The 143,352-nt window shown below is 38.7% G+C and overlaps 4 protein-coding genes and 2 long non-coding RNA genes across 7 annotated transcripts; 3 read left to right on the top strand and 3 right to left on the bottom strand.

Annotated features, from left to right (window-relative positions):
- The first annotated feature begins 33,987 nt into the window (after positions 1 to 33,987).
- Positions 33,988 to 36,789, top strand: LOC128089595 (endogenous retrovirus group K member 7 Env polyprotein-like). Its single transcript, XM_052701200.1, has 2 exons — positions 33,988 to 34,847; positions 35,206 to 36,789. Exons 1-2 carry the CDS (start codon positions 34,803 to 34,805, stop codon positions 36,667 to 36,669), a joined length of 1,509 nt encoding a protein of 502 aa, XP_052557160.1. The 5' UTR covers positions 33,988 to 34,802; the 3' UTR covers positions 36,670 to 36,789.
- A 5,198-nt stretch (positions 36,790 to 41,987) lies between these two features.
- LOC128089580 (DNA excision repair protein ERCC-6-like 2) lies at positions 41,988 to 65,605 on the bottom strand. The gene is made up of 6 exons (XM_052701153.1): positions 65,523 to 65,605; positions 65,236 to 65,316; positions 63,638 to 64,838; positions 62,756 to 62,910; positions 45,739 to 45,926; positions 41,988 to 43,913 (listed from the first exon to the last, which is right to left on the bottom strand). The coding sequence occupies exons 1-6, from the start codon at positions 65,547 to 65,549 to the stop codon at positions 42,902 to 42,904; spliced, it is 2,664 nt and encodes an 887-aa protein (XP_052557113.1). The 5' UTR covers positions 65,550 to 65,605; the 3' UTR covers positions 41,988 to 42,901.
- Positions 65,606 to 66,341: 736 nt separating this feature from the next.
- Positions 66,342 to 92,400, bottom strand: ERCC6L2 (ERCC excision repair 6 like 2). 2 transcript variants are annotated; one of them, XM_052701179.1, is made up of 14 exons: positions 92,134 to 92,400; positions 89,061 to 89,485; positions 86,558 to 86,677; positions 85,416 to 85,609; positions 83,464 to 83,625; positions 82,826 to 83,033; positions 81,280 to 81,420; positions 79,704 to 79,817; positions 78,581 to 78,700; positions 73,290 to 73,361; positions 72,072 to 72,217; positions 68,304 to 68,399; positions 66,844 to 66,943; positions 66,342 to 66,500 (listed from the first exon to the last, which is right to left on the bottom strand). In XM_052701179.1, the coding sequence occupies exons 1-14, from the start codon at positions 92,150 to 92,152 to the stop codon at positions 66,342 to 66,344; spliced, it is 2,076 nt and encodes a 691-aa protein (XP_052557139.1). In that variant the 5' UTR covers positions 92,153 to 92,400. The 2 variants fall into 2 exon arrangements, 1 of the variants encoding a protein (XP_052557139.1); XR_008210618.1 differs by lacking the exon at positions 66,342 to 66,500 and having other exon boundaries at positions 72,125 to 72,217.
- A 110-nt stretch (positions 92,401 to 92,510) lies between these two features.
- Positions 92,511 to 93,325, top strand: LOC128089628 (uncharacterized). The gene is made up of 2 exons (XR_008210620.1): positions 92,511 to 92,646; positions 93,185 to 93,325. It is a non-coding gene; the product is annotated as an uncharacterized LOC128089628 (long non-coding RNA).
- Positions 93,326 to 98,965: 5,640 nt separating this feature from the next.
- On the top strand, positions 98,966 to 102,897 carry LOC128089636 (uncharacterized). Its single transcript, XR_008210629.1, has 2 exons — positions 98,966 to 100,367; positions 101,770 to 102,897. It is a non-coding gene; the product is annotated as an uncharacterized LOC128089636 (long non-coding RNA).
- Positions 102,898 to 115,963: 13,066 nt separating this feature from the next.
- LOC128089602 (uncharacterized) lies at positions 115,964 to 120,132 on the bottom strand. Its single transcript, XM_052701208.1, has 2 exons — positions 120,025 to 120,132; positions 115,964 to 118,144 (listed from the first exon to the last, which is right to left on the bottom strand). Exon 2 carries the CDS (start codon positions 117,902 to 117,904, stop codon positions 116,708 to 116,710), a length of 1,197 nt encoding a protein of 398 aa, XP_052557168.1. The 5' UTR covers positions 117,905 to 118,144; positions 120,025 to 120,132; the 3' UTR covers positions 115,964 to 116,707.
- Positions 120,133 to 143,352: the final 23,220 nt, after the last annotated feature.

A 143,352-nucleotide genomic window follows, 5' to 3' on the forward strand; every position in this document is an offset into this window, starting at 1 on the left:
AGTCTGTCTGAAATAGCGCCAAAATGCAGGCAGCACACTGGGAATGTTACCAAGCGGGAACTTGACTCTCTACTTTCAGTACAGAATGTTTTCTTCAATTAAAGAAAAAAAATAGTTATGTGGGATTTGAATAAACTCACTAGATTTGGAACTGTGATCTTATGTCATTTTTTCCACGCTTCCCTCAGAGAAATGTTTTCTGCAATTCAAATAAAGAAGTTCCATTTTCTTGCAAAAGTATTGACAATGGCAACATATCCCAGTGTCCTCCTTTTGCTTCCCTTGTCCTCCTTCGGGTTGCTCAGCTCTGTAGCAGCTGCTTTGAGATGGGCACTCCTGCAGCAGGGACCACTGGGACCCACAAGAGATGCATGGGTAGACTGGGGCAGAAGAGTGCACAGCATCCTGAAAGCCACACACTTGTGCATGCTGGGACATACACAACATGAAGGTCATGAGTTGCCACCCTGTGGCATCTGTAGAACAGCCATTATATTAATTTGATTTTGTATGTTTTCAACAGCCTCACAATAAAGAAACATTTAGCCAACCAGGTTTAGCAGGAAAATGTTCTGGTAGAGTTTCAAAATAATTTAAATTAGTGTTGCACAACTACAGGGTCCTATTCAGGTTTGAATGCGAAAACATCTTTTACTGATATACTTGCCTCAATCTGCTTGAAATACATTAGCAAGCAACACCCCAAAGGGACCTGACTCAAGTGTATGCTGGAATTAGCTCTGGTTTCCACTCCAAGCTGCATATTGCCAGCTTTGCCAGTGGTGGACAGGATGACCTAACCTGCTTCTTAGTTGCAATCATTCACAGGCTATCTATTAGAATACTCTGCAGTAGGCTGATTAATTGGGTTCACAAGGACATGGTGGGCTGTGAACCACAGCTCACATGAATACCACTTTGTGGCAGTACTGATATTGGCCAGAGAAAGTGCAAGCTGTCAGCTGGGACAGATCCTGTCACTGCAAAATCAAGCAAGGGAGTATGAGCAGGTGCGGTGAGTATCTACAAAGGAGAGCTGACATCCTTTTTGGACTCCAGTTGGTGAAGCAGTGCTCCTGAGCAATTCAGATCAGAGCTATGAATGAAAAAAAAGACTGAGGAAATCAGTCGCACTCAAGTGAAAAGATTTTACAAGTGCGACTGAACATCAGTTCAAGACCATTTAGACGATTAGTATGTCCAAAAGCAATCATTTGGAAGCAGCTTGGAGAACAAGTGTGGATAACAAGTACAGATGGAGAAATATGGCAAATTTGCAAGAAGTTTGCAATTGTGTAGTCAGTAGGGCAAATGCTATTCATCTCGTCATTGTTTAGCAATACTTATTAATTGTACAATGCAAGAAAAAAAAAAAAAGAGCTAATTGGCTGAATTGTCTTACATTGCCCTTGCAAAAAATGGAGCAGCTTGAGGATTTTCTTGTTTTATGTTTCATTGTGGCCACCAGGGCCCCATGTTAGAAAGGTGTAGCTAAAGCATGCGTTAATATTGCCGGGCTATTCACACACACATAAAAGGGCTGCTTGTTCAGAGGTGGGAAGGTAGTGAAAGCCTTAGTTTTCTTAAATGCAGAGGATTACCACACCAGCCATGTTTTCAGGTAAGATACCCCAACCTCATGCTGGGCAGGTAATCTCAGAATTTGATCTGAATCAAACTCACTTAGGATAAAAAAATTAAAAGGAAAAAATAGTAAGGGGTAATATGCTGTCATAATTTCAAGCAGTAGTAGATTTGTAATAGTACCATACCTTAGATCCTTTATAGTTACTGGGTCTGACTCAGCATGAGATACCATAGCCCTGAGAGACAAAGGCAGCCAGAATCAGAGCAGAAAAGAACTAAGTTCAGGAGGCACTATTTCCTGGAGATAATTCAACATCAGGTTGATAATAGACTCTTTCAAGCCAAATGTGTTAAAATGTTCCAGAGCAAAGCATATCAATAAAGAGAAATCTTTCACACAGAAAACCCTGGTTCTGAGATTCAGAGAATGAAAGATTTTTATTTATTTATTTATTTTTCTGTAGAGGCATTTTTTCATAAAACACTATACCTAGTTTTGGAGGAAGTAAAGACAAATGGTTCTCAAAACAAAGTGATGCGTCATTTTGTGCCTCAAAAAAAAAAAAAAAATAATTATATATGTCTTTTCTTCCGGCAAAGAAAATGTTTTCCTATTTTTTGGATTGACCCCAAATTATTTTTAGCTTGCAGTTCCTTGTTTGTCTAAAATAACAGCTATCTATGACAATGGCCACCAAACTCCAGTGAACTAGATAGAGACACATCTGTGATCAGATCTTACAATCCAGAGATTCTAAGACATGCAGTTGCCAGTGGCTATTACCATACATGTAATTTAGGCAAGAAGTTGCCAAGTATCACTTGACTGTGGGTAAGTGTGCACACATTCTCAGCCCCTGGCAATCATCAGGTAATTGGCATTTGTTTAGCCTTGGGTAGGAAAGTGAACTGCCAAATTGCTCTTTCAGCAGGAAATGTACTTTCAAGAACTTTTCCACAGCACAATTTTCTCTCTTGAAATGGCTTGCAATAACTTGAGGCTTGTGCAAAGCTGCTTTCTCCCCTTCAGAAGCTGTGGAGAATACACCAATATCATGAAAGCACTCAGGCTGTACTGGCATTGCAGTCCATGTCTCTGCATGCACAGATCTTCTTGCAGGATCCTGGACTTCCTCTGGCTGAGGGACCATTCTGGAGGGGAACAGTGTGTTGCACTAGGACTGGAATGATGCAAGTTTGATCCCAAAGACAAATGGTAAATGGCTGGGCCTCAGAGTTCATACTGCTACTTGGGGCAGTAAGTAACTTTCTATTACATGGAAACCTTGCAACTAGACAACATTTTTTCAGGAAGAGCCAAAAGAGTACCTAGGAAAACATGGCAAATATTTTGAGGTGTCCCATGCCTTTCCAGCATGGACTGATGAAGAGAAACCTAGGGCAGCAGCCATCCCTCAGCCACAGCTTGATTTGGAGCAGGCACTTCTGCTCATGGTGAGGTAGCATGTCCACCTCCTTTACCCATACATCATGGTCATATTCCCATAGCCCACTGTGCTATGCAAACAGTGTACAGCAATATCAGTAGCTTGGTTACAAGTTAAGGAAATTAGATTAAAATTGTTTTGTCATTGAAGGGAAAAAGTAAGTTATGAGGTGTTACAGTTGCAAACATTTTGTTTTATATGCTACTTCCAAGAAGAAAAATATTATACCAAATGAGTAAGAAGTGTCAACCAATCAGACAGCCTGAGAACTATCCCTTTCTTTAGTAGTAACAGTCCAGTCACACTGTTTTACAAGGCAGTAAGCCAGTCACCAAGTGGAGAAACCACCAGGCTGAAGTTCTCCTAGTGTATAGGAGAAGCAAGGGAACAAAATTACAGCCTTTTGAAACAGTGCTATTATTCTGCCGGTGCTACAGACTTCTTAAAATAGAGTTTTGAATAACTTTTTCATAATATTCTCATAAGTGGGTCAGATGAGCATAGTAGAGACACTGATTAGAGAAGAAGCCCACTGGTAGCCGGTGTGTCTCTGAGCAGCTACTACAGGGCTGGCCTAGCACGACTCCACTCCAGACCATGGAGAGATGGTTCAGCTGTGGTCTGCATCCTTCCAGCCCCTCCCCTGGGTCATCAGCTCTTCCTCTTCATCACCAATCTTGTAGACCATTGTGCAGACATTTCAGGAGAAAGAAAGCTCAGTTGCACGAGGAAAAAGACATTTCATAGAAGGAATCTGCCCAGGTGTGAAGTCCTTGGCATCCTTAGTGTGCCAATGGAAAAATGAAAAATATACACGTCAGCTCATTGGTTACCCAAGGACAGCCCTGCGAATGGTGTCTAGGTGACCCTGAAATACATCAAATACCTGCTCATCTTCTAAGTCTGGAAGGCAGGGATGGGAGCGTCTGTAGCTGTTTGGATTATAAATCATCACTAAGCTATTTCCTTAACCTTTGGTGAGTCATGGTTGAAAAAGAAGCAAAAAAAAACAAACAAAAAAATGCTAGTCATCATCTATGGAATCTACATTTGGAGCCATGAATTGTAGTCAAGGAAAACAAACTGGGAGATGGCTGGCATTGAAATAGAGCAAAGGGCAGAATTAACTTGTCTAACACTTGTAAATACATTGGAGAGGAAATCTCACTGCATTTAATTCTAGGTTCTGCTCATTTGGTGCCTCCAGTAAATTGAATTTCCAGATAAAATTTCCAAATAAATTACCATAAGCATATGGGGGGTTTTTTTGTTGCTGCTTTGTTTTGTTTTTTGACATAATTACATGAGGAATCTGTCTGAGCTTGAAAGAAAATAAACAGTAAACAAGGAAATCTATTCATTTTAATAGCTTGAGTGCAAGCATGGATGATAAGAAAGCTCAGATGCCAAGAAACTCTGGTATTCTATTTAAAAAGCAGAGAGTATCAAGGCTTGTCCACGTTGTCCAAAAAGGGGTAACATTTAGCTAAGAAGTGGGATTTTATTCAAGGCCTCGATGCAATTATATGTTTTACATCTCTTTTAATGCAACACTTTGTTTAAACATGGGAATGGTATAGCAAACTTACAACATTATTCCCATAATTCACATTTATTGTAGCCACTCATTAAGTCAAATTGCTAGCACATGAAGTCATGTGTAAAAAAAAAGAGTGATTTAAGACATAACTTTTACAGAATGCAAACAGGAGAAATGAAGATTTTTTCATCAGTTTCTGGTTGGCAGTCAAAGCAAAAATTAACAATAATGCAAAGGCTAGCTAGAGGAAGGGTGATTACTAACAATTTGAAGATGATTATTACACTCAATTTCTTAGCAAATTGCAGCTCCCGCCAGGGGGCTCCCAAATATGTGTGCTTTGCTACTCATACAAAAACAAATACATAGGAGCACAAGAGTAAGTCAACTATCTATCATTCCTTTCACCTGCCTTCTAATACTACCAAAACATTGTTATTCTCACTCAATCTATGTAGACATTCAACATTAACATTTTCTACAAAAGATTGCAGAACACAATGTAATTAAGCAAAAATTTGCATTTGATGTGTGAGGGAAACTTTGTTGAGATTTGTTCCTCCCGAAGCAACATGTACACATGTATGCAATACTACTTTCACCTTGATTCATTCACACCAAATTTGTGCTATATGCACATATTGTTTTTCCATCATAATATTTGAATCTTAATCTTTCACTAAATAGATCTGAATTTTCCACCTTATTGCTCAGCCCTCAGTTTACTCCTTGATGTTTTTTTCTCCTTTACATGGATGAACCACCACCAGTCTGGAGAATAGGCATAGTAGGAATTCAAGTACCAGACAAGTAGAAAATGAGACTCGTTTATCTTTATGACCATGGAAGCTTTTCTGAGGGGAACTCATCCCCCAGGCTAGTCAGAAACCTGTTCTTCAGTGCTACTTCTAAACTGGGGACCTACAAAATGAGCTTTTACATTCAATTTCTTAGCAAATTGCAACTCCCATCAGGCTGGCTCCCAAATTTATGTGCTTCAGGAAGGAAATGAATGAAGTAATGCTGGACTTGAGGATGAGCAGGAGGAAAGAACTACATATATATGAGTGAATATACATACATGTGTTTTGCAAAGAGAGACTTGTGTAATGGATGGAATTAAAATATTAGCAGCATATCCTTGTTGGAAAAAAAAAAAACAGCTATAACAGCACCAAGAGAAACAACAGCAGCCACCCTCTTTTTTAGTACCTGGTGTGGTGAGTAGTCAGACATTTCTCCTGTACATCTCATTACAGCTAATGTATTTGTAAAAGGGCCCTTCCCACTACCTCGTGCATTTTTGTTGTTGCTTTGTTTTGTTATTCAGTACAGCAGAAAAGAAAGGCAATAGCAGCTGCAAGAGCAATAGTTAAGTTTAAAGTTCTGATGGTGAAGCAGAGTTAGTTTCTGTGAGTCTCTATCTTTGGCAATAGTGTACGGCACACACTACATAGCTGTAGGAGTGAAAGGTGGTATTTTTCAGGGGCAATCAGGTGCTAAGAATGTAAAGGACATGATCTCACTATGGTGACAGCAGTTGAAAGGAAATGGCAGACTCCCCACCACTCTTACTCAGGTAGAACAGGAGTTACAGTGGCCCATGAGCCACAGCAGTTGTAAGCCTCAAATTGGATGCACAAAGAGAATTAAAAAACAGTGGAACAAGAAATCAGAACCAGAACTGATGAAGTGCCTTCATCAGAACCAACCAGCATCACACAAACTGTCATTTGAGTACTTAGGCAGGGAGATGGGAGTAGGCAGGCAAGCCCTAAATGCACTGGGATCTTCAGAAGGTTCTTAGGGTAGGAACAACACCTACACAACACCTGCCTGCCTCGTTTTCAGTGTATCTCTTCTTATTTTCTTTCTCTAGCCTGCCAAAATTTTTACACTGTTATAGCAAACTTAACTCTGTAAGCTCATGAAGTGTCCCAGTATTTACATAACATTTTCCTTGAAAAGTAAGAAAGTTGTAATCCATCCCACTACATTTTTAGTGGATTGGATGACTGAGAATACGTATGGGCATTTCACACTTGTGCTTGTGACAAACTTAGGAGACTCCAGACCTTAGACTTTCATTGGTCCATTACAATTGATCTGTTCAGGGATGCTGGAGTTGCTCTGTGTTACTGTGCAAGAAAAGACACTGACTTACCTAAATTGATCTGGAAAGTGCAAGTATTGCTGAGAGAAATTCCTCACCTTTCACTTCTGAGAGCAACTCTGCTCTGGACAGACTTCACAAGCCACTTCCACTGAGCCATGTTGCAGTTTCTCCACCTGTGCAATGAATTCTTTGTGAAGAACTTCAGTGTCTACTTTCCTTTTTGGGAAAGACAGGTTGGGGAAGCAAGGTGGAGGAGTTGCCCTTTAAGCTCCAACTGAGAGAGGGTGAAGAATATGTGGAGAGCCTGTGGGTGAGAATTAAAGGTGGGCTGAAATGGTTGACAATGTTGTGGAGGTGTACTACATACAGGTCCACCAGATCAGGAGGATGAAGTCAATGAGGCCTTCCACAAGCAGCTGGAAATAGCCTTGCCATTTCAATTAATCATTCTCATGGGGGACTTTAATCATACAGATACCTTTTGGGTAAGCAACAGTTAGGCACGCATGCTCCAGACTGTCCCTGCAATGTGGTGAAGATAATGTTCTGATGCAGATGGTGGAGGAGCCAACAAGGCAAGGGGTGCTTTTGGACCTTGTTCTTTTCAACAGGGATGGACTTGTTTGGGCTATAAAGTTTGGGGGAATCTTGGGATATAGTGATCATGAAATGGTGGAGTTCAAGATCTTGAGTGGAAGAAGTAAGGCAGAAAGTAAGATTGTTACCCTGAACTTTCAGAGGGCCAACTTTGACCTTTTCTGGGACCTGCTTGGAGGTATCTCATGGTCTGGAGTGCTAAAAGGTAGGGGATCCTGTGAGAGCTGGGCAGCATTTAAACAGCGCCTCTTCCAAGCTCAAGATCAGTGCATCCCCATGAATAGGAAATCAGTGAAGGGAGGCAGGAGACCTGTGTGGATGAGTGAGGAGTTCATGGATAAGATCAAAGGGAATAAGAAGATCTATGAAATGTGGAAAAATGACCTGTCCTAAGCTGGCAAAGGAGATAAAGGTTAATAAGAAGGGGATTTTTTTTGTTTTTTTTTGCTTGGTTGTTGTTTTTTTTTTGTTGTTGTTGTTTGTTTGTTTGTTTTGTTTTGTTTTAAAGTATGTTAATAGAAAAAGAAGACTAGGGATAATGAGGGTCACCTGCTGAGTAAGGGAAGTGTCCTGGTAATGGGGGATGCTGAGAAGGCAGAGATGCAGAGCACCTTCTTTGCTTCAGTCTTCACTTCAAAGATTGCCCCTCAGAACTCCTGGGTCTTGAAGGGAAGAGAGTCTGGGAAACTGAGAGCTTCACTCTGGTTGAGGAGGGGGTGGTCCAGGACAATCTACGTAGGATTAATGTGCACAAATCCATGGGTCCTGATGGAATGAATCCATCTGTGCTGAGAGAGCTGGCAGAGGCAACTGCTGAACTCTATCATCTTTGACAGGTCTTAGAGAACAGGGGAGGTGCCTGAAGATGGGGGGATAGCCAGTGTCACTTCAGTCTTCAAAAACAGCAAGAAGGAAGATGCAGGAAACTGCCAGTCAGTTTCCAGGGACAGTCACCTCTGGAAAGGTGATGGAACAACTTGTTCTGGATGCTATCTCCAAGCAATTGGAAGAGAAGAAGGATATCAGGAGTAGTCAGCTTGGATTCACCAAGGGGAAATGGTGCTTGACCAACTTGTTGGTCTTCTACGAAGATGGTGGCTGGGTAAATGGGAGGAGAGCAGTGGATGTCGTCTACCTTGACTTCAGCAAGGCTTTTGATACTGTCTCCCATGACATCCTGATACTGAAGCTGATAAAGTGTGGATAGATGTGGGATAGAAGAGTGGGATAGAGGTGGGTTGAGAACTGGCTGACTGACTGAGCTCAGAGGTTGTGAGATTGGTGGGGCAGAGTCTGGTTGGAGACCTGAGACTAGAAGTGTTCCTCTGGAGTCAGTGCTGGGTCTGATCCGGTTCAGTATAGTTCAATATATGCAAAGGAACTTCTTCACAGTGAGGGCGACGGAGTATTGGAACAGGCTGCCCAGGGAGGTTATGGATTCTCTTCTGGAGATATTCAAGACCTGCCTGTATGCCTACCTGTGTAACCTACTGTAGGGAGCCTGCTTTGCAGGTGGGTTGGACTTGATGTCCTCTAGGGATCCCTTCCAACCTCTGTGGAAAATTCTGTGGTTCTTAGGCACTGTATGACAGCTAGGTATTTGTGATATTACAGCTGTTCTGTTTTCAGATGGAGTGTCCATCTTAGACAGTGTTTCTTCAGAACGTTGATGTATTTTTCCTTTTTATCCCTAGAATGTATAAACTAAGTGGATTGCAAATTTAAAAAATACAAAAGAGTAATTTTATTAGCTGCTGAAATGTGTTAACGTTCCTGGTCTTTGCACTATGCAGAACAATAATAGCCATTCCTAAAAGTGGAATTTCTGACAGATTTTTTTCTAGTGTTAAATTAAATGAAATTTGTATTGTGTTAGCCTCAGTAGTACATAAATAGCTCTTTCTTAGTTTGCATTTATATTAGAAGACAGTAAATATAGAGAGCTTTTTGATCTGAGTAACTTACTGCACTGTGATCGTTAATCAGATGATATTAGGCAAGCTCTAGAAAGAATCTAAGGCTATGATCTTTTCTGTCATTAAAGAGGCTTATTTTTGTGGTGATTTTTATACCTGGCAGACCTGCAAGAAACAAGTGGAAGGTACAGATAACTGGGGTCACAATAATGGGAGAAATCACTGATCACTTCACCTGTTTTTCTAGATTCTGCTGGTGCTCCAAGTAAAGACTATATATGCAGAAATTTACTCTCTCTGGACACCCAAGATGGGAGCAAAGTGACAGTAATATAGGGCAGATTTATACTCACTCTGTATACTCACTCTGTATACTCACTCTGTATACTCACTGTGTACTTAACACCAAGGTTCTGAATATACTTTACTTCTGTCTACTTGGAAGCAAGATCACTTGCTTCCTGAAGAAGCAAGGTTTTCATCATATAAGCTCCATGCTCACTTGCACATATCTGTTACCTTCACAAGCTCCACCAAGGCAGTCATTTATTGAAAAAACTGGTCACTGGATACCTGAGACCAAGAAGAAACAATTTGTGAGGGAGAAGATGATGCTTAAGCGGAAACTTTTTCCTTTTGACACACTGCAGGCAGTTGGTCTGCTTGGTATTTAGACTAGTTTACTACACAGTGTTCCAATTACAAGGCTGGAATACTTGTGATGGAAAAGCACAAGAATTTTTAATAATCTAGAGCTCAAAACATGTATGTTGACCATTCAGTTCATATTTTCTCACCTGCTGAGCTTGAAAGTGAACTGGAATGGTATGTAGTGCCCTTTAACCCATCAGCCCACTTCTGACATTTTGAAATAGTACTTACAGAATCACAGAATCACAGAATTGTAGGGGTTGGAAGGGACCTCCAGAGATCATCGTGTCCAACCCCCCTGCTAAAGCAGGTTCCCTGCACCAGGTCACACAGGTAGGCATCCAGGCAGGTCTTGAATATCTCCAGAGAAGGAGACTCCACAACCTTCCTGGGCAGCCTGTTCCAGTGCTCCGTCACCTCACTGTAAAGAAGTTCTTGCGCATGTTTGTGCAGAACTTCCTATGCTGCAGTTTCCAGCCGTTTCCCCTTGTCCTGTCTCCACTCACCACTGAAAAGAGTCTGTCCTCGCCATTCTGCCCCCCACACCTTAGATATTTATAGACCTGGATCAGGTCCCCTCTCAATCTTCTTTTCTCAAGGCTGAACAGATCCAGTTCACTCAGCCTTTCTTCATAAGAGAGATGCTCCAGGCCCTTCACCATCTTTGCGGCCCTCCGCTGGACTCTTTCCAAGAGATCCCTGTCTTTTTGTACTGGGGAGCCCAGAACTGGACACAGTACTCCAGATGAGACCTTACCAGGGCAGAGTAGAGGGGGAGGATCACCTCCCTCGACCTGCTGGCCACGCTCTTTTTAATGCCCACCAGTATGCCATTGGCCCTCTTGGCCACAAGGGCACACTGCTGGCTCATGGCCAGCCTGTCGTTCATGAGGACACCGAGGTCCCTCTCCGCAGAGCTCCCCTCCAGCAGCTCATCCCCCAACCTGTACTGGTGCATGGAATTATTCCTCCCCAGATGCAAGACTCTACACTTGCTTCTGTTAAACCTCATCTGGTTTTTTTCTGCCCAGCTCTCCAGCCTGTCCAGGTGTCGCTGAATGGCAGCACGGCCTTCAGGTGTGTCAGCCAATCCTCCCAGCTTTGTATCATCAGCAAACTTGCTGAGGGAAACCATGACGCCTTTTTTGTTATAGGAGATGAACCTGCTTCTTTTCTTCCTTAGTGATAAGTAGTCCTGATTTCTTTTTGGGAGCAGTTCCGGTTCAAATGATAGCATGAGGATGTACAACTATTGCGGGCCATAGATCCACTCCTATGAGCAATCTGCTCACTCCTTACAGAGAGTGCACTTTCCTCTGGAGGAACCATGTTATTTCCCTCCAGTGTTGGTATGAATCAGCATAGAGAGTGGGCAAGACAATATAGATTGCTGTCCATTTTCCTTTGTAAAGCTCTATTAGTTACTTGTTATTAGTTACTTGTTTCTGTAAATCTGCTGGCAATACACACCAACCTTCTAAAACCCACACAGTCTGGAAAGAGACTGCCTGGAGCCACTGTCTCCACTCCATTGCTCAATACTGTAATGTTTTTATGGAGTATTTTAAAAAGGGCTTGTTCAGTCTTTCACATTTAATCTTAAGGGACAATTATTCTGTGCTGATGAGCATGAATTCTGAGATGCACGCATCATAGCCAAACACATAGAAGATTTTGTATTCCACGAGCATTCAAGTGCTTATTTAAAATTCTTTTCCTTGTCTGCTGTAAGAATTTACTTTCTTTAAGCTCAAATATTCATTATTTGCAGACAGCAAACACCAAGGGTTTACAGACATGCAGAATTAAATTCAGCTGCAATCTGATCAAATAGTAATGGAGAAAAATATCCACTCACAGATTTCACAGATCTAACTCACACACAGATTGTAAAGATGTCAATGTACAAACATGGATTTTAGAAAAGCCTGTACATCAGGATGTACACAAATATTAATTGGTATTTTGTTAAAAATGCATTTCTCTCTCCTTAAAGTGCAAATTTCTCTTTTGCTAGATGCATAAACACACTTTACATACATCCATTGTAGTTGATCAGTTGGAATAAGAGAAGAAAGGAGGAAAAAAGAGCAAAAAGAAGATAAATGTGGAGGCTAGGGGTTTTTATAAACTAATGTAATTATTGCTACTTTTACATGGGTTTGAAGGTATGTATCATTCCCAACAGCGTCAAAATGAGGATTGATAAGAAGCTGCATTAAGAAGTAAACTGTCTCAGAGCACTTTACCTGGAAAAATGAGGAACCTTATGATAATCAGTAGACCTGGTCCTACCTTTTATGGAAATATAGACAAAATCTGTAGGATTTTACCATACGCTTCCCATGAGCTCAATTCAGAAACTTACCATTTTCAAAACCAAGGAGGAGTTGAGCAGTGATTAATTAATTACCTCCCCATAGCAGCCAGTGGAAAGAAAAGTGCACTTAGCTGCCTGACCTCAAGCCATCTAACTTAGCAAGTCTGTAATGGAGAAACACTGTCATCAGACTCTGAGTGCCAGCAGCTACTCACATCATCCATGGAATGCAAAGCTGATAGTGGAAGGTTAAATAATAAACAGACTGTGTTTATTAAACTGTTGCAGATTATCTGTACAAGATACTCAGGGGAAATCTAGTATCTAATGTCACAGTGGATGTACTGCTTGCACAGCATAAATTAGCAAATTTGGATATTATTTTTGTTAATCACTCATATATCAGACTCATTTCAGCATTTCTCTGTGAAGATCTCTCAACTCCCCTGTGAAGATGTGCCTTGGCAGTAGATGCAGAAAGCTTTTTGCTTAGCTGGTGATAGTTTACGTATGGGGAGACAAACAAATTTTACTTACCTGACTTTCATTAAAAAATTGTGATCTTCAAAAAATACATTCCTGAATGTCATTTAATAAGCAGAAAGCACTTCAGACTATTGTCTTGCCAGTGATATTTAAAATCTACCAGTCTTCTTTGGGAGGCTCAGTGTAATTTTTGCTTTCGTCTATGTGGCTACTGGAAAGGGCATCTGGTTAACATTCTATGCAGAACATTATCTTTAAAAGAAAATGACCTGTCTACAACCATGCTTCACTGTCAGTATAGATAGGAGTCCAACTCCTAATGTATAACCCCAGCTACATTGCCATGAACATACTCCCATATTTAAGGGGACATTTCTTTTTCATGATGATGTAAGTGATACATTAACAAAGTGTCAGCCCATGCTGAGGGGTGAGTCTAGAACAGAGACAAGTACAACAGGAAACTCAGTGAATATCGTCAAAACAGGAGGATTGGTTTGAGCCTATAACAAAGAGGTGACATATCTGGCTTATAAAATTTAACACACTGTCATGATAGTAAACTGAGATCCTTTGCAGTAAAAACAAAGCTGCCTAACTTTTCCACACCCCTGAGCCAGTTAAGAAGATTTTGGAGCTGTGGGTATAAAATGCATATAGGAAAAAGCAAAGGAACAAGGGAAACGTATGTTAAGAAATTAACTAATTAGAAAGACATCGGAAGCAAAGTTGCACATGTGAATATTATTTTTGGAAAAAAGATTTCATTAAAGTTCTTTTTTATAATTGGAAAACACTTCAAGTTCAAGCCATGCTTAAAAGCGTAACCATATGGAACAAGAGAGAGCAACAGCTGCACTCAAATATTTCTTAAGAAATGAACATTCATTCTCACTCTGTGCTATATCAAAATAACATTTCTGTGTATCAGCTTAGTTCACAAGTGCTTTTGAAAGGCAGTCATCGTTTGTCCTTTCTGAAGTCATTTTTAGCTGGAGCCATCATTGCTCACTCTTCCCCGGTGATACACAGTGTGCTGGATCCTCATAAGCAGAGGATCCCTTTTCTGATATTAAAGAGGGCACCTCAATATTGCCTGAACAAGGAGAAAGTTCTGCCCACATTATTTCAGTATTTATGCAGCCCTGAAATAAACATTTAAGTATAATCCATTAAAAATAAAACATTCAAGATCTTGCTCATAAATACTTTATTTATGGCTTTAAAAATATAAGTTGGAATGTCAAACTGAAAAATGTTCTACTCTTACAATCATATATTATACAGCACCATAAATTTACTGGACAACTTACAAATACAGATATTTCCCCTGTTCCAAAGAATTTATATCTAAATCAGGAATGACAAACAGAAGGCATAGCAGAGGACAATATTTCAAAAGAGGAATGATGAGAAAAGAGTAAACACTGTCTAAAGTGATCAAAGGGGAGAAAAGACAAGAAAAATGTCTCCTTTTACGTGGATGTAGGAGGGATAGTCTTAATGTTAAACTGAGGTCTGTTCCTCTCAGAAAGACAAAATGAAGCTCTGGGGGATCTCTGTTTACATGCTTGCTGATAAGGTCTCTTGCTGAGTTTTGAAGGTTTGGTTGGAACTTGCCTGTGTTTATATTGCTAAATAGATTATTATTCTAGGTCCACTTTCAGAAGGACACTGAGTTTGCAAGTCATAGCTTTGGCTTGCTAACAGAGTGAAAAAGTACAGTCAGAGGTGGCACAGGGGTTTGTTTTTCTCTGCATTCCTAAAGTGGAGGGCCTGTATCAAGCATGGGGAGGAGCCATGACCATGGTGCAGATCTGACTTCAGAACATGGATGGACAGATCAGCAGTATCTGTGTGAAGCTGGCTATGTGGGAAAACAGCTGGTGGCAGGCACCCAAAGCTAACCTCATTGCAATTTCAGCGAGCAAAAGCAGGGCTGATATCACAGACACTATGGGTATGCTGCAGAGAGGGACTTGGCGAAGAGGTGTCGGCAAAACTGCAGAGAGTAGCCACTTTTTTGGGTCTGTCATCTACCAAGGGTTAAAGAGTGGGATTTGAGTGAGGTGATGAATGAAACTTGTGGTGGGATAAGTATTCAGGACCTCAGACAGCTGGGTAATAAATGTTTGGAAATCCAGACTGACCAATTTCTAGGTATAGTGCTTTGAGGATGACAATACTCAATATGTGAGCTAGAAGCATGAGGAGTTATCCAAATTTTCTTTGTTGATCTTTTCATTCCTTTACAGTAATACATGAATGTCCTGTTCTTAATAAAAGTCTGGGTGTGGTAAAAAGTCAGAGCTGCTCCACTATGCCACAGCACTGGTGTTGTAGCTGAGATCCCTCATGGGAAACATAGTTCAACTGCAGCAGTAAAAAAATGGATACAGTTGCTTTGACACAAAAGCCCACTGCACTTTAAGACACAGTTGTACACTTGAAACCCTTGCCAAGGACTTATGGGAGTTCTGTGGTCATCTGGGACAGCAGCTGGAGGCAAGGTGGGGTACCCCATAACATCTAAAATAACACTAGGGAATGATGTTTAGGTAACTGAATTCCTCCCATGGTGCCAAACAAAAGAGTGGCAAAACAACAAATGAGTTAACATATGGAATTGGACTGATTCTTTATCTCAGTCATTTTCTCCTGATTATCACGAAACAGTGATAAATCTAGATAAATTCTCAAGCTGTAAAATAGCCTGTTAATCTCCTGAGAGCTAGAGTCTGAATTGAACTGTTTGAAAGGGCTTCTTGCCCTGTCATTCCCACCTCAGCTTTGGGCTGTTATAGTTAAAACCAGACTCATTTTGTTGGTCTTCAGCACTTAGCAGAGTAGTTTAGCAACAATGAGGATATCAAGTGGCCAGAGGTGTATAGACAGCTGTTGGAGATGTGGTCTTGCTGAGCAAATTTGAAATGAACTGTGTCTTACAGCAAACGTACAAGATAATTTAAACATATAGCAGGGACAATTATGCTGCTACATTAGACACATATCACAAATGAAAAGTGAATAATTAGTTTTACATGTGACAGTGTTAGTAGTACGTACAAGAAGTCTGTCACTGGTTATACCTAGCAACAAGCAGATGTAAAAGGCCTGTTGAGATGGAGTAATGAAACAACAGGCTCACTCACTACATTATTGCTTAGCAGTAACTTACCTCATTACTGCCAGCAGTAGTGCCACAGAGAAGCAGCTGAGCTTCTCAGTTGTCTGGAATATGTAACTTACATTTCATCGCTTTTGTTAAACTTAAATTGCCAACATTTTAACAAAACACCAAGTCTGCACAACACTGCTATCTATACACACTATGTTAGTTACAAGTTACAAACATTATGTATCGCACGGGAATATTAAATCTAATGTTGAAAATTCTGTGAGATATAAAACACTAATACTGAAACAATTTCTATTTTAAATTCTACCACAGTAATCAAACTCCATCAGTTCTATGATAGAGAGAAATATTTCAACATTTTCTTCTGTTTCAGACTACACATAGATTCCATCCATTGCAATTTCCTTTATAATAGAAATTCCAATTCCCAACAATTTCAGTTCCCATTGTTCCTGATCCCAGCACCCAGAGGCTAAACTTCTTTTTAATTGCATGTCCCCATTCCACCTCTCCATACTCCAAAGCCTTGCTGCACAGAGTCTCATAGACTTTCTTTTTGGGAAAGAGCCTATGAAGACAGAATATACACAAAGACCACTGTTGGCAGCACAATTGTATTGTAGTATGAGGTTCCTGTGCCTAGGGCACTTTGTAGGAGGATCTCCCACAACACTAAAATTCACTCTGGCACTGTTTACCACTAGGAGCAGCCCTGTGGACTACATTACCCTGAATCCTTGACAGTGGAGTCATCAAAGTGACAAACAAATGTTCCTCAAAGTAATGTATTTTTCTTGCTTCAGAGTTACTGACCAGATGTACATTATGGATAATGATTTCCAACTGGAAGCTAGACATAGGTTGCACTTAGATTAATCTCAGTAACAAGTGAAAATTCAGACCCTTTCTATTCAGATCCATCACACCAGTCACAACAGAAAAATAAGAACAGAAAATAAACAGAAAAATAAGAACTGAAAAATAACAACAGAAATAAGAAAAAATCACAACCATATTAAAATTCTAGTAAAAAAAGTTGAAGTTCTATAAGTAAAATACCCAATGAGATTAATCAAAGTCAGACATCATGAAGTGAAAGGCAGTGGCTTGACATAGATGAGTCTCCAGACAATGTAGCAAGATGTCAATAACAATTTAATCACAGGCACAGCTGGAGAGATGCTGAACATCTTCACTATAACTGCACCAGGTGACAGTGAATCTTGGTCTTTCCCTAAGCTGCTGCACCAGTGATTGCTTGGCATCTGCACTGTCTTCTCAGTTCTTTACAACCAGATCACTGCTGCTTTCAGTACTGATAGCAAACATCCAGTTTCAGAAATTGATTGCTGTACATTAAATATGCCTTCTTAAAGTTTATGATGGTGGAGATGTCACATAAAGTTTGGCTTTTGATGTGATGTAGTGTAAATGTTGTAATCATGTTTACAATATATGATTGATAGTATGCTCTGCATAAACTCTTTCCTATAAACTTTCCTGTTAAACAGAATCACTTCCCAGTTCCCAATCTCAACTACCAAATGAAAAAAAGAAAAATTAAATTGACTCAAACATGTTAAATGGCCCTGAATAACTCCTCAACAGTAGCAGCTCCAAATTTCAGTTTGCTGAATTATTATACTTTGTCTGCAAATAATATTTCTGTTTGTTTCACTGAACCTAGACTCATGCACTATGGAAAACTATCATGAGATATCAATGAATGCTCATTCTCAAATTAAAACTCTTCACTTTATTATCATTTTCTTCCTTTTTTTCAGCAATTTGATCAGGATACAGAAATCAATCCTGAGGAGGGGGCTGTGAACTTCCTTGGCTGCTTCTCTGCCGAGCAGTTTTCTTCCTTCAGCTGCTTAGCACTGTAAACTGCAGTAATCGCCTTAAATGACTCTGAAGTTAACACAGCCAAGTCTGCAGGCAAGGAGTTACTGAACTCTGTTACTATTCCATCTCCAGAGTTGGTGGGGAATAATCTCTAACACAAGCGGGTGGCAGGTAACATCCATCAGATACTAAGGACTTCTACTGTAAACCCTAGCCCAGAGCAGCCTGTGTGTGTGTGGGGCATATTTTGCACTGAGTTGACCTGCTGTGATCACTTGATTTGCTCAGAACTCCTCTTCAGCATAATACAGGCAAATTGTGATTCCCATGGAAGAAGATGGAATGCACCAACTCAGACAAAAGGAAGGCATTCAATTCTTGTAATTGTTTGATTCAACTACTAGTAATAAATGGAAATACATCTTAGTAAAGGAAAAACACAGTAAACAATCTAGAAAGCAATACCAGCAAGAACAATAGATCTCGATGTACATTTGTTCTGCACCAGACTTGTATGAGACTGAAATTAAGGCTTTCAAGTAAAATATATTTAAAAAAATAAACATCTTGAGTTATGCAACAGTCAAATTCTGTTTCTGAAATTCTGATATTGAAATGTATTATTTTGCTATTATGTGCTTGAATCCACAGTCAAGAATATCTAAAACATACTGCAAACTTTTGGGCAAATGGGATATAACAAAGTTGATGCAAAATCATCATTCCCAGGAGCCTGGCACACGGCAAAGCTGTGCTGGAATAATTTAAGTCATCAGATTATCTTGTGTAGTAGTGGGAGACACTTTAAATTATGGAAGGACATCCAATTCTCCAGATGTTAAGATAACAAATATTTTCAAGGTACTTCGAATATGAAGTACATGAACAGAAGGGTTCATTCTTAGTTATTAAGAAGAGTAATAAAAATAAATACAGCTAAAGAACATCTGAAGGCTCTTTTATGAGACAAAACATAGAGGTCTTTTCAAAGTACTGGTTTATTTTTTCACATTACTCCTTTTCATTTGCAGAGTTCAGAAATTAATTTGACAATTTGATCCAACATTTTTGCTGAAGAAAGACACAACTAGTCAGCATAAAGAAGTCTATAAAAAGCTGCTAGACAGAGAAGCTCACTTGATCACTAGCAGCACTGATTAAATCCAGAGCCACAATAAAAGTGGATAGACAATATATGCCCTTACCTTAAACCATCTCAAATACCACATAAAGGAAAAAGGGGCAAAGTAGCATGAAAGAGTAGTATAAGAAGAGAAAATGAAAGCCATTCATACAACACCTCAATTTTTAACAGTTGTGTAAAACACATGGAAACAGCAAATCCTGAAGAGCCCAGTAATCCCCTAGTCTCCTGTTTCACCTAAAGAGACCATATTTGTTCTCTATGAATTACAGACCAGGAACAAAAGGAAGAATCACACATCAGATGAGGAGCATGAACAAGTGAGAGATTTGTTGGTTTCCCTACAGATCAATCAATTTTATGTGTGATGGATGAGAAATGTCCTACAAGGCTCTGGTTGCCACAGTAGTATATTGCAAATTCCATTTTTTATATGGATAGCAACTGGGAGGGAAGCCTACACCATCAGGCTTACACCAATAAGTGGGATCTTTCAGTCATATCCGTATGGTTATTTAAATGCATAATGTCTCTTGTCAACCTTTCCTTTTCCAGTGATGATTGTATATAACAATACATCTTCAAGAAGGGAAATTTGAGTAAGATCAACAGAAGTGCCTTTGAAGTGAGGAATATACTGAATCCTAGTCATCAAAATTTGTGAGTTTTCTTTACCTGTAGGGAAAACTGTGGTATTTGATGGACCTGAAGTGAGGCACCCTTACAAAAAATGGAGAAAACATCTCATACTGTATTAGGAAAGGAATGTAGTATTCTGTACACAGTATGAGGTAATTTTTATGAATGCTAGTGTTATTGGAGAAATTGCTTCATGGAAATATCAGAAAAGACATCCTGAGAAAGAAGGATAGGGCAAGGAGTAGGGAAATGAAGCAGAAGATAAATAACTGCCAACTGGATCAGCAAATAACTGTATATGGAACTAAAAGTGAAGTCAGGAAAGGTCTGGACAGGGCTACAGAGTGCAAAACTCCTGATTTTGCTCTTGATTTTTGAAGGAGAGATCATGTGTTTGAGGACAAATAAATACTTATTCCTATAATTTAGACATAAAAGATGAAATCACTTAGAAATCCCACAGACATTTTTCTAGAGAAAGAGAAGCTTAGGAATATAAGAAATATTTTAGGATCTTCCAATTAGGCTTAGGACTGTAAGGACTGAAACGCAAAGACATTAGGGATGGTGATATCTTGTATGTATGGTGAACACATGTAGAACTGATAATACACAATAAAGTTCAGAATTCAGTTCTTTAAAGTGAAGAACACCAGAACCTTTAAAACCCACAAAATCTTCCTTCAATTCACTTGTGTGTGTGCCTTGGAGTATGGTGAGGGTTTACAGATCAAGATGCTAGTTTTAAGTTTGTTCCATTCTCATTGTTCTGCATGTGCCTTTTGCATAGTTCAGACACAACTCTCAATAAAGGATTGCTAAGTATCTTGCAGGTCTCTCTGTTTTACTTCTTACACTTTAGAACACACAGACAGCATTTATGTTAAGCTCTGAAATGAGGGACTACTCTGAGGGAACTGAAGAGCACCAACTGATGAATGTACAAAAGGCCTGTCTATTTTGGGTGACTACAGCGAGGCTCCTAAAATTTGGTGCATTTTTTCCAGACTTTTTAACCTTAGCAGACATTTTACTTGTCAACATAAACTACATTTTAGACAATTTGGGGTCATATTTAACCTTGCATCATCATATCAGAATATGCCATAAAATAGCCATCTTATGTTCCTTCTAATTCCTGCTACCTCCTGCTTCCACTGGCAAATAACTGATATTTGCAAGTTGATTGGTAAATTGAAATGACTGCTATTAAAAATTGGTGCCATAAGGAAACTCATTTCTCTTCCTTCTTAAAAGACATTTACATGTACACCTAGAAGACTCAGAAGTTTTTTGCAGTGGGAGAATTCCATTTTCAACCCAGCAGCTCTTAGTAGGTGCCCAGTTCCCCCAGCATCCAACACTGCTGAATTCTGCTGATGTTAGATCAAAATACAAGCCCTCAGGCCTGAAGAAGCTCCTGCCAGTGCATGCCTGCAGTAGCCTCCCAACTCGGGGAAAATAATGGGTGATTGAGGGCAGAGCCTCGGGGGAGGGGCAGTGAGGGGACACAGCATCGTATGGAAGCTCCATAGCAGGAAGTCCACATATTCTGTGCTGCAGCAGAACATTGCCTCTCTCTGCCACTGAATGCTGTGCTCCCATGTTTCACAGCACAGCTTTAAGCCTAGCTTTTTTTACAACTACATGTGACCTTGTAAGTAGTAACATACAAGAGAAAAAGAAGGATTTCCCCTTCTTAAGGTGCTCACAGCACCAAAACTTCTTGCATATTCACTCCTCGGGCATCTTTGGTAGCCTGGCTGCAAAGTTAAGGCAACAGCGGAGTAGTACCGAGCTCTTTATTAACTCTCATTCTGTGGTGATTACTGTTGTGTCATTGTAGTAGATTGCTACATCTACATCTACAATTGTAGAATGGCGTTCTTCCATTTTGTGTTGTCACCTGCAAGCTGATGAATCCGAAATACCCCTGTATTATCTTCCTGAAAGACCAGTAGTGAGCTGCATAGCTTTTGAATTTGACCCAGTTCCTAGCAGTTTCTTCAACGTTGCTTTGAGCCAATGAGGATTTGCATTGTGAGACTGTTTCCCACAGCTAAAGGATACGGTCCTTGTATGTGGTCTTTGTGCTTCCTCTCTGACCCCAGTTATTTGTTGCACAGAAGGCATGTTGCTGTTGCAATTCCCTGTTATCTTTAGTTACCATCTCCTCTAAGCCAGTAATTTCTAGTGCACATTTTGGGTCCAAAGTAGCCAATAGCTACTTTTCGATTGCTTCCTTTTGCAGACTATACACTAACAAAGCATGCAACATAGCACTGAAACTCTGCAGATCAACGCAGTTCCTTTAATTTTCTTAACTGAACCACTCAGAATGTCCTTTGTTTATTCCTGTCCAGTTAGAGATTTTTTTTTTTTTAAATCTAACAATATTGCACAGATTCTCCATGATCAGTAACAACTGTGTTCAGTAAATACACTCTGTTCAGAATATGTGCAGTTTTGTATCTCTTCTGTCTTTTGAAGTGGGACAGAGCAAGAACGAGGAACCACACAGATAACTTTAAGTATTCTCAACAAACATTTGTATGTTGCTACGTTATACTGCAGTCTTTTAACCTGACAATTTCTTGAATGTACTGAACTATATACTTAACTTTCGACACACAACAGATGATCACGCTAATTCTGGTGTTTTGATGACATACTGTGCAGAATAACAGTGCAGAGGAGAAATTAGGGGGAATCTTTATGAGGGAGGTAGCCACGCTGGAATGATGCACTTTTCCACACAAAACTGGGAACTGATCATACTGAAGTCAAGATGAGATTTGCTCTAGCTAGGCATCTGGGTTACTGCACTATTTGACTTCTTTTGGTGTTACTGATAGAAAAAGGCTCAACAGAAGTAAACCCTGATCCACACATTGCTTCAGAGATCTCACTCAGCGTTTTGTTGCTCCTGGCAACATTTGCCATACATGCTTAAATGTTGCAAAGAACTGTGCAGGAGAATTTGGCAAGTGAGTATGTCAACTTAAATGTTAAAATAGCATTTGACATTAGGATTGTCTCTAGATGAGACTCCTCCCTACACTGAACCTTTTGACATCCACCTTAAAGGGAAAAGGAGAAACTACTATAGGCACGTTCTGTGATCACCATTCTAGTAGGCATAGATGAAATAAAAATTCATTTGCATGGATGTCCAGCAAACCAACATCATTCTGGGTGGAAAACTGTCAGCAGGACAGTAATATATTATCAGCAGACAAGAAACATTTCAGCTCGGCTATAGCCAACAATGTGAAGGGCAGGCAGGGGCTAAGACAGAATTGAGGAACTGGAAGACATGTGCTTCTAGTACTGGATAAAGGCTACAGTGGAACATTAACTCAGGTATCTGGAAGTACAGAGATGCTTGCCATGCTCTAAAGTTACTGAAAAGTACAGCAAAACAAAGTGCATGCTTATTAATGAAGAATATCACGATGTTCCCTGAGTGCAGTTACTGCTCAGAAACCACTAGCAGTTCTCACAGCCAACCTTTCTGTTCAGTGTATTTCTCAGGTTTAATGCATGTATACTGAAAAAAAATAAAATAAAAAAAAAATAAAAATAAAAAAAAGTAGAACATGGTGAACTAGAAAATAGTAGAAAACCTAGTAGGATGTAGAGAAATCAGAAAAAAAAGCCGAAGAGAGTATGGTTCTTTCTGAGGATTTCAGAGCTATGATTCATCTGTCTGTTTGGTTTTTTTTCGCACCGTGCTGTCACACTTCACACTGACTGTAACAGGACTCATGAACAGGACTCCGCATTTAAGAGATTCTGAAGTACAAGTAAATGTTACACATAAAATGTTGTATTCTGTTTTCTACATTTCTCTCTCTCATGCACCTCTCTGACACATTTTCCATAGGGCTTCTCACTTCAGTGGTTGAGAGGTGTTTATTGCTAGTATATTCAACTCTTATTTTTTCAAGCAGAAGAAATTGCCCGGACAGAAGGAAAAATCATGGAAGTGAAAAAGAAAAGAAAGGTTTTTCCAAAGAACTAGAAAGTGTCACTGCTTAAAAACCTTGCAAAATAGAAAGGAATTGCCTGGCAAGAAAGATTGAAGAGCAAGCTGTTATGCTATAAATTCCCAGGTTATTACTTCAGCCTCTGTATAAGTTATCCCTCTAGAGGCCAGCAAAGTATCAAAAACTACTTGCTATCAATTAGTCTGTAATACTACGGTAGAACCAACTCTTACCCAATTATTAATATTTAAAACTACTTCCAGCTGTCTAAAGGCTGCCTTTTGTATTCAGACTGAACTGCTCCACAATTACAGTAAGAACATAAAGAACATGCTATAGTGTTACATTTATTATGATCTAAATTCTGTGTGTAGGATCATAGATGTGAGTACAGAGTTCTCACTAAAACATATACTGCCCTCATATGTGAAGGTAATATACATCTTGCCTCACAAAAGTGGTGCAAAGATTAATTACTGTAATCAATATGCAGAACAGCCTCAATAAAAAGTGCAACGGGAATGCAAATCAGTATAAGATTTGGCAAAAGAAAAAGGAATACTGTGCCTTAATTTTAGGGAAGAAAATGCATGCTGATCTAATGCTTTCATTTGGAGCAGGTCTTACTTCAAGGAATGATCCTGCAGCCCTCACACAGCCACAGTCCCACAAAAGTTTGCTTGAGGAAGGCCTTGAGATTCAGCTTTGTGTGTTTTGTCTCAGTGCCAGGAAATATTATCCCTTTAATTAGTGGTCCATTTCTTTGATAAGTGTTCAAGTGGCTTCACTACAATTACATCTCTTCAGTTGTCATCTCCCACCGGGGAAGGAAGGAGAAGTGAAGCAAGCAATGAATTTTTCCATGATTTCTAAAAAGTTGTATTTCTAAAACACTACTTGTGTGGCTGGGCAAATGGACGGATGGATAGACAGACGGAAAAGGGAGTTTCCTTTATGGGATTCCAATAATTGGTATGTGGTTTACATTCCATTCAACTGAAGGCCTCTGATTTTAATCAAAAACAGGCTTGAGCTACTAAACTACCTCTAGTGCTCAAAACATGCCCTGTTTTCAGCCAGTGACTTTTCTCACATGCACCTTTTCTCTGACACCCACAAGCCCCAAAGAATAATGTGGTCATTTACCACCAAGAATTGTTTCAGGTCTGATAATAGGAGCTAGTTCAGAGCATTCCTCCTGGCAGATTTCTGTTTTCTGATTGCTAGCTTCACAAGTAGGAATATTTCATAGTGCAGTATTTGAAACTGGCATTGATTTCATGAAGATGTTTTTTCTCCTTTTCTTATCCTAGGCTCATCCAACTCTGGGAAAACCTTGTCTGGACAATGTCATGGAGGTCAGCAGCACAGCTTAGTCTTACAGCCAGACACTAATGCAAACATCTATCAAGAAAAGTCCCATATTCAGCAGCTGAAACTGCTGTGCAGTAAGCACAAATGATTGAGGGGCTAACACCTTGTCCAGAACTTGTCAGACTAAATAAGCAACAACACAAGATATTTCAGCTTTAAAGCTGGTGGAAATGTGGAGAACTTCCACATCAACTGATGCTGTCTGAGGCCATGGTAAACATCCGACGACTTTTATACCACACTGCAGTACTATACTATTCAGAACGCTATTTGTACCATTTGTGATTGGTCTGCAGTAAACCTTAAACATTTCCTTGGACCCTGCCTTACACATTCATCTAGCTTGTTAATTTTTACAGATCTGTTTAGCCTTAAGTTTTAGTTAGATACTCACTGAGCTCACACTGACTAGCCTGTCTAGGTCATAACTGCATAGACTTTGGAGATATCTGTACCAAGTGCTTCAAGTCTCATCTTCAGTGCTCACTGCTTGGGCAGCCAACAAACACAGTGGAAGATGTGCTGCAGTATGACTAACTGTCTAACAAAGGAAGAGGAGCTTTGCAGTTCAGGGCTCTGGCAACCCTGCCCCAGTAAACATGCTGTTTATTCACCTCATGCCTCAGTTTCCCCTTGGGGTGAAGACAACTGGAGACAGATGCAGATCAGACATCAAAGGGAAGGCTAAGCTCACCCTCTGCCTCCCACTGGGCAGTGCTGTGCTGTGGCCACAGACAAGTACTGCACAGTGTTACTTGTTCTTGCTTGCTTGTCACATCCTGTGAAGCCACAGGACATGGCTTTGGCAGTTCATCAGTTTTCAGCTTGCACTGGGAAAGTAGGAATTGTTCATATTCTGAAGGGAATTAAAACATCAAACACCTTTTCCATCACCCTTGTTCTTCAACAGTCTCTTGACATTCATTTCTCTACTGTTTATTCAGAAAATGAGACCTTTGGGACAGTCTTGTTCAATGAGTAACATACCGGATTTTTGATATAGGTTACTAGCAGTCATTAAGCAAACTCTAACAAGCCAAGACATTAGCACTGGCCAGTGAGAAGTATTCAAAGTTGCTCTTTGGATTGCACGAGTCTCAGCTAAATCCTCCACCTTCAAGTCAAGTATTTCCCCTCTCATATCACAATGCAACAAGATTTCTCTCAGGCAAAAGCTGCTAGCACTGCACTCTAATTTAAGAGGTGAGTCCTATTCAGGTCAAGAAGGTAGCAGAGAATATTAAAGAATGGCTTGATTTGGAGAGAACTTCAAAGGTTCCACCTTACTGCTATGGTCAGGGGCATATTCCAGTAGATCAGTTCACCCAAAGCCCCATCCAGTCTTCTCTTGTATCAACTGCATATACTCAGCTCCACACTTGTTACTGGATACCTTGATCAAAATACATTACAATGTTTTGTCCTACACTTTTCACAGATCCTGATCTCAGTCTTGAAGACCACAATCTGAGGATTCACTTTGAAAGAGATTTTTCCAACTGTCTTCAGAGAGATAATGCAGTTAATTCTATAAACACATGAGTTGGGTAGTGATGGTGTTAGCAGCACTGTTGATTTAGAGTAAATCTATCAAAATCAGTGATAGTCTATAGGACTGAAAACAGAATTTGCAGCTTTGAACTGGCTAAATCACTTCCAATTAGATTAACAGTAACATTTTGTGAGGCTTCCTGTTATTGTCTGATCATTTAGGTTTCACCCACCCATATAGCTGCTGATTTGATTCATTAACATTGTAATCGTTTTTTCTTCTTCTTTTTTTTTTTTTTTTTTTTTTTTTTTTTTTTTTTTTTTTTTTTTCCTGCTATGAGAGAAACCATAATTTAATTTTGGATGCTGAGGTTCAGCATGGAAGCAGTCTTTGGTACAATTGCTCTTTTCTGCTGAACACCTGGTTTTCCAGGGGTAGCACCATTTACTTACTTTGAACACCAAAACAGCCTGATACAGTCTTTGGATTCGTCTTTTTAGGCGTAACTGTAGTAGATTTGCCCTACATTTGATTAGGGGAAGGTGAAATCCTGGAAAAAGCCATAACCAGCACACCACAGGGGACTCTGAGCAGTACAGTCAGTTCATTTATCCATGCCCCAGTGCTCTTCCCGGGCTGATCAGACAGCATCTTTACACATCGTGAACTATAATCCAGCCTTCAGTGTTAATTAAGGTGTGACCACATAAACTTCTGCATTTTTTCCCTTTCTCTTCCTTTGGTTGGCCACAACTGTTCAAGTGTTGCTGAAAGTTATTATGTTTAAGTATTAAAAAATGCTTAGCTAAATAAGTTCGCTTATTTGCTTTTGCAGATAGTAGCAGTCCACCCACAGAGCCCTTTCAAATCTCTTCAGTGTTTTGGAAAGTGGATAAAGGACTTATTCAATGACGTGCAAGTTATGCCTGAGCCAGGAATGAAGCATGCATTTCATGAAATGAGAAATAACCTCAGACCACACACACAGTATAATTTCTGAACTCCGACTTGTGCTCTCTTCCCCTTGTCTCTGAAAACACATACACACTCCTGCTAAAAAGCAAGATGATGACCGACATCCCTAAATCCTTTAAGTATTCTTCTACAGCTAAAAACAGAGGGAAGTTTTCAGAGCTTAGGTGGTTCATTATTAGCAAAGAGCTGATGAAAGAATGTATTACTATAGTATGTTCATACCATGCCAAAAAGAAATAGTGAAAAGCCTATGCCATCTAAACACAGTTTCAGGAGGAGAAATGGCTGATGCAAACATCTTAAAACTATTTTTACTGCACAGAGAGATGACAGGAAGCCCTCCCCACAACTTTGTTGAAGAGTAATGTTGGTTATGACATGACTTGTTTAGTTCAGCTAAAACCAGTGAGTGTTTCAAACATTACTTTCCATTATAATCTGGTGAAGTAAAACAGAGAGAAAGTTTACTGCCTACAAAAACGGCTCACATCCTTTCCTCTCCCAAGCACAAGGAAGGTGCTCACATGGCTGGTGAGAACAAACTACATACAGTGTAGGCAAATGGCAAACTTCTTTTGCAGTTGCAGTTTTGCATGCCACAGCTGTTACTCTATTGCCATAATATCATCTCCCAAGTTTAATTTTGGGTTCCAAAGTGAGTGCTCTTAACCACGAACACAGTGGCCAAACCCATCTCAGTTCTCCTGAAATATGCTGGTTTGAAGGAGGCAGCTTCAGTGTGGCCAGGTAGGGAGTTCTGGAGCTTTACAGCTGCAGCATGTCTACCAAACTGCAGAGCTTAAAGAGAGTCAGGAGAAGTGCTTACAGATCAACTTCTGTCTCCCAGTATCTCCTCTGGTATCTGCTCAATCGTCATGATACCCCACTGCTTTGTATGCTGCTTCTGTGTGCATATTATATATATATATAATATAAAATGCATATAATGTATTTCTTATAAGTTATTGTTACTTCCACCAACAGTTCAGTTTGCTTAACACTTTCCATTATAGGACCCTATTTTAGTTTATAACTCTAAATGTTCAAGCTCAAATTTCTCATGCTTGGTATCTGTGTCAGGCTGATCTTTTTTTCTGGTGAGTTTCAACTAAAATAGTGCAGCTGTTCTGAATATTGGGTTAAAGTAGAGCAATCTCCTTCTTCCCCATGTGGTGTTTGTTTTGTTTTGTTTGTTTTTAATCACAAAGCTATTGAGAAGCTATTTTCTCTACATACTTTGGGAGAAACACAGAGAGGGGGAAGAAGGGTTTCCTTACTGTAAGGGGTTGGACTGTCAGGGCCATGCCTGATATCAGCCTCTGGAAAATCTGCCAAATTTTGGCCAATATAAAACCTGCTAAAACCTGTGCCTTGCCCATGCTCCAAATAAGCTTCCTAGAGAATAGTACCATTATTTTTCAAATACTTTACTCAAATTTGATCTCACACACTTCCTCCATGTCTGCCACCAGACATCCCTCCCACAGATTTGGGGTGCTTTCAATTAGAGAAAGATATATAGAGAGCAGTTTGGGACGTTTTATGCAATTTGTAGTTCTGACTCCCAGGAGCTGCTGTGGCACCACCCCTGAGCAGATCTGCCAATTGTACCATCAATACCCATTGGTGGTACCCATGCTGTGTATTTCAGAAAGCTGGTTAACTTGGAAACAAGCTGATGAGCTTGGGGTAACAAGAGAAATGGAAAAGCAAGGGAGATGCAATAGGATTGATGCAACAGAAGAGCAGAACAATCAGAGCATGATACATTGCATTTTAAATACAGAATGCAATCTCTCCAGATTGTAGAATAGAAACAATAACTCACAAATTTCAGCGCTCCTTTGTTTTCAGCTGTAATTAAGTCCTTTTTTCCTGTGAGTGGTTGGTCCATAGAAGAGACTGCAACCCACGAGTTACTGCTACTAGCCATTCCATTTGGACAAATGACAGAAACTGTGATTTTAGATGTCAGTGATAATTCATGAGCGAATCACTCACATCTGATTAATAAAATTGCTTTTCTGGTTTTTTTTTCCTTAAAATTAAAAAAAAAAAAAAAGTTCCTGTTAAAAAAAATGCTTTTTCTTTCTTTCCCTTTCAGATTTGTAGCTCTTCCATATGAACGATGCCAGAACAAAGACAAGGACAAAGAAATTCCAGTTTGCACCTCCAGATCATCTGCAGCCTCCATGGCTGTGAAGAGGCCACATCTGCAGAGCGGCTTCCATCTCAGCTCATCTAAGCCAAGCCACTAGGTGACTGTAATCTCTTCTAGTCCACAGTTCATTCCTGGTTCCCTACACAACCTACAATAAAGGTAAAACCAGACGCACATATCATGGATTTCATGTCTGTTATTCTATAGTCTAAGGCTAAAAATATTCAATGCTAAAAATTTTGCTGCATTGGGAGGAACAGATTTACTGCAGCTTCCCAAAAATTCTGAACACCCACTTCTTCCCTCTAAAGGGCCAATATAGCAAAACACAAATCAGTGACATGCTTAACCTATAGTAACTCAATTAAGATGATCTTATGTGTTTAAAACTGTGATTATTTAAGCTGGGACAATATTCTTAGAACATATCCTAAGAAAATAATGGTATTTCTCTCTAGGAAACTTACACAGAGCACAGTTAAACAGTTTTTAGAGTTCAGCCAGAATTTCACAGGTTTTTAGAAGGTTCGTACCAGACATGGCCTCGACAGTTTGATCCCTTAGAGTAGAGAAATCCCTCTTCCCACCCTTTGTATCTTTCCCAAAGCATGCAGTCAAAATATTCCTCAATATTTCCTCCAATTACTGTTAAATCTTAAGTAGTGTACTGTAATTCAGTAATATGTATGTGCAGCTACAAAACCAGGGAGGGCGGGGAGAGAGGCAAGAGGAGCCTAACCTGTTCTGTGCCAATACAATTTCTGCATGTAGAAAAGGAAGAAAAACCCAGTTTCGCATCTGAACCTACTGTGGGCATGGTAAGGCCAAAGAAGTAAAAAACAGAAGTTCTACATAAACAGTTTTCTCAGAGTACATTAATTATATTCCAAATTAGACCACAGTATGAATTTGTTTTCTTTGTCATTGAATTATAAATCAAGACAATTAGGAACTGTGTCAGAACTTCCATCAGAGCCTTAATCATAGAGGCCAGCAATGCCTACAGTTGTGAGCATTTATCTCAAACAACATAAACATACATTTGGTATTTGTTTTTAAAGTAATTGGCATAGAACGATTTTCAGAGTGATACAGAAGATCATGTTTACATGAACAGCCATTTGATGGAAACAACTTAGTATCAAATCATAGGGGAAGAAAATCCCTTTAGTATAAACAGTTCTGGTGAAGTAAAACACAGATTCATTCTGAGTTGAGCTGGTATTTGTTTAGCATCTGAACTATCCACACTACTTCACCATTGTCTTTAAGAAAAGCAGTGGTAGGGATTGCTAGTGTTAATATCAAACATATTATCACTATTTAGCCATTGGTTCATGTTACTGTGGACTGGGGCAAAATCTAATGTAATTACGCTGTGTGTGTGCATTTTCAAAAACAATGCCTTAGAGCAGCAGGCCTGCATGTGTTCCAATTTGTGTAAATTATAGGGTGTGCAAATTATTGGGTGTGCAATCTTGAGCCACACTGCGTGTAGACCCACAGACACGTGGTCAGACTGATCACTTGATTCCATCCTCTCAGCTCTAGAAAATAAAAAGAACTCTCAAGTATCATGTGTATAGGGAATGCTTACACACACTACTTCTTTCATTTTGGAGTAGGGTCTTCATCTGATCTTTGCAAAAAAAGGCGAGTTAGCCTTTTGAATGCCAAGTAAACAACTCTGGAATGCCAACTGAACAACTCTGAAGCCTACCAATCATTTTGTTTAGATGTGCTTTCTTCTACTGTTATAATCGACTTCTGTGAAAAATCACACATAAGATACTGATAGCATTACAGGGTCACTCCACACATGATCTATAGGAACAAGGGTGTATGTCCAGAATTATCTGAAATTCTGTCTACCTCTCTCATTTGTCCAAACTATGTAGATGTCCCATCGAGATCTCAGAAATTGAACTGCATGAATGATCTTATGTTATCTTAGTGAGTGAGTTAATCAGTTAGATAGATTCTGGTGTAAAGACTACTTACACCATCATAACTCTTTTTTTACAGGGTACATTGAGTCAAGTTGTACTGAATCATAGAATGGCAAATACAAGAAGAACAAGTTTTCATAAGAATTACCTAATTTGTTGCATCAGCTGGAAGGTATGCAGTGAGTAAAATAAGCACAGCACTGCTGGAGCAGAGAAAGGACTTAATAGCAAGGGTAGTAAAATGCTTCTTCGAAAGCACAGAATACTTTCCTCCTGCAGATTCTGAAGCATGTAACTTTTTTTTTCATATGTTGTAATTGTCTTCTCATCTTTGCAGTATCTAGTGATGTTTTTAAACTATGATTGTGTTGTTAACCATTTCCCTTCCCTCCTATAAATGCTGCTCCCTGCTGCTGAAGCCATGGTGTTGGCAGAGCTATTTTTCAGTGCTTGAAGTGCTTGCATGATCCAATAAAGCTGAAAAAATACATCATTTCAAATTACCTTATTGTGTTCATGAAATATCTGTATGCACACCCTGGCACTCTTAAACATACTCATTATCTGAAATTACACATTCATCCTCCCAAGATCTGTATAACACATGGCTGTTCCCAAATCTAGTTACAAGTATAGCTACAATTTGCAAAACATGCTTAAGATCCCATTGACACTTAAAATCAGATCCAAGATACATACAGTACTTTTAAGTAGATCTAGTGACAGTTTTGTAAACAGTTTGCTGAATGAACAGCATTTGCTGCTGCAGGCAGAGCCAGATTTCTGTTTCACCTGCATCATACTTATTCCTCAAAGAATTTCCACTGAAGCCAATGGGAAACATTAATATCTTCTGTGTCAGGTCTGAGACCCAAAGCTAGAACTATAGGAGACCAACCGGCTACAAGAGCAAGGAAACTGCCATAAAGACCATTAAAAAACTAGCCACCTACTTCCAACTGAAAGCAAGGATGAAAAAGAACTCTTCTTCTTGTGGCATACTTATGCAGAGATCAGGCGATCACAAAGTCATTTCCTTATGTGGGGGCTGTTAAAATTTCCCATGTCCCACTTCAGACATGTAGAAACCTATGAGTGAAAGACGTACAAACCTCACTCTATCATAATCTAAAGCTATCTTTATTGCTATTTTTTATGATAGCTTCAAATTCATTCTATTAGAATTAATTCATCTTTTGAAAAATGTATAACTTATTCATAACAAAAATATTTTGTACACATATTCTGAGTGCACTAAATTGCAATATTTATGCATTATGTGATACTCCCTAGTAAAGTAAGTTAAATTTGCACATTTGATTGAAGATGCAGAGTGACACAGATCTTACTTCACAACATCATTATGCAGCTCAGTTTAATTACAAATTTAAAAAAGAAGCATTTCCTCAAATAAACAAATAAACTAACTGCACTTGGTGTATATATGTGAATAAAGCATACACTCCAATGGAAGTTTTGGCGTACACATTTCATCATCTTATAGATGAGAAACAATTTCCTCATTACTTTAAAAAAAAAAATTCTTATAGAAAATACAGGAATCAGTCCTACATTTCATTCTTGTATCTGCATATTTCTACTGCATGAAATGTTCTCCTAGAAGTTAAAGAAATGGAAGGGAAAAGGGGAAGAAATCTTGACTTTATCTGATATTGTCCTCTCCAGTATCTGTTGGTTTAAAGAATGACTGAAAACCTAGTGTGAGGAAGACTGTTAAGCAAAACAGACCTGGCTGGCCTGAAAGGGTCAAACAGGGAACACGCGGCCCCTCCTGAAAGGGAAGGACTGCCATGTGAAACTGGCAAGCATAAGCTACAGCTTCTTCGTTCTGTGACCAAGAGCAGAACATGTTCTGTGGAGAGAACACCTTTTGATCACTGTACTGACCATAATCCACAAAGAGCTAATTAAATAATGATGTATTGCTGTCAGCTGCATGAATGTTATCTGATTTAAGTATTGTATACTCCTGTAGCTAAAAGATATAAAAACCCTGTGACAACAATAAACTTTGCTTCTTGCACCACCAGAGCCTAAGCCCGTCTGTCCCAGGCGTCTTGAGCTGGTCTCCGTCATTTGGTGCCGAAACCCGGGAATCTCGGACTCCAATGACAAAGGCGTTGCTTCCTCCCACGAGCTGCGGTTGGTAAGTTGAAATAGGGAGGTAAGGACTAGGGAATTGGACAGATTGTTAAATAAAATGGGACAAGCTGCAAGTACTGAACGAGGCATTTTTTCTGCAATGCTGAAATCATTATTAGTTGCCCGAGGAGTAAAAGTGACTCGGGGTCAGATTAGTCGTTTTTTAGATTTTTTAGAGGAAATATGCCCCTGGTTTCCCAGGGATGGAACTATTAATATTGAAACATGGAACAAAGTAGGTGAAAGACTCCAGGGCTATTATGCTGTACATGGTCCTGAGAAGGTACCTATTGATACCTTTACACTTTGGACTCTAATAAAAGAATGTCTCAGAGGAGACACAGGAGATGAGAAGTGGCAGCGGACCACTCGCTCAACAGAAAAGTTATATCCTGCCTGCCGCGATCAAAATCTCTTGATCATATCCCTTAGTCTATGCCATCGGCACCCCCATCTTCCCCTCCCCAATATGAGCAACCTTTGATTTGTAAATTAGCAAACGATTTGCCGCCTTGTAAACCTCCTGGCACTAACATAACAAAGGATATTTTACCCCCTGATGATTGGGGAGAATTAGAAAAAGAGGCTGCTGAATATCACCATAAGGACTTAGCGGCTGTATTCCCAGCGTTACAGGTTGCTGATGCCGCTGTGCAGACACAACAGATAGTCGATCAGGCTCGATCAGATCCCCTTGCTGTTTTGCCTGCCTTCCGAGCAGGGCGAATGCCTCCCCCGCCTGGAGTAGACGCTTTGCTTATGCAACAATCTCCTATGCAATTGGCTTTGAAAGAAGCTAGGAAAGCTGAGGAAACAATAGATGAATTTTCTGGGCAACTTTTCCAGTCTCAAGTTTTCCCTGTCATACAGCGTCAACTTGCAAACGGTGGCATTCTGAATGATTATGAGCCTATTCCTTTTAAACAACTGAAAGCGCTTAAAGCTGCTAATATTCTTCCCCCTTCTGACTGGAAAAGCTTGGCAAAGGCTGTGTTAAGTGAAGGTGAATATTTGCTTTGGACTTCCGAATATGCGGAACTGTTCTTCTTGTGCCCCTTTATTACCAGTTTCTCATTTTGGAGTGAACCCCAGAGGATTAATGCCTAATGATTTATGGCAGATGGATATCACACATGTACCTTCTTTTGGAAAATCTTCTTATGTCCATGTAACAATTGACACTTTCTCTCACTTTGCTGTAGCCCTCAGCCTTGTCTGGTGAAAAACTCTCTCATGTATGCAACCATCTTTTGCTTTGTTTTAGCGTTATGGGAACAATGAAATCATTAAAAACCGATAACGGGCCAGCTTATGTAAGTAACAGTTTTGCAACCTTTTGTTGACATTTTATAATTTACCATAAAACTGGAATTCCATAATCCAGAAGGCCAAGGCATAGTAGAAAAATTTAATCATTTATTGAAAACTCAACTAAAGAAAATAAAAAGGGGGACATGAGGAATTAAAGATATTCCGTCCTCTATGTTATCACATGCATTATTTGTTTTAAATTTTTTGACATTGGATGATGATGGAAAATGCAGATAGACATTGGAGTAATAACAAAAGATAAACCAATAGCATATTGGAGAAATCCAATGGACGGTAAAAATTATGGTACTGATCCTGTACTAATTTGGGGCAGAGGATATGTTTGTGTTTTCCCTACAGACGAAACCTCACCACAGTGGATACTGGAGAGATACGTCCGTCATGCCGAAAACAAAGATGGGAAAACTGCGAAGGAAGATGCAGAGACTGACTCTAACCCAGATGAATCCATTGTGTGAACAAATTATAATGCAAAATGATTGGGATACCAGTGTTTCAACAGGAATTCATTGGGTTCTGAATTTTCTCTATATAGATTTAGCTAATGGGACAAGAGGTTCTGGAACGCCTCCCTTAAATTTTCCTTTATGTCAAAGCACAATCACTCCAAAAACAGAATTTGCACCTTTATGGAGAGCATGTCGAGCTAACGAAATGGTGTGCATTGATTCCACTATCTGTGATTGGAATATGATAGGAAATCAAGGGCGACCAATTAATTTGGTCTCAGGAATTTGGACAAAAAACAATCATACGTTCTATTCTAATTTATGGAAAGCAGTCGCAGCTATGGAAAAAATCAAAGCAAAACGATTAAACTTGACTTGGATTCAAATAAATAATAAATGGGCAATGACTGCAGAGAGTTATACAACTGAATTTTATATGCGAGCTTGTGTTCCAGAACCTTATGCCTTTTTAAGCGGACCACTAAATATTGTGAATAGCATAGTGAGTTGTACCGATTGTATAATCTCTAACTGTCTTAATAGTAGCAGTAGTTCCTTCTTGTTAGTAAAGCAACCCGATTACGTCTATCTTCCTGTAAATTTGACACATTATTGGTATGCTGATAAGGGAATGGAAATTCTCCAAGAAACTTCTTTGCAATTAATAGAGAGATCTAAGCAAATGGTCGGATTAATAATAGCCGGAATAGCTGCGCTCATTGCTGCCATAGCAGTAACTACAGTAGCTTCTATTTCTTTAACAACTAGTATTCAGACAGCAGCTTATGTTAATGAATTATCAATTAATGTATCTAAAGCGTTACAAAATCAAGCTACTTGGGATGAAAAGATTGAACTGCGTCTCAATTCCTTAAAAGATACAGTAGACATCCTGGGAAGACAGTTACAAATTATAGCTACTCGTGAATCTCTCTTGTGTCATGCAGAATACCGAGCTATCTGTGTGACTCCTGTTGAATACAATAATACCAAATTCTCTTGGAACAAAATACAAGATCATCTTCAAGGCATATGGAATAATGCGAACACGTCATTAGATCTTAGGGAACTGAGACAGCACATTCACAATATGATACAATCACACCATATAGATCTTTCAGTAGCAACTCAAAGTACTACATTTATAAGCGCTCTAAAATCTGCATTTCCGTCCTTCAAATCATTTAGAAAAGGAATTTATGGGCTGATAGTCATTGCCATAATGATAATAATAGGAATTCTTGCTTGTCCATGCTTGATGAAAATAATAACAAATAGATTCCAAAATTTGCGTATAAATCTTAAAAAATTGGAGATGGAAAACACAAAAAATAAACCACCACTTCTGGTCTAATAAAATAGAAAAGGGTGGAATGAGGAAGACTGTTAAGCAAAACAGACCTGGCTGGCCTGAAAGGGTCAAACAGGAAACATGCAGCCCCTCCTGAAAGGGAAGGACTGCCATGTGAAACATGCGGGAAGGACTGCCACGTGAAACATGCAGCCCCTCCTGAAAGGGAAGGACTGCCATGTGAAACTGGCAAGCATAAGTTACAGCTTCTTCGTTCCATGACCAAGAGCAGAACATGTTCTGTGGAGAGAACACCTTTTGATCACTGTACTGACCATAATCCACAAAGAGCTAATTAAATAATGATGTATTGCTGTCAGCTGCATGAATGTTATCTGATTTAAGTATTGTATACTCCTGTAGCTAAAAGATATAAAAACCCTGTAACAACAATAAACTTTGCTTCTTGCACCACCAGAGCCTAAGCCCGTCTGTCCCAGGCATCTTGAGCTGGTCTCCGTCACTAGTGGTGTTCTAGTACTCTGATATTAACCAAAATAAACAAGATTATTTAGCCTCACATGGCCCTCAGATTATTTCAGAAGATACCAGCTCTTCCCTCTATCCTGAATTAAGGCCAGTTGTATCTACAGAATTTCTAATGGATATACATCTCTCTCATATTTAGTGACCTCCCATATTGGTAGTCCTCATTAAGCAACCTATTAGATTTACTCTTAGAGAGCTGCCCCATTACTTAATTTATCTTCAGTGTAATCTAAGCCACTCAACTCTTGTCCTTTTATGACAGATATGAAGGAATGATGCCTCTTTGCAGCAGCCTTTCTATGTGTTTAAAGGGTATATTTTTTATCCACCTCCTCTTTAGGATAAGAAGCAGCAATTTGCCTCATTCGCATAAGAATGCTCTAAAGAAAATCAGTATTACTGCCAACAAAAAAAAAAACAAAAAACCAAAACCATAATTTATGCCCTATTGAGTAACTTCAAGAAGGTCCAGATATTTTCTGTCTTTCGCTGACTTTCTTCAACTGTATATAATTCAAATGCACCAATGACTAACAGTTTTATGGCTTATTTATTTTCTTAGATGAGACTTTTTTTTGAAACAGCTGCTCCAATTGACTATCTTGAATTTCATTTTGTATCTTAAATGCCACTGAGTATAATAAAATGGTAACAACACAGATTTAAGATGGGACAAATGATTAGGGAATACATTTATCTTATTCACATTAGTTGCTTCTAAGCACCAAGCTTCTTACTACTTTACCATGTATATTAAATATTGAGTTGCTTGCTCCAGATAGCTAAATCAGATTTCCCAGTAAGTTTTTAGATGACTTCCACTTACAATAAGCATGTAACAGTTAACTCAGGCAAAAGCAAAGCCTGCAACATCTTCCCATGACCTGAAGTAAAACCTGATCCAGATGAAATTTAAGCTTATTTTCAATGGGCAGTCATCCAGACCACAAAAACTACTACCATTCATAGACTGCTGCTGCGCAGCTTGAGCGTTCAAGGTTTTAAAATTTCATAACATTTACCATTTACATAAAACAACTTACAGAGTATAGTCAATGTAGAACTCCACACTAATACAGCATTAAATTTAAGATGTCGAAGCTTAAAGGGATCAAAGATTAGGGTTAAGGTTTCCAGAGCAACATGAAGTTCTGGCCTCTTTTGGCTGTATGTTATGATAAGGTACTCCTTCATATGATACCAGAGTATCAAAAAATGTGGCAGACTATTTAGCAAATGACACACAATGTTACTTATCTTATCACCACTTCTACAATCTGTGAAAATGTTTTCATTTGGAGATTCTATTATCGACAGTCTCTTAGGAGTAAGTTGACAACTTGTGGGCATGTAAAATTCTTCTTTCTCCATATATACACTTGCATATTTTCAAAAATTGACACCATGGCCTCCTACTTTCTGAAATACGGATAGATTTCATATTGGAACAAAAAAGATCCAATGGCTTGTTTTCCTTAAATTACACCTATGGAAATATTAATAACATTTACAAAATTTACATTCTGCATATGTCATTGCATTTAAAGCCTACATAGCAGAGAAATCTGCTTACATAGCAGAAGTTGAAATCCCAGCATGGTACAAAGCACCATGGATTTTCCTCAAGTATACACAACCAAATAAGCCTCTTAAGCAGACCTCGCTGTAGAACCAACAGGCATTTTGTAAACAACAAGGTTCAGACATAAGCCACTAGGTACGGCTTATCTCATGGAAAGAGAATGCCATTCAGCATATATTTACAGCTGCCCCATTTTGCCTACTTGAAAACAGGCACAGAGGGTAACCAAGCTAAATGATGGGAAATGATCCAATTATGCACAGATTGTCTCACGTTTTCAGCAGTGAAGATATTAATGGCATGCACGCATTCATTCATATAATTTATTCCCTGAATCATCTGCATAGATGAAATAATGGTCTATCATGAGATGAAGATCTGACTTGAAAGTGTGACCAAAACTTCACAATCAAGCATGATGGATTTCTGGGAGCTCTCCTGGTGGCCGTTTTGGAGAGTTCTCGAAATTGCCTTAGGAAGCTCCTACTGTCCAGTGCACTTCAAATGTTTTAAGTAGCATTCTTGGAGGAGTCTCTCCAACTTCCTGCTACAGAAACAATTGTGTATCATATTGGTGTTGCACAGTGCTGTGCTCTAATTATCAGGGTGAGAGAAGAGATTCTTAGAAATATCCAGGGTAAGACTGAAACATAAGTGAGGTAAAATGTTGTCTGATCAGTTAAAGTTATACAGAAATGAAAGGTCAGTGATTACTACGAATTAGAATCACAAAATCACAGAATACCTGGGTTGAAAAGGACCACAGTGACCATGTAATTTCAACCTCCCTTCTATGTGCAGGGTCGCCAACCACCAGACCAAGCTGCCCAGAGCAATGTCCAGCCTGGCTGTGAATGCCTTCAGGGATGGGGCATCCACAACCTCCTTGAGCAGCCTGTTCAGTGTGTCACCACCCTCTGTGTGATATTCCTCCTAATATCTAACCTAAACCTCTCCTGTCTTGGTTTAAAATAATTTCTCTCTGTCCCATCACTATCCACTCTCATAAACAGTTGTACCGCCTTCTGTTTACACTTCAGTACTGGAAGGCCACAACGACATATTCTGGGAACCTTCTCCAAGCTAAACAAGCCTAGTTCTCTCAACCTTTCCTCACAGGAGAAGTGCTCCAGCCCTCTGATCATCTTAGTGGCCCTTCACTGGACCCACTCCAAGTGCTCTGTGTCTTTCTTGTTCTGAAGGCCCCAGGTCTGGACACAGTACTCTAGATGGGGCCTCACAAGAGCAGAGTAGAAAGGCACAATCACCACCTTCTCCCTCCAGGCCACTCCTCCTTTAATCAGCCCAGAACACAGTTGGCCACCTGGGCTGCAAGCGTACACTTTTATCTCATGTTCAGCTTCTCATCCACCAGGAACCCCAAGTCCTTCTCTGCCAGGCTGCTCCCTTCCCTCAATTTGTCTAAATACCTAAGATTGCACCCTGCACTTTGCCCCACTGAAACTCATTAGGTTCTCATGGGCCCACTTCTCCAGCCTGTCCAGGTCCCTCTAGAGGTCCCTTCCCTCCAATGTATCAATTGCACCGCTCAACTTGGTGTCATCTGCATGCTTGCTGAGGGTGCACTTGATGCCATCGCCTATGTCACTGATAAACATGTTGAAGACCAGTGGTCCCAGGTCTGACCCCTCAGGGCCTCCACCCTGACTACAGAACCATTAATCACAACCCTTTGGCTGCATCCAACCAACCAATTCTTAATCGACCGAATAGTCCATCCTTCAAATCCATAGCTCTCCAATTTAGAGAAAGAGGGCAAACACAAAAGATAGGAAAGGAGCAAGAATTACATAAAGCATGGATAGTCATGGGGGAATCAAATGCTGTTTCTGCATTAGAATCGGATAATATAGTCAGTTCTTTTTTGGGAGTCTTTCTACTTTATTCAGAGGGGGTCTCTGATAGTTTACATCACTTATCCTCTAGACGAACCTTCCCCAGGAACGCACACTCTGTATGTAGGTGTATACATGTGTATTTTGCCATACACACTGCAGGAATATCCTGCACGAGATCAAACCAGAGAACCAGTCATGGCCTGCCCGAGGAAGTGCTTGAAGAGACATTGGAAGGCCTGGCATCACCCCTGCCCTGCCCCTCCCCATTGCTCTTTAACAAAGACTTTGAAGAAAGTCACCGTATCAATATGACAAGAGCACTGAGATATCTTAGAAACAACAGGATGGCTGCTGACTGACACCAGATAACACACCAATTAACAAACGTAAACTTTGACAAGATTATGAACCTGGAGTATCCAGCCAATGGGAAACAGGAGAGGGGGATGGGCAAAGGGGGAAACAAAGCACAAAAAGCTGTCATTGTGTCCTTAGGGTGCTCCTGCTTGCAAGACACCCACTATTGCTTTTATCAGAGATACTGTCCTGACAAAAATTATTTGGATATTTCCAACAGTTACCACCAAGAATCCAGTAGTGTCCCACTGTGCGCCATTCTGACAGTCCAAGGCCAGTGCAGGAATAAGGGCACAGGGGGAGGCGGCAGCAGAATGGCTGGTCTTAGGCAGCAAGCAGATAAACAGTAGGCAACCAACAGCGGGTCCATGAGAAACAGGCAGGCGTCAGGTAGCAGGCCCTGGAGAATCATGCAGCAGGCAAGTATCACACCACAAGATCTGATATTAGGCACGTGCCTTTTTTAATCCTCTTCCTCCACCAGCAAGGCATTCCTGGCACTTAGGTTAGAGTCACAGGGAGCACCTGTGGGCATGCAAGTCCTCTGGACAGTTATCTATCACTAGATGTGGCCACAAAGGGCTGCTCACCTGCCATGTAGCAGCTGCCAAAGGTTGCTTTTCTCTCCAGGAATCCCTGGCCTGCAAGCGTTCAGACAGAAGATTTCTTGAACTTGTCAAGACTTGTCTGAACTTGTCCACCATGTCATCCAACAGCAAGCTTTGACTTGCTCTCTGCAAAGATGCAGAGATAGTCTCTTACACACAGCAAGAATTATAATTACATAATTGTACTACACATAACATTACTGACAGAACTTTTGACTAGTGGCAGAAGCTGAATGGAAGCTGAAGTACACTTTTAGAGTAGTATTTAGTGTCAACAGCAAAATGAGTTCAACAGATTAACTTCCTCAAAAAGTTAATTCATTATGCTTTTAAAAGCACAAGCCTGAGTTTAAATAAAATAAAGAATCAGTCTGCGATGCAGTCTGATTTTAACTGCACATCAGTTACCAGATATGCAATCAGATATCATATTTAAATAAACTATTTTATTTACAATTAAAATTTTTTTCAGTATGCAATGCTCACAAAAGGAAACATGATTCATTTGTGCTGAGAAAGAAATCACAGTTTTCAAGAATAACTCATAATTACTTTTTATTTTTGTCCCACCCATATATTCTCATACCGAATAGTCACAGGTATAAAAAATAGAGGCAACAGTGAGCATGAACGGCACTAAGTTGTTCTTGTAACTCGCTAGAAAACACGCATTTAAAAATATAAACATTTTTACTTGCACATAAAAATTATTAACACTAAAGTATGTCCAGACCACACCTTCCAGTAAAGACATAACAATAGTCTATATAAATCAATAAAAGAGAGGAAGCATAATGACAGATGAAATTTGTGCCATCATTTAATATGCTGGAGATTTCACACCAAGAGACACAGGTAACAAGCAAAAATTGGTCATCCACATTAATTAAGGTGAAGAACTCACTGGCATACAATACCAAAAAAAAATTGGAAGCTTCACAGCTCTATAGTCAAACTGATCAAAATCATGTTAACATAGATTCTGACAGGATGTGTAAAGGCAGGAAATGTGAGTGAAGGAGGAAAACCGCTCACTACTATTGCCAACCGAGGAATATCAGCAGGAATAATAAGATCTAGAATTATCATCATTCAATAAAGCAAGTTTACTCAAAACATTTAAAAATAATTTTATCTCAATTTAGTTTGTCATAGCTTCGTAATGATATATAGCACAGGCAATGTGAAATGTAAATTGAGGTTATTATAAATAGGAATTCATCACTTTGCCTTCAAATTTATAGAGGTATCATGTTTCACAGCATATTGCTGAAGTTGTATATATTTTCATCTTCATTTAACTAATAAAATAATTCTAGCACAACTCATGTAGAAAACTATCATTTTACTACGTTAAAAGATGTAGCAGAAGATGGTTCATCTGAGTCATCTGAACTGTATTTTCTCCATAAAAAGTTTTCATTTTTTTTCCAAAGAGAATTTTCACACACTTCTCTCTTTTCTGTCACTCGTGGATGAGGTGCTCTTTCACATAGCTCCTCTATAACTGTCATATCTGTGAGCTTTCTGAGGCTCTCCTCATTCTGCTCATTCAGCATGTCCCAGAAATCTTTTGGTCTCTCCTTTGATTTTTCTATTTGCCCTGAAGGGATTCTCCGTGGTGATTCTGTAGTTTTTTCCCCACTATTTCTGAAGAGAACATTGAGAATAGAGGTATCTCCAAGTAAGTCAAGAGAAGACTTTTTGTCAGCCTTAGCTCTTCTCTCCCTGTTTTCTGACAGAGACAGGGATCTTTTTCTTGGCAGCCCTGCTACTTCTGGGTCCTGCTGTCCTTCAAAGCTTTTTACAGACAGCACCTCAATTATTTTCGATTTCCTGTTTAATGAACCAGATGCTATAAAATCCTTGAATGTCTGATTGTTACTCCTCTTAGTATGTTGAGTTGCAACAATGGGTGATTTTTTATATTTCACATCAACACGCATAGTATCTTGCAAGCATGAGTCACTGCAAAGTTGCTCTACTTCACAGCTTCGCTGGTTCTGCAGTTCTGTAGTTCCACTCAGAAGAAATTCTTTAGCTGATGAAGGTCCAGACTTGCATCTTCCAGAATTAACAACACATTTTCTTTTCCTTGATTTTCTTGCAGCCGCATCTCCTTCTTCAGAGTCATGTGCAACTTCTGCTGGTACTTCCATTGGAAACAAAGAGTCATGTGCAACTTCTGCTGGTACTTCCATTGGAAACAAAGACTCAACTTCTGGATGCTTTGAAATGTAAAATTCCCTCAGCAACTTCTGCCGGGATTCTGATGTAGCCTTTGCAATATGTTCTGCAAGTTCTTCCATTGATCCCATTTTAAAGTGGGATACAATTTCCTCAAATTGTCTCCTGTAAGTAATCAGAAAGGAAAATGTTTTATTCTGACATCACAAATTAGGAAAAAAGAAGCTTTTAAGCAATTCATTACACTGTTCTATTTCACATATCCCAAAAAGTAATCATTAAAAGTAACTTCCTTATTAGGAGCCATATTTGTTTTTATTAGTGAAGAAAGAATAATGACTGTAGAACAACTAATTCTGAAACCCAAAATCTCAAGTGATTTTCTGAGCTTATGTTCTGAAGACACATCAACTTTCAGTGTAGGTAAGATTACGTGCCAAAGGGCCGGAATTCAGAAGGTACTTATCTGCTGAAAGAATTTAGATAGAGAAACAGTAGAATTCTGGGGGGGAGGGGAAGACAGCAGAACAGTTGTTAAAACTCCTTAAAAAAAAAACTTGCTAAATAACAGTTTGGTGAATACCATCAGATGAGGCAGAAACTGTCCCTTCTAGTTAGCTGTAAGTACTTGCCTTGTGCTCAGAAGCCAGTGTCTAACTATACATTAGTCTAATCAAATTTAGCCACAGTCTGGGGTCAAGCTACTTAGCCGGAAGGCTGGAGGTGTGAGTTTATACCTCCTTGTCAGACGCAGTATATGAAATGCTACCTTTCCTGCAAGAGGGCTCCAGCAGATTGAGGACAATGAGATGTAATCCTCCTTAATCCCAAATACTGCTTTAGTGATTGGCTCCCACTACCTTCTTTATGCACAACCTCTGTAGACAGTTTCCCAATCAATCTTGCAACTACAGCAGACCAAGCTGAGGAATCCTGTCATCTTAATTCATTATACAGAGGATTTAAAAGTATTAAGAAATCTAGCAGCAAGCTAGGTACTAACATCTGACTCACTTAACATTTAAGACAGAATGTATTAAAGCTAGACATGACTTAGCATTTTCTAAGAAATTCCTTCTGCCTTTGAAAATTGTATCTCAATAAGTTACTGATAACAATGATTACAGTTTTGAATATTTTTAGCAGAAAGAGTTCTTCTCTTCCTACCTCTTACATGTTTAAAATTTTCAGTATCTAAATCAGTCTGACACTTTATCAGTAATGATTTGGGAAACTATGATCAGTTGGCTAACAGGAAGTTGAACAATATTATCGGAATATCAACTATCATAAGGTAATTTTCTTGGCAAAAAGACAATTTAAAAATATATACATCTCAGTTCTATAGGTTAGCCTAATTAACAACAGTTTTTTCCTTTCTTTTTCTGCATATCACCTGGTTATTGTTATTGAATTTCTATGTATGTACCAATGGAAATTAAGCATTAGTATTATTAATAGCAACCGTCTGGGGAAAAAGGAAAAGTGAGGAGACAGAAAAACTCTTAATTTTCCAAGGGATATTATTAAATCTTATAAACTTATTTAAAAAGTATCAAAAACCATTAAGCTCCACATTAAAAAAAATAATGTTTAATCTTTCTACAGTCTTTTAATGAAAGTGATGAAATCTAGACAAAACCAGTAAGCTGTCAGAGGCTGCCACTATAAAACTTTGTTGTTTCTATACTGTTTAAGCATTAGCTCGTTATATTGCATGGTGCATATCCCATGAATATTGTGGTGACGACATCTGCACAGCAATGTGTGACAGATCAAATTAACAAATTAAACTGACTTGTGGGTTAAATTCATTTTGTTAATCAATTATGTTTCTTTCTGTAAAGTTAGAGTGGAAGTTTCGTATTAGTTCTGCTTTCGCCCCCCAAAAAACCAAAAACATCAGAATTCCCTGGGGAAGGTAGAAACACAGAGAACATTAATTTTTCAAGCTTAGAATTTTACTTTATCTTCATCAAAGTAGTCTCACCTGCGGATTTCTTTGGGTGTTTTTCCAACCAAGAAGGTGACTGAGCCCACTCTGTGTACTTCAGTGTTTCTTTGGATCACTGGATGCAAAATGTACAGGTTATGTCGGTTACTGTTCACCATAATTCCATGCTCTGTCTTCATAATGTTCTTCTCTGCTATCACTTCACCTGTCTTTTCTTTAGCTTTCTAGCAAAATAAGAAATGCAAATTGTCAAAACAGCTGTGTCTGAAAGGATGATTTTATGACTGCTCCTGTCTTCACATGGACTTTACAGTTTGTGCACTAAGACTGGGATTCAGAGATTCACTGAAAGCTCCTTACTATATTACATGCTTCCTTGGGACAGTGAAGGGAAGTATTAGTTCCCTAAGAGTAAGGCTTTTTTTTTTTTTTTTTTTCCAAATAAATTATGAAAGATCATTACGTTCTCTAAAGCATTAACTAGTGTTACAAAAATAATCTCAGAAGCTCTGAATACTATTGTAAAATAGAAAAGAAGAATGTGTCTGTAAGTTGCACTACAAGTAGATACATTGTACCTTCCTGGATTTATTTAGCAAAGTCTAGGATTATTTAGATTCATCACTTTCTGCATACTAATGTGTGTTTCACAATTTGTGCACATTACATAATCATAACTGATTGTAGCAATTTAACACTCAAAGAAAAACTGTAACCACAACACTACAAAATGAATATCACTAATAATATACGGTGTACTATTATGTGTAATCACATAAATAATCGTATTGGTATCAAAGTTAAGATAAGAAAATTTTTGTTAATATTGAAACCTCTAACAAAAATAGTGAGAATTGCAAAGATACCTTGGAAAGCATTACCATGCTTGCCTGAAAATGAAGAGGAAACAATTACACATGGTACTTACACTATGCTATAGATAAGATTAAAAGATACAGTAGCAGTCACAATGATTCCTAAATGGAGAAAGTCAATCCTAATCATAATGGCCATTAAGAGAATTCAAGAAGTCTGTGTTACATATTGACCCATCATACACTGACAGCCAATTCAGAAACCCCTAAATCCTTGTAACCATTTCTCCATTCCCCAAAAGGACTATAATAGTGGGGCAAAACAGATTTTTTTTTTCCTCCAATAATAAGTCAAGCAAAAAAAAAAAAAAAGAACTGCTTAGCAATATCCTCTGTCCCCCTACAGATACTGTCCAAAAGACGAAAAAACAGTGTTCACACCTTGTCACTTCCAGTTCAAAATTTGCTTTTGGATCTACGATGTTTCTTTGCAATGTGTCTCTATTTGATTCACACCCACTTCTTTTAATTCCATGGGCTGTTCAAAATGTTCTTCTGCTTTAGGGTCTCACAGCTGTTCTCAATCCATGACTTTGGCAAATAACCTCAAACTAGCATAGAGAAAGACATTAAAACTAAGGGACCTACAGGCATAAATTCTCTCTGTTTAAGCTATATGAACAATTCCAAACATCACAATTTAATTGCAATATTAAATTATAGTAAACAAAACTGAAACCAAGTCTCCCATCAAGATTAAAAAAAAAACCTGTTGATCTTCCAGTGATGCTCTGATAATAGCAACAAAATTAACACTGAAATAGCAGATATCATCTACAGCCTACATTCTATAGTTACCTCGTAATTCTGCACACTATATAAACAACTTAAAAAAAATATTTGGATAATATAGATAACATTGAACAAAGCAATATGAGTTTTAAAATAAATATATTTTGTTGGAATTATTTAATAAAAAGTATTTTAAGCATTCAGTCTTCAGTGTAACAAGATCTAGTGTACTTGTCACTCTTTCAGGAAATCAGGATTGTATCACTTTATTGTAGAATACAACCGTAATCATGTCAATGTCTGCCTTAGAAGTATTTTAAACACCCCAAAAAGCACATTAATCTGTCTCTTATTAAACAAGACCAAAATATATAAGAGAGCCTTACTTCAGTTTATATATCTGTTCAAATGCAGAAACTAAAAAGCACTTTGAGAAAAAAAAAAAAAAAAAAAAAAAAAAAGATGTTTTGTTAACACAATATTAGTCATAAAATTAGTTATCTTCTAAAGAATCAAAAATACTATAAAAAGTCTTGCTAATTACTAATCACTTCACAAATAACATATTCAATTCTGGAAGTACAAAACTTAAGTAGAGTGAACAGCATTGCTAAACCTGAGAAAATAACATCAAAATACAACTGTATATACACAGTTTTCTTTCTTCTACCCAAATTAGCTGCTCACAGATTTTTCATGAAGGTAGAGAAGGCAAGTAGGAATAAATCACCTGATACAAGTTACAAGTGAACAAGAGGTGCAATAGCTAATGCTAGCGGCTCCTGTATTTTTACTTTTTGAAAATCTTATCACAGCTCTCTAAAACAAAAGCCAGTTACTTAAATAGTGCACAGGCTTAAATACAAATGACTCCACTGAACTTGAAAATGTTTTTGAAGATTTGCCCGTTTTGAAGATACAGCCCCAACCACTGATTTTTTTTTTATTTTTAAAAGATTACTGTGATGTCTCAGTGGTATCTTAAGGGTCCAATCTGAAGTTTGTTATTCTGAATAATACACGGTTAAGGCTCTAAGTATAGTTTAGGTTTCTGTGCCTCTAGATGAAAAAAAGATTGTTTCCTTCTCCTAGCACTGTTGCTAAAGAAGCTGTTTTGCTTTTGTTTGAATATGACATCATGTATCACTTGTTAACTCTGCACTGATTCTTCCCACTCAGAAGCCACTTTTTTCCTGTTTCTCTGTCAGTTCCTGCTTTCTAACTTACCAATCCTATTTTATGATGAAAACTACTTTAAAATAGCTTTTCTCTACCAACAATTCTTTCTCTACCATCAAACCATTGTGTCTTCTATTATAGCAAAGTTCTTAGACAAAATTCTATCAACATAATATTCAGATTCATAAGCCCTGGTCTTGAGCACCTGTACTGTCACATATGTCATATACCTTAAGCAACTTTACCATGACTGAAATTAATGGAAGTGGACTCAGGTAGGAACCCCAGACAACTGTTCTTACATCACTAATGGTAATACATTTGGCAACGTATTTATACTTTTGAATAAGAGGCCCTTTATTAATTAAAAAGACCAGAAGAATCAAGTGAAAGAAACAGAAATCCTTTCCAAAGGAAGCATTCTGTGCATTAGAAGTGTGCCTTATCATTACTCAACTTATAGTACTGTAAATTAATTAATTTACTACAAGTGTTATTGAACTTCTCAGAAGACCATGCTACTGACGTAAAATCAGAAGACTGTGTTTTCAGGTCATTACTGGAAACCATGAAGACAATGATAATGGTCCATAAGCATATATCAGAAATGGAAATTAAATAGTTATTTAACAGAAAGTGTACAATTGGTAAGAACTTCTTTTCCCCCCCTCTAAATCAATACAAGTAACTACAGAAAATGTAAACCATTGTAACACAAAGAAAGGAAGAACAACCAAAAAACTCAGACTGTAGAAATAGCAAGAGAAATTTTTGCTCCTGGAACAAAGGCTCCACTAGTACCCAAATGAATGATAATACATATTTCTCTCACTTTAAAATGTAAGTATGTTTAAAAATTTGGAATACACAACTATGGACAAGCTGCTCCAAATGACAACTAAAACCACAGTATAGAAGTCCAACATAATTCTTGCCAAACTTCATGTCAAACACAAACATACTGTATACTAAAAATGTGCTGTTCGCATATTGCATTGCATATCTTCTGATTAGCCCTCTGTAATATATGCGATATAAACCTAAAGGAATTAAAATATCATACAATATGTGTTAAAGGTACTAAAAAAAAGGGATTGATAGCAGTAATGAAAGCAGTTTATCTTTACTGAATACTGAACAAAGACTATGTATTTGCAGTGCACACTCTGAAATTTCCACTGCTCCACGTGGATGTTTTCCTTAAACCTGAGCACATAGTTTATCCAAAATCCAATAATTATGTGTATATACACATATAGAAATACCTGCATCTTTTATATATTACTGCATTGTTCACATTTTCTCCTTTCTGAGTTATTGGAAGGGAAAACAAATTCCATATAAAAAGATAGGATCTACCAATGAACTATATTGTATTACTAACTGTGATAATTTTACTGTTTTCTAGAAAACTTAGCAATTCCTCTTCCTCAAGAACATCTCCACGTGAAGTCCAGGAGAAATAGACAATTTATGTATATTATTTACAAATATAAGACATACAAAGGGCCAGAGATGCAAGTTATTTTGCAGAAGTAATGGTTACTGGATTAAAAAAATTACATGAAAAAAAATGTTATACTGAAGTAAATATCCCACTAAATATAAATAAATATAAATTAAAATAACAGTTAAAAGAAGTACAGTAAAATGAAATTACAGAACACTATTGTAAACTAGGGAAATCAATGTCAAAAAGCACAGACATGTCTTTCCATCTTATACTTATTCTCTTATCATTTATTGCACTAGCTCTAAAGATGCCTCCACATAAGGCAACAGGACAGAAAACTGATCGTTATGTCAATGCACAGAAAATACATAGTTATAAAAGTACTCAGAACACCTCTGGACTTCCACCCCTCATGAAAGAACCTGCCAGAGAAAGCTTTCATTTCTACTTTTCAGGTTCCACCTAAGTACTGAGTTTTCAATTTTAATCACAATATATCTATCTTTTCTTACAAAAGATATTCTTCATTCCTTCTTCATTTGTCAGGTATGTCTCTTGTTCCTTAAACAATAAAGTTTTGGTTGTCAATAAAGAGTTCCCATTTCTTTAAGTTACATACAAGCTGTAATCAAGAGACCAGCATATATGGAAGCCTCTACATCTTAAGAATTCTATACCAGTACACATTACGATTCATTCTTCTCTAGTGGAATGGAGGCATGCAGTTGAAAATCAACCAGAAATTAAAGCAGTTACTTCTACTCCATCTTGAATCTGCAACAGCTCTTGAATCTGTTTGTTCTGTGTAGTTCCTGCTGCAGTTAAGAGTTTTTAGAGTAACATACATATATCCAAACTGATTCTTCTCTATCTTTGTTGGAACAATACCGCTTCATATGTTATTCATACTTAAGACATAAAAAGGCATCTTTACATTCTACGGCAATGAATAGAAATGTATGAGCATTCACACATGACTGGTCATGTTAAGTCTGTGACTTTCCTCTTCCTTTCTGCAGTCCCTTCAAGTAAAGCAACAGAGAAGAACGATCACCTTTATAAGTTCAATAAGACAAAAATGTGCGACAGAGCAGAAGAGCAGAGTCCAAGAATGAGACGAGTAGAGAAAAAGAGGTATAAACGTTCAGAGATTATACTTTTTTTCTTACGCCTGTAGCAATTCCTCAAGTCATCAGGCTTTGAAGACAATTAAGTTCCTTCAGAAATCTGAAAATGTTTGTGTAACTACTCGTCAACAGCAGTTGTATGGCTTCAGTAAGGCTTTGGGCACAGTCCTCCATAACAACCTTCTCTCCAAATTGGGAAGATAAGGATTTGACAGATGAACTGTTTGATGGATGAAGAGTTGCCTCTGAGATCACACCCAAGGAGTGGTGGCCAATGGCTCAATGTCTGCATGGAGATCAGTGATGAGTGGTGTTCAACAGGGGTCGGTGCTGGTATCAGTATTCTTTAATACCTTCATCAGTGACATTGACGGGGTGGGGGGGTCAAGCGCATCCTCAGCAGGTTTGCTGATGACAACAAGCTGTGAGATATGGTCAACACATCAGAAGGATGGGATGCAATCCAGACAGACCAGATAGGCTTGAGTAATGGCCCCAAGCAAACCTCATGAGGTTCAATATATCGAAATGCAAGATCTTGCACCTGGGTCAAGGCAACCCTCACTACCAACACAAGTCAGGGAATGAAAGGATTGAGTACAGCCCTGCTGAAAAAGACTTGGGGTACTGGTAGATGGGAAGCTGGACACGAGCCAGCAATATGCCCTCACAGCCCAGAAAGCCAATCATATTCTGGGCTGCATCAAAAGAAATGTGGTCCAAGGAGGTGATTCTGCCTTTGTACCCTGCACTGGTGAGGCCTCAAAAGTATTGCATCTAGATGTGGACTCCTCAACACAGCAGAGACACGGATCTGTTAGAGCACATCCAGAGAAGGGCCACAGAAATGATCCAAGGGGAGGAACAACTCCCCAGTTCGGACAGATTGAGATAGCTGAAGAAACACAGCCTGGAGAGAAAAACACTCTGGTAAGACCTGATAATGGCCTTTCGTTGTCTAGAAGGGGACTGTAAGAAAGAAAGGGACAGACTTTAGCAGAGTCTCTTGTGACAGAAGAAAGGGAAATAGTTTCAAACTATAAGGAAGATTTAGATTGGATATAAGAAAAAAGGTGGGTTTTTGTTTTGTTTCGTTTTTCTTTTTAATGATAAGTGTAATGAGACTCTGGAACAGGTTGCCCAGAGACACAGTGGATGCCCTGTCCTTGGAGACATTCAAGACCAGGCTGGATCAAGCTCAGAGCAACCTGATCTAGCTGTGCATGTCCGTGTTCACTGCATGGGAGTTGGACTAAATGACCTTTAAAGGTCCCTTCTACCTTAAACAATTCTATGATATCTCAGTATCTTCCTCTTTTTCACTGCCTCACTCAAGTATTATTTTATGGTAATATCTTGGCAGATACCAATTTTCAGCAGCAGTTTCCATCTGACACACAACTGAAACAATTTTACTGTCTTTTCTCTACACATGAAATCACCACTACCAGATGTGCAGGATAGCATCCATTGCACATTTTCATTGTTTACTTTCATTCCTACAAACAAGAAAGGCCTTCTCAAAACTTCAGTTGCATTGCAGTTACCTGATTTACAAAAAAGTATGAAAAAAATGAATTTAGTATAATTGTCCTTGAAAGTAACTCAGCTTGCAGCAACTAATAAAACTGTATGCCATAGTCTACTTTGTATTATTCCACTATCCTCAAAACTTGGGAAAATAGAAGACTTTTCAAATACATTCTGTTCCAGTAAGTATCACTAGGGCAATTATCATTATACTGACCAAGTGATTCTCACTCCATTTCAATGACATTGCCTATACTAGTTATAACGCTGTATTATTTCAGCTTATTTTTTTTCCCTTATACACTTTTTTCCTTATACATTTCTGTGCTTTTTCCTGGGAGTGTTCTGGATAATATAATCTACATTATTATGACCTTTCTATAAGCAGTTCTTGAACATATGCTATTTTTAGACACTGTTCTTTTTTTGTTGGCATTTTCTAAATTTGTCATTTTCTATATTATGTATTTCATACATAAATACTCTGAAATGCTTGTTATCTGACTGCTCAACCTTGGTCTCATCTTTTCTCTTCTACAGATATCCATATCAAACAAGAATTTATTCCTAAACTATTTTACCTATCAAGGAAAACAAAGTATAATAGTGTCTTTAAAAATGTCATGTAGCTTATCTAAAAATGAGGTCCTTAGTCAAAATCAAAGCTAGTCTTTCTTGAAATTCTAAAATATTCTAGGACAATTATACTTTATGAACTGAACAAAACTACTCAGGACGCTGGCTGTGAATTCCATGACAAAGATATCAGCAGAATAATTGCTGAAATAACATTCATAACGTCAGGTTTATCCCATTTCCAACTACTTCGCCAAAATACTCTGCCAACACACAAAGCAGGGAATACTCTTTTATATTTACCAGTGTACACAGAGATGAGTGTTAAGCTATGCCTGCTGATGAATTTACTGGAGTAATATGTAGTAAGTTTCCCTTGCTTGTCATGGTCAGCTTTTTTACTCATCTAAATGTAGAGTAAGGACTCAATGAATTCTATATTTTGCTTACTAGTGGAAAACAGACTACTACATCGGTTGAGGATGGATTGTTTTCTCTTTGTTCCACTTTAACTTCTGAGTTACACTGTTTCTTCTCCAATCATTTAACTGTAAAATTTCTCACTGGAGCAATTCCATTTAACTTACTGACTTGTGAACCGAATAAAAATATATAAATCTTATCACCTTATTTTGCACCGAGCACCTTACCATAAATAAAAGTACTTGTTACTGTTGAGATGAAAAGAGATAGTGAGCCTGCCTCAGAATTCAAAGCTAAGGCAACCATTTATTCCAGCAGAAGTCTGGATTTCCTTTGTACTCCCACTCCTTTAAACAGCACCAAATCAAGAAGTCAGACAAACACACCACACAGATAACGCAACAACATTCTTCACGGAATATCACATATGAATTCATCCTATTTAAAAATACCTACTGAAAACTATACTGACATAGTTAATTCCATTGAACTGAAACAGTAATTTCAGTAAAGCAGCATTATAGCTCAGACATTTGGGAACAATTATTTTAAAGCTGAATAGACTTCCCTATCCAGAAGAGGCAGGATAAGGGAATGTTATCTCCTAAAAGCCTACTTATTTCAAACTATTATCTAAACATGTTGAATCTGAAAACTGTACAAACTGCAATCAGAGTAACTATAACTGATACAGAGTCTTCATTTAAATAATCTACAAAATGTCAGTATAATACAGGTGTGATAAATATATAACACAACTTAATAACACAACTTTTGTATTAACAGCATTCTCAACAGCACTTAAACCTGCATTGCAAATACAAAGAGCATGTTTTTTCTTAGTCTGAACAGCATGCTTAGTTCTCTCATTTACACCACATTGCAATAACATATAGAAGGGTTTACCATTAATCCAGGTTTTACTACAAAGCATCTCTGTCAAACACTGGCAAGACTGCCAGACGTCTGTCATCTAACTCAGAGGATTAAGTCTTTTTTTATAGTGAGATTCTTGTACCAATTTACAAAAATGCAGATATAGTTTCTTAGAGCTAGTCACAGTCTATATTTTGGCCTGAATTCATGCCACAGAGGTTGAATATGACAGCTGGCAGGAAGCAGAGGGGAGAATACATCCTCCCCCTTTCCAGTCACCACATTTCTGTTGCCATAGTGATTAATCCTCCATTGAATGGCTGTCTTTGTACATTTCTTTTCAGTAAAAACTGAGTAAACTTAAATTGAAAATATGCATTTGACTAAAATAAAAGACTCCACATATTCAACAGGTACAGTAAAAGTTCTATGTGACTAATAGTTTTTCACACATTAGGAAGTGCAAGTTAGCAGGATATAATCAATTTTTTCAAACTATTCAGTATGCCCAGTTTGTATTTTTGACTTTTTAATAATGACCAAGCCTTCTGTAAAATCTTCCCCATACTCCAGTGCCCTTCATGTCTGCCAGATTCCTACTGAAGAAATAATTCATAATTTCAGTTTTACAGGAAGTAAAGGAAGTCTACTTCAGACTTCTGCACCTCTGTAATATATTTCACACAGATTGTTTTTGTCAATTAACACAAAAAATCCATAGGAAATTAAGGAATGCAGTCATTTAATTCTGCATAGACGAGGAACATTATAAGAAGATATTTAACCTTGGTCCTCAGAAGCTTCTACTTCTTAACGCATGCAAGAAAAAGCTTTTCAGAAAACAGTGTAAGTTACCTAAAAAACAAGGTAACAAGCTAAAAACTAGGTAACTGCGACATGCAGTTTTATAGCCTGGAACACACTTGGAAAAAAATACTCTCAAAATACCTAATAGATTATTAACAACTTTTAGAAGATGAGAAAACTTTCATTTTCATCCACAATATTAATAATGTCAGAAGAATTATTGAGAAAGTATCACAAGAATGACTTTTCAGGCCTTTTTGTTGTTACCGTTTTTTTTGAAGATTAAAGTAACTTTACATCTACTCTAAAAATTGTATTGTGGCTTTAAAAGAACGTGAAGTCTGATCAACAGATTCACATTTTTTATTTTACAAGTTTTTGTTTCCAATATCTTTCTTCAGTACCTTGTAGTTATACAAGATAGCTGAACACTAAGCATTTTCTTAATAGATGAAGTGACAGAGAAACTCTCCCACTCATTTGATGAGAGTTTCTGACCAAGTCTATTTGCAGAGATTTGAACTGAAACTTAAATGCAGAACAAAGATGACTGAATGTCATTCAATCAGCCTAAAAGCTACACAGAAAAACCAGGTTACTTACTCCAGTATATATAATTGTCATCCTTACACTTCTACAGAAGATCACTTATTAGAAATAATTGTCTGTCAAATAGCAGATTAACTGTCTTCTGTGTCTTCATGTCAAATGAATGAGGAAGGAACAAAGACTACCTTTCAGTAATATTCACTGTCTGTCACATTAAACTACAGGCATTTTCTACTTTCAGGTGCTTTCAGAACACTGAAAGCTGATGTGATACACTGTGCCAGATGGTACCAGACAGCTGACTTTCATTTCTGTCCTCAGTTTAGGACTACAAACTGCAACCTAAGAGATACATCTGACTGCTCAAAGACACTTAGGTTCTGCAATGTCCAATGTATTTTGAGAACTACAGAGGATAGATGTAGTGGAAATTACTTTAAATCCACTGTTATACTCTAACAAGGGATAATCTGTTCCTCCAAAATTTTTTCAGCTATCAGCCATATGTCTTCACAGAACAAAAATCTCTGGTTTTGTTTTGACTACTGAGGCTCTTTAACACCTCTGTCTAACAGGTGTCTGTTCAGTGATGCTCCAGCACCTTCCACATGAACAACACTATTAGAAACACCAGCTGTTTAGGGGAAATTATCATACAACAGCAAGTTCCACTCTTCTGTCTCTTCTTCCCAAAATCTACATTGATTGGACAGGGCCAGTTGTGGTTGACAGAATTTGGACAATTTTCAGACATGAGATAGTAGGTACGATTCACGGTAACAATATTTTAATGAAGAACTCATAATGCTAATTATTCCTTAAAGACAGAAAACTAACTATGGTAATATCATGTTTATCTAAAAAAATATAACTGTTAGTCTTTTAAGTACCCATCAAATTATTCTTGAAAAGTAAGGCTTTTATCCACTGCTACTGTACAACAAGACAACAGTCCCTCTCTTCTTTGAAAACGCTGCTAGATTACAACCGTTTATTCAAGAGCACGTGATTAAAAAGCACTGCCACATTCGCTGGCTGCCACAATCATCAAATACAATCTTCAAAAAGTTATTCTTTCTGAATTCCGAACATGGACAGCATTGCCTTTGATAAGTCATCCAATATATGGATATTTCTTGTGTCTAATTCATGCACACTCTATATTATTACATTTACTACTTTCACACTTTTTCTTATCTTTCACAGCTGACCTTAAGAGCTCTCATCATGTTTTACTTCCAATGACAAACTTTATATCTGATTGCTGTTACCTAACTGAATTTTCAGTGGTCATAATTGAGGATACCATATTATAAAATTGAACATTCTAAGCTAATCAGTTTACACAATTCACTTGAAAACAAGTAGAAATTGAGAATATGTCTGCACTAATAACTCCGCAGAAAGAAGAGTGCAAGTTTTACAACAGACTATCCTGGTTTCAGATTGAACAGGGCTGATTTTCTTAATCTGATTTGATGCTATGTCAACGGTTTACAGGCTGGTCCGGCCCAGTTCCGTGTCCAGCAGGGTGGAGGGATCTGTGGATCCGCGCCTCTGGGAAAGGGGAAGCAGGGGACCCCAAAATACTTGAAAACAAGAGCAATAATCTGAGGTGGAACAAATGATTTTACTAAATATAGTATTAGTAAAATACAATGAGAGAGAGACAGTCTGAATTGTATAGACCTCACCACAATGCTGGGGTGAGAAGTGTAGTCCAGTTGAGTGACTGAACAGACGGCGAAGTGCAGGCGGTGAAGCGCAGATAGCGAAGCGCAGACAGCGAAGCGCAGGTGAAGAAGAGGAATCAGGTGACCTTGCATGGAGTTATATCCCCTTGCTAACCACAAAGCCTCCTGGGGAAATGCAGTTCTTCTCCGTCGGACGAACATTCGGCAGATATCAAACCCCACCCCCAGTGCATTACATGATGTTATGGTGTGGAATACTGATGACCAAAAATCATAAAACCATGACATGCTATGTTTTGGCTTCAGGAGAAAAACAATGCTGACTACCAGGAACTGGGCAGGGACAGAACCAGAACAGCTGCCCTAAGCTGGTCAAAAGGATATTCTAAACCATATGACATCATGATTAGAAAACTGCAGTAAGTAGAGAAGTGGTGCTGATTCTCACGGTCCGGCTTAGGCATTAGTTAGTGGCTGGTGAGTACTTCTGTTGTACATCACATAATTATCATTACTATTATTTTTCATCATTTTCTGTCTTAGTAATTTACCGTAATTTGTAGGTAACTTAACTTACTACATTAGTTTTTATGCTTCAGCAATAACAAATTAATGAATCTATGAAGGAATAATGGAGGAAGGGTCACGTCACTCCCATTAATAAGAAAAGGAGCAAGGAGGATCACGGGAACTATAGGCTGGTAAGTCTCACCTTTGTGCCTGGGAAGATCATGGAACAGATCATCCTGGATGACATGCCTGATCATATGAAGAATGAGTGTGTGATCCGAGACAGCCAGCACGGCATCACCAGGGGAAGGTCATGCCTGACCAATCTGGTGGCCTTCCACGATGGAGTGACGGCACTGGAGGACAAGGGGAAGGCGACCGATGTCATTTACCTGGACTTGAGCAAGGCCTTTGACATGGACCCCAACCCCTTCCTTATCTCCAAATTGGAGAGATGTGGATTTGATGGGTGGGTCACTTGATGGATAAGAAATTGGTTGAAAGGCTGCAGAGGGTGGTCATCAATGGCTCTACGTCCAGGTGGAGGACACCCTCAGCAAGTTTGCTGATGACATCAAGCTGAGTGGTGCGGTTGACACAGTAGAAGGAAGGGATGCCATTCAGAGGGATCTCGACAGGCTGGAAAGGTGGGCCCAGGTGAACCTGATAAGATTCAACATGGCAAAGTACAAAGCTTTGCACTTGGGCCAGAGGAATCCCAGGCATCTGTACAGACTGGAAGGAGCGGTCCTTGAGAGCAGCCCTGCAGAGAAGAACCTGGGGGTCTTGACAGACGAAAAACTGAACATGAGCCAGCAGTGTGCTCTAGCAGCTCAAAAAGCAAATGGTATCGTGGGCTCCATCAGAAGAGGGGTGACCAGAAGGGACAGGGAGGTGATTGTCCCCCGCTACTCTGCTCTTGTGAGGCCTCATCTGGAGTACTGCGTCCAGGTCTGGAGCTCCCAGTACAAGAAAGACAGGGAGCTGACTTCAGGACAAGGGGAACCTGTTTTAAGTTGAGGAAGGGGAGATTTACGTTGGATGTCAAGAGGAAATTCTTTACAGAGAGAGTGGTGAGGTGCTGGAACAGGTTGCCCAGAGATGCTGTGGAAGTCCTGTCCGTGGAGATGTTCAAGGCCAGACTGGATAGGGCCTTAGGCAGTCCGGTCTACTATCGAATGTGGAGGTCAGTGGCCCTGGATGTGGCAGGGAGGTTGGAGATTCATGATCCTTGAGGTCCCTTCCAGCCCTGGCTATTCTGTGATTCTGTGAATCTACTTTATCTATTGCAGGTAGAAAACAAGATCGCTTTTTTTTTTAATTTTGCTTTCCAGTCTCTTAACTTTTCTGTTCTTATTCACCTTATTTCCACAATTTTGTTTGAATTCTTTAGTTTCAATGGCTAAAGCGTAAAATGTCATAGGAATTTAGTGAAGCCAAAATGTAACTGCTCATTCAACACCAAGAATTTAACAAAATGTCAGTATTCTCAAATAAGGTTGTCTTAGTTGTTTATCACTCTTTTTTCTTATTACTTGTTATTATGTCACTTATTACTCCTGTCACTCTAGATTCATATGCAAGCAAAAAACAAATGTTCCACCCAGTTTTCAAGATTTGCAGGAAAGACAGTATTTCCCAACATAAAACGCATCCACATCACTGGAATACTTCATTGATTTTTAGCGTTGTTGCATCTCTTTCCCAGATATTATTACATGAAAAAAATGTATTTAAAGGCAACACATCTCATTACAAACAGACTGCAATAAAAAGCAGGAAGACAAAGTTGGGATAAACGACCTGCACAGCACAAAGGATATTATACTTTTGTCCAAAAGAGGCCTATCTATGAAATGAAAATATACTTTTGTGACCACTCCTACTTACAAATCAGACAATTTGATTATATATGCTTAAAATCAAATAAATATTATTAAAGCATCACTAATATGCCAACAAATACAATTTTGATACGCTAAAAAAATTATTTAAGAATGTGATAATTCAAAGTGAACAATAATGGCTACACAACCATTTCAGACATATTGTTAGAATAACGACACTAGAAAGCAAAATCAGTAAGAAATTTCAGCTGACAAAATTTTTTTTAAGAACATCAGATAACAGTTAACATCGTAGGGTTCAATAATATAATTTTTATTTTATTATATAATAATACAATAATTAATAATATAGTATTTCTCTAAGATAGTGATGTAATATTAAAGTGTAATTGTTTTAATTTCCATGTAATAACATTTTAATCTTTAAGTGTAATTAAAAAAAAAATCTATTTGAAATCAGTACTCTTTAAAGGACAAAACTATTCGCTGCTCAGATATGTTCTGCCCTAAACTGACGAGAAACAAGTGAAAAATTATGATGGCTGAAACAAAAACATTGATGTTTCTCTCAGAGTAATGTTTTTCAGAGAACATCTTCTGAAATTAACATAATGAAGAAAGAAAAATATTAGCAGCCGCTTTCTAGGTAGATAGTTTTTCAAAGATTTCTATGAGTCCGTAATGGCTATTTTTCAAAGCAGAGAACAACGAATTCCAAGATTCACATTTAAGAAAAGGCAGTGATTTAGGAATATTTCTAGAGTAATGCCTCTATGTCAAAGTAAGAAAAGCAAATGAAATCAAGAGGTAGACTTTTCCATATTTACTTGTGGTTTTTTCTTGCCTAATTTGGTCTCCAAGAGAATTGCTGTTATTGTTGCTTCCAAAATGCCTTATACTGATTGACAAGTTAATCAAAACAAATTAATTTACAATACTTGTAAGTCATACAAACTTTAGGTGACAGAACGTAAGTTACACAAACAACACAACTGAACTTGCACAAAGTAGTTTTGGAGATAAATGGGTCAACAGACACTTGCAAAAAGCAGTGCCTTAAAAGTATTAGTTTATTTATATTGATTTTTATTTATGTTGACAGCCACTGTCATTAAGTAAGCATCTTTCCAGAGTATTCCTGAGTATTTTTGATCTGCTTTTCTGTTATTCTAATGCAAATGTACTAGAACTGAAGAGGCTTCTCTTTCACTGGCCAGTCTGTCTGATCTTCCCAGTGTAAAAATCCCTGCAAATGGCTCACCTAACTACAGTACATCAGCAACACTGGAAGAAACTCTTCTAGCCACTGCAGATGTTCAACACTCCAAATGACAAAGTCTGTCATTTCTATAGTGATTGTCAGAATGTTTGTAAAGACTGAACTGCAGTCTGTATCCATCAATTACTCATTCTATGTCAGTAGTTTAATTTGTGAATCACAGAATCACAGAATCACCCGGGTTGGAAGGGACCTCAAGGATCATGTAGTTCCAACCCCCCTGCCTAGCAGGGCCACCAAACATACACATTCAGATCAGGTTGCCCAGGACCCCGTCCAACCTGGCCTTGAACACGTCCAAGGATGGGGCATCCACAACCTCCCTGGGCAGCCCGTTCCAGGGCCTAACCACTCTCCTTGTAAAGAACTTCCCCCTAACATCCAACCTAAATCTTCCCTCCCTCAACTTGGATCCATTTCCCCTAGTCCTGCTGTTGTCAGCCCTTTTGAAGAGTTTACTCCCCTCCTGGGTGTAGGTTCCCTTCAGGTATTGATAGGCTACAATGAGGTCACCCCGCAGCCTTCTCCAGGCTGAACAAGCCCAACTCCCTCAGCCTGTCCTCATAGGGGAGGTGCTCCAGCCCCCTGATCATCTTAGTCGCCCTCCTCTGGACCCTTTCCAAAATCTCAATGTCTTTCTTGTACTGAGGGCTCCACACCTGGACACAGTACTCCAGACGGGGCCTCACAAGAGCCGAGTAGAGAGGGACAATCACCTCCCTGTCCCTACTGACCACCCCTCTCCTGATGGAGCCCAGGATCCCATTTGCCTTTCGAGCTGCCAGAGCGCACTGCTGGCTCATGTTAAGTCTCTCATCCATCAGGACCCCGAGGTCCTTCTCTGCCGAACAAGTAATCATCCCAGAATACAGAAATATTTATCATAAGGCAAACAACAGCGAAGTGTCCAAATAATTAGAGTAGATTAAAAACATAATCAGAAAAAAACCATACAAACTATACCTGAATATATTCCAGACTTTATGTATTCCACATGTAATTAAACAAAATGTGTGACCAATGAAAAGCACAAAATATGTATTTTGCTGCAAGAGAGTACTCCCACTGAACTCCAGTTTTATGTTTCAGACATTAAGGACAGACTATAATGACCACTAACTTTACATATTATAGCAACCATGTTTCCAGCCTAAAAAAAGAAAAAGCTTCAATCTGACTTATGTTTGATTTTCTATGCCACTGAGATTCCCAGATGTGGTGTGGAAAGTGAAATTTTTGTTTACTAGGTCCAGTTAAAACTAAAGATTTCACATCACATCAAGATGGTACAGAATCTGATTACAAATACTCAGTCTTTACTCCTACCATTTATCTCACAAAAATCACACAGAGGATGCTATGCTGCACAATTCCCTGCTCTTTCAGAGCTGACTAACGTGAAAAACAAAACAAAACGAAAAAAACCACAAAGGTAATTGATTGGACCATTATTTGAGCCGCTTCCTCCTTCTCCAAGCCCAGTGACATTGAGCATTCATGGTGGTCATTAACAGACAAACAAGTTTGTTAGACTTTTTAAGATGAAAAATGAGGATATAAATAGAATAAAAACATTTCCCAAACATTTATCTTTACCTTGGCACTACAGACTGCTATATTAGCAGGGAGCTGGGAAAACTGCTTCAACTCAAATACGTCTCGCATTGCCCACCGGCTCAAGTGATTCTCAGCCTTGCTTGATCCAACCACATTCTGATTTGAGTGCATATACGCTACTTCTTGAATCCCATCTAATACATCAGAAGAAAAAGATCATCAAAGATTTTGGTTATTCCAAAACTCTCAAGATACACAGTTACACTCAAGAAAGATACTGCAATTAATTAATTATTAATAATTAAGTTTTATTTGAAACTTGTAACTTCTGTTACAATTTCATTCAACACTAGGTTTCTCAGCTCTCTTAATAAGAGATTAATAAAAAATCTTAATAAAATCATCAGCTTTATCCAGATAGTTTAATGCTGCTGCTATTTCATTACGGGGCTTCTCTAGATAAAGAACAAATTTCAAAGCATCTACTGTTCAAACAGTTTTTGTTTACTTGTGTTTCAAGATAAGTCACTAATCAAATGAAATCTTGCACGTGGTACTTCAAACTCTCAAGTCACATATAATTAAAAACTTAGGAAAACAAAAAATCCAAACCATCCCAGTCCAGACTTTTACAGTTTAAGTATTTAAATTTGTGAATTCTTAATTAAACATCCATCTTAGCATCTTTCAACAGATAAGTAAACATTCAATAAAATATTACAGAGAAGCCTATTTCTTTGGAAAATAGAATAGTTAAGCTAACAGGTAAAAAGAGCAATAGAGACATTACTAAGTAAGTTAGCAGTGCATTTATTAATTTATTTTAACAAAATCATATATAGAAGGAAGAACTTAATCTGCAGCAGAGACACTACTATTTAAGATTAAAAAAAAAACACAAGAAGTTAAATGACTATTTACCTAAATATCTGTCCATTGATTCCACATTTTGATTCTGATGGTCAAACTGAGCTCTATGCGTAGAACTTCTATGCACATCATAATTGCTAGATGTCATCTGTGCAATAGAGCGCATTCCATACTGAACAGGATGGAGCATTTTAGATCTGACCTGAACTCTACATCTCTGGCTTTTACACTTACAGCTCTTTTCTTGGGTATGAATCTTTTCAACCTGTAAGTTATCTTCAGAGGATGAAAATTCATCTACATTCTGAGAATCACTTCCTCTTTCTTTCCTCCAGGGCTTCTTTTTCTGAGGCAGAGATTTTGAGAATCTGCCTAGTGCACTGCTTTGTGTATGCCTTTGTTTCCCTTTCATGAAGCTGAATGTTCTTAACTTTCCTGACTCGGAGTCACAGGGAATTTCAATGTCATCAGACTCATCACTTATGTCACTTGCACCTTTCAAACCTCTTGCGCTGTTTTTCATGTTTTCAAAAGACATGATTTTGCTGAAATTTGATTTGGTACTATGGAATCCAAATTGCCTACGTTCTTCCTTAAGTACAAACTCATTTTTTTCTTCTAGTGACTCTTCACAATTTTCAGATTCTGTCGTCTGTATTTCAATTTTTTTGGTATGCATTGCTTGGGGGCTTGCTGGAAATTGGGTAGGAAAGATGACATCACAATTTTCTTCAGAACTGCTTTCAGTTTTCATTACTACATCACTTTGCCTTGAAATGCATAAATCCTCATTTTCTCTGTCCACCTCTTCTTCAGAGTCTGACAAAACAAGACAATCTGCTCTATACATGTCTTGTTTATCAGTTACATTTGGTAACTGAGCAGTTTTCCTGTGCTCCAAAATATGCATATAGCTTTCACATTTCTGAACATCATCACACTTGCTGTTGACACATGTTCTTACAGCCTGACCATCAGAACTTGAATGGTAAGAGTCATTACTACCACTTTTTTTTGTAGCTTCAGTTTCTCTCTGCAACAAGTTAGAGAATCCACACTGCACTAAGGAAAGCTGTCTCTTTGCTATCATTAAATTATTTGCACTGCAAGGCTTCTTTCTGTTATTTTTTTTCATGGAAATTTCCAGAATATCATCATCACTAAAATAATCATGAAAATTACTTTCTTCTCTCTCTAACTGCGCCTTAGTGCTTGAAGGACCTCTAGCTCCTCCATAATTTGGCTGTTCACACTGAAAAAAAAAGAAAAAGAAAATTACTTACACCAGGTAGATAGCGGAAAGTTTGGAAGATCTAAGTCTTAAGCAGAATAATAATGAAGATAACAATAAAAAAATATGTTTTCCAACAAAGTATGCTCCTGACTGCTAAAACAACTTTTGTTTTTCCAATCCACACCAGTATTTTTTTTTCAAAGCTTGTTGCATCTTTTCATCTTTTAAAAGTTTGAAAAGTGACCTCATGATGCACACATTAATACTATGCAAAGATAAACAATGGGCAAGCAGACAATAAAACATGGCAACTGCAGCCTCAGACAAAAGCATTACCAGCCTAGCAATATATTACTGCTACTGTTAGACTACACAGATTTTCATGCTCTGCTTTGTATCCCACAAAGTATCTCACATTTTCTGAACTGCCATGAGGAGGTTCTTCTTTTAACCAAGTAGTCACTGTCATGACTCCAGCTTCTACTTGCCCTTCCCTCTAAAAGAATAAAAAAAATACATATATAATTAAAACAGTACCTGTTCAAATTAATGAAGAAAGCCTACAAAAAAAAAAAAAAGTAATTTTTACTACAGAGGTATAAGTATTAAAAGCACAATCACTAAACCTCAGAAAAGGTTTTGCATTTTGACAATTAATTTTCTGCTATTTTAACCCAATCCATAAATTGCAGGACAACTTACACACTGCATAAATTGCATCTTATGCATACACTGTTTTTACACTTTTTTTCCATAGCAGAACAGCTGATACAGCTGAATTCAGTTTTGCTCCATATGCATTTCCATGTCAGACATCATCATTTTGTCAGACTTCCCCTTTGCTGCAATCTGCCACGTGGCAAAAAAATGTAACAAACTATCAGTGGGCAGGTTCAACTTCTACTGTCACAACACCAACATCCATCTCTAATATCATGAGCCAACAAAGTAACATAGGAGGCATTACTTTCAGAACAACCTCATAGTATAGGAACTGAACACTACGAGCGGATGGATAGAAAAAAGGCTAGAATAAAATTCCAAGAAGAAACTTTGTTGCAACAAAGATGCAGAATAGAAAGAAGTATATATAACACACACACTTAAATTGAATTTGCACTAGAACTGGGCCAATAGTCTTTAAAAAATAGAGTACATCTCCTTCCTGTACTTTTTTTCTGACAATAAAGCCTTATAAAATATATTTTATTAAGCAGTTTTTGCTTAAATATAACAATATTTTGCAATGGGAATTGTTGCTTAAAAGGTCAGTTTAAGCTACTGATAAATAAAACTTATCCATGCATGAAGTTTTTATTGTTTGTTTCATGCAGAGAAGTTTTTCTGGTGTAAATCAGAGAGAAATTAGGAGATCTATCTGTGTAAGGCACTACACAGACAATTACTGTTTAAGTTTCACCATTCTGTAATATAAAGTGCTTCCATTTGAAATTATGACAAAATACTTCAGATGGAAAGAAAGAACATAAAAGAAATACTGAAAAGCAAAAGTGAAAGATTTCACACCTCCAGGATGTCTTTAGTAAGACAAGACCCATGAGCCCTAAGTTTGAAAAGGTTGTGGATGCCGAAAAGTTCTCCTTGATGTTCCTTTGATCCTTGCACTGCCTCGAAATATCGCTTAGCATTTTCACTTCCAACCACTGCACAGTGAAGTTGCTAAAACAGAGCAAAACAAGAGATTTCAGAAGTGTTTATTCCAATAATACTTTAGAATTTCCTGGCATCCATGCCATATATGCATCCTCAGTTGAAGAAGGCAGAAATTCCTAAGAAAGGATATTTTGCTTTCATTTCTTTGGCAGATATTGATACAATAGATGGTGGTTGAGTATGAACATGCTTGGTTTTATAGTGTAAGAATAGTAAAGATACCTTTACAGTCTTTTAACTCACTGTTATATCAGAAATCTACTATAGAATCTACTAACAACTCTCTGTATCTTAACTACTTATCTTTCCTCAATACTAAATACTGATTTGAATAGTTTCTGAACTTTACCTGCTTGTAAACTTGCCGTAGGTACATTATCTCCTCCACAGTTCCCAAGGATATCAGTCTAAATACTTTAACATCTTTGCATTGGCCAATCCTGTAAGCTCTGCAGAAAAAGTGAATTATAAAAAAAAAAAGGATTATTAAAAATGGATTATCAAAAAGAAGTGGATTATTAAAAACTATTAAAAATATATACTTTTTAATCAGTAAAGAACAAAAGAGAGCTAACGTAGTAAAATAAGAATCACTATTACAAGAAAACAGGAACACTCTAAATCATTTACGATTTAAAAAAAAAAAGATGCCTTTTTCCTTTTCCTCCACATTTTCCCAGTATTTTATTCTCTTTTCATTCTTCTGTAGTTTTCTGTTTTTCTTCTCAGGTCTATCTAGTTGCAAAGGGTTTCATGTCTCGTATCACAATGCCACAATACTTGTCTATTGAGAAAACCTCTAGTATTTCTTCAGAGCGTTTTTTTTCTTTTTCCCTTCATCTGCACCTGGTTATTACTGCACCAGTTATTACTGCGTTTGCATTATATATACAAGTTATACCATGGATTACTTGCAGCAGTCTGTTCTTTCTTCAAAAACTTTGCAAGTTGCAACATCATAAAAACAACTAACAAACATGCAGCAGAGTATCTAAATAACGAATTCTGAGACTTTTAATAGATTATATTCAAAACCCCATTTTTAAAAATTCATGAGAGGATAAACCATTTTATGGCTGTGTGATCTTACTCTTCAAAGACAGTCTCTTTTAATAGCAATTATTTCTGATACGTGAGTGCACATAAATGTCTCTTGAAGATCAGAAAAACTTGAAAGTAGAATTATATAATTGGATGGGACAATATAAACAAGTTCATTTCTGCTCATGAAAAAAACATAGATCTACTGAATTTTGAAGGCTGTCAATATTCTTTTATTTCAGCAATTCAAACGTTTGTCCCGAACTCCTAGAGAATATCTTGTAGTCAGAGCCTGAAAAGAAACATGCAGATTCCTAGAAATGTCCCAGAATGGCATAATTTCAGAGTGCTGGTAAAAGACTCATCTCCATAGGATTGAGGTAAAAAAATAAACAAATGTTTTTCTTAATGGAATCTGAAATTCGTAACATCACTCAAACTAGGCTCAACTACAATGTACTTGCCCTGAAAAACATAGGAAAAATGTCATCTGGCTATATGTATACATGCACTTGCTCTTAAGAGATCAGAGAAAGTTACATTAACTATAAAATATTTTTTGGAACCCACTAAAAAGGTAAACAGAAACCCATAAAAAGAAAACAGAAAATAAGATGAAATTCAGGGTTAAAAATAAGAATATCAAAGCTAAAAAAATGAACTGGATAATCAGACCTTCCTTTAAGAAAATCTTTGTTGGACAACCAGGTTACATAAACAAAACAGAAGAAATGAACACAGACCAAGCTATGCATTTTGAGAACATACCTGTCAATAGCTTGAAGATCATTTGCTGGGTTCCACGTTGGATCAAAGAGTATAACAACATTGGCACCAACAAAATTAAGACCCAATCCACCAGCCCTAGTAACATAAAAATGATACAAAAATAAAGAAAAAAACAGTGTTTTTTTAGTGTATTACATACATACAAGCATACTCTTCTCTGACATAATAGAACAGCACAAAAATAGTGGGGTACAGCTTTGTGTTAATGGAGAGATGATAACAAACAAGCACTATTGTGAAATGCCAACTTTTCACCCAAGTAGCAAGATGACTGTGAACTACATGACTTAACAAGTCACAACCAACTGCCATTACCACCACTACAGTTGAGAATACTGAAATTCGTAACCATTTTAATGCCAGTTAACATTATAGATGCATGACATAGAAGTATAGTTTAAATTAAGAGGGACTTAAGAGTCTGCATGACATTTTATTTCTTTTAATCCCAGCACACAGTTTTGAAAATAGCACCATATATCTTTCTCTACATTATGACCATTTTAATGAGTTGCATGTAGAAAAATAGACTTGTGACAGTTTATTTGTACAGTATTAACTGTTGAAAACACAGTTGTTCCCACAGTTACATAAGCAGTTCTTGTAATCAATTCAAGAAAATTTACTATTGTGGGGTGAGAGTTGCAAAGGTACTAGTTACATCATACTCAAATATTCAACCCCTGCGGCATACTTACAGGTAAAGCCAGCAAGACAGCAAAGAATTCGAGCATATGCTTAAACTGAGGTAAGCACTTAATGCTCTTCATGAATCTAACAAAACATCTCAATTACTTGATTTGTATGCACATAGCTGTACCATTTGATAGAAACCACGGTGAAGAAAATCCCACTTTCCAGTTGCAAAACAAGCAAATACTGTCAATTCTTTTATACTGGCTCAACTGGTATTAGAAAAAAATCCACATTCCTACAAAAAGACAAAAGCTCTTCTACAACTACAACCTAAATAATAGTATGTAACTTCTACACCAACTCCTTACACTGTCACAAGTGGCACTGATTTCCTAAGTGCTATTTTCTCCGTTACATATGGCAAAACTGAGAAAGCCAACTCAATTTAATTTAGCAAGCAACTGTTTTTAATAGACTACTTTATATTCTGCTTATTTAAAGCAGTGGGAGAGGTAAAATTTACAAGGAAGTGAATGAACAGAGACAGAATCCAAGACAGAATAGAGTCCCACCATCTCCTGGCTTTCATGGAATATATTTTTTTAATGCAAATACAGTTGTGGCTTATCCCTTCCACGTGTGCTTCAGTGTAGTGTTAACAAAATCTGAAAGGAGGATATAGAAACCTGACAATATTAATGGAGGTTTCTGGAAAACCAGTATTCTTGGTTTTAAACACTGAATAAAAATTTTTGTGTTTTTTTCAAATAACTTACTGTGTTTCGGAATTTTGGTGTATTTCTTTTTTAGTGCAGAATTTAGACTCCCATCTACCAACCCAACTCTGCAGCCAGACTGAAGAATAAGTCAACATATTTCTGAACACTTTCACACACAAAAAAACAAAAACAAACAAAAAAAAACCCCACAGTATTTGGAGCTAGAATTCTAATTAAATTTCAGTGAAAAGCCCTAGTGGAAGTAGAACAGACTCACTATAAAAATAACTAAATAGGATATTTAGTTTTATACAGACTTTATCTTTCAACACTTCTATGTATGTCACATAAATTCAATGCTTTGGAGCAATCTAGTGAGTCTTCTAATGCACATATGCAGTAATTCCTCACTATCTTCAGGGACAAAGTGGAATTCACCAAGGTCTTAGGTAAGCTGATGGCCATAATCTGCAGCTGAGTGAGGTTATAAGCAAAGTTGCATGACCAGCACCACAAATCACCTCAGAATGCTACCTACATGCTTCAGAGGGTATCCAAAGACAGTTCTAACATGTCCTTACACCGTTTTTTAGGACCATGTCTGACTTCTATTTGTATGGGGTTAATGTGGACCTTTCTACGTAACTCCCAACACACACGCTTTCATCAAATGACAGAAATAGCAGTACAGATAAACACATGACTGCATGTTTCAGGGAGCTCCACTCACATTCTCCCTGGGCAGGAAGATACAAGTTTATCTTGGTTCTTTATACCTTTACCTGGTACTTGACTTCATATAAGATGAAATATGGAGTTAACAATAACAAATCAATAAACAATAAAATCAAATATCTGTGATCACGGTTCCATTAATTTCAGTAGAACATATTGCTCTGTGTCAAAGAGGAATTCTTATCTATCATAATTTTACAAGTAAATTCGACGGGTAAAAACATTTCTATCAAAAAATCTGTTGTGTGAAGTATTTTTGACAGACATATGAGCCTGATTAATAACTTTCAGCAACACCATGACATAATTTTTAAATATAAAATTTTAAATATAATATTTTATAACGTTTTTGGTCTATGTTGTGGTTTTGAAGAGTTAATCTTTTGATAACTCCCTCCTCCTGGGAGAAGAGGGGAACGAAGAGTAAAAAAATCTGTCTGAGATAGGAGAAACTAATTTATTAAAATGAGATAATACAGAATAATTAAGAATAATAAATCAAACAAACCAAAAATAAATGGGAAGGGAGAGAGAGATAGTCAGTCCAAGTCTTTATCAGCAGGCCCTCATAGCTGGCCTCCCAGAAAAGGAGAGAGCTCCTCCCCATCACCTGGAATTGAAAATCATCTGGTACATCTCTGCTTCACACTTCTACTCAGAACAGTAACGACACTGCATCAATGTTTTTTAGTTGTTGCTGGGTAGCACTGGCACTGCCTCAAGATAATCTCAGCAACCCTTCCATCCCACAAAAGCCAGAAGGCTGGGGATGAGCAAAAGGGGAAAAGAAAGCATTGCCAAGACAGCTGATCTAAACTCACGGAAGGGAGATACCCTTGCTAATGATATGCTTAGCATGACACAAAAAGAGGGAAAGGGGAAGGAGAAAAGGGCGAGTTCTTGTTATGAAAGCATCTTCCCTCCTGAGCAACTGCTATGGGATTCACAATCTAATTCCCAAGATGCAACCATGCAACACTTGCTGATAGAAAGTAGAGAATAATTGTTTTCTCCATTTGCTTCCACACAGCATTTGCTTTTTTTTTTTTTCTCTTCCCTTCTTCTTCTTTAATTAAACTATCCTCACCTCAAACAGTTGCTTGGTTTCTTTTTGTTGGCTTTTTTTTTTTTTTCATATAATTAAACTACCTTTATCTCAACTTGTGATTTTTTTTTTTTTTTTTTTTTTTGGCCTGTGTTATCTTCTCCCTATTCTTGTGAAGGGAGAGGAGTGAGAATATGCCGTAGTGGAGTTTAGCTAGCTTTCAGTTTGAAGCCACCACACATTTATATTCGCTCATTCTACAAGTACGGTACAATAAAGTGAGACTGTCTACAGTAAAGTAAGTCTTTGGTGGAACATGATTTGAGTGTTTTCTAACTCCCTCAGCAATGGAAATTTGGAACTGCGATTTGGACAATATGCTTGTTTCAGATTTTAACCAGCAGAGGAGACAGGAAGGGTACAAGTCTCTAGAAATTTGAAATGCCTCAGTTCACAGTAGTGGGTTCATGTTTGCCTGCAGATAAGAAAACAATTCACCCTCTCAAAAAAGTAATCCCCCACAGGATCATGAAGTAAAATGAAGAGCATCCAAACTTCTACATAACTAAAAGGCAGAGGGAAATACAAAGAATCCATGTTAAGTTTTCTTACATTGTAGATACAAGACATATGTTAATTTCTTGAACTCTGTTGAATTCTCTTACAATTCTGATCCTATCTTCTGATTTTGTATTTCCATCAAGTCTTCGGAAATCTAGCCCAGATGCCATACAGTATTTCTCCAGCACATCCAGCAACTGGGTGGAAAAAAAGAAATCAAGTACTTATTGGTTTCTTTTCAATTAAATGTAATAATTTGAGGCACGTTTCTTAAATGTATTTTCTAATAAATAAAGAACTACAAGTAAGAGCAAATCTTCTCCATCTTAGAATCAACATCCTTGACTCTCTACTGTTGTGATTTTATAGCACTCTAAGGTGATTAACACGGGTCTGCCACGGTCTCATTCTCTAGCCCTGACTGCTCACCCTACCTCTAAGTGATGCTGAATCAGTTAACCTAAATAAGTTGGTAGCAACTTAGAACAGTTTCCTACCATATTAACAAGTTAAACTGACTTAAGTATAGTAAACAAGCAGCAGAGCCAACACACAGAAACCAACTGGTATGCAAAGCAAGAGCTCATAAGGATGGAGTAAAAGAAACAAGTGACCAGCAGTCAGACTAGTCTTGAACACTGAACTACAGTTTAAATCATCTAAATACTGCAATCTTCCTTCAAGCCACAAAATGATTCAGAATTATCATTCACAGTATTCTAATAATTTTTTAAACAATACTATCATTTAGCTAAAGAAATCTATGTTATAGGCTGTTTCACTTCAGGAAACACACTATTCCAGAAAAAGAAAATCTCGGAGCGTCTTAGTCCAGCTCCTATTAAACAGCATTAAAGCTTGAACAAACTGATATAGCAGTTTAGTCTCAAGGCTGAGATTGAAGGAAATGTTATGCTTTGCAGTGCTAATGTAACAGTTGTATACTTCTGTCATAATCTGCAGTGACACTGCTCTAAATGAAAATGCATCAAGTGAATTTGGTATGAGCCATATACATCTAAGTACTAAAACAACTATAAAAAGCTCTACAGAGGGAAGCAGAGCATTACATCTGTTCTACTACTACTATTTTCATCATGACATAACATAATGTTTCAGCATGCTTCTGGAGTAATGTACACTTTTCCTCCCACCATCATTTCCCATACCACAGAAGGGAAACATGAGTGACAGCTGTTTATGTCCTTAGTTCTTTACACTTCAGAACTTACTGCTGCGGTCAACTGAGAAAAGCCATAAGGAGCTCACCTTCGTGGAAAAGGAGAAGAGAAGAACTTTATCTTTTTTCTTCCAGAAGTGATTTAGAAGTTGCTGAAGGACCTGTAAATGAACCACACAATGCAAATGAAAACATTTGATCTACAGGTTATCTCATGCACAGTCACTCATTTCTACAACATTTAAACAAGACACATTAGCTAACTATTTGCAAAGCCAAACAGAGGTATAACATAATGATTCTTTTAAATTAACAAATATTTAAGGTAACAGAGTTGATCCATGTATTCATTTTTCAGTAGTCTCCACTGAAATCGCACTGCAACGAAGTAGTCCCTAACATATAAACTCACAAACTGTTTCTATCAGTGGACAGACTGCAACAAAATGCTGTTTATGTAAAGGTACACCAGAATTAGAGAACCACAGAATAGTAGAGGCTGGAAGGAACACTTATCAGGCTGCCCGAACCCACATCCAGCCTGGCCGTGAATGCCTCCAGGGATGGGGCAACCACAACATCTACACTGTTCCAGTACGACACCACCCCTCTGTGTGAAAAACTTCCTCCTAATATCTAAACCTCCTAAACTTCCCCTGTCATAGTTTAAAACTATTTCCCCTTGTCCTATCACTATCCACCCTCATAAACAGTTGTACTCCCTCCTGTTTATGTGTTCCCTTCAAGTATCAGAAGCCACAGTGAGGTCTCCCTGGAACCTTCTCTTCTCCAAGCTAAACAAGCCCAGTTCCTTCAACCTTTCTTCACAGGAGAGGTGCTCAACTCTCTGATCATCTCAGTGGCCTTCCTCTGGACCCATTCCAAGAGCTCTGTCTTTCTTGTGCTGGGGACCCCAGGCCTGGACATAGTACTCCAGATGAGGCCTCACAAGAGCTGAGTAAACTGCTCCATGGTCAAAGAACCCAAAGTTTCTGTGGTGGCACCAGCCTTTCAGCCACTTAATCAAGCCTGTGTTTTCCCAGCCCACTCTGTATCCCTCACCACTCCCAAATGGGAGATATAAAAATACCACTTGCACTCCCACTCCTCCTCAAACCCCTAAACCCCTGAAACCACTTAATAGTTCACAGGCTTTCCTGAGTGACTTCATCAGTGCCTGCCTGAATGGGTAGTTATCAGACCCAGGTGTTTTTTGGTGATATTGCTGACCCAGGCCCCAGGGAGGCAGCACACCTTCCTACAGGTTTGGTCAGGTCTGCAAATGTAGCCCTCTGCTCCCCTGAGAAGGCAATCATCTACCACAGTTACCCTCCTGTCTTTCCTGGCAGAAGCAGTCTCAAGGTATGGGGATGATCACCTTGCCCTAGGTCCCCTCTTACACAGATTCTCCGTCACCTCCTCACTCACCTCCCCTTCAATTTCCAGCTCCTCAAACTTATTGCTTAGGGGAACTTGGGGAAGCCGGGTAGGCAGGCTGGGGGTGCATCCATGGTACTCAGAAGGGACTTTTCTTCCAACCCTCATAATCTGTCAGGTCAACCTGACTGTAACTAGGCAGGGGGTCCATCACTTTCAGGGAGTACCTCCCTTGCATCCTTCGCTTCAGCACACCAGTGAGTCACTTTACCAGTCGGTCTCCTGCTCACACTCCCAGATGGTTAGCCTCTCTCCACCTCCTCCCTGATGTTCACCACCAGGCTAAGCAGCTCTTCCACCTGCTCGCAGCTCATACAGGTGGAATTCCTGGCACCCTCCCCAGGCAGCAGCAGGTTCAGACATTCCCTACAGCCAGAGGCCTGAACAGCCATATTTCTGGGCAGGCTCTCTGTCTGGGTCACCACTGCTTTCTTGGGGCAAGCCCGCTGTCAAGTGGAGACCATGTTTGTACCTATGGTCTCAGAGACTGCCTACAGGAGAACTGGTCTCCTGAGCAAAGAGGGACAGCACTTCAGGTGCAGTTCAGGTTATGAGCATTTGCATTTTACAAATGAGCACAGCTCCCCTGAAAACAGGATGGTCCAAGTTTTCTGTACTACATCTGAGGTCAGAACTTCATGGAACTTGTCTTAAAATAATTGGTGAGACATACACCCCTCCCCTCTTCCATTCTCATTCTACGCCTGTGGAAACACTATACATGCTGTTTTTATAAAGAACTATTTCAAGTGTTTTGTCATTTAGAAACCCTTTGCACTTAGAAAAAATACAGAGCCACTCCTACCCACAATTTCAGCAAAACTACAGAAATAATCAGATACAATAGTCATGAGAATTACTGCAGGCTTTAAAAATGGCTGGAAAAGGCTGTATCAAAAGGGTGGCCAGCAGGGCAAGAAAGGTGATCATTCACCTCTGCTCTGCTCTTGTGAGGCTCCATCTGGTGTACTGTGTTCAGGTTTGGAGCTACCAGAAAAAGAAAAACGTGGAACTTTTAGAGTGGGTCCAGGGGAGGACCAGAAAGATGATCAAAGGACTGGAGCACTGTTCTTACGAAGAAAAGCTGAGATTACTGTCATGCCAGGAAATGGTGGGGAGAAACCTCTGAACTGTCCTGTAGTAATCTTTTGGGAACTGCTCAGATGAGGTAAGGTTACCAATGCCCCACCTGAAACCTTCTCATGACCCCCTGGGAACTAGTAGGGGAAAACTTCAGATTTCTTCTAGAGGTTTGAGGGAGGGCCCCTCTAGAAAAGTGGTGTGTCAAAAAGCCTAGCTGAACTGCCTTTACACAAATGCATGCATCATGTGAAACAGGAGCTGGAATGAGCGATGTACTTGGAAAATTATGATCTAGTTGCTAACACAAATGTGGCAGGACTACTCCCATAACTGGAATACCACTGCAGAGGGGTATCACACTTTCAGAAGGATAGGCTAGGCAGGAAGGGGGGCAGAGTTGCCCTCAACATTACACTAAAGACTGGATGGACTGTGAGGAGCTCCTTCTGAGAAATGGTGAGCAGGTTGAGAGCCTGTGGCTTAGAATTAGGGATAGGACTAATAAAGCACATCTGTTGGTAGAGGTCTAACACAGGCGACCAAATCAAGAGGAGCCTGCTGACAGCACCTTCTTCCTTCAGTTGCAGGAAGCATCATGTTTACAGACACCTGTCTTGATTTAAATCACTCAGTTATCTGCTGGGAAAACCAAACAGCAAGCTGCAAGAGATTTAGGGATCTCCTGGGGTCTATGGACAATAACTTTCTGGTTTGAGTACCAGACAGAAGAGGTGAAGTGCTGCTGAACCTAGTGCTCATCAATGCAGAAAAGAACATTAATGGCATTAACATTTGAGACAGCCTAGGCTGCAACAACCATGCCCTGGTTGAGTTTGTGATCTCAAGGAATGTGGGACTGGCAAAGAGTGGGATCAGGATACTGAACTTTGGGAGAGCGTGGAAGAAAGCTGGCTACTCCCCATCCATCAGAATAAGAAAGTGGGCAGGGGAGGCAGGAAACTAGCATAGCTTGGCAATGACTTGCTGGTCAAACTGAGGGAAAAGTACAGATTGTACCAGCTGTGAAAACAAGAGTATGTCACCTGGGGATAATACAGGGCCATTGTATGGACTTGCAAAGAGGGAATTAGGAAAGCCGAGGCACAGATGGAACCAAACTTGATGAGGAATGTTAAAAACAAGAAGGGATTGTATAGGTACATTGGCCAGAAAAGGCAGGCCGAAAAGAGCACACCTCCTTTGATAACTGAAAAAGGAGAACTGGCTACAACAGATATGGAGAAGGCTGAGGTACTAAATGATTTTTTTCGCCTTGCTCTTCGCTGGTAGCCAGGATTCTTCTATTTCTCATATCCCTGACATTTGCATCCCTTAGTTTCTAGGTGGGAACAGGGGGAGCAAATCCTACCCTCGCTGCAAGGGGGCAGAGCAATTCTAAGACTGCCTCATGTGACCAAATAAATACAAGTCTATGGGGCTGGATGACATGTATTCCAGGGCTGTAAAGGAGTTGGCTGATATGGCTGCTGAGCTGCTCTCATTTGTATTCATATTCATATTTTCTTTTCACTTCATTCATATTTGAAAAGTCATGGCTGTTGGGTGAAGTCCCTGGGGAACAGAAAAAATGAAACATCACTCTCGTGTACAAGAAAGGGAAGACGGAGGACCTGCGGAACTACAGGCCAGTGAGCCTCACCTCTGTGTCTGGGAAGTCATGGAACAGATCATCCTAGAAGATACATTAAGACATGTAAGGGATGAACAGCAGATCTGAGGAAGCCAGGATGGCTTTAGCAAGGGAACCTCATGCCTGACCAGTCTTGTGGCCTATGATGGAGTGATGACACTGGTGGACAGAGGGAAGGTGACCAATGTCATCTATCCTGCAAGGCCTTTGACATGGTCCTCCACCACATCCTCATCTCTAAATTGGAGAGATATAGACTTGAGGGGTAGACTATTTGGTGAATAAGGTATTGGTTGGAAGGCCACAGACAGAGGGTTATGGTGAATGGCACCATGTCTAGATGAGGGCTGGTGATGAGCAGTTTCCCCCCAGGGATCTGTCTTGGGACTGGTGTTCTTCAACATCTTTATCAGTGACATTGATGATGGGCTTGAGTGCACCCTCAGCAAGTCTGCTAATGACACTAACCGAGTGGTGCAGCTGACATGCTAGAAGAGAGCCACGCAGAGGGACCTGGGTCAAAAAGTGGGCCTGCATCAACCTAATGACATTCAATATAGTAAAGTGTGTGATTTTGCACTTGGGTTGGAGTAATCCCAGATAACTGGGAGAACTCCTTGAGAGGAGCCCTGTGGAAGAAGGATGTGAGGGTCCCAGTAAATGAAAAGGTGGATATGAGCCAGCAGCATGCATTTGCAGTCAACAGTATCCTGAGTTGCATCAGAAGAGGGGTGACCAGTAGTGACAGGGAGGTGGTTGCCCCCCCTCTATTCTGTCTCTGAAAGGCCACATCTGGAGAATGGTATCCAGGCTTGGGGCTCCCAGGACATGAAGTCAGTGGATGATCAAAGGACTGGAGCACCTTTCTATAACAGCAGGCTGTGGGAACAGGGTTTGTTCAATCTGGAGAAGGCTCAGGGTTGACCTCCTTGCAGTCTTCCATCATTGAAAAGGAGATTATAAAAAAGAAGGGAATCAACTTTTTTTTACTTGGGTAGATAGTGATAGGACAAAAGGGAATTTCTCTTTCCTAGTCTTTGCAAGATGGCATTCTGATTAAGAACAGCTTATCTCTGAAGTGCTACTTACCACTGTAAACAGAATTATTAAAACAAAACACCTAGTAGGCATGCATTTTCTTACATCCATATAATACAGCACATTTTACTATTAGTAATATTTATTTCTGTCTCTGAAGAATACATTTACCTTCATTTTTCCACTGTACTTTGGATCTGAAATTATTTCAAAGGCTGCGTCTTTGCTTAACTTCATAAAATCTGGAAAACTGGAAAACACTTCATTGCAAACTCGTTTGATATGTGTTTCCTGAAAGAAAGTTTTCAAAAGGCATTAAAAATCAGAATTACACTGGGTAATAGTAAAACTGAAACTGAAAGTTAGCAACTGAAATAGTAAAACATAAAACTGAAACAAGTAATCTGCTGGAATAATTCAAATTTCATACATTTCATAGCCCAGCAGTTGTGTATCAGCATTTCTGTTGACCCCGTAGCGTAACTGCATTTCTGGGAATCTTTTTTCTACAGTTCAATTGATATGACAAAAAACAATACGAGAAATGGATTTAAACTACTCAAAAGTAAAATAAAACTTTACTGCTAGAACTGCTAGAACTAGGATGCAACCACACACTTTAAGTCTCCTTTTCCGGAAGAGCAGAAAATACCTCATCTGTTACCCAGGAATCACTCTGAAATATTTTTTTACAGTAAAAACTACACATACAATACAGGAAAAAAAAAAACAACAGTGAAAACACTTGGGTATTTACAGTTTATGACCCTAGAGTCCTAGCAGTAAAGCTTCCTAAAAAGCAAAGTTCTTGTAATGGTTATTTGCCAGGAAAACAAGATAAATCAATACCGTTCTCCCTGTTCTACCAAAACATTTCCCATATTATTTAGAGAAACTCTGCTTTGAATATAGAATTCCAGAGGGAAAAAAAAAAACAAACAAAACATGTTCTCATTGTTTATTATTTATTTGCACAAAAACTTACCTCTCACTTCTCAGAAATGCACTAAAAATGGGATTATTAAAAAAATCACTAAAAGTGACTTTCTACTAAAGCTCTCCATTGTTAAGGCAAACCCCATTTTCAGATATTCATCAACTGGAACTAGAGATTCATTATATTTATATCTATTAAATAAGGGCTACATTCTCACTTACTGAACAAAAAAATAATTTTGCAAAATATCTGAATTTCAGTAAGTTAAGGCTGAAAGAGAAGCCAACAGCAATTTTTATTCAAGAGCTTTAATCTAATTTTCCAAAGGTTCACTTTTTAAGTACTTCCAAAACTAACCTGCTGCTTGCTAGTGTTGTCTGTCTGCAGCAATGCAACATGATTTGCAACTTTCTGTAGGATTGTCAAGTAACTGAACTGCAATGACTTAATTGTTTCACCGTGGGAATTCATCTATAAAACAAAAAAAGAAGCAGAACCAACAAGTATTGCTAATACTTTCAAAAACAAACTTTCCTAAAAATAAGAAATACACTAAAATACTATTTCAAGAAGATTTAGTGCATTAGGAATTCAAATAGTACAGAAATTGATTCCAAATGATTTATTTCTAGCAAAACTGAGGCACGTTCTTCTCAACATTATGATTCCATTAATAGGAAGTGAAGCAGCTTTTTAAACAACAAAAACAAAAAAAAAACAACAAACCACATGCTTGATAAACATTTCAGACAGTATGACATACACAGACATTGTTACGATAAGAGAATTCCTTGGTAAGAAAAGCAACTTTACAATTTAAATAAATGGAAAGCGAACTAGTGCTGTTTGAATGATTTCTTAACCTACAACTGCTTATTTACTTCAAAAATTTGTGGAGTCTCATAAACATCTCATTTAACATAAAGAACTTTAAACACTGAATAGTTGAATAGCAGCAACAGCTATTTTTCTGCTTATAGTTGATTGATTTATCAATACTGGTTTCCTTTCCCTTCTCAAGTTAAACTTCATGTTTAACTTTGGAGTAAGACTGTCCATAAGAGCAATATAGGTATCCACTAGTCTGCATAGAGTGAACAAAACTCAACAGCACCTTCTTTCTACAAAACAATGATAACTAAAGCTTGCAAAGAGCTAATGCTAGTTTTCATAGCATATTTCAACAGGATGATAGATTGTTTTCCAATAGAGATGCATAAGACTAAATACACTACATTACTTCAGAAACAAGAAAGAAAAAAAACAGTACGCAACAACCTAAACAGTTTAGAAGTAAAAGAGAGAAAATATTTAAAAGGCATTCTGAGTCTACTAAGAGATATGGAGAAACAAAAACAAGCTAGATCTATTAGCGTTAAAGGAGTCCAAAGAAGGAAGAAATCTGCAGAGCTGTTCCTAATGAATAACGTTCTACTTGCACTATAAAACAGTTGCTTTTACAGCTCTCCTTTCAGTAAAGTAAATCAAAGCATGTTTTTAGGAGTGAAGACACAATCCAACTGTAATTACAAAACAATTATATCTCAGACAATCTGCTGGGTACAGGAGGTCTCTTATTTGCAGCTACTGTACTGACCATCTATGGTGCACAGTAACCGCATACCTGACAAGTATAAAATGTCCCAATGTAATACCCTTTCCAACACCAGGTGTATTTAATACAACACATTCCAAATATACTGTATTAATAATGACCTTTTGTTTAGGGCATGCCAAGCAGTCATGCTGTAGTCCTGAAGTGCCTGACTTCAGCATGACACAATGTTTTTAGTCAAGATTTCACAAACAGATGACTTAAGACCAGGCAGTCACTTCAAGCAGCTCCTCATGGGCAAGAGCATATTGAGAAATACCTACCCTCTGCTCAAACCAGAAAGTCTACATTATAAACTTCAGACAATTAAGTTCTTACTTTGTAACAACAATTCTTCCTTATACGGCCGCTGTTGCAGCTGCAGGGCTCTCCTGCTCTTAATACTAGGTTTACATCCTCTGTCTTCAGCACAGCCTGGTATACTGCTTTCTGGAATTCTGTCAGGGAACAGTACACCATCTGTAAAAATAAAAGTCCAAAAAAATGCAGTTACATGCAGCATAAAATTAGAAACACAGAGCACTGCACCAAACAGAACAAAATCAACAAAGCATGGAGCATTGCACATAAGGTAGAAAATAATAATATATTTGCACAAACGTTGATAGAAAGCTATACTACTCATATTAAAAACAAAAACAAAACCACCTGTATGCTGACAAAAGTATTTGGAAATTATATACAAAATGAATGTAAACTTAATTTATCCCTTCCCAAAATTTTAGAAAGAGAATCAATATCAAGTTATAATAACCTGCTTTTAGGTTTCTACAAACTTCTCAGTAGGGTTTTTGTGGAAGACTAAGAGAATGAAGGAAGAGTGACAGACATAAATGCGTAATTATAACACAGGATTCCCTCATTTTGCCAGTTGCTTAATTTGCCCTTTTTCTCTTCTTAGGCTCCAGCTATTTGCAGGGCAGTACCACAGGCAGGACAAACAGAAGAAGCACTGAGAATGCAGTACTCTATACACAGCTATGGCTAAAACACTTATCCATCCTCTAAGAGACCATGGGTGGCATCTCCATGACATCTTTAGTCTTAACCAGCAGGAGACATATCTGAATATCGTTCCCTGGCATAGGCCACCCACATTGCTACAGCACCATGCTGAGCTATAATAATATAGCAGTAACTTGAACATATACTCAGACCAACAAGAGAATGGAAATAAAACCTGCTAGATTTACAAAGACAACTGACTAATGTTTGTGTTAATCTTCCCTTCACAAGACAGCTTAGATGACATTATAATAATCTTAGGATGAAGAACACAGAATTTTGAATACAAACATCTGAAAATTAATGTGTCCATCTACTTAGAAGGAAACATGTCTAATAAGAGAAATCAATATTAGCCATAAAGAATTATTGATTTATGTGATGTTTACAATAGCACCAGATGAAAAAGATTACAGACTAAGATAATTGTCTTTAATCTGGCGAGTTTCCCTCTACTTACTGACTGAAAATGAGAGTTAAAAAAAAGATTAAAAGCAAACTTTTCTATGTACAAAGTATCAAGCTGCAAATTCAAAAATCCTACATCAAATTTCAAGAGATTTACATACACTGAATTTGCAAAGATACATGTGGCAAAGGGCACATAAAATGTGTAAATCACTAGCCAAAAGTTTAGCTGAGCATTTTCATGCTTAGATAACTATTTCAGTAAGCAATCATAGTAACTAAACCAACAGAGCACACAATCTTACGTGCATTCTTTTTAAGGCTCTAGTTTCTTCTTAATTTTGTAAGTCCAAGAAAAAAGCATAAACTAGCAGAGGTATGATGAAAGAGAAAAAACAACAAAATCAACAAAAAAAGATATAATATATTCAAAATACAAAAGCGCTCTTACTCTGTCTTCTTTTTTTGGCAACTGATCACTGATAAGCACTTTTGTACGTCTCAGAAACCAGCTAGACATTTTTCTTGCCAGCTTTACCATCGCCTTACGACCCGTCGCTAGCTCTCTTTTAGTTGCAGTGTGCCTCTGGCCACGCTCCACTGGATCAGAAAATTTCCTCTTGAAATGCATTTTACTACCCAAAAGTCCTGGTAAGGCCCTATAAAAAGGAAACAAAATCAGCAAACAAACAAAAAAACACCAAAAAAATCACAATAAAAAAAACAAACAAAAAAAAATATCAAAAACATTGGGTAGGGGTTGGTTATGAGGGAATTGCAACATCTTCAAGGCTACCTATGCTTTTCCAATGATTAAAAGCATATTATGAATTGTTTTGGCTTACAATCAATGTTTCTGGACTAGCAAGAAATTTTTACTTCCAAGTAAGTCAGAATGACCTGCACATACTGGAGAAAACAAAGGCACAATGTTGTCCAAAGTTACGCAACAGACCTTTTCTTTTGTGTGTGTGGGAGGCGCAGAAGGGCGGGGGGGGGGGGGGGGAGGAAGGAGAAAGGGAGGGGAAGAAGGCATGCTTAGTAAACAAAGATAAACAAAAGGAAAAAAAAAAAAAGTATTTTATTTACCAGTCCATGACACACCAAAGTTCTTTCATATTGTTTTGAAGAATGGTTCCAGTAAGACCTATGCGAACATTGCATTTTAAGGACTTCATAGTTTGAGTTATTTGAGATTTTGGATTCTTGATTCTGTGTACTTCATCCACTATGACAGCAGACCACTCTATACTTCATAGCAAGAAAAAATATTCTCCCTTAATTGGAATTACTTATCACTTCACATACACAAAAACTGACATCAGTTACATGTACAGTCTTGATTATTACAACAAAAAAAAGTACTTATTTTTACTTTCTTATTTCATATACATTGCACTACCCACTTTTTTGTCTGCTTAGTAAATTTAATTATAATGGCTAAGCTATACAATAAAATAGATGAACTATTGTCAACTGCATCAAATATTTTCTGTGAAGAAAGCAGCTTTTCATTTCTGGACACACGCCTTACCAGCACTAATCCCACTCATAAGTAAGATTTGGAATAACAGTATAAATCTCTTAATGTGAGCTTCTGAACCATGATTAGCACAGCTGTGTTTTGCATTTCCTAACAATATCCATCCAGATAAAAATATGCTGAAAGCATTTCTAATGGTAGTTTACTATCTGAAAGCATTACTCAATTACTTCAAGACCTGTATGATTCCAATATTGTGAAGGTATTCTAATATTTTGCAATTTTGAAACCAAGAGGATCATAGTTAGAAGTAGAGATTGAAAGATACTTTGCAAGCAGATCAAGTACAAATTTCATGAAAAAATGAACTGTATTCTGTGAATTTTAAATAACTAAGTCCCTAGGAAGAAACAAATTTATGAGACAGCTTTATATTTATTTTTATTTATTTATATTTTATATTTAAATTTTATTTATATTTATTTATATTTTAGACATAAGGAAGAACTTTTTTTCTCAGAGAGTGGTCAGGCACTGGAATGGCTGCCCAGAGAGGTGGTGGAGTTGCCGTCCCTGGCAGCGTTCAAGAGGCATCTGGATGACTTGCTGCATGATATGGTTTAGTGCTAGTGGTGGCAAAGGTGATGAGGAGAAGGTTGGACTACATTGTCTTGTAGGTCATTTCCAACCTTGTGATTCTATGATATGCACGAATATTTCAGAACAAGTTCATTTCTACGCTAACGTTACTTGCAGCAGCCATGTTTAGAAAAAAAATCTCTCCCCTGATTGGGTTTAATGAATTTTAGATGACTATTTTGAAAACTGATCTGGCAATCACATATGATGCCTGTTAATTACTTTCAATCAAATCTGAGTTTATGATCTTGTTAAAATCTGCTAATTATTAATTAATTAAAGACCAGTTTGAGTCCTACTCATCACTCTATCTAAGCAAAATGCACAGCCTTTAAGACTGTTCGATGAACACTGTATGCCTATATGGATAAATGCTTCGTATATTGAGTTTGTTAAATCCTTACAGTGAAGCAGTGCATTCATTCACACATAAGTCCTGCTGCACTGACACAGGCTGTGCACATGCACTTCTTTTCCAGCCACCAGCTGTTTAATGTCTCCTATCTGCACTTCTTTTTCAGATGAGCACAAAGAGAGCTGGAGATCAGACTTTTACTGGTGATGACTATTCAAAACAGTAAGACACTCTTTTGAGGTTCATGACCCTTTTCAATCACCTACCACTGGAACACTGCAAGATCAAGGGCAACACTAGCTATTGCATTCTGCCTCTACCAGCTAACAGAAATGTTCATGCAGCTTTTATCTATTTCCAAGATGTAACAGCCCCAGTGATTCTCTTTTGCTAAGTGAAGGGTTAAGTATTCTTAAGCGTAACAAAAGGAAGGGCTCCTCTGTTTTAAAATACTGGCAGCTATAGGACAAACAAAGGAGGACTTATTTTTAGGACTTAGGAATTTAATAAATTAATAAATTAACAAACATAGTTCTCTTCTGCAATGCAATGAGTAATACTTACTTGTTAAGTTCATCTAAATACAGGCGAAGAGTCTCATATGTTGTAAGGGCAACTTCACATTTCCCTTGCTTGATACGATTCAAGTCATCTTCCTTTTTACTGCCGTGTAAGACAGAGACCTTAAAGTACCCCCATGTGTCCAACTCATCCTTCCAGTTATACAGCACTGAAAGAGGGGCAACTATGAGGAAAGTCTGAAATATATGAAATAGCTGTTACAGTCTTACTGGAAGATCTACAGCTCAGCACTTTATCAATGTGGAAATTCTCAATGTGAAAAGTCATAACCTTGAGATTTATCTTATTACTCCATAGTCTGAATTATTAAATTGCGTTGCTTCAAAGCACAGTATAGAAAATACCTGAATATTTATACAAATTTAGAAGTAATGAGTTTACAGAGTGTGTAAATACTACAGAAAGAAATACACTAATGCTATACAAAGTATCCAAAGTTACACTGGTATTTTAGTGAACTGCAGTAAGACATCATATACTACCATACTGCTTTATTATAACATCTATTACACCATTCAATGTTTTAGAGATGGAAAAAATAATGGTAAGGAAGTTCCTCTGAGCCATAAATGTAGTTCAATGCATGAGAAAAGATATCAAAAAAGGTTTAAAAATTTAAGACAGCTTGTACAATATTATCACAGAATAATAAAATCAGTTTCTAGTCCAGCTTTCCAATCAAAGAAGGGGCAGCACTGAATTTAAGCAGTTAGAACTTCTCTCACTCAAGTCTATACTATCCTTCAAGGATGGAAGATCCACAACCTCTCTTTGCTACCTGTTCCAATACATAATTGTCCTTGAAGTAAACTACTTCTTCTGTTAGAGCCAGTCAGAAGCACTCATGTTTTTTCACATTAAGTGATATCCTTTCATCTCTTCCTTCCTCTTTGCCTGAATTTACAAAGGAACAATTTTTTTCACAGTCATACAATCATTCTGCCACTCAAATTCCAATAACATAAAATACCAATGGTAACCAGGAGTTGCATTTGTCTTCTCATGTTAAATTAACCAAACATTGAAAATCAGTATATATTAACTTTAAAAGCTAGCAAACAAACAACAAAACAAGTATTGCATTTTACCAAAATTCTTGATGTTTTATCAGTAAAAAGCTGTACCTTGTTAGGTTTACATTTTGATTCTTTTCTCACTGTCCTCTGTAAAAATTTCGGCATGTTGTTTTCAATATCTTCACGTGTTCCTTTTTTGCGTAACACTGCAGCCAAAAATGAAATGACCTTCAGAAAGAAAGCAACTCTCAGTAATTATGTACAAAAATACCGACAGAAAATGAGTAAGTCCCTCTGAAAATACATATTTCAGACAAAATCCTGAATAGGATTTCATTTGTTAATACGCGTATTTCAGGTTTTTTTAAAAAAATTGATCTCATTTTTAACTGAGAAACCTGTGTTCACAATAAGAACATTTCATTGCTCCATACTGCACTTTCATTTTCTAAGTGGTAAACCCTCAAAAATACAATATAGAAGATAAAGGAGAAAGAAAGAGATAAGGCATGTACTGCAGTTTTCCTGGAAATGACAAATGACAAACACATGAATCTTACATGAGGAAGCAGTAGGATAAGTTAGTGTGGTTTTCTGTATGTTCTATCCCTCAAATTCTCATATCATTTCATATAAGCTAAGACACTAGGAAGCTGCTGCAAGTTTTGTACATGTTGCTTCTTCAGCATTGTTTAGCTGAATTTTATTCTTACTCTCAATAGAACAAAAAATAAAATCTACATGTTTTTTCAGATCTTCCATTTTTGGAAGAATTTGCATCACAAATTTGTAAAAACAACAAAAGCTGTAAAGGAGCAATTCTGATGAGAAACTTTTGGCTCTTTCAAATAAAAGTAGGAGGCAATCTAAAGTCATTGACAAGAAGCCTTAAATTACTGCAATCCTATTACAACATAACATTATTCTACTTACCTTCACTACAACTCAAAATGAAACAGCCACACACTAAAGCAAATTCAAACAAACAAAAATTTCAAGAGTAGAAAGTACATTACGATACGATCTTGAAGAAAAGCTTTTTTCTCAGATGCCTTGTAATTTAGAAATGATTCTTATTCTCATCACTCTGTAGTTTAGAAATCGTAATATTCAGCCAAGTGATAAGCAAAAGCAAAATTTTCTAAAAGATTGTAAATCAATTAGCTGGTTCTCCGTGAAGTTTAATTAATATTTATTCCTTCACACATGGGAATCTCTGAAACAAGTAAACTCACCTATTCATGTCTTCTCAGCTCTTACCCATACTACACTTGAGAAAAGCAAATACTCTTTCAGAAAGGAATACTTAAGACAGTATTCAAAAACTGTATTTTTCTTCTACAAACTTGACATTATGATGAAAATGCAAATTCTACAAAAGAACACACTGCCACTGTGTGACAAACATGACCTGTTCATCACAGAATCAGCCATGAGATTCAAGAAAAGAGGTGGAAGCAGGACAGCTTGTTTTTCTCCTGATTTTTTTTTACCTCATACAAAGGTTTCTTTCAATACTAAGTTGGATATTTGCAGTTCTTGAGTAATTACTGATTTACTCAGCTGCAATGAACAAGGAATGCATCTGAGATAAGGTGAAACACAAGGTAAATGGAACTAGTTTAGTTATAACTAATATGTTAACAGATCAGCAGCAGCTCTCTACACACGCACAATACTCCTCTAAATGCTCTATTCAGGCAAGTTCTGCCAATTTAGTTCACTCACTTCTCTTGTAAAGTTTGCTGAAGAACAAACATTTGTGCACAGAAGAAGTCTTATCAGCTGACATTCTCCTAAAAGGATGCACAAGACATGCTACAGCCAGTATTTACCAGCAAAAAAATGAGCTTGCATTTCACAAAAAGGAAGAGCAACGAGAGTTGGACAAGGACTATTTGTTATAGGACTCAAGGTGCTAACTCAAGCCAAACAGATTAAAGAAAATTATTCCAAATGTAAAAACAGCCTTACTTCAGAAAAATAAGTGAATCAATTGGGCTGCAGTTATTCAAAGCATAATGAAAAAAATTCAGCCATTCTTTGTCTCTTCATCAGCAGAGTTTGCATTTTCAATAATGATAAAAATATTATGTAACACCTCAGTACTTTTTCCAGATGGGGTAGTACACGCATCTTCTTTTTGTTCCTAGTAAGTACAGTCAAACTACTCATTTTCAAGAAAAAAAGAGTAAAAAGACATTTTAAGACCTGTTAAGTGGTGTATGTACTAGCAGCATTCTCCAGTGCAACAAATTACTTTCATCATGTGTGAGTATCAATCCATAAAATATATTCAACATAACACAAACACTAATTAAAATCTTAACTGCCACAACTACCAAGCTTTACAATACAAACAATCACATCCCAGTTTTGTGGAGTGTCAGAAGCTTATCTTAAATCAGCAATGACTCCATCCTCTCAAGTATTGTTACAAACAGCCACATCCTGCCTCCTCCAACTTCATGCTAGAAAAGGGAGAGAAACCTTCTACAATATGGCTTTTATTTAGTCAACTTAGAAAATAAATACTCTTCACAGAAAACATGCTGCCAAAAAGCAAATAAATGAATCTATTGTCTCAATGTTGTTATAATAAAATAAATACCTGTACTGTCTTTCCAAGGCCCATATCATCTCCAAGAATGCATCCCCTTTTATTAGCATAGTGCCAGTAGAGAAACTGGGCTCCTTCCCTTTGATAACCACGTAGGTATCTATTAATTGTATATGGGATAAAATCACCGTCATCAGATAACTTAAAAGCAACTGTTGAAGATGGAACATTTTGGCCAGGAAAATAAGGCTTTTCCAGGTCACTGTCATCAAATATCACACTCTTCCAGGAACATCTACCAGCTTCAACTTTACAGAGCTCAGATATTAGTATTTTCTTATCTTCAGATCCCAAGAATGATACAACAGCAAATGATTTTCCATTCTTGTCCTTTTCAATTGATGATATTGTTCCTTCAGAAAGCTTTCCATTTGCAGGACAAGGTGCAAGGCATCTCTCCCCAACATGCCATCTATCTATGGAAACAAACAAAACAAAACAACAACAAAAATAACACAATGAAAAACTGGCCAAATGCAGAAAGTATTACATTTGGAAACACTGACCTAAATATTAGATACTAACTCATTTCAAGAAAGGCATATAACTCAAGATTTCAAGGCTCTATTGAAGGCAGCACTAGAATTACAATACCGATTACTGATTAGAACCAAATTCCAAGATAGGCACTTGCAATGCAATAGGCAATACAGTGTTTGTATTGCTGTTTTTAAAATACCTGAAAGCCTGCCAGGAAAAAAACCTCATGCAAACACTGATTGGTAAGTTTCACTTGACAAGCCCACACTGACAGGGTTAGCATCCAATTAATAAACCATGTCACCTGTTTCAAAATACCCTTTACAACAGATAGCACTTGTCATCTACTTGAATGCAGTACTTCAGTTTCATTAAGTTGTTTCACAAATACAACCATGTATGAAGCACATTTCTCCTCATAATGTCTAGCATTAGGAAGAAAAAACCTTATTTCAGAAGTAACAGAAGCGTACTATAAGAACATATATGAGGATAACATTTGCCTATGTCCTTCTCCAAAGTGGGTAACTGACTGAATTCCTTAAGCAGCTGTAAAGTCTTCAACTATTCTCTTTCTCTGTAAGGTCTTACCCCATTGATACTGCATATCAAACACTAACAGAGAAAACTGAGCTGCTTCTTTTATTTATTTTTTACATTTCTGATACAATCTTTAATGATGCATGTGTTGCTAACAGAGAAAGAAAAATATCAGACCAGCACTGTACAAGAGTTAAAAGAATTCATACTGTACTGACAAGGAAGTACCTAACAAAATACTAGAAAAAGCAAGGCCTTCACCCTAGGGGGAAAACAATAACAGAAAAAGCAGGCCCAATAAGTATCAACCACATGTGAAGTTCTTAAAATCTGAATTGAGGTGTGTGTCTTTGAATGACTTGAAGTATGAGTAAGGAGATTTCCTGGCCCAAGTATGGTTACCGTATTTACCAACAATGAACCTTTCTTCCTAGTAGCTTTGTTCTTCCTTCAGCACACACAGTTTTCCTGCACTTGGTGTCCCCCAACTATATGAGACTCACAGGTCTGCTCTCTAACGTGCAACAAGATCTTGTCTGCTATACACTTGCACCCTAAACCAATGGCCACTAGTTCTTGTACTAACTAGCTGACAAACTAGAGTCACTCCATTAGAATAACATCTCCATAGAACACTCATTCCATCCCTGCATCATCCTTGCTCAAACTAAGTTTCATCCCACACCCTATGCCCTGCATGTAAGACACTACATACCTCCTCCAAAGTATCTGAAGCTGAAAATAACATTTTGAGGCAAACAGTTAATTATAGACAGTATATTCAGTAAAATACAGTCAATTATTCTCCTCTTGAAGTATTTGTACATGTACTGCCTCAAAAACATGACCAAATTCATGCACAAAAAACGTATGATCTTCTTCCAGTACCATCTAAACCTTTGGGCAATTTCTCAAAATTAAGAAGGAATACTGGAAAACAAAACTAGCAGCAGACAGATCTCTGCGAAATATTCAAAACAAAATTTAGAATAGAGAGCATTTTCATTGTTACTCTCTTTCATAATAATATCTGAAGTGACACACAGCACTTAAACATTCAGGTTAATACTATGATTTAATATGACAAAGCCTTTGTTTCTTAACATTTATTTTTATAAGCTGCATAAGACGTGTGCAGAGTAGAATAAAGAGTACTGGAGAGTAAACTCTGTAATAACAAATCTCAAACTAACAAAGAAGGAACAAAGTGAGGAATAAAAAGAAAAGTGGCAAAACAGCAGTATTAAGGATGGCAGTACTACAAGATTCTGGAAAATAACGCTGTACAAACCAAAGTAAAAACTGCTACACTATCTTCTTTTGAACAATCATTTAAGTAGGATAAAACCTCTGCAAATCAGGACATCTACCTATTGCAGCTTCCAGCATAGCCATCAATGAAAACAGATGGCATTCAAGATGACTGCTTATATCTAGTCTGTTGCCATATATGACAAAGTGCACCATGACACATATTGACCATTTCAGACCGTGATGATAATGGCCTGCAGTCACAGATGAGCTTATTTCATTACCCCTATACAGTATAAGCACATTACCACAAATGCTTTTTAACTATTGAGGTTTGACAACTTAATAAAGAATATAAGGTTTTTTTACACTCTAATAAGTTGCTGTAAAAGGAAACTTAAGATACCATAATGGAAAAGCATTATCTTTTCTGAATTTGAAGCCTAGCAGCAAAATTACTAAACATGAGACTAATCGACGCATCTTCTAAAAGATGCTTCAGCATCTACACTTTATGTCCACTTCAAACACACGCTTCCAATCTTCCCAAGGAAGAAATGCAAAACAGGATATTTGTTGTAAGGGAACGTCACTAAGCCGTGCACCACGGCACTCCTCACAGCGTCGCTCTGCTGCTGGGTGAGGCGAGGGGCTATCAGCACACCCGTGGGACAGCTGCCCCACGCAAGACGCCTCTGCCCCGCAGCCCACACTCTGTGAAAGAAGGGCAAGGGGCCCGGTGGCACCCAGACCCACTCTTTCGCAATCCGGGAGCCCACGTCAACCCGCTTACCTGGCCACGCATCACCCATCTCAACCGACGTGAGTGCAGGTATGGCGAGGATCACCCCAGCAGCGTGGCCGGGACTCGCGGGACGCTCACGCTCCCCAAGGGCAGCCGAGAGACGGGCACCGCTCACCGACCCCGCGGCGAGGCACGGCCGGGATAGGGCGCGGGAAGCCGCTAGGACGCTGAGCAGCCACCGCACGCGCCGCGCCTGCTGAGGACATGTTACAGCGCTCTGCCTTCACTCAGCCTCCGATAACGACCGAACAGATTCACCCTCACCATCTAACAAGGCCCTGCACGACGCTGCCACCCACGCAGCGGGGCGGGAGCAATCCCGCGAGAAGAGCAGCAGGGGCGGGCGCGGCTCTTCATATCGCGAGGCTTGCGCTACTTCTCGCGAGAGCTTTAGGAAATGCTGTCCGCGGGTTGCTAGCCTTGGGCCTTAAGTGGGAAGTTTGCGACGTAACGACGAGGGCGCCGTTCGGGGTCTTCGGATTGGCCTTTTCCGCCATTGCGGTTTGTCACTGACTTGTAGTGCAGCGGTCTGTGGCCCTTTTGGGCACTAGCCTTAGGACTGTCATGGAGCTGTGGGCCATGGGGCTGTTGTAGTGAGGCCAGTGTCTGGGAAAGGACTGCTCAGGAGCAACTCCTATCTGCACAGAGTGCAGCAGCATGGTGGTACCCACACTGACTTAGAAGTGCTTTTGTAGGATGTGTGGAGGGTTGGATTGTGGTACTTGTAGAGCTACTGCTGTGCAGATTTATGACAGATGAACGGTGTGACTTTGCACCTGAAGAGCCCCTGAAAGGAATGTTGCCAGCTTGAATAATTAGACACCTTGATACATATTAAATTTTTAACTGAATTTTCTTTTAATGCTGCTGTTGTTTGTAGCAGTATTCATACAGGAAGAAAAAAGGGAAGAGATTGTGCCAGCAAGGCAGTAGGGAATCTAGTGGGTGTCATGGCATTTGCTGCTCTGAATAAAACACTGCTAGGAGCAAAGCACAGCAATGGATTCCACCAAATGTGAGTCTGTGTGCTTTTCTGCAGGTAGCAGCCACTTGCCTACTCTCAGATGAATGAGGACTCAACAGAACTCAAAGCAAGATGAAGTTCCTTCTGTACATTGTCTTTGCTGTTAGATGGAATTTTCTTGTAACAATTTAATTGAATATGTGTGGTGGTTTATGAGCCAGTGGTATTAGACTAACAGAAGAATAGCAGGCGTGGAAGCACTGATAGAGTTGCTGCAGCAATAAACTACATAAATATTGGATACCATATATGTTGGGGTAGGTTGTTCAAAAATACAATACCAATAAATTTGGTTGTTTTTAAAATACAGATGTAGTAATGTTTAGCTACATTGATTCTAAAGGAATGTGACAGTAGCCAGACTGTCATAAAAACAAAGCTGAAAACAGCATGATGTTTTGAAAATTTGGCAAAATAATGAGAATGTAACCCTCAGAAACTTAATGAATTTCAGCCCTCAAAGCATGTTAGAAAATTCTGCAGGAACATGTAAGTTGTCATTCTAAGGCAAACTTTTAGACTAGGTCATGTTTGAAGATAAATGTTTGTTCACACCATAGCGTGTTTATTTAATGAATATTATGTTGCATTTGACTAGTACAGAGATAGTTCTGCTTAACAAAGATTCTTTCCTGTGGAGTGCAGCTGTTGTTTTACTGTCGCTAACATAATATTACAACGTCATAATAGAAGGGAATGAACACATTAGTCTCTTGCTTAAATTTTTCTAATATTAAGGGCTAATATTCTGCCTGTGCTTCATTATACATTTAAGTCTGTGGTAAGATGTCAGTGGCTTAGCTGGAGAAAGAACTGAAAATCCGATGGATGGTACTAGTATGTGTCTCCTTTTCTGTCAGGTATACTCTTGTAAGGCTTTCTCTCAAGCAGGGGCAACAGAGGGAGGAATGCATACTTAACAGGAACACTTGGTTACCTCTTCTGCCAGTAGATAAAATTCTTCTCATGAATTACAAGCAGATTCTGTATCTTTACACACCTTTGAAGGAAAAAAAAAAGGCTAGAAAATGGAAGTTGGCCCAGTGAGATCAAAACTCCTTTCATAAGGACATTCTTAAAAGACCAGGCTCATAATGAAACTGTTTTCAGAAGCTAGTGAATTACTTACTTCTGCAATTTATCTTTCAAAGTTTTTAGAATACAGAAGTTCTTTCTAGCTCAAGTCATTTTAATAGGAGCTATTTGCTAAGGCATAAAAAACACCTCACACTGTGTGTTTCTGCAGGAAAAGATTTGTGAAAAGGCTATTTTGAAAAACTATTGCTGTTGCTGAAAAGTTTGAAATATCTAAACTGCATGTGAAAATTTGAACTTTGCTCATATTGACCTTAGATTTAGATTTCATAAGAGAAGTGTTAGGTAAGAGCCAAAATGAGTAGGAGAATGGGGATAAACATTAAAAGATGTGCTATATCGCTGAAATGTTCATGTGTAACATTGTGAAAGAGTTTGTTCATTTTGGTGACAAAAATTAAGCATAGCAGCATTAGAAATGCTACTAAGAGGAATGTGGTAATATGACATGCACTGAACAAACACTTTGGAAGGCCTTTTTTTTCTGTTCCAGATGTTTGCCACACTGTTTAAAACATTTTCCATAAGTAGTATTCAAGAAGCTTTCACAATTCTTAGTGGAAATCAGCCTAGCAAAGTACTCAGAAGTGTCTGGAAACTAACACGCACTATAAGGTATCAAGAAGACGAATTAGAGTCCTTGTGTATAGCTGTATGGCTCACAGTCTGTTTGGGATCATAGAAATGTAGCAGTATGGCTCATGGCTGAGCTGCAGGTGATGACAGATCTGGGCAGTTTACGACATACTAGCCAGGACAGTGAGGAGTGGGACTGGCAGATAATACTTCAGAGAGCTCTGCCTGAGAACAGATCTCAGAGCAAATGAGACAAGCAAACTAAAGAGGACAATGTTGCAATGGACGTCTGCTACAGTCTTCCAGGTCAGGAAGATGAGGCCCTTTTTGGATACCTTGAGAAAGTCTTCTGCTAGTGGGCAGTTGACCCTTTGGGGTCTTCATCCTCCGCAGAAATATTTAAGAGCTATACAGTTGAGTGAAAGCAATAGGACATGCTGATAACTTCTTGGCACAGGTGATCAAAGAAGCAACAGATGGAGAATGTCCTGTTGAGTCTGATAGTTGCAAAGATCTGGTCAGAAATGTGAAACTTTCAGGTAGGATTACTTGTAGTAATCATGAGATGGTGGAGTCTGGGATCACAGAGGAGAGTAAAAAGTCAAACAGTAGGATTGTAACCCTGTACTTCAGGAAATCGGGCAATATTCGGACAGTTTGACCAACCTGTTAGCCTTCTGAAACAATTGGCTTGGTGGACTAGGGAAGGGCAGCATCATATATTGTTTATTTTGATGTCAACAAGGCTTTCAGCACATTCTTCTATAATATCCTTTATAGGAAAACTGATAAAGTATGGACTAGATAAATGAACAGTGAGATGGACTGAAAAATGGCTGAACTTAATGGTTCGAGGGGTTATCAGCAGCGCAACTCAGCTTCAGTCCCATTACTGGTAGCTGGGTTCAATTCTGGCATCAGTGCTGAACAAAATGTTTTCATTTATGATTCAGATGGTGGGACAAGGTGCATAGATGATAAACAATTGAGAGTAGTGGTTGAAGAACTGGACTATTCCAACTTGACAGAGAAAAATGTCCTTTGCTTCACAATCATACCTTATTCATGAGAATGCTTTTTGGCATTTGTGAACAGCTGTTGTCAAGGATGAAATTCAGAAATAGTAAAAATTCACGAAAAATCTCTGATCAAAACCTTACAACCACTTCCTTTAAACCAAACTGATGCATTAGTTTCACAAAAACAAGGCCAAGTATCCTACTAGAACATCAGGAGCAGATGCTGATGGGATGGCAGTGGGGGTTGAACCTTCCCACCAATATTCTCTTGCATTTTGTTGTCATGGGACAAATGCAGAGGGGCTGTCTGACATAATGGCAGCTGACATGGAAGTGCAAATAATGCAAAGGTGTATCACTGAATTCTTCCATGCAGAAAAAATGGCACCCAGTGACGTTCTTTGTTGCTTGCTGAATGTTTATCAAGTCCCTAACAATGGATGTCAGCACAATGAGGCTGTGGGTGGTGCATTTCAGCAGTGACAACAGAGGGTCACTTCCACTTGTGCATCTCGTGTCGTTTCATGGAAATGAACAGGAGATGTTACTTTAAGAGCAGCTTATGTGTATGTGGCTCAAAACAAATCCTGTTTCCTCAGTGCAAACCTGGGAAGCCAAAAGTTTGGACACCCATGGCCTAAACTGCTTCTTCTGTCCATTGCTTAAAAATGAAGAGCTTTAGATACTGGGCAGATTGCTTAGCCCGAGTCCAGTTTGTCCAGTGACAAAAAGACATTGTATTACTACTTACATAAATGTGTGCATATTTTAGTCTTATCTTCCTGTTAATAACTCACAAGACCTTTACATCATTCTTTGCTTTCTTACCTTCTGTCATAACAGCCTGAAAATGCTAACTAAGCAAGACTGAAAATGCTGCATAACACTTGTATGTGTACATAAAAATAGATAACATCTTAAGAGTTTAACCCAGTAAATCAGTTATACCTTGTATTACTAACTTCTGCTCTCTCAAAAATAGGACAGTTCTAAATCTTCCTTGATCTTAAAAGCTAGAGCCTTATAATTCTAATAACACGCTGCAGAATTGCCCGTTGAAATTTGTCTGCCAAGTGATGCGGTGTTCAGCTTGAATAAACCTGAGACTGATTCCACAAGTGTTACAATGTACTGATTCATTTCCTTCAAGTGTCTGGTTAAAGGGCAACTTGAGGAAAGTTGTGTCCTTAAAGGAATATTGTATATAAATGGATCATGTCAGCAACACTCAGATTTCATGATTGCCTAGACTGGGAACTGGATAATGAGACTTGTCAGCTCTATTGAATGTGTAGCAGATAGTTGCGTAGAGTAGTTCTGAATGTTTCAGAAAAATATGTGAGCATTCAAAAGGCTTGTAGAACAGTTTCAGGTTTACTCTGGGCCTGGTTAAGCCAAATCAGTGTAATTGTTCTTCAGAGGATCATTTATTATGTGTTACCCATTTCATTTTACAAATAAAAACTATTTCAGAAATGGAACAGAGCTCTCCATTAGGAGCAGTAGACATAGAAAATGTTTATGGAGAGCTTGGTTCTTGTAATCCTTTCCTTCAGGAAAAAAATAAAACATTTTGCTTCCTGAAACTTGATTTCACTCCTTTCCATCCTTTTTTCTCTTTCTTTGCCTTTGCCTTCCCTTTTTCTTGGTGCAGGAATGTGAGGGTGGAGTAAACTATACTCAAATGACAAGAAACTTATTATTTAATTCTCCTAAACAGATTAGACGCAAATACAGTATAGTGTAGGAGAATGGACATGCAGCTTTTGTGACTAAAATCACTAAACCTGAATGTACAACCTGTTTAAACAGGCATCTAACTTAATCATCAAGTCAAGCCTACCCAACGTGTTGCTAATCAAATGAAACTGTACAGTTGCCTTTCAGATGTGATACCATCTATGAATTTTTAGGCTCCTGTGATGATCAAAAATTCAGAAAAAACTACATGTAACTATCAGCATAAAGATAAAACTTATTTTCTTTTTGACTTATTTTAAGGAATTTACCTCAATTGTGTGAACCACATACATTTTTTAAGGAAAAGTGCAGAGACACGTAGTCATACAAAACCAAAAGAGAAGAAAGTATTCATGCTGGAAAACAACTCTGAAGGTCCACTAGAATACATGACTGTTGTTTAAACAAAAAATCCTGTTCCAGTACTATGAGTATAATGCAGTGCTTTATACAAGTTATTTCCTGTGTTTCTTTTCTGCATTATTCGTATGGAACATCTATCAACATGAAGTGGCTTGATGAAGTGGCACTTTTTAGAGGAACATTACAGATGTGTACAAATATGCTAAAAGATGCAAACTGGAGCTGGACAAGCTGAAGTGGAGGCTTGTCAAACAATTCAACAGTCATGTCCCTAAATAATGTAAGAATGCTATGTGTCCATGCAGAAGGCGGGGATATTTTTGTTCATGGGGTATTTTTCCCTGATATTAAAATGAGTCAACCTCTTTCACTATGAGGATCTGACTGCCGCTGCTGTCAGAAACCACAAATGTCTGGGACAAGTACAACATATTATTCCTGCTGAATCAGCTCTCAATATAATAAATCTATTAAACCAGTACCCAGAACACAGAGACATTTCACAATACAGTGGAAACTGAAAAGTGTGCCTTTGATTTCAGCAAATTCTCAGCCATTTTCCAATAACTGCTGTTACAAATAGAATACAAATTTTTTGTGACATCATCAGCAAATTACAATACTATTAAAACCACTGGTTGTATTTTTGTGTCATTGAATATCTATAAAATTGAATAGGAAGGGGAGGGGAAGGGGAAGGGGAAGGGGAAGGGGAATGGAAGGGAAGGGAAGGGAAGGGAAGGGAAGGGAAGGGAAGGGAAGGGAAGGGAAGGGAAGGGAAGGGAAGGGAAGGGAAGGGAAGGGAAGGGAAGGGAAGGGAAGGGAAGGGAAGGGAAGGGAAGGGAAGGGAAGGGAAGGGAAGGGAAGGGAAGGGAAGGGAAGGGAAGGGAAGGGAAGGGAAGGGAAGGGAAGGGAAGGGAAGGGAAAGGAAGGGGAGGGGAGGGGAGGGAAGGGAAAGGAAGGGGAGGGGAGGGGAGGGGAGGGGAGGGGAGGGGAGGGGAGGGAAAAGGCTGTTACTGACTCAGATGAGGCAGTCGGCTGTTTTGACAATATCATTATCCAGACTTACGTATATATCTTTCAACTTCACTCAAGGTCTAATGCTCCTCTGTCACTCCAAAGGCTTAAGGGTTAATAATTTTGCAAGTACTCAATTCTCAAAGACAAGGGAGCAATTTCAAATTGACTTTCAAATACATTCATGGAAACTGTGTGTCCTGTCTCAGAAAGAATAATCCACTACATTCGCATATAAACAGAATCCTTAAATATGCAACAGATGTTCCATTTTTTTGTAAAGCCCTTGAATTCATTGACAGGCCTTCGGCTAAACTGAAGAATTAATTTGTTCAGGGCAGATTTCATAAATCCTCTAATAATTCTTGCCCTTACACATCTTGACTTGATTTCTGAGATCTACAGCATGTGTTTTAAATGTTTTAACCTTTACTACTTTAATCAGGTAACATTTATTTCAGGACTGGATGATGATCGGTCACTGAAAGATATAGTTGACTGGGAAATAAAATCCAATTTGTCAGTTAAACAAAAGTGCTCTACATCTGAAATAAGAAGAAATCAGTCTGTGTTACTGGATCCCTGAAATACTTAGTGGTTTTGACATCAGTCTCCTTCTCAAGGATACATAGTGCTGAATTGCTAAGTATTGCTGAATGTAGTACTGGTATGCAGAAAACCGCTGTCACTATGCTTATGTAAAGCTGATTTTCTGGGGGTAGTTTCAATGTAAGTATTTAATTTTATGCTGAAAGTTATTTGTATCTTTTAAAGTTATACTTATTTTTAATATTCAGAGGTTACCAATTTAAACAGTAATGAAATTAGCCAGAAAAACAAGTTTTGTTTAAGATACTTGCTTCATAGACGTCTTTTTCTATAGTAACGCCTCTAATGTAATTATATCAAAGAATTCAAGGTGGTTTTATTAATAGATGTGCAATAAGATATAAAGTTTTTATATATAAAGTTTTTTTCATTCACTGCTAGACAACTGATATGCTGCCTGTCCTCTCGATAAATCATTATATGTTTTCTATAATAGACATCCAGAGGTACGAATCTACAATCTGTAAAATACAATGGACATACATTACATGTATATTATTTTTATTTCTGATGAAAGCCTTTAGCAGATCAAAAGGTCATTTCTTTTGCCTCTTCCATAACGTTTGTCACTATTTGGAATAGATGTCCCATGGACTTTTCTGAATCATCATAAAAAGCAGCCAAAAGTACAAAACCAAGTGTCTAGAAACAGGAGACCTAGCAAAGTTTGTTCATTTTTCCCTTGATATTGTCCACCAGGTTCTTTCTTGATAGTTTCTCCTTTGCAATAAGAGGTCCTTTAAAAGCTGCGATCTGGAGAAGTCAATCAAAATCTCTTGGTGTGTACTTTGTTTCATATATCATATTTGGCATAGTTTCTATTCTAGAAATGCTGAGAAAGTATTATACTTGAGAAATTAACTGCTTTTGTCTTACACACTACAGGGAATGTCCTGCAGGGTACATCTAGATTAGTTTTCTAAGGGATTGGGACTGATGCTAATGTGCTGTCCATATTACAGTAAGAAGGCAAACAGATCTTGTGCCTTTGGATTACTCTCCAGAAACAAATCTAGACACTGGGGGAAAATGCCTAAAGGAGTTTCGAAATTGTTGTCAGAAACTGTAGTCTAAATGAACTTCAGTATGTTGTAGAAACAACTCTGCAGTTAAGCATTTGCTGTATTACCAAGTTTGAAACATATTAATGCAAAGTATGTGATAGGATAGACCTGCTAATGAAAACTGAATACAACCAAAGCTGCAAGAATTTCTTAATTATATGTATATATATATTCAAATACTTTACTTAATATTAACCACATCTGTCACAGCATCTCTGATACTTAATTAGTAACATGTTGCTGCAGATACTGAGGAAAGCAAAGCATTTGCAGCTAGGCAGCCAAGTGTGGGGAAGTTGAGTGAAAGAATTGTCTCAGAGAATAAAGAATACTTAGAGCAACAAAGGAATAAAAAAAATCCTTTGATTCTTAGTTTCTCATTTCAAAACTCCAGATTCACATTGCTAAACTCAAATTCTAATATCAATTTTTACTGCTGTGTATTATTTACTGCTAAAAATTTGAATGTAAGACAGACTTCAACAAACCCCAAAATCAAGGCAAGTTTAGCTGCAGAAATATAAATCTGCAAAGAAATAATGTAATTGATGCCCAAACTGGTTAAAATAATTTCATACAAACACCAGTCATTTTCTTGTATCAGCTGCAGTGGATGTAGTCCTTTGCAAATGACCATAGAGAAATTTGTACTGATTGACTCAGCGCTCATAGTTTTGGAATAACTGCGCCTCTAAGCAGAGAAAATAAAGTACTGATTCAGTGTGCATACCACTTTCAATGGAAATACACTACTGTCATTTAACACATGCAGTTCATCTGATAAATGCTAGTCCACATGTATGAAAAGCTGAAAATTTTTTCAATATTGTGATATAAATAGTATAATATCTAACAATACATTTAGACTAAAAATTGCTGCAATAATTTGTCTAAGTGAATAGGTCTAAGGAATAAGTTATACAAAACAAGTCCTCTGCTGTCAGTGCAGATTGTGTATAAATCAGAAGAGTCCCTTGGTATAGCTATAAAAATAACTGTGCCTGGAATCAAGCCCTTCAGCTTGCCTTCAGTTTTAAATGAGTCAGTTTGGATATCAAAAAGCCACATCAACTGAGTGAGAGTGGACTTTTGTTTTTCTTTTCTTCTTTTTTTTCAGGTAGCTTTGCAGTCTGCGTTTTGCTCTGTCTTGTTGAAGAGAAAACAGAAACTCATACAAGCAAGCCAGTTTAAGAGTAGGTTAAACTTAATATCCAATGATAGGCTGAAACTCTTATCTGCAAATGATGACAGTTTATGATGCCTACTTTCATAAGCACCATAACTGTAGTCTCTTAGGATGAGCAGTAGCACATGAATTGAGACCAGGAGAAAAGACTTGTACTTAGTTCCTATAGAATCAAAATCCTGCATTAAAAAGAAAAGGCCTTATTGTAACTTTTAATGCATATATATGTAAAATAAATATAAAGCAGTTCAGACATCTGGGTTGATGACATATAGTATGATTTCAATTTTATTTCCTTCTCATCTTCCCTTTCTTTTCACTTCAGAAAAGATTCCAGAGGGCAGCTAGAATTAGTTGCCTAATGGGTAAGCTCCAGGCTTTCAAAAAGACCTGCAAGAAATACCAGAGCTGACACAGAAATCCATATGCATATTTGCTGATTCACAAAATTATTTATGTCCAAGCTTCCTACAGATGGAGCTAGAATGCAGATTGTAAAGGCCTGTTATTTTTCATAACAGATAAAGGGGTGTCATCTTTACAGATGGACTCCTTGTTTAGATGCCTTATGTTCTGTCTCTAATTTATTTGTTTAACAAGCAAGTAATTTTCAGAAAAGGTTAGTTTTAAAGGTACAGCTTTTGCTAAGTCAAGTTTCATGTCAATTAAGTGTTTTTTCAAATTGCTGGTAGTCATTTTCTTCCCATTTAATGCTAATATATTTAGCCTATTAATTCTTTCAATCCTTTCTTTAATACGGTGACTAATGCAGAAAGAGAAAAAAAAACAAAGAACATATTTGAAGTAAAGAGAAATAGGCTCATTCTCATTGATACATCATTTTGCTATCGTGTGCCTTCTGATACTTTGCCTTTTCTGTTCTATGTCTATATTATTAGCTTTTTCGATCAAAGCCATATTTTTCCATATAGAATTATATGAACAATATTGTAAAACCTTTGGTTTCATAAAAGGACAAATGTCTGTAATTTGATTTTTCTCAGACTTCTCCAGAAAACAAAAGAGTTGTATTAAATAGCGTCTTTCAAATTCTTCAGATACTTTAAGTGTTCATTCTGTCTTTATTTTTTTCTTTTTTTTTTTTTTCCCCTTGGATGTGTTTGTGTGTGTGTGTGTCACTTACTAGCAGAGAACAAAAAAAAAATGGCTTAGCTGGCACTATGGACAGAGGTCCCCTATAATAATAGTTTAGTTCAAACTTTTAACATGACACTAATGGCCACTTTTTTTTTCTCCAGGTAGCAGTATTCTGCCCTCCAAAATATGCTTTCGGTTCACTGTAGTATCCCCCACTGCTACGTTTCATAATCACATTGTCCACAGAATCACAGAATCACAGGTTGAGGTTGGCAGGGGTCACACATTAAACTTGTGTTCTTGTTTGTGTGCTGGGAGGGGGGCATGAGGGAGTTGTCCTAAAAAGATTTGTATCATCCGTTTCATGTTCAACAGTTTGTAACACTGTCTGTAACTGCAAGCTTCTTACTGATATGAAGGGATTTCAAAATTCTCTCCTTTACTCTTGAACTTGGTCACAAATAGCTTTACACCAGCTACACCTGCAGGACTTGCTCAGGGAGGTTCTCAGAACCAGATACGTATACAGCTCAGCTCTAAGCTTTGCATCCTAATCCAATGTCATGTAACAAGTCTTTTTATGTATGAATTTAGGATCCCTTTTCTTTACTGTTGAATTCTACGATACTGCATATTGTTCACCATATACAAGATAAAAGAGAAAAAATCTTCTGGCCGGGGCCCTGTAAGTCCACTTTGGGTGGGCTAAAAAGATTTGTCTAAAGTCTAAGTGCTGAGAAGAGATTCTGGAAAGACAAAATGATTCTTGCTGGGCAAAACATAGGCCTAGAGACTGAAGAACAGCAGAGGATAATTTATAACTCAATTTATGACACACAGTGGAAGGCTGCAGTCCTTGCACAGTGTTTATAAAATTGAGATCACTCTAAAGTAATGCCTCCTATTAATTTCTATGGAAACTATGACGGATATAAAGAGAACAGTAACACTATTTGACAGAGCTAATTCTCAGTTACAGAACACTATTTTTCAACATTGCCACCAATATTATGCATTTTTGCCAGCAGTGAACAAGAGCTGCGTGCTGTGCTCATAAAAATCTTCACAGCTATCTGTAACATGGAAATTTAACTATTTTTTCCATAAAGAGTGTCAATACTTTACTGTATAATACTGGACTGTGATAATAATTACACAGTTGCATTAAATACTTTTTGAACAATTTTAAGCTAGCTCTGGGCTCAAATTAGTTGTTCTTATGTCAGCTAAATACCAGATCATTTACAAATAATGTTTAGTTGCTGTTCATGCTCTGGTCAACAGAAAAGCAGCAGATGCAGGAATTTATCTCTTCAGCATATGTTTCAGGCTGCACTCTCCCTGTGCCCTGGTTGCAGCTCAGACAGCGTTAATAGTGCTCTGACATTTGGATGCTGCTGAGGGTTGTGTGTGCTCATAGGGCAGGGCTGGGCCACTTGGAGGAGCAGAGCTGCAGAGGAAGTGGGGAGCAGATAGTACAAAGCTGCATTGTCAGCTGCTCTGGGCCATATGCAGCCTGCATACCCTGAGTTGGACATGCCTGCTGTAAGCCCTAACCCTAACTGTAACTCCTAACAACAACCCTAACAGCAACACTAACCCTAACAGCGATGCTAACCCTAAACCCTAACATTAACCATGGCCCCTAACCATAACACTAACCCTAAATTCTAGCCCTAAAGCTAACCCTTAGAACACTAAGCCTAACCCTAATACTCTAAATCTGACACCTAACCCTAACTATAATGCCTAATCCTAAATGCTAAACATTTAATCTAACCACAATTTTAATCCCTAGAACACTCCATAACAAAACCTTAATAATCCTAATCCTTACCCTAGCAAAAAAGTAATAACCATAATCCTAACCCTAACCCCAACTTCAAAGCTAAACATAACCTTAACAAAAATTCTGTTATCTCTAATTGTAGCACCAGTACTAACCCTAATACTCTGCTCAGACCCTTAAATTAATTCCTGATCCTAAAAACTAACCGTAAACCTAAACCTTAACCATAATCCTAACCCTAGCACTAATAGAATCCTAATATCCCTAATCCTAAACCTATCTAAAATCTATAATCTATGACCCTAACAAAAAGACTAATAACTAATTCTAATCACAATTCTAACACTATAACTAGACCTAACTATAATCACTAACACTAGCCACAGCACTAATACCTAATCCTAAATCCAATCCTAGTCCTAACCAAAACCTTAATATAAACCAAAATATATTTCATCCATATTTCTACTACAGCAAGAGTAACTTTAAAATACTGAGAAACAGCCAAAAAAAAAAATAAAAAAAAAAAATCAGGATACTTACTGTCATCTGCAAGGTTGTCACTATGTATTCAGGCAATGCTTTGCAACAAGTCTCCTAGAGGCTGCTTTGTAGCTCCAGCTAGGAAAAGGCACCAGGTAAGTATATTTTGCTGATGGCATAAAAAGATGTGCAACTCCTCTTTGATTCTTATTCTTTTATTTGATATTTTAGAAATTTTGAAGGCAATTCAATAGAATCAGTGATGTTCTCTAAGCCTTTTAAATCACATCCCTTTCTACAAGATCCAGTGCTTTATCTATAAGGGAAATTTTTCATGTGGAGATGGTGTCTGGATACAGCACTTCAGTGGATGCTAAGTTTGAGGACAACATTTCAAGGAGATGTCGACTCCCTTTAGGGTAGAGAGGCACTACAGAGAGATCTTGACAAATGGCAAGGCTGAGCAATTACCAACAGCATGAAGAAGAACAAGAGCAAGTACTTAATTCTCTACCTGAGTGGGGCAGCCCTAGCTATAAGTAGAGATTGCAGGATGAGTCATCGCAAAACACCCTGCAGGAAGGGATCTGAGAGGTTCTGGCCAACAGCAAATTATATCACAGTCAGCACCCTGGAGCCAAAAGGGCCAACCATACCCTGGTTGGAATAGGAGGGATTGTCCCCCTCTCTTGTTTTATTTCAGCAGAAAGTAAAACACAGTAACCATGCTGAGATGCCTAAGGGGTGACATGACCTTATAAAACCCTGGACATTCTGACACTACTGATTTATAAGCTCTCGAGTCAATTAAAAAACACAACCACCAGATTAGATCTGAAAAAAGTAAGAATAAAAGAAATCCATACAACTACGAGATGAATTTTCTCACTCATTACTCAATCCATTTGAATTTTGGAAAAAGTGAAAAGAGAGAGCACCAATGATTCCAAGTTCAAAATGCATGCAGAATACAGCTTTATAACCATGAATTCAAGCAGGGGATGGGAAATGTTGACAGAAAGGCAGAGAAGGAAACAATCTGGAGAACAGCTGTGGAGAACTATCAGGCACTGAGGGGCTAGGGACTGGAAACAGTGATAGTAAGTTTGATGTTGTTTGATATTGCTACCATCAGTAGCATTTGTATCATTACACCTTGCATTACACATTGCTGCCCAATGCTCTGCACTGCTGTGGCCTCACCTCAAGTCCTGGGTGCAGGTTTGGGCACAACAATGTAAGGCCTAAAACTGTGAGAAAGTGTCCAAAGGAGGGCTGCAGAGATAGGGAAGGATCTTAGTGCAAGGCGTGTGAGCAGTGAGTGAGGTCCCTGAGTCTGTAAACCCAGAGTAGGGCAGGCTGAAGGGATGCCTGATGGCACGGAATGGAGGAACAGTGCTGAGCTCTGCTCTGTGTGACAGCGGCAGGGCCAAGGGGCCGAGGGAATGGCATGGAGCTGTGTGAGGGGAGGGCTCCTGGGGGTTGAGGACAGTTCTGCACCACAGGGCGGTGGGCATGGGATGGGCTGCACAGGGCTGTGGGCACGGCCCCTGGCTGTTGAAGTTCAAGGGGAATTTGGACAATGCTCACAGACACAAGGTTGGTGGCCAGCAGTGAGCAAGAACTGTGTGCTGTGCTCATAAAAATCTTCACAGCTATCTGTAACATGGAAATTTAACTATTTTTTCCATAAAGAGTGTCAATACTTTACTGTATAATACTTGATTGTGATAATAATCTCAGTGTGCTACATGATGTTTTGATGTGGAATACCAATAACCAATAATCATAAAACTATGACACCACTCATGGCTGAATGAATGACTAAAAGAACAAGGCAACTAATGAGGTTTTTACTCAAGCATTTTATTTCCAGAAATATATAAGAATTATCAACTCACGAACCTGTAACTGAGTGCTGCTGTCCTCACTGTCTGCAGCAAGTTCTGCACTAAAGTTCCAGCCCATTACCTGCATTCATTCTATCTCAGATGTAGGTGCAAGTTGGACATTTTGGGGTTGCCTGGGGATGCCATGCTGGTGTCATCAGGATGACTGCTGCTCGTGTGGCCATTGAAATAAAATATTATAAAACAGGATACTAACCCTGACAGTAAAAACTGTTTTGTGTTCAGGAATTTTTCACCAGAATGTACTTCCACAAGATGCAAATACTTATTCCATATGAAAATAGTGCCAACTCAGTGAGTAATTTACGGCATCTAATTTAATAGCTTACAATGCCATTATATAGGAGAGACCTTATTGCTCTCTTCAACTACCTGAAGGGAGGTTTTAGTGAGCTGAGGTTCAGCATCTTCTCTCATGTAACTGGTGATAGAATTAGAGGGAATGGCTTCAAGGTGCACCAGAGGAGATCCAGGCTGGACCTTAGGAAATATTACTTTTCTGAAAGAGTGGTCAGGCACTGGAATGGGCTGCCCAGGGAGGCGGTGGAGTCACTGACCCTGGAGGTGTTCAAGGAACGTTTGGACATTGTGTTGAAAGACATGGTTTAGTGAGAGCTATTGGTGATGGGTGGATGATTGGACTGGCTGGTCTTGTAGGTCTTTTCCAACCTTGGTGATTCTATGATTCTGTGATATCACTACTTAGGTCTGGAAGAGAACAAAGCATCTGTTTTAACTGTAAAGACTGTTTTAACTAGAAAGACATTCCTGAAAAACCCTTGTGGAAATTTTACTAGAGCGTGATTCTTTCTTACAGAATCATAGAATCATTTGATTTGGTAGGGGCCCTTGAAGGTCATCTTGTCCAAATCCAATATTCTAGGTGAGGTCTCACCAGCACAGAGTGACAAGACAGTAACTATCATACCATTGGCCTTGACTTTGTTTCAAAGATCATAGGGAATAGCAATCATCTACTAACAGAGAATTTATTGCAGTAGATTTTTAAGGCCATGATGCAAGCAAACAAATTCCCCTGAAGATTACTGCTGCTTCCTACAGGAACAATCCCAAACCTAAGCCTATCCTGAATCCTAATCATGACCATAACCAAAACACTAATAACATAAAACACTAACCCAAACTCTAACACTAATCCTAACCCTAACACTAACACTAAAATTAATTCTAACCCTTAACTATAACCCTGAAGCTGACATTAACCAAAACCCTAATAGCCCTTATCCTAACCTGAACCCTAATCCTAACTTGAACCCTGAGCCTAACCCTTAGCCTAACCCTGACCTGACCCTGACCCCAATTAAGCTCTAATAAAGCTAATCCTAGCCATATCTCTAACACAAATACCCTAATCTCTGACACTAATTTGAATCCATAATTCTAAACCCTAAACCTAACCCTACCTGAAAGATAAGCTCTAAACATAAACCTAACTTTAACTGTAAAACATATGTTTATATGCACATACATATAAACTAATCCTAATGTTAATGCTAAAACTAGTACCCTAACACTAACACCTAACTTTAAGCCTGACCCATAATTCTAAACCCTAAACTAATCCTAGCCCAAATCCTAAACCCAAACCTAAACCTAATTATGCTAACCCTAACTGACCCAAACATCTAATCTAAATCTAACCTTAACTCTGACCTCTAACGAAATCCCAACTAACTTTAATCCTAATCAAAACCCTAATCCTAACACTAATCCTAATCCTTTATTTCTCCTGTTTTTGTTCTATTTTTCTTCTTTCTTTCTTTCTTTTTTTCTTTCCTTCTCAAGAAATTCTTACTCTTGAATTTTTTTTTCATCTGCTTCTTGCTTGTAGTGGGAATGGGAAGAATACTAAAAATTCAGTATATGATGTTTTAATTAAGATTTCAAATCTTATTCTACAATTTCATAACTAAAATTTACATTTTCAGGAATTCCTAAAATTATTACAAGTATTATTATTACAAGTGTTACAAGCAGTATTTACCGACTGAAAAGACAACAACAACCAAACAAAAAAAACCCAAACAAACAAACAACAGCAACAACAACAAAAAAAAAACAGAAAAAAAGAAGGTAGAAAAATAAAGCCCAGTAAATACAAAATCTTGCACATAAAGGTGTATTTGAAAATCAGAACAGTGTAAGTATGCATTCAGTTAAAAATCATGGAGTAAATCCAACAAGTATTCATAAGGTAGGCCTGAGAAAACAATGTTACAAATACATTAAAATCATGATTAATGTGTCTAAAACTGAAAGCTTCACACTGCTATTTATCTTGAGTGCAAAGATAACTTCTCCATGGTGACATGAACCAGGATGTGAATCCAGATGTCTTCCAGATACATTTTCATCAACTGTTGTAGCTCTGCTTCTGGTTTGACAGAATCTCAGAATCACAGAATTGTAGGGGCTAGAAGGGACCTCCAGAAGTCATCAAGTCCAACCCCCCTGCCAAAGTGGGCTCCCTACAGCAAGCTGCACAGGCAGACATCTAGATGAGTCTTTAACATCTCCAGAGAAGGAGAATCCACAACCTCCTTGGGCAGCCTGTTCCAGTGCTCAATCAACTTAAACATGAAGAAGTTCTTTCACATATTGTTGCAGAACTTCCTATGCTCCAGTTTATGGCTATTTCCCTTGTCTTGTTCTCACAGACCACCAAAAAGATGTAGGCCATGTCCCTTTTGCACCCACACTTAAGATATTTATTAACACTGTATGGGAAATGCTGAGTCATGGCCTGAACCTCTGATTGATCACTTGAGGCAAGCCGTGAGTCAGCCAGAGGAGCACAGGTGAAGGCAATTAACCTGTGCTGCCGGAAGGGGTGCAGCCTGGCTCCACCCCTCCTAGACCTATTTAAGAGCTGCCTACCAGTGGGGAAGGATTTCTTCTGGAGATTGCCTCTACTGGTGTTTTGTGGGTGAGCCCCTCATAAGGGTAAGCCTTCCATTTATTCTCTTTTGTTATCGTAGTCTACTTTGCCTAACTCTCTTGTTTATTTTGTGATTATAACAGCCTAATATTCTTCAATTATACAAACACGAATAAGATTACCTCTTGGTCTTCTTTTCTCAAGGCTTAGCAGAACCAGGTCCCTCATCTTCTTCTCATCGGCGAGATGCTCAAGGCAATTTTATCATCTTCTCTTCCACAAGTCTGATGCTTCCTACTATTTTAGTAATCTGAAGAAAATTGGAAGAACAGTGTAGACAAACTCCAAATGCACAGCTGATTTCATGGAAAGACAGGCTTGTCCATGCTTCTGTAAGAGTGAGGAGTAAATGGTGGTACCCTGCTGTAAAAAGAATAAGTATCATAAGAGATCCTTGAAGACAGCTCTAGATAACCACACACAAATCTCTCAAACGTAATTAATCTGCTCCCCAAGCCAAATGAAAAAATGTTGCAGTTCTTGTTCTCATAGCCATATGCTCATAGCCATAGTTTAGATGATACATAATGAAATATGTCTAAAGATGGCTGACCATTAATGGAAAACTATTCTAGCGATACTTGCTTGAAAAATCATAAACAAAGCTTCATTTTTCTTTGAGATATGTGTTTTGTTCTGGATAGGTTTTTGGTAGAGCTACTCCCCTGTCAACTTGACACCTCAATATGAACTTAGACAAAATATGTCATATAAAACCTTTTTAATACGTTAGGTTTCTGAAAGCAAATTAGTGTTAGGGAAAGGATGTTTGGTGAAGCTGAGCAACACATGGGCTCAAATGGCATTTGATTATCCCAAGAGTTATCTGTTGTGGTGAATGTATGTATCTCTACCACAATTTCTATTTCAAAAATGATTCTTAATGATCTCTTACTTGTTATACACAGATCTCATATGCATTCTCTGTTGTGTTCTAAACTCCACAAACCTATCCTGCCTTCTGACTTCTTCCAGATGTGTGATGCAGAGCACTTGCTGCTGTACATGGGTCATCCCATAACTCAAACAAAAATTAGTTTTGAATTCTGAGAAGGCTCCTATTTCCTTAGTTTCTTGTCTTCTGAATAGCTTCTTTCTTCTATGCTTTTGTCATTCTAAGAGCTCTCTCTAAGTCTGCAATTGAACAGGGCAACATGTTCATTTATCTTTCAGTGATAATACAGAAATGGTACTGTTTCTACAGAAACGCTGAATGTCCTCTGAAAAGAAATGGATAACTTCCAGAAGCAGCCAACTTTAAAAAAATTAAAAAATCCTCACTTTGGAGTTGCATACAAACCTACAACATATAGTGCGCTTACATGTACCAACAGTTGGATGACTCTCTCCTTTATCAACTCACTCTGCTGCAGGCACTTACACACAACTCAATCATTACAAGCTTCTTAAATAATCAGTCTAATCTTGGATGTAAGACATAGTGCTAAACATATCTTCCTGTTGCAATTACAATTATTAGATTTTTTTTTTATGGTAGAGTATACAAAGTGTAGTTGGTTTAGGTGACTATACCGAAGTCATATGCACTTGATTAGATGCAAGTTACCTTACAGAATATGGAGGACCTTCTTGCCCTCACTGGTTTATTGTTAAAGTTTTCAGTAAGGCTCTGACTAAGAATCATAACTAATGCTTACAGAAGTTCAAAAAGTTCAGGGTGTTACACTAGCCCACTATCTCACTGTGCTCACATCCACTGTTTTGTCTCCATAAAAGTTCAACAAGTGTTAACTCCAATGGATGGAGGAATTCAGTTATACTTTACTCTGTATGTCACTTGACATGGAAGTCAGACTGCCCTTTTGCTGCCATCTGTTGCACAGCAACAAAATGTAGCAGAACATTGGTGGGAAGTTTCAGCCTCTACTGCTACACTACTGACAGACATCTGCCTTTGATATGGTGGGCCAACATCATAATACAGGAGGCATTATTTTCAGAAGAGCCTTCATAAATACTGCTTATTGTCCAAAATAATCTCCTTGTAGCCAAATTAAATTCATCTGTCATACTCCAAACTGTGGAAATGCTTTTGCCTATAGAGGTAGAAAGTGCCTTCTGTGACTGTAAGTCTTAAAAATATCTTTCAAGTGAATTTCTTGAATTGGACATATAGGCCCATTAATCTTGTGTTCTAAACAGCAATATTATGGAATGTAGTAATAATTTTCTACTGAAAACAGACTCTTCAAGGTATGAATCACAAATCTGAATATCTGAATCAGAAGTGATCTTTGATTGAAAGGTTTAGTTGATGATGAAACTTTGTGTAATGCTGACTTCAGGGAATTTCAGACTGAGAAACTCCTATTTCACATGTTTCATCCTGTATATCTTGAGCTAGGACAACTCTTCCTTCTGACCTGAACTTCGACATCATGTCACTAAAAATAGCACTTGCTGACAGCACCAGTGAACCTTCTCTGACAGTTATTATTGATGGTATGAACCAAAGGAAATTGATGGTAGAAGAATGTATTTTGATTCTTGAAAGGCATTTTGCATTGATAACTGGTCATTTTCCATTTAAATGATATTAAAATTTTATCTGCCAGAACATGTTCCAAATGTAGAACTGAGGGAATGTTCAGAAAACTAAAATCGTATGGAAAATAAGATGTACAGTTTAATTGTGGTATTGGCTTTAGAGATCCTGGTATTTTTTTCTGTGGTACAGTAATTCCTGAATATTCCTACCCTCCCTTCTCCTTGCTTTCTGAGGCACTGTTAGTTACCATTTCAGTGCTCTGCCTTTCCTGTTCATTGGCTGTGTATACAACACTTATTTTGTGATGGCTAGTGAACGAAGCTTACCAGTGAGACTGTCAGCCCTGTCTTAACACTGGAATACATAAGAGATGTTGTTTCTGAATGTTACAGTTCAAGAGCTCCTTCAGCAGTAGAAGCAGGCTATCCAGCAAGAGGTTACCAAACTGGAAAACATATTTGAAACAAGTGGAGCAAGTTACATCTGCTTTCAAATGCTTTTGTTGGAGAAAAGATGTGCAGCCTTCATCAGAACCCTGACACTGCTGTGTGAGCTACTTACTAGTACTGCTTGTAAATTTTACACTGTATAAACCAACCGGAAGGCTGAGTACTGTGGAAAGGTAGAGTGCCACAAAACCAAAGTAGCTGTCAGAAGGAGGATTTCCTGTGACAGATCCAGCTTTGTGGTTGTTCATTATGGCCCATATTGGCCTCTTCAAAACATAGTATATCATCTGTGCGATTTATTGAAGAGTGTGCTGTTTTACTGGAGAGATTATTATGCCATCTATTGTTGTTTATACAATTTTCCACAATCAGATTAACAACTTTTTCAGTTCTAATCTTCACAGACTTTTGTCTCTCTTTTTACATTTAGCACCCTAAGATCTCTAAGTTTAACATCTTTGCTCCTTGCTTATCAGACAAGTACAAAAGGCTTGAAGCTGTTCTATGGTGTTAAAATAAAAAAAAAAATTAAAATCACCATGAGAAAACCTAATGATTATTAAACATTTGGTGTCAGCATTAGATCTTCATGGCTTCAGTAGCTGAGGAAGATTCTTATCTAAATTTTATTAGAAGTCATAAAGTCAGCTCCTACTGCTATCAATTAGATGTGTTTCACTAGGAAACACGAGGTCCTGGATCTGAACTTTATAAGTACTGTTAAAATTCTTTTGTTCTACAAGTTTATATGCAAGTGCATTCCTGTGTTAAAGATTTTGGTTTCAGATTAGAAATGTAAGCTATAGAGTTTATTTCTGCACTAGATAACTCATCTTTCATTCTTTATGCCACATAGGCTCCAGAAGAATCCTTCTCAGCAGCCAAAAGAAATCACTCTGCACTTGCCTGATATTTAACACCAGCATCTAGGAGGGCAACCTAGGAGTTGAGTGAGAGGAAGTAGCAACACCCCATTTAGCTAGAGTGCACCAGAAAATCTTACATCTCCTTTCTGCCTCTTGTCAAGCACATTCTCAATTTTGGTTTGAAATGTCTGCTCATTTTTCTTAATAAACAACTCCCACTTAAAAGGTAGAGTATTAAAGCATAGCTTAGAATCAAGAAGAAAGCCATCCTAACCTCAGTGAGTTAGCATGGAGAGAGTTCTAGTACAGATAGACAAGGAAAAAAGGCTTGAAAGCAATCCTTCAATGGATCCATGCCACATTAGTCTTGTGAAAGATACAGGGTGATTAAAAAAAAAAAAAAGTGTAAATGGGTGAAAGGGAAAAGAGAAAGGGAAGTGAAAATAAAAAACTTCACCAGGAATAAAAGCTATATGCAATAGGGGGTGTAGAGATCACTCAGGCGTGAACATTCCTTCTGTCATACTCTCCTTTTAATCTAATATAGACATAAAAGCATCATTTTTTGTATTAACAATATTTTAAGTGATGAACCTATCATAACAAAAAAGATAAATATGTACACTTACAATTCAGTTTTTTCTTAAAACTTTTACCTTATCATGAGCATAATTTCCATTACAAAATATTCTGATATTTCCTGTTCCTGCCTCTTCTTGGAAGGAAGGAACTCCCACCTTTCAAATGCAGACTAATTTCAGACCTCACAGACTTCAGTATTGTTTGGAGTAGAATCCCACACGCTGTCTATCTTTTCTTGTTTGAACTTTCAACTGTTAATTCTAGGGAAGAAAGGAGTTTGGATTATCCAATCACATATGGATTGCACAAGTAGCATCACTGTCTATAGCAAGGGGAGCAGTGAAGTTAGCATCTGTTTCCAGGAGGGATGCAGAACTGAGGAAAATATTTTTTTCAAAAGGATTATATTGATGTAACAACTTACAGGATGTATGCTGAAACCATAGACCAGAAGAACACCTAAACTTCTGAGAAACGCATCAAGTACACTTCATGAGTATCAAATCAGAGAAAGGAAAAGCTTCATATGTATACCTTTCCTCAACTGTGGTTAGAACTTTCTTGCTGTAAACAAGTGTGCAGGTCAGGAAGACCACACTGCATACAGCTAATGGAATTTAATGGAGTACTCAGTAAGTATCAGACAATTAGATACTCTGGACTGGAGTTGGGTCAGAATGTCTACTGAGTCACAATATTTGCCATGTATCTGCAGGATGTTATGAGTGAAGATAGAAGTTTACACTCCAAACTCTGCTAATGACATACTTTGATCTCTTGATAAATAGAGTTGTTATTTAGCTAAGGATGCCTCAAACTTCATTCAGTGATAAAATTCAGCTTAATTTCTTTTTTTTTCCCCAAAAAAGATTAGCAAAATACTTTCAGAAGGACTGTTCTGTTAGTAAGACTAAGTAACTTTCTGATAGATCACGATTCACAATTACATCACATATAGGAAGCAGCCAACCAACACTGAAAAGCTGTTACTTAAAGCTGTGGCAGTGTTTTCTTATTTGGAAGATATGTGGAATTAGGATAGCTTGGCAAAATGTTAATTATTTAATGTTAATTATTTTTCAGAACATGTTCCTGCTATTGCAATACTTCCCACTTCTGTACCTGTCATTGCTTAATAGTCCACCAATAGAAACAAGCATTTGGGATATTCAATTACATGTGAGAATAAACAGTGACATAATCCCAAGATCTGCACTGGAGCTGGCACAGCCCGTATGTTTATAGCAAAGCTAGCAAAAAAAAAAAAAAAAAAAAAAACCAAAAAAAATTTGCAGATTTTTGTTTTCAACTTCTATAGTAAGTTAGCTATAGAAAGTATTGATAGCCTGAGGCATTGATTTACATTATAAACCTTGATGCTAAAACTTGGTTGGTTAGGATAAATCAACACACTGTTGTCAACAAATCCCAATTTTACTATGGACAACTGATACATTGAGTTCTATGCTGCCAGAGTGTATAATCAATAGATATCAAGATGTTATAATCACAATACAATCAAGAGAGTTAGACAAAGTGGACAACGATCACAAGAAGAGAATAAGTGGAAGAGCTTACCCTTCGGCTGAGCTCACCACAAAACACCAAGAGAGGTGATCTCCAGAAGAGATCCTTCCCCTCTGGTAGCCAGCTCTTAAATAGGTCTAGGAGGGGTGGAGCCTGGCTGCACCCCTTCCGGCAGCACAGGTGAATTGCCTTCACCTGTGCTCCTCTGGCTGACTCATGGCTCACCTCAGGTGATCAATCAGAGGTTCAGGCCGTGACTCAGCAGTTCCCATACACTCCACCCCTTCACAGCGTGAACGAATGATCAGGTTAACAAAAGGGTAAGCTTTCCCTAATACAGAGATCCAGTACATCGCGACGCTTATACAATTTTATCACGACGTGTGTTGGTGCAGTTCAAGATGAGTGATGATCAGTGAATGTCTATATTTTTCTATAGGCCAGTGCTCGATGATGTGACTGGAGGCATGAGGTCCTGAGGTGCAGGTCCGTTCTATGTTCCATCAGTCCCATGCAGACCATCACCGGGTGTTGTACGTGATCTGACAGCAACACTGGAACACTTGAAGGCATTTTGTTCCTTCTGGTGGTCCTGAAGGCTCACAGACTCACGGGGAGTAATACAGATGTTTCACAAGTACCAGGAGGGGAAGGTCTGCTCTCCAGGGCAAGACACAGGCCGTATTTCTATCTTGGGTCAACACTTCCACTTGTACTGGGGCACGTCCTGGCCGCCTGTACCACACCTTTTGGATATCTGCGGCTGCATAACGATATCAGACACCAAAGGAGGTGTCCTGATCTGCCACAGGGACATGATGGGGGTCCCTTTAGCAATAAAGATCGGAGTGTTGACCACAATATCAGTAGGCCATGTACCTATTACTGGAGAGACTACTGAGCCTCCCACCTCCAATAGTCTCCCCCAAGGTGCAAGTAGGCCACACCACTTGGGTCCTACCTGCACCTTCCAGGGCCATTTTATTTTATGGGTACCTGGCTCTAAATTCTCAGGGGCAGGGAGCAGAAGATTATTTTTGTTACCAATCTGGGGTCTTACCTGATGATCAGTGCCTGTAATTTGGATCCTAAGCGGGGTGGCCCATGTCGTCTGCAACATTCTCAGGGCACTGGGTCTGCCGTCTCGAGGTCTTTCATTCAGGTCCCGCAGGGTTTCATACAGCCTTTTCGTCCACCTCTGCAAGGACTGGGAGTCTGTCTTCAGGGCAGCCTTAAGAATACCGTTATAACGTTCGATGAGGCCTGCCCCTGTTGGATTATATGGCAGGTGGAATCGCCATTCGATGTTATTTTCTTCTGCCCAGTGCTGTATCGTTGTACCAGTAAAATGAGTCCCTTGGTCGCCCTCGATGACTTGAGGTGTCCCGTAGGCAGACATCAGTTTAGTGAGTGCCTTGATGGTATATGCCTGGTTTGCTTTCGGTACTGGATAGGCCTGCAGTAGCCCACTTGCAGTGTCGACACAGGTCAGGGCATATCTTGCCCCTTCGGAGCGAGGAAGGGGCCCGATGTAATCGACCTGCCATCGCTGGAGAGGATTGTGTCCCCTAGCAAGATGGGCTGTTGTTTCGGGCAACGATCTCAGTCTCATCTTGGAGCAAGCGTCGCAATCCTGGCATGCCTGGACGATATCAGATAGTTGTATGGGCAGTCCCCATGCTTTAGCAGCTGCCCACATTGTCTTTTGTCCAGCATGCCGTAACTTCTGATGTAACCAGCGGGCGATGTTCTCAGATGGTGAATCCTCAATCCATCGAACTCGAGCCAGTGTGTCGGCTTCATCGTTTCCCAGTGACTGTAGGGGCTGATGACCAGAAACATGGTAGACACGTACAGTCCTGTGTTTGACCATATTCCATATATCTAACCACATGTCTTTGCCCCAGATCGGTCAGGCGTGGATAGTCCATTCCTGGGTGGCCCACTGTGCAATCTAAAGAGTGAGCCCCCGGTACACAGCCCAACTATCTGTGCAGATGTTCAGGATACCATCACCGGGTTCCTTGGTTATAACCATCCACACGGCCCGCAGTTCTGCCCATTGGCTGCTCTGACCATCCACCTCATCAAACCAGATTGTCTTGGTGGAAGGATGGTATGCTATTGCTCTCCACTTGCTCAGGTTGCCCTTGCTGGACCCATCTGTGTACCAGGCATCTTCAGGGATAGGATATTTTCCCTCCTGAATGGGACTCTTCTCTGGTGGAGCGACCAGTATTTCTTTTGGTGCATCACTGTGATATGTAACTGGGCCTAGGATCTTCTGGAGTTCTTCTTTCAAGGGTAATGAAGACAGACTGCTCCTTTGTAAGCTCTCTCCCAGGAGAGCTGGGCTGAAGCCAATAGGATGAGTTTCAACAAGGCCAAATGCCGGGTCCTGCACTTCGGCCACAACAACCCCAGGCGACGCTACAGGCTTGGGGCGGTGTGGCTGGAGGACTGCGTAGAAGAAATGGACCTGGGGGTATTGATTGATGCTCGGCTGAACATGAGCCAACAGTGTGCCCAGGTGGCCAAGAAGGCCAATGGCATCCTGGCTTGCATCAGAAACAGTGTTGCAAGCAGGAGCAGAGAGGTGATTGCTCCCCTGTATTCAGCACTGGTGAGGCCGCACCTCGAGTACTGTGTCCAGTTTTGGGCCCCTCACTGCAAGAAAGATATTGAGGCCCTGGAACATGTTCAAAGGAGGGCAACAAAGCTGGTGAGGGGTCTGGAACACAGGCCATATGAGGAGAGGCTGAAGGAGCTGGGAATGTTCAGCCTGGAGAAGAGGAGGCTCAGGGGAGACCTCATTGCTCTCTATAACTTCCTGAAGGGAGGCTGTAGTGAGCTGGGGGTCGGCCTCTTCTCTCGTGTCATTAGTGATAGGACCAGGGGGAATGGCTTCAAGCTACGGCAGGGGAGATTCAGGCTGGACATGAGGAAGTATTACTTTTCAGAAAGGGTGGTCAGGCACTGGAACGGACTGCCCAGGGAGGTGGTGGAGTCACCAACCCTGGGGGTGTTCAAGGAAAGACTGGATGTTGTGTTGAGGGACATGGTTTAGTAGGAGCTATTGGGAATAGGTGAACGGTTGGACTGGATGATCTTTTAGGTCTTTTCCAACCTTGGTGATTCTATGATTCTATGATTTGGCTGAGATAGGCGACCCATGGTGCCACTCCTATCTTAGGAAGGTGGGTCAGATCTTTCACCCACCCCTGAATTGGCAGAGTGGTCTTGATTGTAACTACAGCTGTTTGAGTTACTGGCTCTACTGCCTGTAATGCCGAATAGGCAGCCAATAACTGTTTTTCAATCATACTGTATCTTTCTTCTGCTCTGTGCCAAATCTGAGACCAGAAACCAATGGGGGTCCGAACAGAGCTCTGGCATTGCCACAGGCCCCAACCAAAGCCGTCTTGAGTAACATGAACGTCCAACTCGGCTGGGAAGGTAGGATCGAATATACCCAATGCGTGAGTTTGTTTAACTGCCAGTTTTGCTTGTTGGAAAGCATCCTGTTCGGTTTTCCCCCAGTCCCATAGCTGCCCCTTTTTTGTGAGTCTGTATAGTGGCCTTAGCAGCTGCGCTAGGTGAGGTATAAAGGAAAGCCAATAACCCAATATACCTAGAAACTCTTGCAGCTGCTTTGATGTAGGGACTGGGAAGGCCTGAACCTTATCTATAACAGCACTGGGTAGCACTTCGGTCTTTCCTGACCAAACCACCCCCAGGAATTTTATGGACAGGCCTGGACCTTGCTCCTTTTGGGGATTTATAGCCCATCCCCTCTGTTGTAAATAGGCAGTTAATGAATCTGCTGCCTGTCCTACTGCCTCCAGTGAGTCGGATGTGAACAGGAGATCATCAATATAATGATATAGGTTAACATCATCAGGTTTTCTCCAATCAGCCAGGTCACGCGCCACTAGATTGTGACAATATGTTGGTGAATGCACGTACCCCTGTGGCAGGACCTGAAAGGTCCACTGCCTGCCTCCCCACATAAACGCAAACTGATCTTGCGATTCCTCAGCCATTGGAATACTGAAGAATGCATTTGCTAGATCTAGGACACAATGATAGGTTTTTATCTCCCTACTCAATGTGTCCATTAGGGAGGCAATATTGGGTATGGCTGCATGAATGGGCGGCTTGACTTTATTTAATTCTCTGTAATCTACTGTCATCCTCCATGTGCCATCCGACTTTCGCACTGGCCATATGGGGGAGTTATATGGGCTGTGTGCAGGTCTTATAATACCCACTTTTTCTAATTTCTGCACCATTCTCAATATTTCATCTTGCCCACCTGGGATACATCTCTGTCGAAGTCTGAACTCTCCCACAGTTGTTTGGAGAGCCAGACCCCATAGAATATCTATACCCAGGATGTATTCTTTGACTGGGGCAATAGACACTTTGTACTCCCGGGGTGGGAGACGCCCAACCCCCAGTTTTAACCATGTTTGGGTGACAGGAATAGTCTGTCCCCCAAAACCACCAATCATCACTCTGTCACCATCAGATTTTCCCGGATCTCCATAGATAATTGATGTTTCTGCTCCGGTGTCTACCAATGCCTTTACTCTCTGAATATTTTTTTTGGACCAATAAATCGTTAATTCTACATAGGGCCTCCGGTCCCGTCTGGAGGCCCTACGGGGACTAACATCCCTTGTCACTCCATGAATTGTGCTAGGGCCAATTCTTTGGCTTCTGATGGCTCAGTCATTGTGGCCCGAGACACCTGAGGTGGCTTCTTTTTCCTATTTGGAATAATAAAATCTTCTAGGTTCCATGTTGTTGTTGGAACCCTCTCTATAGCTCTTACCCTTGATTTCTTAGGGTAGCTCTGGAATTGTTGATTGTCCTTTAGTTGTCTCCAGAGCTGGAGAAGGACATGGTTGGACTGGCAGTTGATCTTAGCAAATTGGACCCCAGCCCAAATTAAATCATTAAACATTTGTTTTCAGGATACCCTTATGGGTTCTGATGGAGGAACTCGAGTAGCCGGCATTTTGGTTTTATTTACCGGCAGGACCTCTGCTTCCTCCAAAAACCAAATATTGCGCCTAGTCCGCAGACGTTCTGTTTCTCCCAAGTCGGCAACTAGCTGGGCAGCCTGCTGGACTACAGATTCTGATGCTACAAGGGGATTTAATGTGGAGACTAGGGTGCCATACAGACGGGAGGGAGCTTGCTGTAAAATTAAATCTCTCATCCCTGCTGAAAATTTAACCATATCAAGGCCATCAAATGTATCTTCATAGATAGCCTCTCTTACACCCAGTTCACAGATATAGTTTTGAAGGTCCTCCATGGAGGACCACATGCCTGTATGTAAAGATATGTCTGATTTATTCGGCCATACCATACGGCAGGCTGCCATTAACCATTCTAGTACAGAATGGTTTTCATCGCAATATTGATTACCTACGTATAACCTCTGTCTGAGAGCAGGATGGACAGTCATGGTGGCCAACTTAGCTGTTTCTGGGCCATTCACCAAGACACTTTCTGCCCCAGAATCCCACAGTCTCAATAACCAAGCCAGCACACTTTCTCTAGGCTTCTGCTGAAATCGCTGTACTAAGTCCATCAATTCTGTTGCCATGTATGGCCAAGACGTTATCACAGAATTGTAGGGGTTGGAAGGGACCTCCAGAGATCATCGAGTCCAATCCCCCTGCCAAAGCAGGTTCCCTACACCAGGTCGCACAGGTAGGCATCCAGGCAGGTCTTGAACATCTCCAGAGAAGGAGACTCCACCACCTTCCTGGGCAGCCTGTTCCAGTGCTCCGTCACCTCACTGTAAAGAAGTTCTTGCGCATGTTTGTGCAGAACTTCCTATGCTGCAGTTTCCAGCCGTTTCCCCTTGTCCTGTCTCCACTCACCACTGAAAAGAGTCCGGCCTGGCCATTCTGCCCCCCACACCTTAGATATTTATAGACCTGGATCAGGTCCCCTCTCAGCCTTCTTTTTTCAAGACTGAATAGACCCAGTTCACTCAGCCTTTCCTCATAGGAGAGATGCTCCAGGCCCTTCACCATCTTCGTGGCCCTCCACTGGACTCTTTCCAAGAAATCCTTGTCTTTTTTGTACTGGGGAGCCCAGAACTGGATGCAGTACTCCAGATGAGGTCTTACCAGGGCAGAGTAGAGGGGGAGGATCACCTCCTTCAACCTGCTGGACACGCTCTTTTTAATGCACCCCAGTAAGCCATTGGCCTTTTTGGCCACAAGGGCACACTGCTGGCTCATGGCCAGCCTGTCATCCACCAGGACACCCAGGTCCCTTTCCGCAGAGCTCCCCTCCAGCAGCTCATCCCCCAACCTGTACTGATGCATGGAATTATTCCTCCCCAGATGCAAGACTCTACACTTGCTTTTGTTAAACCTCATCCGTTTTTTTTCTGCCCAGCTCTCCAGCCTATCCAGGTCTTGCTGAATGGCAACATAGCCTTCAGGCATGTCAGCCAATCCTCCCAACTTGGTATCATCAGCAAACTTGCTAAGGGTGGCCATTATCCCCTCATCAAGGTCGTTGATGAAGATGTTGAACAAATTTATGTGTAAATGAGTCTGGGCAGGGGGCCATTGATCAGGCGGCACCCCTGCCAGTCTGTCCTGTACTTTTTTTTGTTTTCTGGATTACGACAGGTTGGATTTCCAACGCATCAGTCAGAATTGGACATCCAAGGTCTGATTTGGATTTCTTGTTCTCCTGATCAATGAAGTCTGTTGATTCAGGAGTCTGGTCATCACTTATTGAAATGTTATGAATTTGGCCTACAGGAAGATGTAGAATTGACTTCTTCCCTGTTAAAACGCCAAGTTCGTGCTCCAGCTTTTCAATGCGGTCTTTCAAAAGCTGATTTTCAGTTTCTAAAGTATTATTTCTTATATCTGCCTGATTTAAGGCACTTAGTAATGGCCATGCCACCATGGAGGCAGCCAGTTGTCTTTCTTTAGTAATGAGGATATCCTTGCCAAGTCCTTGAAAATAGTCCACCATGCGATATGGGGAGATACTGCCCATAGCGCGTAAGGGACCCCATTTTTCAATGATAGCACCTAACTCATAATAGGGCGATCCCTCAAATCCTGGGATCTGCCCTGGAATCATTTTCTCCAGAGGAATATTGTTCTCCCCATTGACCCATTTATAGAAATTCCATAGAAAAGACATGATGTTAATTTTAGTATATTCGGCCTGCCTGGCTCGCCAAGTGTATAATCAATAGATATCAAGATGTTATAATCACAATATAATTGTATAATCAATAGATATCAAGACGTTATAATCACAATACAATCAAGAGAGTTAGACAAAGTGGACAACGATCACAAGAAGAGAATAAGTGGAAGAGCTTACCCTTCGGCTGAGCTCACCACAAAACACCAAGAGAGGTGATCTCCAGAAGAGATCCTTCCCCTCTGGTAGCCAGCTCTTAAATAGGTCTAGGAGGGGTGGAGCCTGGCTGCACCCCTTCCGGCAGCACAGGTGAATTGCCTTCACCTGTGCTCCTCTGGCTGACTCATGGCTCGCCTCAGGTGATCAATCAGAGGTTCAGGCCGTGACTCAGCAGTTCCCATACACAGAGTTTTAGTTAGAGCTTCCAAAATCATCTTTATTATTCTAATTTCTAATTCATGTTATTTCTAACTTAAGATGATTGGAAAAGCAAGTAATTATCTCAGAATCAGAAAGTCTCATCAGATTCTCCCCTTTGTGTACCTACCTCTGTGATCCTGCACTCTTACCTGCTAGGGCTGTTATGGTTTGTACTTCAGCTAACACCAGGATAAAAGCTGTTTAGATTACTGCCACATGTCTGTATTTGTAATTTCCTTGGTACAATAAGGTATTTGGACTGCTTGTTCTCATATCTTTCCTAGCACTTTCCCCAGCTATGTTTATATATGTGCTAAAAGTATTATCGATACAATTTTAGACACTTCTTGAAATTATTTGCATCAAAATTTGTGATGTGACCCACCCATAATGATGTGATCTTCATTATGCTTTTGGTGGAAATACTTTTTTAAAACAAGGCAATTCATTTTTATTTTTCTTGATTCAGCCATTTCAAGATACGGACAACTCCAACATAAAAGATAAATAGTGAACCCAGGTAGATCCTAATTAGCTCAGGAGAAACCACTGAGACCACAATGAAAATTCTAAAGGAGAAGCCTAACTGTGCTGTTTTGTTAACAGTGCAGTTTTGTTTGTATGTTTCTTAAAAATCTATTAAGAAGATTATTGATTTTTTAAATTTTGTTTTGTTTTTAAATCTGTTACCACAATAAGAGCACTGGCTGAGTGCCAGGACAGACAAAGATTGTTCCATGTGAAAATGTAGACCTTGATAGGAGATGATTGCTTATTTAACTGCCAAAAAACAACCTAGGCTTGCCTGAATCTGGGCAGAACAAAATTGTTCTTAGAGTCTAGCCACAATAAAGGGTCTGATGAAAGTCTGGGCCCAAAAGTGAAGAAAGGGTTTGGTTTTTTGTGTTTGTTTTGATTTCAGCACATTCAATAAAGCATATAATTTTATATGGCTCTTTAAGAGATCTGCTCTAGAGTCCAGATATAACAACTTTTAGGAAAAAGGGGGAAAAAATTACTCTCTGTGCCAACATAGAACAGACACAAATTTTGCACTCTTCTTCAGTATCATTTTAGAGTTCTGTTCATATCTGCATACGAGTGACATATAGTGAAAAGGATAATCAAGATAATGAGTTATTTTTACTTTCTACTGATAAACACAGAAGACATATAAATTCCTGGATACAGAAATATGCAATGAAGAATTTGTGCTGTATACCAGATATCTATCTATATCCATATCCTAAAGTACACATTTCCAAATTGACATTCTTTACAAACTGTAGACTTAATTTGATTATCCAACAACTGTGGTCTACTGTGTAGAATAGTCTACTGTGACTATTCACATTAACATCTTCCCACCTGATCAGAACCATGAAATGGAAAATAAAAATTATTTTTCAAAGCTTGGCAGAAATAAAATTCACCATTGTTAAGTTTATCTACAAAGACATGTATGTTGTTTACATTGAAGGAGAATGGTGATTTGTCCTGTGCTTTCAAGTTTAATTTTTAAATTTTGAATCTTAAGCCTAGTGTCTCAGAATTATTCTTGATGCTTAAGAGGGTCAACACAGTCCTCATCTTCCTTTCAGATCTCCCACTACTTGGAGTGGGAAACTCCAATGTTGAGTTCAACTGATGATGTGAATTCAATTTTCAGTTACATTGCTGGGTATTGCTACAGCACTGAATTGCCCTTGCTACTTTTTTTTTCTGTCTTTTGAAATAATGCCTTTGCAAAATCTGAAAGGCAATTTGAAGGCTTCGTTAACAGTGGTATAATTTCCCTGATGTGAGGAATTTGGACAACTGATCTTAATTGTTAGCAACAGTTCAATGCTTCAGGAAGGATATATTGTTTAAAAAATAGCCAACCAGACAACACCCTCTCTCTCTGCCTTGCAAAAAAATCAAAACAAAACAAAAAACAAAAAGCCAACAACAAAAACCAAAAAAAAAAAAAAAAAAACCAAAACAGAAAAAGAAACCAACCAACCAAACAACACTTACCTCTCCACCTAGAACCAAGGTTTCAGGAAAGATGTTGCTCTGTTACAGGAGAGGACTACAGTTGGAATCAGTCTGCATATTAAAAAAAGGCAGGCAAGTCAAATGTAATTTTGAGGTTGAAAACAAAGTCAAAAGCATATCTAAAAAATGTAAATGTGTGAGTACTGAAATCTAAAAATAAGGTGCATGTTGGATGGTAGTTGGATATCATGAGTAAGGTTCAATACCTTAACAGAAACATGTACAATGGAAACAGTATTCCCAAGGAAAAATATAAAAATCGTAAGAAATACAAGTACTAATATTTGGTAAAAAGTGAAGGATATTAAGTGCTTTATATATGATCTAATACTATTTAAACATTAATAAGCATATAAATTATATTATTTCTTCAACCAATTCATACACTGTTTTTCCATAATTACTATCAATTTTGGATTACTAGGTGATTCTGAAAGAGAGAATCAATTGTGAATGTCATTGCTTTCCTTTCACATTATAGAGTTTGATATGCATTCACAAAGGATGTGATTTTAAAAGCTGAACCTGTAAGTGTAAAATGCGGAGCCTAGACTTTTAACAAAGGGAAGATAAAACTGCATCTTATTTATCTACACAGTGGTCAGAAGACAGTAGTGAAACAAATATTCGTACAAATCCACTGGAGACAATATGAGCAATGTGGTACTCCCAGAAATCCTGTAAATAATTTTTTCAACTTTCAACTTTAAAATATTATATAATATATAAATATCTGTAATATTTATATTATATTTATATATAAGATATATAAATATCTGTAAATAAACTTTTCAACTTTCTAGCTACAAATTCTTGGGAAATAACATAAACAGACTGAATTACTGTCCAAGATTCAAGTCATTACACTAGATAAGAACTGAAGGGCCCATAAATTCACATGAAACACTCAGGTCCTCTTTTTCAGGTATGCTAAGCATTCTAAACTTCAAGCAAATACCTTGTTTAAAAAAAAAAAAGAAAAAAGAAAAAAAAAGAAAAAAAAAAGAAAAAAAGAGATCAAAGAATATCTCTGAAAAGAGTATTATAACTTTATTCAGTTTATGGGAAGCAATTACTTATTACCAACTTTTTGTTTTTGTTTTTGTTTTGAAGTCCTTTTTTTTTTTTTTTTTTTTTTTGAAGTTTTTGTTCTGAAGTCTTCTGAAATTTTTCAGCTTTGGACCTTATTACAGTATTGAAATCTTGCTTACGCACCTTCAGCTTATACAAGAAAAATCAATAATCAACTTATTTTCATTGACACAAAATGTTTTCATGCTTTTCCAAAAGACTGGGCACATTTTCCCCAGCTGCTGATGGGGAAGAATGTACCGTCAATAATAATTCAAATTACAGGGAATTTAAATTAAATCTTTAATGCTTTCTGGTAGTGGTTTATGTATCATGGATAATGTAATGATCACAATTGGCTTTCTTTATTAGTAGAATAACTCCCTCTGTGCTAAACATTGCCCAGAGAAAAAATAAAATAAAAATTAAAAAAATTAGCATTAATTTTGTAGGAAATAAACTCTTAGACACGGTTTAAAACGATGAACATGTGATGTTCATGAAATTAATTTTTAAAGATTTTTCACATTACAGAGTTTGATTTAACTAGGAATATTTAATCAAAACTGAACATAAAGATTTTTCATATAAACCATGAAAATAGTCAAGAACTGAGTGAGAAATACAAAACTTTTATTAATTAAAGCCCAAATTAATGTTACAGGATGGTAGCCTGTACATCAGTTAAATTTTCTTGCTACAAAAGGGAAATGGATTGAAGAAATCAGCAATAAACACCATGGAAGTATATCTGAGATGATTTCAACTTCAGGTTTAACTGCAACCTAACTGTCATGTCCACTTTTTCTTTAAAACCTTTTTAAAAATTTTAAAAAACTTTCCTATTTTGTCATCTTATGTGGAGATAATTAGGACTAAAAACATAGAATAATGTAATCTTTTATTAGTAGCTTGAAAACTTGCATCTAATGTTGAGGAATTTTCTTATTACTACCTTGTGATGTGTAGGGAAGCTGCAGCTGAAAATGTCTGGTTCAGTATAAATAACGTCAGTATTTTGTCTGTGTAATCCAAGTTGCTGACAGAGGAGCAGGGGAGTGGGTAGCATTGTCTATACTGGGGCATGACCAGTATGGTTCACAAAGTTGTTTACTCAGGGTCCTCTGCCAGAGTGCTCCCATCAAACATCATATGCCCCTCCACAGTGATGAATTGCCCTGCTGGCACAGGAGGGTTGGCTGATTTTAGGAAGTGTAAATTGTATCTCCCTGTGGCAGCTTGTCTAAAACTCCACCTTTAATTATAACCAAGTGATGAGTACGTTCCCTTCATTTTGATTTTGTTTTGTTGAATTCAGTTCTGATAAAGGTGATAGATTAGTTGCACTAGAGAATTGAAGTAATAGAAACTGGCTGAAACATTTTTCGAAAAACATTATGTTATTTTTTCTTATCCAAAAAATGTTTCAGCTAGATCTAAAAAATATAATCACGGGTTATCAACAGCAAGAGTACTTCCTTTCAATTGGCATCCAGATATTTGTAACACATCCTGAAAGGCCATTTGTGTAGTACAGCTAGGCACAAGCGACATGGTTTTGACCATGCTCCTTAGGAGGACAAGCATCTCAAAAATACTTCAGAATGACCAGACACATGCTCACATTGGAAATGTCTCCTGAGCATTCACAGAATTTTCCTTTTCTGAGTTAGAAAGATAAAAATCTCAGAATGTTTACAAAAGCGCCCTGAAATGAATAGAGAATGTTTACCTATGTTTGTCAGGCTGTACTTGAACCAATAACTGTGAGTGGAGTTTGGCAGAAAATTCTGCAGTCACCAATAGTTTAAATGGCTTTGTCCTGAGGATCCGAGAGAGCTTCAGGGTCCTGGAACAATAAGATGCATGCAGGTACTGCTGTACTTTTCTCACTGGCAACAAAAGATGCATCTCCCCTCTGCTTTCAGATGGCCAGGGAGAACTGAGGATCAACAAAAGAAAGTACTATATCCTAGTTAGTAGACTCTAACTTATTTTTATATCTGTTAGGGGCTTCTCTGCTACAGAAACAAAGCATAATAGCAGAGTAAGGACATGTGAATGAACAAATCATGATTTAGAAATTACTGTGGAGAGTATCTTGGTCTGACTTGTGGAATCAAACTCCATAACCACAGAGTAGTTATAGGAGCAGGTACAGTTTATTTCAGCAACACACACGCTGGATGCAACCACTACCTTTCTGTGGTTTGTGAAAGTGCTTTAGTGAGCCTTAAGCAATGGGTAAAATTTAACCCCCATCCATCAGGTCAGCCTGCATTACTTCACAGTGCAATACTATTCACTCACTGCTACTCACCTTTACAATTCCTCACATCTTAACCTGCAGAACTGTAGTAACATGAACATCTAGGCAACTGTATTTGAGAGAAGTTATAAAAGCTTGTGTGCAATTTACAACATCATATATAGGTAACATAAAGAGGTAGATTTGACCACTGGAGGTTCGGTTTGGTTTGCTTCTTTTGTTTGTCTGTTTTCACATCAAAAAATCATTGCTTTCTGAGGTAATTTAGTTAATATTGTGTCACAGAGAATTCTACTTCAACATGCAAAGTTTAGGTAGGTGATCCAACCTTTATGACTAAACATTTCTGCTAGTACGTATTTTCCATCTTATCTAATACATTTATTTTATTTGTCCTTTATTATTATTATTTTCAGGGAAGTTGTTTTTACTGGACTACAAGTAAAAAATTCCTACTTTATAGCCATGTGACACTGTTGTCATTGCTTTTAGCCCAGGAAATGATACATCTGTTAGTAAAGAGACCAAAAGAACTCTCCCATGAGTCACTAAAAAGCATTTGCAAAGGTAATTAAATTAATGCCAAATATGACAAGTTGGTTTAAGACCTAGAACAATTTACTGTACTCCAGCTTTGAGGGAAAGGGGTAGCCTATGGGGTTGAAGGTAGTGAAGGGTAAGTATAACTTTGTGGAAGAGGGAAAGCTCCATTGTCTAACTTTTCTTCTCAATAATTCATCTGCTATTTCTGAGCTAACCAAATAATCACTTTAGAGCCTTGGTTTTCCACCTGTATTCATTTACCACTGAACTATTGGTATTGCTGCATCCCTGAGAGGAAAGGTGACAAGAGGCCTGTGCGGATGAGCAGGGAACTCACAGACGAACAAAAAGGAAAGAAGAATGTTTGTTAAATATCGAAATCGTTTGTTAAATATCCACCTGGGAAGAATATACGAATGTTGTCAGGGCCTGTAGGAATGTAACAAGGAAGCCTAAGGCCCTCTTGGCATTTAACCTTGCAGGATAAAATTCAAAGATAACAAGAAAGATTTTTTTTAGATATGCCAACAGTAGAAGGCCACGAGCCTTATGAGGAGTGGCTGAGGGAGCTGGGATTGGTTAGTCTGGAAAAGAGAAGGATCAGGGAAGACCTCATTGCACTCTACAACTTCCTGAAGGGAGGCTGTGATGAGGAGGGCTTTGGCCTCTTCTCCCAGGTAACAAATAGGACCTGAGGAAATGGCCACGAGTTGTTCCAGAGAAGATTTAGATTAGACATAAGGAAAGATTTTTTTCTCTCAGAGAGTGGTCAGGCGCTGGAATGGCTGCCCAGGGAGGTGGTGGAGTTGCTGTCCCTGGCAGTGTTCAAGAGGTGACTGGATGAGAAGCTACGAGATATGGTTTAGTGCTTGTGGTAGTAATGGTGATGCGAGGATGGTTGGACTAGATGATCTTTCCAAGTAGCTCCTTTCCAACTTGGTGATTCTACGATTCCATTACTTTTACTTGGTATTTTAATTAGGAATTAGCTTACCAGTTTTCTAACTTACCATTAGAAATTAGAAACTAGAAGTCTATTTCATTCTTACATTATTCTATCATAGAATCATAGAATGGTTTGAGTCAGAAGGAGCATTTATTATCATCCAGTTCCAATCCCCCTTCTATAGGCAGGGACATTTCTCACCAGACTAGGTTGATCAAAGACCCATCCAGCCTTGCCTTGAATGCCTCCAGAGTAGGGGCATCCATACCTGGGCAACTCGTTCCCATGTCTCATCTCTGTCGCTACATGTCCTTGTAAAAAGTTCCTCTCTAGCTTTTCTGTAGGCCCCCTTCAGGTACTGGAAGGACACTGTAAGGTCTCCTCAGAGACTTCCCTCTTCAGGCTGAGGAATCCCAACTCTCTTAGTGTTTCCCTATAACAGAGGTGCTCCATTTCTCTGATAGTCTTCAAAGCCCTGTTCTGGACCCACTCCAACAGCTAGACAATCTTCTGGTGTTTGGGAGCCCAGAACTGGACACAGTACTTCTGATGAAGTCACATAAGAGGAGACTAGAGAGGCAGAATCACATCCCTTGACCTGCTGGTCACTTACTTCTCTTGATGCAACCCAGGATGTGGTTGGCCTTCTGAGCTACAAGCACACATTACTGGTTCATGTTGTGTCTTTCATCAACTGAAACTCCCAAATCCTCCCAAATATTGGAATTGGCTGCCCAAAGATGTGGTGGAGCTGCCATTCTGTAAAACATTTAAGATACATGTGGATGTGGTGCTTAGAGAAAAAGATTAGTGATGGAACTTGGTAGTCAGGTTGATTGTTGGACTTGGTGATCTTGAATCTTCTGCCTAAATGCTTCTTTGATCATTTTGTGATTCTAAGATAAGGGAGAAAATTACAAATGTTAAAGTTACGATAAGAACATACTGATTATGTCTACATAAAACTGCTCACAAGGGTGTATGTTAAACTTCAGGTGAATACTTGTATTCCACAAAGAAAAGATACTTAAAATAATACATATATCATGGCTTTATGATTTTTATTATCTGTATTCCACATCATAACATCATGTAGTGCAGTGGGAGTTTAAGATTTGGTGCTCCAGTTCCATGGATTGTCAATATTTCCAGGTACCAGGTTCTCAGGAGAGAAGAACTACATGACTTTTACTGTTCCGTTTCCATTTTCTGTTTATAGCGAAAGAGAAAACTGCTTGCAAGTCACGAGATTGCCCCTTATTTTACTACTTGTCCCAGCGGTGTATGCTCCCTAGCCATCTTGCCTTTAGCATTAGAGCAAGGCCTTTGATTTTGAATAGTTTGTCTCCCTCTCTCATTCAATTTGATTTTCTTGCTTCAATTCCAATTATATTATATTATATTATGTTCTCTTGCATTCATTTAGTAAATCAGTTTTCTCCCTTAGCTTGTTGCCACTGTTTTGGTTTTTAGGCCTAGCTCCCTCTCTTTTCCCCTTTCTTTCTTCGCCTTCTACCAGGGTGTGATTCTGTGGGTGCCCCCACCCCATTTAGTCACAGGACTGTGCCAAACTGGCCCAAAGCAGTTTACAACATCTCTAACAGAAACTGTGGAAGATTTTATATCATCCCGTTCTATTTCTCTTTAGTATGAAAGCATACTAAATAAAGTACTGTAGAAATCCACAGAATCAGAAGAAAATATTTTTCTTACAGAAAAGAGAGGATATATTATTACTATCAGCTTCCAAAAAATTCCCAAAGATTATACTAACTTTCAAAACAAGGTTATGATTTATTAGAACAAAAACAAAGTTTTGATATTGAATTTGCTTGTTTGCTTTGGCACTAACAACCATTTGATTGTACCTCAAATGCTTATTTTTGCCCATCTATATTTCTTGCTAATTTTTTTTTTATTTTAACTTTTTAATTTTTTCTAATATAAGATATCCCTTGAAAACATGCTTTAGATAAATTTGAATAATAAATATAGATTTTGACAAAAGAAGCTATGGAATAGACATTAATCTAAACTATTTGTATCCCAACATTTTCAATGCAATAAATACAGAAATGTAAAAGGATTTTAGAGATTTATTTACTCCAGTTAAGTTGTTTTCTCTTTTTCAGCTACATTATGAAATGAGCAATAGTCAAAGGAAATAGAAAAGGTGTAAGACTTCTGAATCTGTGGAATAACTATATTCTGAAGAGAGAGACTTATATGTCTCTCCTATATGAGAGATTTATATGTCTTGTTCCACAGTGAATTTAATTAAGTGAATGAAAAGATTGTAGTGTTGCCCTTGTAAACCGATCCTTTGGATTGAATAAGCTGAAATTCTTGCCTAATATGTTTTCAATTGTTCTTAAAAATTTTGTACTTTCTTTGGCAGGAATGATAAAGGTGTATAGATTCAAATTAGAGAAGAGATGCTAAATGGAATTTTCCTTGCAGTAGTGAAGGATTAGAGAAACCATCTACTCATCTAAGATACTTCTAAGATTTTGCAGAGAATCATGATGAATCATTCTGATGAATCTATAAAATCCTTAAATTTAACTTTGTCTTTGAGAAAGGGAATCTTCTATACCATAGGGGACATCCAGGTTCCAACCTCCTCTTCAAGAAAAGCATTTTCTCAGCACAGCCATATGAGCCGTGCCAGCAAGACAGAAGAAGAAGCCATGCCACATTCTTTTAAAATCACAGAATCACAGAATTGTAGGGATTGGAAGAGACCTCTAGCAGTCATCTAGTCCAACCTCCCTGCCAAAGCGGGCTCCTTAGACCAGGTTTCACAGGTGGGTGTCCAGGAGGGTCTTGAATATCTCCAGAGAAGGATACTCCACAACTTCTCTGGGCAGTCTGTGCCAGTGCTCTGTTACCCTTACCATGAAGTTCTTATGCACTTTTGTGCAGAACATCCTATGCTTCAGTCTGTGGCCATTTCATCTTTCCCTATCACCACACACCACTAAATGGGTGTGTGGCCTCATCCCTTTGGCTCCCACACTTTATGTGTTTATAGATTCAGATTCTCCCTGTCTTCTTTCCTCAAGGCTGAACAGACCCAGGTCACATAGCCTTCCTTCATAAAAGAGGTACTCCAGGTCCTTCATCATCTTAGTGGCTCTCTGCTAGACTCTTGCCAGGAGATCCCTGTCTTTTTTGTACTGGGGAGCCCAGAATTGGACTCCAGGCCCTCTACTCCAGGTCTGTCTAGCGCAGAGTAGAGGGGATCACCTCCCTTGACCTGCTGGCCATGCTCGTTTTAATGGATCCCAAGATGTCACTGGCCTTCTTGGCCGCAAGTGCACACTGCTGGGTCATGGCCAACCTGCTGTCCACCAGGACTCCAGGATTCCCAGGTCCTCTCCAGCAGGTCATGCCCCAACCTGTACTGGTGCATACAGTTATTCCTCCCTATGTGCCAGACTCTACACTTGCTTTTGTTGAACCTCATCTGGTTCCTCTCTGCCCAACACTTCTGCCTCTCCAAGACTCACTGAATGGCAGCGCAGCATTCTGGTGTGTCAGTCATTCCTCTCAGTTTTGTATCATCAGCAAACTTGCTAAGAGTGGACACTATCCTCTCATCAAGGTCATTGGTGAAGATGTTGAACAAAACTGGACCCAGCACTGATCCCTGAGGAACAGTTCTAAACACAGACCTCCAGCTGATTCTGTGCCACTGATCATATCTTGGCCAGACTCAACCCATCTCACCATCCTCTCATCTATTTCACCCTTCCTCAGCTTCGTCATGAGGATGTTGTGGGAGACAGTGTCAATCATCAAAAAGCTTTTTTATTCACCGGATCTATTTGTTTTTAACAACAGTTAAGCAAAATAAATTACAACTGAAAACATATATCAGAATCTTTACTGTTTTGACCAGCCAAAGGAGGGAAAGTAAGAAAGGGACAAAAATGCATTCTATAAAGCTCCCATTTCCATTTTCCAACAGAAGCACAGCTATAGAGAAGCCAGAATGCAGTCTTTCCCAAACAACTTTCTATTTATTTTATATCAGACCAGTTGATAAGCTTTTGCAAAACTAGAATAAGTTCTAGTGGGTCAGAAAATGCCAGTTGAGAAGAAGCAGAAGTAGGAAATATCTAGACTTGATGGATTTGTGAGAAGTGAGGACAACTGGAGGTTACTGAGCTGTTTGCTCAGTGTGTTGATTGTATTCTGCCTTACTTCATGACACAATTTGTAGGTAGCCCCTTCTGAGAAGTTTGAAAACATACAATGATGCCTGACTCAAAGCAAAGTATTACAAATGCAAGTCTGTATTTAAAGGACAAAAATTCTAATTAATTCCAAGGACACTAGTTATCAGCTAATAGAAATTTCCTACCAAAAGTGGAAAAGAGGTTGGATCATCATAGTCACTAGAAGATACAGACATGTGCTAGAAGTCCAGGAAGAAAGTAAGTGAAAGTATGCAAAACACTCAGGACAGGGGAAGTATGAGCGTTATACTGAACGGTACTGTTGTCCTAAATCAAACTATTTTGCTCTGTAAACTTGCCCTATATTACCATACAGTACCTTATCAATGTGCTGTTATGTTAGTGTTAGAATTTGCCAAGAAAATCTGTCTGTATGTTTTCTCACATAGAAACCCTGTAGGATGTATTTTCCAATGTCCTATTTTAGCACTGTAGTTCCAAAGACTAAGCTTATACTATAAATGTGGCACTGACTAATACATTTTCTTGTGATGCTGCTTACACCAGCATGGTACAAAACATTCAGTAATCACTTTTGGGAATGAAATAAATACAGCTAAGTATTTTTGGACCGTGTATTTCAACCTCCAATGACTGACGTCTGTGTATGTACTTAGTTTGTACTTACTTAAATTTGAGGAGCAATATACATATGACAACAAAAACTCAAGAGAATGAAGGCAAAGCTGGAATGTGCCAAAGAGAAGGAATTTTTTCAAGGAGAAGAGACAGGCCATGATTTTAAGTTATATATTACATCCACTCTCTAAAATCTAAAAGTTTGGATAATTTCTTAATAATATACTTTAGCTTTTGGTTAGACCTGAAATGATCAGGCAGTTGGCAGTTGATCTCTGAAGTGTGTGATCTGAGACAGCCAGCACGGCTTCACCAGAGGAAGGTCATGCTTGACCAATCTGGTGGTCTTCTACGATGGAGTGATGGTGGACAAGGGGAAGTCGACCAATGTCACTTACCTGGACTTGAGCAAGGCCTCTGACATGGACCCTAACCCCTTCCTTATCTCCAAATTGGAGAGATGTGGATTTGATGGGTGGGTCACTCGATGGATAAGAAATCGCTTGAAAGACTACAGACAGAGGGTGTTCATCAATGGCTCTGTGTCCAGGTGGAGGCTGGTAATGAGCAGCATCCCCCAAGGGTCTGTCTTGGGACCGGTGCTCTTTAACATCTTTATCAATGACATCGATGATGGAATCAAGTGCACCCTCAGCAAGTTTGCTGGCGACACCAAGCTGAGTGGTGGGATTGACACAGTAGAAGGAAGGGATGCCATTCAGAGGGATCTCAACAGGCTGGAAAGGTGAGCCCAGGTGAACCTGACGAGGTTCAACACAGCAAAGTACAAAGTTTTGCACTTGGGCCAGAGGAATCCCGGGCATCCATACAGACTGGAAGGAGTGGTCCTTGAGAACAGCCATGCGAAGAAGGACCTGGAGATCTTGATAGATAAAAAACTTAACATGAGCCAGCAGTGTGCTCTAGCAGCTCAGAAAGCAAATGGTATCCTGGGCTCCATCAGAAGAGGGGTGGCCAGAAGGAACAAGGAGGTGATTGCCCCCCTCTACTCTGCTCTTGTGAGGACCATTTGGAGCATTGTGTCCAGGTCTGGAGCCCCCAGTACAAGAAAGACAGAGAGCTGTTGGAGAAGGTCCAGATGAAGGCCACAAAGATGATCAGGGTACTGGAGCATCTCCCCAACAAAGACAGGCTGAGGGAGCTGGGCTTGTTCAGCCTGGAGAAAAGAAGGCTGCGGGGTGACCTCATTACAGCCTTTCAGTACTTAAAGGCAGCCTACAAACAGGAGGGGAATCAACTCTTTGAAAGGGTAGATAACAGCAGGACAAGGGGAAATGGTTTTAAGTTGAGGGAGGGGAGATTTAAGTTGGGGAAATTCTTTACAGAGGGAGTGGTGATGTACTGGAACAGGCTGCCTAGAGATGTTGTAGATGCCCCGTCCTTGGAAGTGTTCAAGGCCAAATTGGACAGGGCCCTGGGCAGCCTGGTCTAGTATCAAATGTGGAGATCAGTGGCCCTGCATGTGGCAGGGAGGTTGGAGATTCATGATCCTTGAGGTCCCTTCCAATCCTGGCCCTTCTGTTCAACTAAACTGTTCTATTCCGTTCTAGACTAGTCTAGTCTACTCCACTCTTCTCTAAAATATTCTAAAATTTTATTCTATAATATTATTCTAAGATATTCTGTACTTCAGCATGAAGTAGTTCAAATCCTAAAATTCAACACTGAGATGCGAATAAGTACAGAATGTTGGCAGCTTCAGAATCAAAATATAAATTCCATGGAGAAAATATCAGTGAAAGTACCCTACGGACCTAGAAGTTGACATTACATTCTTGTAAGATTCTGAACTATGTAGACCAACTTTAAAATCTATCATTCCATGGAAAAGCAGACCAATCAACTTTCTGGGTCCTAAGATGCTTGTCTTCTGTTATTTTGCACTTCAAATTTTAAGTGATTGCAAGCACCCCTGAGAAAGCTAAACTTTGAACACTAGAAGACTACAGTTTCGAAGGACAAACAGAACAGGACTCATTCACATAATACCGAGTATGCAGAGATATAACAAAGCTCAATGCAGAGATCAGTGATTAAGATTAAAGAGAGCAATAATGAGCATTTGACACCCTGGCAATTGTCAGACGTATCAGGAGGTTGCTTCCCATGACAAAGGGTTGCTTAGACAACAGATGACAAAAATTATTTTTCTCCTCAAATGATGATGTTTCAAAGTGTTGACTTGAATTTGGACGCTCCTCTTTGATCTGCACTGTGAGGAAAACACTGAACATTGAGACACTGAAAAAATGTATTTATTATTGAACTAATACTCACATAATGACCTCGTACAAAGACCTTTTGTTTAGCAGCAGAGTACAGAGCACAGCAGCCAGATACTGTGACTGCCTGTTTCATCTGTCTGTCCATAAAAAGCTTTTGAGTGTCCTTCAGATGCAGCCATGACAGAACAATAGGTAACGTTGAGTAGAATTCCATAGATGAGAGTGAAGGTTCTACACAGAAGTTTGCCAGACTCAGGCACGTTATGCTCATCTTGTTCCAGAGGTCATGCCAACTAAAAAAACAACAACAAACAAACAAAAAAAACCCCAACCAACTCATGAATTGCTTATGTCAAAATGTTATCTTCCTTTGTCACTGTCTTTTTTCCACATTTTCCTTCCACCCAATTTTTTTATACTGGCTACTGGGAAGCATGAGGGAGAAGAACTCCAGTGACCATTTTACCTACTTTGTTTTCACAAACACAGGAATGCTTCCTAAAATGTAAGTTCTTTTTAATGTCTTACTGCACAACAGGTAGTAGTCTACCCTTCTGTTCTTTTTTGAGCAGCGGTCACTGTTCTGGAGAGTGAAAAATTAATAGATGCTGAATGCATGAATTCATATTTTTGGGCTATTGAGTTTTTCTCACAGCTCCCATCTCAAGCTTACTATGTCATTTGTGCAGAAACTGCATCAGGAAATCTGCACTTCTGCTGCATTTTCTTCTGACTTCTTAGAAACTAACTGTAGCAAAAGTTGGACCTAATTAAATGAGACGACTACTTCACCATTTCTGCCACTTGTGCTGTATATAGAATGTATTGGAAGTATACTTCAAGAGAATTTCTTGTGAGCTTTAACAAACAACTCTATGTTCTTAAGATTTATGAAGGAAGAAGGGCATTTTGATGAGCCACGTCTATTCTCAGTGCAGAGCTGATATAAATGAAAAAGCTTTCCTTTCTGAAAGTGTTCCCCTCATCAGTGTCAGTGCCCTTGTGCTCTGGAAAGTCAAAATCTCAAGACTTTGATAAGAAGGCAGAGGAATCAAGTTCTTCTCCATACCCATGAACTTCCGAATCTCTCCTTCTTTGGTTTCCCAACCAGAGGCAATTCAAATTTATCTTTATGCTTTACATCCCTTCATTAATAATTAGTTATATATGATGTCTATATACAATATATTATATACATATAATATTAATAATAATACTAGTGAATTTCTTCTAATTTAACACACAAACAAATATTTTATTGTCCCAGTCCTTCTGTTAAAAATGGCCTGGTATTTTTAAAATAACATCTTCTTTTTGAACTATTTTGCTATACACCAGCTTTCTGATATTAAATCTGTCAATTTTTATTTTCTAAATCGTGTTAACATCTGTTCACTAGACCTAACATTTATAAAACATTAAAAAAATTAAAGAAAACTAAAAGTATTTATTGAAAATAACCTTGAAGTTTTGATGAGTACTTACTACACGAAACTTCAAATCTGCCTTTTCTGATCTCTTCTGTAGCAGCCTTTGGAAACACAAATCAATGAGCTAGATTTGTGCACCGCTGATTTGTTCAACTGAAAATAAAGAGAAGTCTAAACAAGTCTGGAGCACCAGTACAAATAATAAGTATGGAGGGTGAGGGAGTTTTCATCACAATCTTGATCTTCTCAGGAACTACTAGTAGGTGGGATAAAGACACTTCAGAGTAGTAATTATTCTCTGAAAAGTATAAAGAAAAATACAAAATACATTCATAATGCACTGATCCACAACAAATTAACATGGGTTTTGATTATTCATTATTCTTTAGAACACCCATCAAATATATTGCTGATATCTGCTTGATTAAAGATGTGTTAATTCTTTTCATGAAATGGACACCACTATGCTTACATCAGTGACTACTTTCAGGTGCACCAAATCCAGAATCTTCTTTTCCAAATCTGTACCAGCTTGAAGGGTTAAGTTCTCCTTTAAATGATTGTACTATGGGTCAGTTGCCCCCAAGCAGCAGATAAATGCAGGTTATGCCCTGGCCTGGCACAACTTGGGAGAGCAGAGTAGTAAAGAGAGAAGTCCTCAAGTCTGTGTAAGTACTGCCCACCAACAGCCAAAACACAGATGTGTTAGTGACACACTTTTGGACACATATCCAAAGCTGAACACTGCATGGGTGCTATGAAGAATGTTATCTCATCCCACCCAAATATGCAGACTCTCCTAACTCCAAGGACCTCAGCTGCACTGACTCAAGCTACACCAGCAGTATGGTGACGGTACTGTAACACTCAGAGCTGCAGACTCCCACACCTGGATGCCAGGAGAGTGAGCAGCTTACTTATGACTTTTTAAACAAAGACAGTGTAATTGCAACTTTTATGTGATAGAATGCTGCCTGCCAGCATATGAAAGTAGATGGCAATTATGTCCCTGATTTCAGAAAGGTAGAAATAGTTTTCAGTGAAGAACCCTTACTGACATTCAGTCCTAGTCTTCTGCTATCTGCAGAGGCCTCTACTTTGTTGATTCTCTGTGGTGAAATGTTCTCCATGATTTTGAGCCAGAAACAAATATCTAGAATAAAAGTGTGGTCAGTCTGAAGCTACGCACATAGACCATGTCCATTATGTATAGATGGACATGCACCTCCATTGAGATAAATGATAAAAGACCTAGAATTCCATCAAAACCATTGATGAGGTTCCTCCAGAACATAGCATGGTCTGTTGCACTCTGTGCCATGCTGGGATATGTAAGCATCGGTATCAATTCCCTAGAGAACTGAGCTCTTCCTCACCTCCTTCTTCCTCACCCTTAAAAATAAGTACTGTGTGAATAACTTGGTGCAGTAGCAGAATATGAAGGCACGCTGCTTTGGAAGAGAAGAACTTGAGATTTCTGTCCACGTGCTTAATCATTTCAAAGCAACTTAGAGGTGGCTAATAGAAATACATTAAAAGAATTTGAGCGATATTCCTTCCCAAACTAGAAGCAATACTCATTAATGAGAAGTCATTAAACCATCAAGATTCTCAAACCATAGTGAAAGTAATTTATCTTCCCTTGATCACAGTTTCTCTAGCAGAAAAATGGAGATAAAACGCCACTTTCACAATAAAGAAATTACGTGAAAGTCAAACACTATGCATTGTGCTTGGAATTAGTCCTTTTGACTATCCATAATAAAATGGGTAACAACTATCTTAGATTCCAGAACGGACAAGTTTAACTTTCAAAGCATTGACAGTTTAAGTGTTTTATGTGTCCTTATTTTTGTTGGTTAACTTTATATGCCAGAAACAATTTGATTATAGATAGAGATTTCAAAAACAGCTGCATAGTGTTGATTTACAATTAAGTGTGCTGTACAGTATTGATTAACAGTGGAGTATAACACTGCTTGCACTGGCAGTTAAATGAATTCCACATATTGCTAGTAGTGAATATGTGCAGTGAGCGTGCGTGAGAAAAGAAAGCATTAAACAAATCAGTTCCACAGTTTTACAGCAATTATGTCAAGAGGGTAGTTCTGAGCAGTTAGTTTGTGTCAGTTTTATTTATGTATTTGTTTAGAAAAAATAGTATGACAGGATAGAGAAACTCAGTGTTTTTATGGATGATGAAGCAGAGCTCCTGTTTAGTTCTCTAAGTTCAGCCATGCAACATCCAAGGAATCCACAACTTTAATCAACAAAATGTGCTGGAAAAGTAGCACCATAAGAGGGAGTACAAATGCACTGGGGGATTGAGTGCAGTAGGCAGGGATTGTGTAGGAGGAGCAGCCTCAGCAAGTGGCCAGAGTGAAGGAATAGGAAGCAGTTGTTTTGTTGAACAAAGAGCAATAGAGCAGTAGTGTACTTCCAGTGTCTTGCCCATTTCAACTCTGCTCTGCTTGTACTGAAGAGAATGTGAGAAGATGTCTGGCTACTGCTATGAAGAATATGTAGACAAATTGGAGAGAAGGTTCACTAGGGCCAAAGTGAACCACAAAATTACAGACAAGTAACCATTCTGCTCACTTACAGTAAAGAGATTTTTCTGCATGGCAGAAGAGTGATTTAGAGACACCTTAGGGCAAATGACATTCTGCATTCACACAGGCCACATACAGGTATGCACGCAAATGCACACAGATACCTGCAATCACAAATCCTTCACAAGATTTCGCTGTCTCTCAGCAAAGAACCTAAAAGGCTCTGCTGCTCTCACAGTGCCAAACAATTCTACAAAACCTCTTTTATTTCTATTCAGGCAGAACTGTGGATGCTAATAAAAACTGCACATGAAAGAGAGAAAGATATTCAACAAAACTATAGGCACAAACTTTGCATTTCAGGTGAACACAGCACAAGCTTTCTTTATATGTAAACAAGTTAATGGGACAGGTGGGCTTTCTGTCAGGCATTCAAGATGAGGATCTATATCTTTGCCAGTTTCAGTTTTTCCATGCATATGTAACAATGTGTAATGAACACCTCATTTCCGAGGGCCTTGGGCTACTTATGGTATTGCGTTGGTGTGCATGATTTAACTAGCAAACAAAGAAAAGCTGACTAGCACACTGCTGTGTGGTAAATAAACAGCGAGAAAGTTTCACATCACTGCAAGGTTTTATGTTGAAGCCCAGTCACTTTTATTGGTAAATTAAGTTTTTCTTTTCAGCTCTTGTGACCCACCTTTTACCAGAATTGCCTGAAATAAGTTTTAATTTTTTTATGGAGTTCTTTACAACTAAACTTACTTTTGCTTATCTTAAGTTACCAGAATTGTATCTAGTTTATATAGATCTACTGTGAAACATTTTTTTTTTTTTTTAACTGATACTGTTATCCTAGTTACTAGGAGATATTGATCCATGTCATATCAGAAATCAGTGTGGGGCTCATGAGAATCAGCTGTTGCTGCTTGAGCTTTTGCAGCACTGATGTGAAATTCCAGAGCTTCACAAAGCCATGGAGGATATTCTCACAATGAATACTTGATACTTAAAGTTATTACAATTAATCAGGGATACTAAGTTGTAGGAGAAGATCTTTTGTTAGAGATTGTCAGAGAAGAAGGGATATCCCCTGAGGGATAATTCTTTAGAAAAATAAGAAAAAATGTAGGTTTTGTTGTCATTTGCAAGTGATAAAATGATGCAATGCATTACTGAGTTTTTGTTATTCAGGACAAAGTTATAAAAGCTTGAAAACACATTCAGCCATCAGAGAAACTGTAAGATACTCTTTTTAGCAAGAGTAATGGAGTGGAAGCTAGTGAAATTCACTAAGAATCAACAGGAAGAGAGAGGCAACCGATACCGGAACACTTAGTATTACTAGAAGTTAAGAGTCACCTTTAAAAAATGTTGGCAAAGCACTTATATTAAATACCCTGTTTTTGAAGTCCTGAAATTTTAGCTGTTTCCTCAAAATGTATTGTCTAGTACACCAAGAAGTGTGCTGCCAGAAACATACAAAATATTTGCAATAAAAAGTAAGTTTTCAACAGTTCCCACACTTCATTTCTAGTGCATAAAGAGCCTATGTTGCCAAAAGTACTGTTTTATTTTGTGAATGTTTTAAAAAGGAGATTTGCTAATAGGAAAGTATCTATTCTCCAGAAAAACTGAATTCCATCTGAGCAGAAAATACTGCCAGAATTAGAATGGTTAGAATAGCAGTAGAGCTTTAAGTGACACAAGAGGCAAGAGCCTATTATAGTCCATGTCGGTACAGTCACAGACTTTCACTCCTAAGCTAATAAGCACAAAGCAAGTTACCCACACTAAGA

This window comes from Tympanuchus pallidicinctus, unplaced genomic scaffold (assembly GCF_026119805.1).
Source record: "Tympanuchus pallidicinctus isolate F22 unplaced genomic scaffold, pur_lepc_1.0 scaffold4, whole genome shotgun sequence".
In the NCBI taxonomy this organism is placed as follows: Eukaryota; Metazoa; Chordata; class Aves; order Galliformes; family Phasianidae; genus Tympanuchus; species Tympanuchus pallidicinctus.

Coding starts and splice junctions, on each gene's coding strand:
- LOC128089595 (XM_052701200.1), top strand. CDS start 34,803: ATGGGAACAATGAAATCATTAAAAACCGATAACGGGCCAGCTTAT. Junction 34,848..35,205: donor CCGATAACGGGCCAGCTTAT/GTAAGTAACAGT, acceptor TTTTCCCTACAG/ACGAAACCTCACCACAGTGG.
- LOC128089580 (XM_052701153.1), bottom strand. CDS start 65,549: ATGCATAAGATGCAATTTATGCAGTGT. Junction 64,839..65,235: donor CTCATGGCAGTTCAGAAAAT/GTGAGATACTTT, acceptor TTTTTTTTTCAG/TGTGAACAGCCAAATTATGG. Junction 45,927..62,755: donor TAGCAGTCTGTAGTGCCAAG/GTAAAGATAAAT, acceptor TTATTTTGCTAG/AAAGCTAAAGAAAAGACAGG.
- ERCC6L2 (XM_052701179.1), bottom strand. Junction 86,678..89,060: donor GCCTTGGAAAGACAGTACAG/GTATTTATTTTA, acceptor TTCTTTCTGAAG/GTCATTTCATTTTTGGCTGC. Junction 79,818..81,279: donor GGAAGAATTGTTGTTACAAA/GTAAGAACTTAA, acceptor TTTGTTTTATAG/ATGAATTCCCACGGTGAAAC.
- LOC128089602 (XM_052701208.1), bottom strand. CDS start 117,904: ATGTGGTTAGATATATGGAATATGGTCAAACACAGGACTGTACGTGTC.